General features: G+C 38.5%; 8 protein-coding genes across 12 annotated transcripts; 3 read left to right on the top strand and 5 right to left on the bottom strand.

Moving 5' to 3' along the window:
• Positions 1-22104: 22104 nt before the first annotated feature.
• On the bottom strand, positions 22105-30975 carry LOC110701716 (probable 2-oxoglutarate-dependent dioxygenase At3g50210). Of its 3 annotated transcripts, none has more exons than XM_021879345.1 (12): positions 30824-30975; positions 30049-30164; positions 29381-29499; positions 29222-29285; positions 23868-23935; positions 23475-23533; positions 23193-23358; positions 23061-23080; positions 22937-22983; positions 22723-22813; positions 22552-22641; positions 22105-22463 (listed from the first exon to the last, which is right to left on the bottom strand). In XM_021879345.1, the coding sequence occupies exons 1-11, from the start codon at positions 30855-30857 to the stop codon at positions 22595-22597; spliced, it is 831 nt and encodes a 276-aa protein (XP_021735037.1). In that variant the 5' UTR covers positions 30858-30975; the 3' UTR covers positions 22105-22463; positions 22552-22594. The 3 variants fall into 3 exon arrangements, with proteins under 3 accessions (XP_021735037.1, XP_021735035.1, XP_021735036.1); XM_021879343.1 differs by having other exon boundaries at positions 22723-22803; XM_021879344.1 differs by having other exon boundaries at positions 22723-22803; positions 29381-29495.
• A 3614-nt stretch (positions 30976-34589) lies between these two features.
• On the top strand, positions 34590-40925 carry LOC110701715 (probable inactive receptor kinase At5g67200). Its single transcript, XM_021879342.1, has 2 exons — positions 34590-36254; positions 39848-40925. The coding sequence occupies exons 1-2, from the start codon at positions 34838-34840 to the stop codon at positions 40414-40416; spliced, it is 1986 nt and encodes a 661-aa protein (XP_021735034.1). The 5' UTR covers positions 34590-34837; the 3' UTR covers positions 40417-40925.
• A 3010-nt stretch (positions 40926-43935) lies between these two features.
• LOC110701714 (SUMO-conjugating enzyme SCE1-like) lies at positions 43936-47250 on the top strand. The gene is made up of 5 exons (XM_021879341.1): positions 43936-44112; positions 44237-44320; positions 46368-46520; positions 46612-46725; positions 46839-47250. The coding sequence occupies exons 1-5, from the start codon at positions 44044-44046 to the stop codon at positions 46899-46901; spliced, it is 483 nt and encodes a 160-aa protein (XP_021735033.1). The 5' UTR covers positions 43936-44043; the 3' UTR covers positions 46902-47250.
• A 1769-nt stretch (positions 47251-49019) lies between these two features.
• Positions 49020-51123, bottom strand: LOC110701713 (soyasapogenol B glucuronide galactosyltransferase-like). The gene has a single exon (XM_021879340.1). It carries the CDS (start codon positions 51007-51009, stop codon positions 49561-49563), a length of 1449 nt encoding a protein of 482 aa, XP_021735032.1. The 5' UTR covers positions 51010-51123; the 3' UTR covers positions 49020-49560.
• An 18980-nt stretch (positions 51124-70103) lies between these two features.
• On the bottom strand, positions 70104-71300 carry LOC110701703. The gene has a single exon (XM_021879329.1). It carries the CDS (start codon positions 71298-71300, stop codon positions 70104-70106), a length of 1197 nt encoding a protein of 398 aa, XP_021735021.1.
• Positions 71301-80032: 8732 nt separating this feature from the next.
• Positions 80033-84589, top strand: LOC110701712. 2 transcript variants are annotated; one of them, XM_021879339.1, is made up of 10 exons: positions 80033-80468; positions 80941-81003; positions 81727-81811; positions 81937-82008; positions 82295-82367; positions 82906-82957; positions 83082-83194; positions 83283-83352; positions 83883-83968; positions 84151-84589. In XM_021879339.1, the coding sequence occupies exons 1-10, from the start codon at positions 80118-80120 to the stop codon at positions 84191-84193; spliced, it is 1008 nt and encodes a 335-aa protein (XP_021735031.1). In that variant the 5' UTR covers positions 80033-80117; the 3' UTR covers positions 84194-84589. The 2 variants fall into 2 exon arrangements, with proteins under 2 accessions (XP_021735031.1, XP_021735030.1); XM_021879338.1 differs by having other exon boundaries at positions 82292-82367.
• Positions 84590-84779: 190 nt separating this feature from the next.
• On the bottom strand, positions 84780-86773 carry LOC110701711 (plant UBX domain-containing protein 2-like). Its single transcript, XM_021879337.1, is given in 2 exon segments — positions 84780-85245; positions 85247-86773. Coding segments are annotated over 2 exon segments (1494 nt in total). The 5' UTR covers positions 86456-86773; the 3' UTR covers positions 84780-84960.
• Positions 86774-87703: 930 nt separating this feature from the next.
• Positions 87704-141302, bottom strand: LOC110701710. 2 transcript variants are annotated; one of them, XM_021879336.1, is made up of 63 exons: positions 140643-141302; positions 139515-139596; positions 138727-138830; positions 135140-135235; positions 134950-134997; positions 133219-133269; positions 132627-132730; positions 132403-132520; positions 129826-129927; positions 129538-129738; positions 127758-127915; positions 127464-127622; positions 126783-126875; positions 126349-126700; positions 126016-126129; positions 124141-124236; positions 123900-123967; positions 120859-120979; positions 118522-118737; positions 118148-118375; positions 117931-118040; positions 117667-117763; positions 116381-116479; positions 116115-116255; positions 115475-115543; positions 114759-115190; positions 114321-114647; positions 113480-113611; positions 113231-113344; positions 112893-113077; positions 111180-111288; positions 110967-111110; positions 110140-110415; positions 109350-110024; positions 108490-108705; positions 107539-107642; positions 106013-106308; positions 105814-105898; positions 104472-105176; positions 104073-104391; positions 103810-103968; positions 103554-103717; positions 103206-103386; positions 102864-103136; positions 102544-102750; positions 101601-101655; positions 100559-100689; positions 99547-100488; positions 99365-99441; positions 98033-98429; positions 97827-97913; positions 97074-97229; positions 96791-96975; positions 95762-96301; positions 94957-95134; positions 94671-94813; positions 94461-94587; positions 92420-92641; positions 91552-91902; positions 90158-90316; positions 89741-90013; positions 88382-88664; positions 87704-88072 (listed from the first exon to the last, which is right to left on the bottom strand). In XM_021879336.1, the coding sequence occupies exons 1-62, from the start codon at positions 140655-140657 to the stop codon at positions 88512-88514; spliced, it is 12321 nt and encodes a 4106-aa protein (XP_021735028.1). In that variant the 5' UTR covers positions 140658-141302; the 3' UTR covers positions 87704-88072; positions 88382-88511. The 2 variants fall into 2 exon arrangements, with proteins under 2 accessions (XP_021735028.1, XP_021735027.1); XM_021879335.1 differs by having other exon boundaries at positions 89741-90016; positions 140643-141301.
• Between the last annotated feature and the right edge of the window lie 2877 nt (positions 141303-144179).

Here is a 144179-nt window from a genome sequence, read left to right as displayed (position 1 = left end):
TGAATTTGTGAATTGTGATTATGAGACGACTTGGAAAAGTTGCAATAACCCAAAGTCTCTGAAATGTTTGACAGTGCTCTTCGCTAGTTTGCTCACGCCTCCAGTGCTGGCTGTGCTACTGGCTGCTGCTCGCCTGCTCTGTCCTCTGTGCTCACCGCTCTTCGCTTCGTCGCTTCTTCAAAATTCTAATCTCCTATTCTCATTTTGCTAGTAAGTTGATTTCTAATTTTTAGTTTAAAATTCTAATCTTCAATTTAATTCAGTCTAATTAGTTATTTCTATTAAACTTTGGTTGATTTTGTTGTTGTTTGTTTGGTAAACTTTGAACCTTTTGTTAATGTTGTTGGGTTTTTGTCTTTTTGATGAAATTTGAACCTTTTTGATCATGTGATTATGTGAATTGTGGTCAGTGTTTATTTAGGGTGTTTATTAGCTTGTTAATTATTAGTTGAAGTTTTTTTTGGTGTCATTGATCTTCAATTGCAAGAACTTGAAAATCGATTTCCCGAAATAACTAAAGAACTACTTGTGTGTATGTCTTGTTTGAGTCCTGTGGATCGTTTTTCCTAAGTTTGATAAGGAAAAATTGATTAAGGTTGCAAAATTCTATCCTAATAAATTTCCAAGTTCAGAAATAGTCTTTGGTCATACACTTGAGAGTTACATTTTTTCTGTTAGAGGAGATGAAATGTTTTGGAATTTGAAGGGTCTTAGTGAACTTTCAATCAAATTGGTTGAAACGGGATTGTCTGAAACTCATGATAGGGTCTATTTACTTTTGAAGTTGGTGTTGTTTCTGGCATGAAGCAAGTGAAAGACAAACTACGAAATAGCATGGGAGATCAAATGTTGAATGATTGTTTAATTACTTATTTGGAGAATGATTTGTTTTTGAATGTTAGCATGGAAGATATCATAAATCGATATCAAAACATGAAAACTCGTCGAGAAATATTGTAATAAGTTTGCATTACTATTTAATTGTCTTTTGTAGTATTATATGAACATTTGGTTGTATTTTGTACTGTTTGAATATTTAGATGTATTTTTTAGTACTATTATTTGGTTGTTTGGTAAAAAAAATTTTTTACATATTTGATTATCGATTGTGACTCACCAGTCGGAAATTCCTGGGTCCGCCACTGAATATGGGGTGTGTTGCTATAAGTAAAATTCTATTGTCAATAAAAAGATAAAAAAAAATTTCAAAAGATGATAACATACCAATTATTCCTAATCTAGTATTGGCATAAATACAATCAATCAAGCATGTCAATTGGAAATATTATTGGAGAATTTAAAGATTAAATCTAAGCATTAATCATATCCGGGCTTTGCAAGATCCCGGATTATGAATTTACTCACACATAATAGCAAAACCAATAACAAGATTTAATAGAGAAAACATAATCAATCAGCAATAATAAATGAAAGAGAAGTGAGATAGATGAATACCAAAATTGCTTCAATTACAATAATAAAAGAACTCAAATCGTTGATGAATAATAATCAAAGCTAAGAGAGGAATTAAATTGCTTAAAGAAAGTAAAACTAGGGTTCTTAGAGAAAACTAATACTAGAGGATATAATAATGTGTCTTCTAATTGCGATTACAAAGGGTATTTATACCCCCAAAAAGATAAAATTACAAAATTAAGAATCGGGTTCCGCGAAACAGTGCCCAGTCCAACCGGGCAAGGGCTGCCCGATCAGGCGGCTGGAGCACGGCCCAATTCTTCTTCATTGTTCTTGTTTATTCCTCTGCCCGGTCCCTGATAACTTGCTATTTTATGCGGTTTTAGGGCGTATTTGAACCTAGTTTACCTGAACAAATTTGTGTTTTGGTTCACTTTTACCCTATTATTATGCAATTTTTGTGTATCCTATGCTTCACGGGTTGTTAGTGTTTTTGTTGAGATTTTAGGTCCAAAGACGACCAAATGAAGCCCATGGTTACCAAACCGAGGTTAGAAGCAAGGAAATGATGGAAAGAATCCAAGTACAAGAGCATCGTAGAAGAAAACACGAAGAAAAGGGCCCAGAAGACCCTGCACGGCCGTGCAAGATGTTGCACGTCCGTGCAGGAGTGCAGACCTGAACCCATCTTTCTGCCAAGGCCTGCACGGACGTGCCAAATATTGCACGTCCGTGCAGATGATGCAGCACGGACGTGCTTCCGTGATTATGAGGCAGCACGGACGTGCCAAATATTGCACGTCCGTGCAGATGATGCAGCACGGACGTGCCAAAGGTGCACGCCCGTGCTGCAGCAGGTCATCTTAAACTGAGTTTCTGCCTTGGTCTGCACGGACGTGCCAACTTCAGCACGTCCGTGCAGACCTACAGTTTACCCGTTTCTTGTTTTCTCCGTCCTCTTATTTTAGGGGGTAGTATAAATAGCCCCTTTGGACCATTTTAGAGGGGTTCCCAAATTTTTTCCAGATTTTCGTACTCCTCTTAGTTTGAAACACAAAAATCCTCAAATTAGCATAGATTTTAGTTCTTGTTTTGAAGGTTTTCAATCCAATCATTGTAGAAGACAAGTTCCACCATTGTTAGTCAATTATTGAAGTTTCTAGTAATTTTTCTTACTCTTTCTTTCTCTCTTCTATCTTTAATTCTTGCTTTTTATTAATTGTTTGGTTGTTCTTTGCATGTTTAATTGTTAGATTCTACTTAATTCTTAGTTTTAATTTGTTCATGAATTCCTTGAAATCTTTAATTGCTTTAACTTCCATGGATTGTGAGTAGTCTAATTTCTAGGGTTTGGGTGAACCCTCAATGTAATCACCAACACTTGTTGCATGTACTAATTTGTTAATTGTGGGGTGTTAATTAGTTGAGTTTAAGAGGTTTCATTGTTAATTCTTGTAATTGGCCATTGCTTGAATTATTTATCTAGCTTCCTCAACGAAGGATCGAGAGATGAACTTGAGGAAGCTCCCTTATGCTTGATTGACTTGATTTGCCATGAGAATAGGAACTTCTAGTCAAGGGAATTTGCATGTTATCGTGAGGATGTTTTAACACTTGTTTCTTGCCCATAATCACGAGAGTAGGTTATGGTTTTGATGTCAAGTAATCCCTCTAGCTTGAGAGAGTAGTTGGGTGCATTTGATAACTTCCCCTAATTTATCCCCTAAATCACCATTTCTATGCATGCTACTTGTGGTCCGTGATGAAGTTGAGTGGTGTAACCCATGCCCTAGGCCTTCTTAATATTGTTAATCACCTCTTAGAATTAGTTGATTTGAATTAGAATAGTGTGACGTAATACCAACTTAAAACCCCCGACTTAATCTAGCTTGTTTAAACAATAACATTTGGTGGTTGATTCAACGCCTCTCATGGGTTCGACCCTTTCTTGCCCTTGCTACTAGTTTAGTAGGATCGAGTTAGGTCTTATTTCTTGATAGGTTGACGACGTCCTATCAAGTTTTGGCGCCGTTGCCGGGGAGGCAAAGTCACATTGAATAAGTTATTGTTGAATGAGTCTAGATTTGTGTATATGTATATAATCTTCTTATTTTGTTTTTGTTTAAGCGTGTTTACTTTGTGATAGTCATTGCTAACGTTTTCCTTAGCTTTGTTTGACTGTGCATGACACGGAGGAGTAAGCAATCACCGCTTATCCCCGTAGATCCGGAGTTAAATAGAACTTTGAGGAACGTAAGAAGGCTCCTACAAGGCACGCCGGATTTTTCTCTAGCTTATACGGATTCCGAGTCGGAGGATAATCTTGACAACGAGCAAGAGATGGCCAACCCACCGCCTCCTCCACTTCTACAAGACTATGACCACCCCGATGCATTCCAACTTCGGAGTGGCATACTTCTTCCCACCACCAATGCAAACAACTATGAGTTCTCTCCTCAACTCATAAGGATGATCCAAAGTGAACAGTTCGGGGGGAGTGCAAATGAGTGCCCTCTAGCTCATTTAGACAACTTCCTTGAGTTGTGCACTACCATCAAGCAAAACAACCTCACGGAGGAATTCATTTGGATGCATATGTTTCGGTTCTCTCTTAGGGACAAGGCTAAGTGTTGGTTGAGGTCCGTGAAAGAAGGATCCTTAACAACATGGGAAGAGGTTACCAAAGCATTTCTTGGGAAGTTTTGTCCGCCCGAAAAGACCGCGGAATTGAGAAGGAAGATTACAAGCTTCACTCAAGAGGATGATGAAACCTTAGGTGAAGCATGGGAAAGATTCAAGGATCGAGGAAGTGTCCACACCATGGGTTGCCTTTATGGATGATTATTCAAAGCTTCTACGACGGTCTCACTCCTACCTCAAGGGCCAATCTTGACAACGGAGCCGATGGTAGTCTTAAAAAGCTACCGGTGGAAGAAGCCGAGAATATGATTGAAGAAGTTGCAAGGCATTACGCCTATAGATATGATAGAAGAGAAAGTCAACCGAAGAAGAAAGGTATCCATGAGTTGAGTGCAATAGATCTCATTGCCTCAAAGTTTGATATGCTAGCTCACAAGCTAGACCAACCAACCTCCTCAAGCGGTACCTCCTCTTCACAACCACAACCACAAGTCATGTCTTGTGAGACTTGTGGGGGTAATGATCACATGGCTTCATATTGCAATGCTACTAATGAGCAAGTTGCGGCCGTGAACCAAAGAAATGAGCAACCCTTCAATCAAGGTTGGAGGCAACAAAACCAAGGGTGGAGACAACCCAATCAAAACCAACAATCCAACTACAATAACCCTCCTCAAAACATCTACAACCAAAATCAACAAAATCACCAAGCCCCATACCGCCATCCAAACCAACAAAGACAGCAATTCAACCAACAACCTCCTCCACCCCAAAAGACTTCCCTTGAGGCCGCTCTTGAGTTTTTCATAAATCAACAAGGGAAGAGCAATGCAGAAATGAGCTCCAACATCTAACAACTTCAAGCGCACAACAAAATAATTGAGAATCAACTAGCTCAAATTGCACAACAAGTTGGGAGTTCTACCTCCAATGCTAGTGGTCAATTTCCAAGCTCAACGGTTGTGAACCCGAAGGAGCATGTGAAGGCTATCACATTGAGGTCCGGGAGAGGGTATGAAGGTCCGGTAATGAGTGAAGATGTGCCACAAAAGAGAGATGAGGGTGTGGAGGTGAGAAGTGAGAATGATGTTGAAAATGAGGTGGTAGAAGTTGAGAGAAAAGAAAAAGAAAAGAGTGTTGAGGGAGACACAAAGAAAGGAGAGGGAGTTGAAGTTGAAGTGGAGAAACCCCCAATGAGAGTCTACAAGCCACCTATTCCTTTCCCTCATAGGTTGGTAGAGAAAAAATTGAATGAGAAGTTTTCAAAGTTCCTTGAGGTCATGAGAGGGCTCCAAGTGAACATTCCCTTTCTTCATGCTATGTCACAAATGCCTACATATGCGAAATTTTTAAAAGATCTCTTGTCCAACAAAAGTAGGCTTGAAGAGAGTGCAACCATCTCCCTTCCAATGGAGGTGAACGCAATCATTCAAAACAAGCTTCCCCGAAAGCTTGGTGACCCGGGTAGCTATGCAATTCCGGTGAAGATTGGAGATATGGAAGCCATGGATGCTCTTTGTGATCTTGGGGCAAGTGTAAGCTTGATGCCCTTCTCAATTGCGAAAAATTTAAAATTTGGTGAGATGAAGCCAACAAGAATCTCAATACAATTAGCCGATCGTTCGGTTAGATTACCAATGGGAATACTTGAAGATGTACCAGTACAAGTGGGAAGAGTTTTTGTACCTTGTGACTTTGTGGTGATGGAAATGGAGGAGGACAACAAGGTTCCTCTCATTTTGGGAAGGCCGTTCTTGAACACGGCGGGAGTGGTAATTGATATGAAACAAGGCAAGCTAACATTGAATGTGGGAGATGAGAAAATTTCTTTCTCATTCTCGCAAGCCATGAGGAAGCCTATGTATGAGGATATCAATAGAATCGATACTCTTGACCGAGAAGTGGAGGAATTGAAGATGATGAACAATAGCAAAGATACTCTACAAGCGATCCTCACGGAAAGTTTGTACAATGATGATGATGAAGCTAAGGGGTACAAGTTGTTGCTAGACCAACCCCTACATGGCAAGGCAAGGGAGTTTGAAGCACTTAAGGTGGAGGTAAAAGAGGAGAGGTCTACGCCTCCTCCTAAGGTTGAACTTAAACCCCTTCCCCCTTCACTTAAATACGTTTTTCTTGATGATAATGAGACTTATCCCGTTATTGTCAATACCAACCTTGATGACACTTCCCTTGAGAAACTCCTAGTTGTGTTGAGGGAGTATAGGAGTGTCATTGGGTACGCCATTGACGACATTAAGGGGATAAGTCCCACGATATGCATGCACAAGATTTTGCTTGATAATGATCATGACTCCTCAATTGAGCACCAAAGAAGGCTCAACCCCAACATGAAAGAAGTTGTTAAAAAAGAGGTTTTGAAACTTCTTGAAGCGGGCATAATCTACCCTATCTCCGATAGCAAGTGGGTTAGCCCGGTTCAAGTTGTTCCAAAAAAAGGGGGCATGACCATTATCAAGAACGATAAGGGTGAGACCATTTCTACAAGGTCGGTCACCGGGTGGAGAATGTGCATAGACTATCGAAAATTGAACAAATCCACTCGGAAGGACCACTTCCCTCTCCCCTTTATCGATCAAATCTTGGAAAGGTTGGCATCACATAGTCACTATTGCTTCTTGGATGGGTATTCGGGATTCCTCCAAATCCCTATCCTACCCGAGGATCAAGAGAAGACTACATTCACATGCCCTTTTGGCACCTTTGCTTATCGAAGGATGCCATTTGGATTATGTAATGCACCTTCTACATTTCAAAGGTGTATGATGTCTATCTTTTCCGACATGCTTGAATCATCAATCGAGGTATTTATGGATGACTTTTCTGTTTGCGGTTCATCTTTTGACACTTGCCTAAGTAATTTGATTAAAGTGTTAAAAAGATGTCAAGAGGTGAACCTTGTGCTTAATTGGGAAAAATGTCATTTCATGGTTGAAGAGGGTATTGTGTTGGGACATGTTGTTTCTAGTAGGGGCATTGAGGTTGATCGTGCCAAAATTGAGGTTATTGAGCGCCTCCCTCCCCCCACTAATGTGAAGGGTATAAGGAGTTTTCTTGGACACGCGGGTTTTTACCGCCGGTTCATTAAAGATTTTTCCAAAATCGCTAAGCCGTTCACTCAATTGTTGGTAAAGGATGCCCCTTTTGTGTTTTCTAATGATTGTTTGCTAGCCTTTGATAGGTTGAAGGAAGCTTTGATCACGGCTCCCATCATTCAACCACCGAATTGGGAGCTCCCTTTTGAACTCATGTGTGATGCTTCGGACTATGCCGTTGGATCTGTGCTTGGGCAAAGGAAGGATAAAAAGCTCCATGCCATCTATTACACTAGCAAAACTCTTGATGAAGCACAAAGAAACTACACAAGGACTGAAAAAAAGCTCCTAGCCATCGTCCATGCTATCGAAAAGTTTAGGTCTTACTTGGTGGGCTCCAAAGTTATAGTCTTCACCGACCATGCGGCTTTGAAGTACTTGCTGTCCAAGAAGGACGCTAAACCAAGGTTGATTAGGTGGGTCTTGCTCTTACAAGACTACGATATAGAAATTCGGGACAAGAAGGGTGCCGAGAATGTAGTAGCCGATCATCTCTCACGGCTACCGATCGTAGAAGGTGAAATTGAAGCTTTGCCAATTGATGATTCATTCCCGGATGATCAATTATTCGCAATCATTCAAGCCCCGGCCCCATGGTTTGCGGATATTGCAAATTACTTGGCTTGCTCCATCCTTCCTCCCGACCTCACCTATCAACAAAAGCGGAAGTTCCTCCATGATGTCCGCCAATACTTTTGGGATGACCCCTTGCTCTTCAAACAAGGTGTTGATGGTCTTTTTAGAAGGTGTGTCCCCGACGATGAAATTCATGAAGTTATCACAATGTGTCACTCCTCACCTTGTGGAGGACATATGAGTGCTAACAAGACATTGGCGAGAATATTGCAATGCGGTTTCTATTGGCCCTCTATGTTCAAGGACGTATGGGGAGTTGTTAAAGCTTGTGACCGGTGTCAAAGGACCGGTAATTTGTCAAGAAAGAATGAAATGCCTTTGAATAACATTTTAGAGCTGGAAATTTTCGATGTGTGGGGAATAGATTTTATGGGACCTTTCCCATCCTCTTTTGGGAACAAATACATTTTGGTGGCCGTCGACTATGTATCAAAGTGGGTTGAAGCGGTTGCATCTCCTACAAATGATGCTAAGGTAGTGGTCAAGTTGTTCAAGAAAGTCATTTTCCCTAGGTTTGGTGTGCCACGTGCCGTAATAAGTGATGGAGGATCGCACTTTGCAAAGCGATCTTTCAAGGCTCTCCTTGAAAAATACGGAGTGAGGCACAAGGTGTCATTGGCTTACCACCCTCAAACAAGTGGTCAAGCTGAAATTTCAAATAGGGAGATTAAGTTGATACTAGAGAAGACGGTGAATAGGTCAAGGAAGGATTGGTCATCAAGGTTGGATGATGCTCTATGGGCCTACCGCACCGCCTTCAAGACTCCTATTGGAACCACCCCTTACAAGCTCGTTTATGGGAAATCATGCCATCTACCGGTGGAACTGGAACATCGTGCGCACTGGGCTATCAAAACCTTTAATTTTGATATCCAATCCGCCGGAGAAAAGAGGATGCTTGACCTCCATGCCTTGGAAGAGTTGAGGTTAGATGCATATGAGAGTGCAAAGATCTACAAGGAGAAGACCAAAGCATGGCACGACAAGCACATCAACAAGAGAGAGTTCAAGGAGGGTGACAAGGTCTTGCTATTTAACTCCCGGTTGAAGTTGTTTCCGGGAAAGCTAAAATCAAGATGGAGTGGCCCTTTCACCATTACAAAGGTATTCCCATATGGCGCCATTGAGATTTCCAACGACAAAGGTGAACCATTCAAAGTTAATGGCCAAAGGTTGAAAGCATACTTCGATGGTTTCGTGCAAGAAGAAACAAAGGTAGTTCATTTAGATGAATTTGATATCCCTCGTGATTGAAAACGTAATACGGTCAAGCTAGTGACAATAAAGAAGCGCTTCCGGGAGGCAACCCGAGTATTTTAGTAATTTTTCTTAAAAAAAAAAAAAAAAAAAAAAAAAAAAAAAAAAAAAAGGGGGAGAGTAAACGTGCCTGCCAATCAGCACGGACGTGCTGAAAATGGCACGTCCGTGTTTAGGAAGGCAGAAAGTTGAGAAGTATTCTGCCAAGTTAAGCACGTCCGTGCAAGATACATCACGTCCGTGCCAAAAGCAGCACGTCCGTGCCGATAATGGCACGTCCGTGCTTTTACAGGCAGAAAGTTAAGCACGTTCTGACTTGAGCTGCACGTCCGTGCCAATGCTGCACGTCCGTGCATACCAAGTATTTAAGGCCGAAACTGCTCGAAAAAAAAAAAAGAAAAAAAGCCACAATTTTTTTTGTTCTTCCTCTCAAACCCACGGTTCTCCTCCTTCTCTCTAACCCCTCTTACTCCTCCTCTCAACCCTCAAACACTCAAATTCTCACCCAAAATTCAACATTTCCCACCATAATCAACACTCCTTTACAACAAAAACGCAAAATACTACTCCTTTCTCCAATCTTCAACCCAAAAATCACCCATTAACCGAAACCCTAAGAAGAAAAAAATCAATTTGGGGGTTTTCTTTTGGATTGAAATTTTAACAATTGGTTGAAGGAAAAGGTTCAAGCAAGGGAAAGGAAGGCTAGGAAGGTTCATTTGCGGGTTTTACACCCACGTTAAGCTCGGTATAATCGTTCCTTCCACTTACTATTTCCATACTTGAAACTTGTTGTTTTGTGCTTATTTTTGCTTGCAATCTTGGTTGAATTGATAGTTGTTGAGTATTTGTGCTTTTATGTAAAGCATTATGGGTTTAATTGAATATTGTGAGGATTAATTGTTTAGGTTTTGTGAGTTTTTGTGATTGTGTGGATTATTCTTTGTGGTGTCCTTTGGTGTGGCTAAGTCTTGGGTTGTTGACCTTAAAATTACTTGGTGAATTGGTTTAGTGTCTTGATCTCTTTGTGTGGCGGGTTTAGTCATTCTAAATAAAACAAAATAAAAACAACCATGCCAAGAAGAAACCAATCCCGAAACACCTCTTCCCTTAGATTTAGGAACCCATCGCCTCCTCCTCCCGTTGATCCACCGCAAGTGGACACAATGGGAATAGTTTTCGCTGACCAGGCCTTTTCGGCCAATTTCCTTAAAATCAGTAGGAGGCGGGTCAAGCCCACCAAATTCTATGATAGTGAGGTGGCGGACGCCTTAGGGGTAGGAGCTGACATCACAATGTTATTCGAGGGAGCCGACCTAGGTTCTTGGCTAGAGTTACATGCCTTAACCTATAGGAGACTGACCCTAGAATTCCTCTCCTCCCTTTGTGTGCACCGTGACACCACAAGATCCCCCCGTTACATGACCTTCCAGCTCATGAATGCCCAACATAGAATGTCCGTAGCGAGAGTTAACCAAGCTTTCGGGTGGCCTGTTTCTGGAACTATGGGGCCTAAGGATAGGCAACCCCGTAACTATATGGCGGGTGAATTTTGGAGAAGAATCACAGGGCTGTTTGGGTATAACCCTAGAACTGATAAGGCCACAGCCATTATTCACCCTGCCTTTAGGATCGCCCAGCGTACCATAGCGAACACAGCTTTTGCTAGGGGAGACAGTTCAGGGGTCGTGTCTACTCGAGAGCTTTACTTTCTATGGCATCTGAGTGAGGGTAGTACGAGATTAAATGTGGGGTCTTGGTTTATGGACCACCTAGAAGATGTTGCCACAGGATCAGGAAACATCACCATAGGTGGTATGATTACTATAATTGCTGCTGCTCTTAACCTTGATTTTGCAGAAGAGCAGGTTGTTCCAGGTCCAACACAGTTGGATATGCAGTCGCTGAGAGCCATGAAATGGCTCACGGATGTAGAAGGGAACCACCCCTATTTGTGGTTGGTGAGTAGGCGCCCCTATGCCTACTTACCCGACCCCGAGGCCACCGTCATCTACAACCAGGCGAACTGGATCTTTGAGAGGGACTTCCCTTGGGCTCCCGGTCAAGAGGGAGAGGAACAAGGGCAAGAGCAGCAAGAGCAACAACAACAACATCAACAACAACAGCATCAACAACAACAACATCATCAACAACAACAATTTCAGCAACAACCAGAATTTCACCAGCAGTACGAGTTCCAACAAGGGTACCAAGAGGGGTACCAAGGTCAGGGCATGGGTGAAGGCAACCCATTCCTCACCTTCGAGCAGCAGATGGCTAATATGAATGCGAACTTCGCCTGCATGACTTCTGAGTTTGAGACCATGAGGAAGTCAAATGAAGACTTGAGGACTTCTTTCGACGGAATGAGGTCAAGCTTTGAGGGTCTTCGAACGGAATTGGGTGACTTCCGCAATGTATATCAGCATCTCTACCCCGGGGGTTCGAGCTCCCAAGGGGGCCCGAACCAATGAGTTAGTATCTCCTTCCCCTTCTCTTTGTGCTTATATTGTTTCAACATTGGGGACAATGTTTATGATAGCTTGGGGGGGAGTATTTTCTCATTTACCATTGGTTCATGCTGTGTTCTCGTACGTATATGTTGATTTGCATGCCCCTATTCCCATTTCCCTAACATCCAAACCCTTTGAATCCAAATTGCTTCCTTTGAAATCCAAATCCCTTACATTGTGAATACTTCTCCTATCCCTTATTTAGATGTATAGTTATTTTATGCCTAGTTTATCCTGGTTTCTAAAAAAAAAAGAAAAAAGAGAGAAAAAAAATGAAAAAAAAAATGATGAAAAAGTGGTGCCCAAGGATGAAACTCATATGACGATTCGTGTGTGATTTACTTGCTTCGCTTTTGAATGACAAGTTACTCTTAGAAAAGTGTATGCAAGGGTTGGAGTCATATAGGAGTTTATTAAACTTGATTGCCTTGGTTTGAACATGAAATGAAAGTCGATGAATGTTCATTTGCACATTAAGTTCATGAAATTGTCTAAGCACACTTGAAGTAGGTTATGTTTAGTTGATTTGCGGTCCCTTGTGCCCTTGGTGTGCCTTCCACTCTTCCCAAAATAAAGCTTTGCTTGAGATTTATTAGGTTTATGTTTATTAAATAAATTGGTAAAATAAACCACAATTTCTAAAAAAAAAAAAAAAAAAATGCCGCTCAACAGTCAAAAAAGGCGGAGCAAATAAATAAAGTCTCAAATTCAAGGGCTTTATCTTATGAAAAAAATTTTACATTTCCCTTTTGAGGTCAATTTGTGGATGCCTCCCACACCCTTTATCTTTAGTTTCCTCTTGTAAAAATCTCATAGTAGAGTGTAGTGGAGGGAGTTTGTTTGTGCATCTTGGGAGGTGGACTTGTATTTCACTATTTTATAACCGAAAATAAAAATGTGCTATGACTTAGGAATGAGCAAATGTGCTTTAATGAACTAGTAAAAAGCCTAAGGAAGTGTTCCATTGCAATCTTGTTCAGCATCCTTCTTGGTCTCTAACTCATGTGTACATTATTATGATGTTGATTTTTGAATGTTGTTCACTTGTCTTGCTTTTGAATCACATCCCGATGAGTTGACTTGGGCTATAAAAAAAAAAAAAAAAAAAATCGTGTGTTGTGTTTGTGGGAGTTGTGGGTGATTCTCTTTGGAAACCCTCACGAGAGATGGACTCGTCCTACTAGGCGACTTGTAGGTTTAAACGGCTTCTCACTTTTGCTAAAAGTGATCGTTCGGTTTATTGTGTATGCCTACCCTTTCTTGGTTTAACTTTTGCTTCAACCTTCTATAACAAGTTAGTTCCCTCTATTTGTTTTGTCATGACTAGTTTGCTCGAGGACGAGCAAAAGCTTAGCTTGGGGGGATTTGATAACTTGCTATTTTATGCGGTTTTAGGGCGTATTTGAACCTAGTTTACCTGAACAAATTTGTGTTTTGGTTCACTTTTACCCTATTATTATGCAATTTTTGTGTATCCTATGCTTCACGGGTTGTTAGTGTTTTTGTTGAGATTTTAGGTCCAAAGACGACCAAATGAAGCCCATGGTTACCAAACCGAGGTTAAAAGCAAGGAAATGATGGAAAGAATCCAAGTACAAGAGCATCGTAGAAGAAAACACGAAGAAAAGGGCCTAGAAGACCCTGCACGGCCGTGCAAGATGTTGCACGTCCGTGCAGGAGTGCAGACCTGAACCCATCTTTCTGCCAAGGCCTGCACGGACGTGCCAAATATTGCACGTCCGTGCAGATGATGCAGCACGGACGTGCTTCCGTGATTATGAGGCAGCACGGACGTGCCAAATATTGCACGTCCGTGCAGATGATGCAGCACGGACGTGCCAAAGGTGCACGCCCGTGCTGCAGCAGGTCGTCTTAAACTGAGTTTCTGCCTTGGTCTGCACGGACGTGCCAACTTCAGCACGTCCGTGCAGACCTACAGTTTACCCGTTTCTTGTTTTCTCCGTCCTCTTATTTTAGGGGGTAGTATAAATAGCCCCTTTGGACCATTTTAGAGGGGTTCCCAAATTTTTTCCAGATTTTCGTACTCCTCTTAGTTTGAAACACAAAAATCCTCAAATTAGCATAGATTTTAGTTCTTGTTTTGAAGGTTTTCAATCCAATCATTGTAGAAGACAAGTTCCACCATTGTTAGTCAATTATTGAAGTTTCTAGTAATTTTCTTACTCTTTCTTTCTCTCTTCTATCTTTAATTCTTGCTTTTTATTAATTGTTTGGTTGTTCTTTGCATGTTTAATTGTTAGATTCTACTTAATTCTTAGTTTTAATTTGTTCATGAATTCCTTGAAATCTTTAATTGCTTTAACTTCCATAGATTGTGAGTAGTCTAATTTCTAGGGTTTGGGTGAACCCTCAATGTAATCACCAACACTTGTTGCATGTACTAATTTGTTAATTGTGGGGTGTTAATTAGTTGAGTTTAAGAGGTTTCATTGTTAATTCTTGTAATTGGCCATTGCTTGAATTATTTATCTAGCTTCCTCAACGAAGGATCGAGAGATGAACTTGAGGAAGCTCCCTTATGCTTGATTGACTTGATTTGCCATGAGAATAGGAATTTCTAGTCAAGGGAATTTGCATGTTATCGTGAGGATGTTTTAACACTTGTTTCTTGCCCATAATCACGAGAGTAGGTTATGGTTTTGATGTCAAGTAATCCCTCTAGCTTGAGAGAGTAGTTGGGTGCATTTGATAACTTCCCCTAATTTATCCCCTAAATCACCATTTCTATGCATGCTACTTGTGGTCCGTGATGAAGTTGAGTGGTGTAACCCATGCCCTAGGCCTTCTTAATATTGTTAATCACCTCTTAGAATTAGTTGATTTGAATTAGAATAGTGTGACGTAATACCAACTTAAAACCCCCGACTTAATCTAGCTTGTTTAAACAATAACATTTGGTGGTTGATTCAACGCCTCTCATGGGTTCGACCCTTTCTTGCCCTTGCTACTAGTTTAGTAGGATCGAGTTAGGTCTTATTTCTTGATAGGTTGACGACGTCCTATCAGTCCCACCGGGCGAGTCACGCCCGATAGGGCACGCAAGGCGGCTTCATAACTGAGATGCTGACTTCTAGTTCTTCAGTTCCCGGTCTAACCGGGCAAGCCATGCCCAACCGGGCACGTAGGGGCTGCAGCATATACTCCGTATCTAGCTCATCCTTCTTTGCCCTGTCTGACCGGGCAAGCTATGGTCAACAGGGCATGGGGGAAATCTTCATTTCGCACACTAACCTCTTCTATAACTATCCAAAACACGTCCGATTCATCCACGAAACTCCGTATTCCTATGAAACTCACAAAAATAGATCGAACACACTAGAGAAGAGATTGTTAGCAAGAAATGGCTCCAAAGAGCCAAAACCATGCAAATATACATTGTAAAACCGGGATAAAACATGGTATAAAACTCATACATCAGCGCTAAACTATGCTGATGTTGTGCGCACACGCATTAGTCACTTAGTCTTAATAAAAACTAGACTTGTATCAAAAAAATGTGCCAAATTAAATAAGAGTCAATCCAAGTTTATCACTTTGATAAACATCTGACGTTTATAAGGGTTAAACTTGTAATTTCCTTTGTATAATAACACTACTACATTTAAGAGCTAATATAACGGCTTTTTCCGTTGTATTAGGTGTAAAAAACTGTTGTATTAGACCTAATACAACGACTAGCAACCGTCACATTTGCTGGGGTTGGATTAGGTCTAATACAACGGAAAAAGTGACCTAATACAACAGATTGAGCAATCCGTTGGATTAGGTTCCCTTTTTTTTGTTTTTGGGAATAATTGGACCTAATCCAACGGATTGCTCGCCCAATCCGTTGGATTAGGTCCTTTTTTATTATTTTTTTTTTCTTTTGATACCGTTGTATTAGACCCTTTTTTTCTTTTTTTTTTAAAAACCGTTGTATTACGTAATTTTTTTAATTTTGTTTTTTTGGAATATATAATTATATATTATACCTATATATTATATATAAGTAATTAGTTTAAATCTAAAAGGTATAATATATAATAAATATAAATTATATTAGTATATTTATAATTAAAAATAAACGAAGTGCCGATACTAACTAACAATAAATGAAATGAAAGTTCACTAATTAATTAACAATCGTTTGAAATAAAATTAGTACTTGCAATAGATACATAAAATCAACATTAGTCCGTACTTCATTCATCCCGGGGTAGCTCATCGTCATGAAGCACCTACATGTAAAAATAATAATAATAATAATATATTAGGACGAGTAATGTATATAAATCAACATTAGGGACAAGTAACAAATAATATAATGCATATAAGCCAAACAAAAGCTAAAACAAGTAATGCATAAGCCACAACACCAACAACGTAACAATAACAATAACAACACCAATTGGGGAAATTAAATAACGCACAACAACACGAACACACAACAACACACAACGCACAACAACACGAACACACAACAACACACAACACACAACAACACGACACAACACCACACAACACAGCACACAGCAGCAGCAGGCAGCAGTAGGCAGGCATAAATATTATGAAAGATGGGTTCCCTTGAGCGGCCCTGAAGATTTGCTAAAGAGGTTTATCAACCTGTTGTAGAATGGCCAATTAGCAATGCACTTTAAGCTTTGGTATCTCTCTCTTTCTCTCCAAAAAGCAATGCACTTCATAATACTTACAGTTCATATCAAGCATAAAAGTTACTCTTACTACTGGTACAACATAAGTTCAAACTAGACTGACTCTACTATTAAGTATAAAATTTTACATTAGCTAATCAATCATTATGAGAGAAACCTCAAGACAATTATCAATTACATTCCAAATTCTTGGCAAGTGTAAAGCACACACTACAACCAAGACAATGGCACCAGACCAAGCAACGCAATACTCCACAGTAGCAATGGATGTGAGTTATTTTGCCAATATTTAAGCATGTAAACACCCCCGAATCCCAACTAACCCTCTAACAGATCATCATACAACAACCAACAAGGAACAATCACAGAGAGCAAAATCCAGTATGATCCCGATTCCACCTCATCAACCTTTAATTTCACACACATAATCTTCAGATTTTCAGTAATGCAAAATTTACTCAAATTAGAATTTTTTAAACAGAAAACTCTTGAGCTTATATTGACTAGTTAGCCCTGAATTTCGGCCTTCAGCTAGTTCACCTAAATTGGACTTTTTCCGAACAAACTTGTCCAATAATTAACTTATTTACTCGTATATATCTTATCCGAACTTATCGGCCCTGAAATGAACTCTGTCCACTTATTTAAGCCTGAAACTCCATTACAATGTGAATAGAATATGGCCTTAACTTCCAATAAACACCAACACCACCACAATCGAAAAAATCCTGCCAATTTGAAACACCACAACAACTAGAATCCAACAACTCATAATTTCAAAAAACATAGTCAAGCCTAAATTCAGCAATTTCACCATCAATCCAAATTCTAACTAGTAGTATACATCTATATTACAGAAATTTCAAACATGAGGATTAATTATACACATAATTAACATACTAATTCAAGCTAAAATCACTAAAACTTCAGAGTTCAGCAAATCACTAGCAATCCAAAGATATATACTAACCTAACTTAACCTATATCACAAAAATTAAGAATTGCACAAATTCATACACAAATTAAAGCTAAAATCACAAAAACAAACATCATGAAAGACCAAAATTAAAGAAAAAGGAAGGGGGGGAAGTTTGAACTTACTGGTGGAAACGATCTTGCATTGAGAAGGAACAGAAATAGGAGGAGGAATTGAGAAATTGGAGAAGAGTAAAGCGAAGAAGCCGAAAGTATAGGAGAGAGAAATTATGCAGATGAGCATAAACCCTATCTTTCATAATATTTATGCTTTGAGAAAATAAAGTGAAAATTACATCAAGATCAACATGAAAATCAGACCAAATCAATCACACATTGAATTAAGCACACACCATGAATTAAACTTATGTAAACATAGAAACATGTTGAGGTTAGCTTAGTAGTTAGAATTCAATCTTCCTAAAAAAGTTCGTAGGATCAAATCCCGGAATTCTTAAAAGGCAGCCATCAAGATTTAAGCATATAGATTTTATACACTGCTCCTTAACCCAACTAATCTACAAAAATGATTATATTATGAACTCAGCGTATTCAAATCCACAGGAAAAAAAATAATAATAAATCTTCCTGACTAAACAAAGGGTTAAAAAAAAAAATCAACTGGTTTCTAATTTATCCCCTTGTTTGATGGTAAATATAGATCATGACCATTCTAAACTCGTAAGCAAATATTTACAAACCAAGTAACACAACAAATTTTTGATCCAGATAATACTACCACTATGGCCCACACGGTTTCCAAAATGTAGTCAACATATTTATGCAATCAACACAGTCTAGAAAACATATTTGCATCAACAGAGTAAACTCATACAAATTCAAACCTTTCACTTGCACATATACATAATTCCATAAATAAAAATTCCATAATATTACGGGTCTGGATAGCATAATTAAATCACCTGAGAAAATTTATACCTGAGTACTATTTTAAAATAAGAAAAATCAGTTGAAAGAAAGTTAGAAAACTTGAATGGAAAAGTGTCACATAAATTTTAGAAAGGGATAGAAGGGATGGAGAGTCTGATTACATAATTCCTGTGATCTGATTCACAGACAAGTGGGCCAGTATATGATATTCCGGCTGGGAAAAGGGATGGAAGAGTCTCTTTAGCTTCAGAGGTGCTACGAGACATCCCTGCACCCTCAATGAATGTTGACCAACTCACACAGAGCTTTTACAGAAATCTGACACAGGAAGAAATGGTCACCCTATCAGGTATCAACAGTGAGGGTGAATTTATCTTTAACTATGATTGGACTTTCACACAGAAATATGCCTGGCCTTCCACTTTCAGAATTTACCGAAAGTCAAAAAATAATGTACTATTCAGTTACGAGTCAGGACTTAGGAGTCCCAACACAAAGTAGTCAGTCAAATGATGTTTCCATCTAAAGGTCCTAATAAACAACTTTTAGTTTTCAAGCAGAACCAGCAATTAGATAACATTCTTATTAACTCTTCGATGTTAGCTATCCAGTAATAAACTAGCTAATAAAATCCAAATCCATTTTAGCTAGTCATGACAGGTTTTGAATAGCTATCAACAAACACAAAGGTCGAACTGGGTTTTCTAGGTTTAAAATTATCCAATTTATACCAAAGTTCATTTGCCTGAATAAGTCTTGAACAGTTGAGCTTGAACACTTGAACCTAAGTCCCTAATCTATTGAGGACCTTAATCTGACATCAAATTCATAAACCCACTCATCATATATACAAAGCCACCCAAGCTTTAAGCCACAAGCTCAAGTTGGTCACATAAATTTCACAATTGATTTCAGCATCAAGATACCAATTCAGCAATATAATTCATTTCCACCAGGTAAAAAAGAGAGACTTGACCTGCAGTCCTACATATATTGGTGGAAAGCAGCAGAACTGCAGTTTTAAGTATAGGACTAACAGAAAAATGCAGCCTAGCTTTCTGAGAGACTTCATCTCAAAGACTCCGTAATTCTCAGGACACTATAGAAAACTTCGATAATTCTCAGCATAATCAAGGAAATTGACACCTCAGAAACTTCATCTCAAAGACTCCATAATTCTCAGCATGAAAAAATTAGGTGCCAAAGGAGCAAGCTAAGTCAATCCTTGATTATTACATTCAACTAATTCTTCATAGCATGATTCTTCAGATTAATTAACACAGAAAAATTCAAAAACACTACAAAATTCTACAAAAAAAATCAACTAAAATTTCACAACAAAATGCAAAAATCAAACATTAAAGATGAAATTAAGAAAAAGAGGAGGAATTCGAGAAGAAAACCTAGAGAATTCAACGGTTGTGAAATGAAATTAAGCAGCGTCTTCTGTAAAAAAATATCGAACTGTATTGTTAGTTTGGTGGGTATTAAGAGAAGAAAGGAGAAGGTAATTGATGTCTTAATTTGGAGGCGATTTGGGACCCAACCCCAACATCAGCCTCCACACTGACCAACCCCACCCAACGCCTATGAACCCATCCATGTCAGCTCATGTGAGATTGTTTGTACTGTAATAGCATAACATTATATTATGGCAAAAATCCAAATTAAATAGCTTTCAATAAAAATACCACTATTGATGATTGATGAATTTCTCTAATAAACGCAACAATGAACAGAAATTAGTCCTTGCAATACATTGGTATGATCGTCAGAATTACAGCTTCATGAGAAGCAATCAACCAAACGATGATTACTACTCAGATAATAAGATCATCTATAGTAAAATCCGAAAGCGAAATAACAGAAACCAAGCTCAACTTTTGTACTGGTGTACTAACTTATTGTTCAATGCTTATTCTACAAAAGAAACCTACCATAACACTAACCAAAACCCAAGTTTATTCGCAGCACTAGCAAAAAAAACAACCAAATCCTCAGAGAAAGTTAAATTGTCATATGACAAACACATTAGCAATCACTGATTATTATAATCATCTTCCTCAATTCATCCAACTGCAAAAATTCAACTGTTAATACTACAAAACACTTAACCAATAACAACAGATTATACCATTAATAGTTGACTAATTGGCAACCAACTTCTCCTTCTCATCCCCATCATCCAAACCCGAACCCACGGCCGCGGGTGTCACACTCTGCGAGCCAGTCAACCGTGCCAACACAACAAAAGACATCCCACCAAGCACATTATTCAAACACCTCAGAACAACAACAGACGACTTAAAAACAACCGGCGACGTAGCCTTTGCCAACAAAAACTCAACCCCATTCAAAGTCTGATACCTCAAGTTGCTACTAATTAGTCAAATACCCAGATCATATTTCACGCTACTAATTAGTCAAAAACAGCAAATTTGATGAGAAAATCCACTTCAAAATTAAAAAACAATGCAAACCCAGATCATAATTTTTGACAAACGGAACAAAAATCAACAAAAAATAGATGAAAAAAAATTAAAGAGTAGAGTACCAACAATAAGAACAAGACGTTTAGCAGGAGAAGAAAAGCAGAACCAAAGATTCGAGCAGCTAACTTCAACAGGTAAGTCAAGTATTCCCAAATAAACCCCTAAAATAAATTAGGGTTCATAAATCGAAAAACCACCACAACAACCACCCTCAAGCAAGCAATCAGCCACATGCAACATTCAAACAAATCAACAAATCTAAATCGAGCAATCAGCCACATGCAAGGTTCAAACTAAAATTAAATACAAAACAAAATCAACAAATCCATAATTGGTAGACAAAAATTCAAGGTATACCTACCTTAGATAGAGATTCGAGCACAGCAGAACGAAACGGCGAGGGAGGAGAACGAAGCAACGGCGGCGAGGTAGGAGAACGAAGGAAGGAGAGGCGGCGAGGGAGGAAAACGAAGGAAGACTGAGAAGTTTGGGAAATGGGGTTTCAATTTAATTTTTGGCTCTAATATTTCAGCATTTCCCTTTTTTTTTTTTATTTTTTTTTTTTACTCATTCGTTGTATTAGGTCTTATTCTTTTTTCCCTTTTTTTTTGGGATGATCCGTTGGATTAGCTCCAACTGAAAAATAAAAAAAAAAAATTCGGGAACACTATCCGTTGTGTTAAAAGAATAATCCGTTGGATTAGCTCATCTAATACAACAGAATAGTATATCTTATACAACGGTTAGTATAAATCGTTGTATTAGCCTTGTTTTAGTGTAATACAACGGATTAGCCTAGTCTAATACAACGGTATGAAATTAGCCGTTTATTAGCTATTTTTGAACCGTTGCATTAGATAAAAAATGTAGTAGTGTGATGGATATTTTTGTAATTTGCGGCTGATGGTGTTAACTTCATCCTACTTCCTTCATCTTCCTCTTGCTTCCTTCATCTTCTGGCCCTTCATCCACAGACTATTGTCGTTTTCTTAATGTATTTCAACCGTCGATTTCCACTCACTTTCGTCCCCTTCTTCAACCTGCTTCAATGGAGACATTACCAATCAACCACCATTTTCGGCGACTTTGTCACCGAAATTAAACAAAAACCCAAATAATTAGAGGAATAATAAAGGGCATGGTTAACAACCCTAAATGGTAAGTCAGCTATCCCTCTTTCATTGTTTTATCCATTGAACTTGCTCATGAGCAGCTTCTAATTGCGAAGCTCCATTGAAGCTCCTTCTAAGCTTTATCTCTTCTTTTGGGCTCCATTGAAGCTTTTCTTCTCTTGCAAATTGAGCTCACGTGCGGCGTCAAGTTAGTCAAATAACATGGACTAATTGCCAATTGTACAAGAAGTACAAATAAATAATATTTAATTGTAAAAACACTAATATTCAAGCATTTTATTTACGTATATGCAAATATGCCATTTGATTAACAAGACAAGTTTATCAAGATGATAAAATAATTCATACCGGTACAAATCTTGTATGACAACAATTTGTGAAGAGAATCTTTCATCCAATTAGATCACTAGAACATAGTACATACAGTAGTACAATCATCCGGCCCAATAACATAAGATACTTGTAAATGAACATCAAGAACTTGGGCTATTTGTAGTACCACTTTTTGGTCATTTATTAAATGAGATGGCACAATTTGTTCTTTAGGTACAATATGGCCATAAAACTCTAATGTTTATATTGTACAATTTTTTTTAGTATCGAAAATTAGTTGTGACTTTACCCATTAAATGTTCCTCATAGACAGCTTGTCCAAGTTTTTTGATCCCCCGGTCTTCTGTACACAAATGTCCAAAGGCTCAATTGTTGCATCATAATTTGGCTGTGAACACGGGCATAACATCATATGTTCATTTAGTTTTCACAGAACAAGATAGAGAATAGTACAGGAGATGTAAAAAGAGTCTAACCTCATAGAAGTAGGCAACACAAACACGATATTTGGGAGACTTGTTAATGACCTGATGTAAAGTGGACTCGTACATTCCATTGGTAAGAATCTGCACAAGGCTACGCATTCAAATTTGATATAATAGATGTAAGATGCCATGACCACAAATAACAAAGAGAGGGCAGTATACCTTCAACATATCGCCAATGTTGCAAACAAATGTCCCAGAAATTGGAGGAGCCCAAATCCATTCTCCTGAATGATTCCGAACCTTCAACACACTTGAGGTGAATCCAGAATAAGTAACACACAAACAAGAGATTAAAATATGAGCTGGGAATTTAATTAAGAACTATGTTAAGTCTACAGGTTTGAAAGGCTGGTCTCTTATATACTAAATGTACCCGTAGTGCTGTTATGCTATCATCTTGATTGACGAGCGTCAGAAGACCTGCCGAAAGTCATATTGAGATCAATACCATCACATAAAAGCCACAAGTCTTTAATCTTTGTAAAGAATAAACTTACCATAATCTGTATGAGCTCCACTGAGGTTTTGTATAAAAATTGAACACAATAACAAAACAAAGACATTAAACAGCAAAGAATGAGAGGGGAAAAAAAAAAGAAGCAAGAATCCAAATTATCCTAATAGTTTACCATCCAATGTCATTTCCAAGTTCGCTATGCCCATTTTCCCTCGAGATCACAGGATAACCAATCAAACGCATGACCCAAAATGGATCGCCTGCTATACGCCCTTCTAACTCATTGACTGATCCACCTAAGGCTAGGGAAATACCTTGGATAATCTTCCTAGAAAGTTCTGTTGTTGTGCCAATAGAATGAAAAAAAAAACCTTGGTTATTAGATCGAATACAAGAAAATACACAGTTTTGGTCTAGAGAGGAGAAGTATGACTGTATGAGATAGAAAACATGCCTGTGCAAAGGTCAGTATAATGCTCCATCACTGCTTTAAAGTTCTGAGGCTTGGATGGCCTGCATTAAGGGGATCGGAGTAATCCATTGTCTTACAATACCTTGAGTAAGTGCACAAAGCTTAAAAGTTCAATATGAGCTGATGCGATATTTGTAATGGATCCTCAAGATTGTAAATGTATGACCTTAATGCACTACTCTGTACTAAAATACTCAAGTTACATGCACGTTCGGTCACTTCCACACAACACACAACCCGTTTGATTCCCAAATCAAAAGAAACATGGAGTGAACCAATGGTGTATAATGTCGAGATTAAACTTATATAAGTACTATCTATGCATTTGTCATAGAAAACAAATTTTAAATAAAAAACCATGGTGTTTGCACATACCATAAGTTTGGTCCTATCATTGGTTTCCCCATGTCTCCGTACATTCCGTGCTTCAATTCTCTGTATAACTAGAACAAAAAGAAAATTATGTTGAAGCAGCAAAACCTCCCATTAATTAAATAGCTATGATTCTCAAATTCAATGGTTTATCCACTAGGATTTTACAGAATACATATTCTGTTGGATAATATTCCTCCTTATTATTAGAATTTGCTAAAAATAAATAACGGAGAATTTAAAAGAAAGAAGAGAAAAAGAATGAGAGGAATAAAAGGAGAGAAAAATAAGGAGAGTAGTAGCAAAATAAGAAATAATCAATGGAAAATTATATAACGATAATTTACATCATTAGTTATTTAGATATAGGCTGATTATAAATATGTAATCAGATTATTTGTTAATTGAAATTTGAAATACAATTTGTATCACATTATTTTTGATAAATAGAAATACAATTTAAATTTGAGAGTATACCATCGAATATTAGTTTATAGTTTATAAACACTTTGTGAGTTAATCTATTATGTTATAGAGATATAATTGTTACCTATTTTGTTAATACACAAAGGGAAAGTAAATATTATTTCCGCTGCGGATTATTTGTGATCTTTTCCAACGATCTGGTATCAGAGCCGGTTACATATATACAGTTCTATAAAACAAAATGGAAGATTCGATGGTAAGTTTATCAGGAATGATTAAATTGACGTCATCCAACTATTCCATGTGGAAGTCTCGAATGGAGGATATCCTTTATTGCAAGGATTTGTATAAACCCATCGCGGAAGAAAATAAACCGAAAAGTAAAACCAAAGATGTATGAAAATTGGAGAATCGAAAGGCAGTCGAGCTGATACGACAACATATTGATCAAAGTACTTTTCAACATGTTACTAATGATACCAATGCCTACAAGCTTTGGAAAAAGCTTGAGTCAATGTATGAGAGGAAGACAGGTTTAAATAAAGCTACATTGGTAAGAAGGTTGGTTCGTCTTCTATACAAAGAAGGTGAAAATATGGCAGAACACATGAATTAATTTCAAGGTATTGTTAATCATCTAACAAATGTTAGCATGACAATTGAAGATGAAGTCCAAGCCTTATTACTCCTTAGCTCATTACCCGATAGCTGGGAAACTCTTATTATCTCGTTGAGCAATTCGGCTCCGAATGGTAAACTCACCCTTGACATGGTGAAAGATAGCTTGTTCAATGAAAAAGTTAGAAGGAAAGAATTTGCCTCCACAAATAATCAAACTGAAGCACACATTGTTGAAAGTTGAGGGAGATCGATGTTTAGAGGCTCCCAAAGTCAAGATAAATCGAAAGGCAGATCGAAATCTAAGAAGAGGTTCACTTGCTTTTATTGTCACAAGGCAGGACATAAGCAAAGTGAATGTCGAATATGGAAGAGGGACATGCGATCAAAGGATGACAAGAGTAGTGATAATGAAGACAAAAAAATGTCACGGCTACAGCAGTTGGTGACGAAGTTTATTTTGCAGGTGATGACTCATGTTATAACCTTACAAATAAAGATTGTAGCTGGGTGATTCATACAGGTGCTTCATATCATCTAACTGCAAACAAAGATTACTTCACATTGTACACTAGCGGCAATCTTGGCTTTGTAAGGATGGAAAATAATGGATCCTCCAAAATAATTGGTATTGGAGATGTTTGCTTGGAAACCAATGCAGGGTGTAAGCTAACTTTACATGATGTTAGACATGTTCCAGATATAAGGCTGAATTTGATCTCAGCTGGCAAATTGACGATGAAGGGTATGCGAATCACTTTTCTAATGGAAAGTGGAAGTTGTCGAGAGGCTCGATAATCATTGCTCATGGAAAGTAGCAACAAACCCTTTATGTCACAAATGGGAAGCTCAACACACAATTGAATGTAGCCGAAGAATGTTCTACCGAGTTATGGCATAAGCAGCTCGGGCATATGAGTGAGAAGGGATTGCAAATCCTCACTCGAAAGAAACTTCTTCCGTCGAAGGATGTTCATTTGAAATCTTGTGTTGATTGTTTAGCTGGAAAACAACACATAGTTTCATTTCGAAGAAATCCACCATCTAGAATACCACGTATTCTAGATTTGATTCACACAGATGTATGTTCTATGACAGAAAAATCTCTTGGTAGGGCATCTTATTTTGTCACAATTATTGATGACCATTCTAAGAAAGTATGGGTCTATCTTTTGAAAAGTAAAGACCAAGTCCTTAATGCATTCAAGGAGTTTCATGTAAAAGTAGAGAGAGAAATGAGCATGAAATTAAAATGTGTACGATCTGATAATGGTGGTGAGTATAGAGTTCCATTTGAAGAATACTGCAAGAAGTATGGGATAAAGCTTGAGAAAACTGTCCCAAAATGGCATTGCAGAAAGAATGAATCGTACGATCACTGAAAAAGTTCGTTCGATGTAATCTCACGCAAGGTTACCCAAATCATTTTGGGGGGAGGCAGTTAAAAATGCAGTTCATTTAATCAATCTTTCTCCTTTAGTTCCACTTGATGGTGAAGTTCCACAAATGATATGGTCAGGGAGAAAAGTAAATTATGAAAGTTTGAAGGTGTTTGGTTGTAGAGTCTTTGTTCATATCCCGAGGGATGAGAGATCAAAACTTGATAGCAAGACAAAACAATGTATTTTTCTTGGCTATCTGAAGATGAGTTTGATTATAGGTTATAGAGTCCTTCTGAAAGAAAGATTGTCAGAAATAGAGATGTCGTCTTCTTCGAAGATCAAACCATTAAAGACATACAAAAATTGGGAAAGTCTCCAACATCCCATGAAGAATTGCCTATAATTATGAATCCAGTTCCTTCCCCGAGTGTAGTTGATAATCACGGGGGAGATGTAAACCAAGAAGATCATCCTCACAGCATCGACGATGATGACGAGGATGATAATGAGAATGTGGAACAAATGACACAATAAGAAAGTCAACCGACATCACCATTAAAGTTAAGAAGGTCTAATAGAGATAGACGACTTCCAGCAAAATTTGCAAGTGGTGACTTTCAGTTGCTTACTGAAGGTGGAGAGCCAGAGTCTTATGAAGAGGCTCTAAGAGATGTTCACCAAAAAGAGTGGATTGAAGCCATGCAAGACGAGATAAAATCCTTGCATGAGAATCATACATTTGATTTGATACAGCTTCCAGAAGGTCGACGACCACTCAAGATTAAGTGGGTGTTCAGATTGAAGACTGGAGAAAATAATCCGCAACCAAGATACAAAGCAAGGCTGGTTGTGAAGGGGTTCAGTCAAAAGAAAGGTATTGACTTTAAAGAAATATTCTCATCGGTGGTGGAAATGTCGTCAATAAGAGTTGTACTCAGCATGACAGCATGCATGTATTTAGAAATTGAACAACTAGATATGAAAACAACTTTTCTACATGGTGACTTGGAAGAAGAAATATACATGGAACAACCTAAGGGATTTCAGGTTGAAGGAAAAGAGCACATGGTATGTCGTTTGAATAAGAGCTTGTATGGTTTAAAACAAGCTTCGCGTCAATGGTATCGAAAATTTGAATCCTTTATGAAGGATCATAAGTATCACAAGACGACATCAGATCATTGTGTGTTCATCAAAAGATTTGCAGAGGGAGATTTTATTATTTTACTCCTCTATGTTGATGATATGTTAATTATTGGCCGCGACACCACTAAAATCGCTAACTTGAAAAAGGCGATGAATAAGTTCTTTGCCAAGAAAGACTTAGGACCAGCAAAACAGATACTAGGCATAAAAATCTCATGTGACAGGAAAAATAAGAAGTTATGGCTGTCACAGGAAAGATATATTAAGAAGTTACTTGAGAGGTTTAACATGCGTAAGGCTAAACCAGTAAGTTCTCCACTTGCAAGTTATTTTAAGTTGAGTTCTCAACAATGTCCTACAAGTGAGAAAGAAAGAGAAGAGATGAATAAAGTTCCTTATTCGTCTGCAGTTGGTAGTTTGATGTATGCTATGGTCTGTACGAGACCAGACATTGCCTATTCGGTAGGCGGTGTTGTCAGTAGGTTCATCTCGAATCCAGGGAAAGAACACTGGAAAAATGTAAAATGGATTCTAAGGTATCTACGGGGAACATAAAAAATGTGCTTATGTTTTGGTCAAGGAGATCCTGTTTTAAAAGGTTACACAGATGTAGATATGGCAAATGATGTTGATTCGCGAAAGTGCATATCAGGCTATATGATGACTTTTGCAGGGGGAGCTATATCATGGCAGTCAAGGTTACAAAAATGTGTTACATTATCAACAGCGGAAGCTGAGTATATTGTTGTGACAGATGCTTGTAAAGAGCTATTATGGATGAAGAATTTCCTACAAGAGTTAGGGATTAAACAAGATAAGTATACACTTTACTATGATAGCCAAAGTGCTATTCATCTGGCGAAAAATCCTACCTTCCATACCCGTTCCAAACATATAGGTGTAAGGTATCATTGGATACGAGAAGTCTTTGAAGCCAAACTGTTGCATTTGGAAAAGATCCATACCGACCACAATGGTTCAAATATGATGACAAAAACATTGACCATGAAAAAGCTTGATGTTTGTCGAGATGAAGCAGGTTTATTAATAATCTCCTAATAAGTCGGAAGGGGGTGATTTGTTGGATAATATTCCTCCTTATTATTAGAATTTGCTAAAAATATATAAAGGAGAATTTACAAGAAAGAAGAGAAAAAGAATGAGAGGAATAAAAGGAGAGAAAAAGGAGAGTAGTAGAAAAATAAGAAATAAACAATGTTTGCATCATTAGTTATTTAGATATAGGCTGATTATAAATATGTAATCAGATTATTTGTTAATTGAAAATTGAGATAGAATTTGTATCACATTATTTTTGATAAATAGAAACACAATTTAAATGTGAGAGTATACCATCGAATATTAGTTCATAGTTTATAAACACTTTGTGAGTTAATCTATTATGTTATAGAGATATAATTGTTACCTATTTTGTTTATACACAAAGGCAAAGTAAATATTATTTCCGTTGCAAGATTATTTGTGATCTTTCCCAACATATTTTTCATAAATTTTTTATAGAATTAATATTAAATCATGGGACACTGGCCACACTGCCACAATCAAATGATCCATAAATTCGAAAACAACCAGTATGAAAAATGAATCCTCCGATAATCACAATATTCAAAAAGAATGAGCCCATTGAGATATAGGTGAAACAAAACAGATTATGTATAGCATATTCCAAGATCAAGTAAATAATATTGCCCGAATGCCGCTCCCCCAAAACAGGAAACACATCAATCAGGCACATCAACGAGGGATTATAGAGCACTGACTTACATCGATAGCTTCATGCACATCAGGCACACCCTTGGTTATATTGTCTCCAACTTCTTGATAGCCTCTGCATTTTAAGATTCAAAAGTAGTAAATCTGAGTGTAGCTCATCTAGTCATCTTCAAAGTTCAAAAGAATAAGTATATATAATAGGAAAATAACCTATATCCTGTTGCAGCAGATAACTTGATCTCGAGTTTTTCTTCAAGAGGAAGGTCAAAAAACTTACGGGTGACTTCTCTGACTTCCTTTAAAAAGGAGTCTGGGATGCCATGGCCTTTCTAATCAGCAAAAAAGAGAACCATTCAATACTATATTACAAGATTGTTTGTTGTAAAAACAAATTTCCTACTCCCAGTGATAAAATTTTACTAACATAGTGCTTATACAAAAAAATTGGTATTACAATTCCTAATTTTGGTGCATGTCATAAAAAGCCAGAAATTCATTTCAGCAAATACATGGAGTTTAGATGTAGTGCCTGTTGGAAATTTTTGATGAGGACAATACATAATTGTACTTTACATAGAGTTCAGTAGTTCACGCTATAATCATACGAAGTACATAATTGTTTCTTACACAAGGATCATTAGGTTCATGTTGAAAACTTTAGCTCATCTTATCTGCAATCACACAATACGACATAGTAATTACAGTTCCCTGGATATTATAAGGAATTAAGGAACATCCAAGTCTTTGCCTTGTAAAATCTACTCGAGGAGTATTTACGAAATTTGAATACCACAAAGAAAAAGCACACGAGGAGTATATACGAAATTTGAATACCACAAAGAAAAAGCACTCAAGGAGAATATACGAAATTTGAATACCACATAGAAAAAGCCAGCCTCTCTGCATGCTATATCGAGTTGTTTCACAACCTCACATACACCAGCATCCTTAGCCATGTTTGCATCATCAGATTTAGCAAGCAGAGGACTAACATCTGCAATGTGTCAAAGGCAAAAAAATCACTGAAATTCAAATTATGATGACACTTACACTTGGATATGATGATTTTTCTACCACTTTATTTTCATAGGCAACTAGCAGTCTAGCATAAAGATCATTTTGATGGGATTTCCTAGTTTGATCTAATTTCAATTCAAATTAATTGATTAAAGTTGTTTCTCCCTTGTAATATACCATCTCAATTACTCTGTGCATCCGTTCCACAAAGTTCTTATCGTCATCTTTTTCTTGATCACACAACTTTAACCATTAATATCTTTAATTGGAATTTATGTACATGTTGCATGATATTGTGTGCTTTACACCTTTACCTTAAACATACTTACATAGCAAATTTTTTCTTTTTCTATGTATGATTCGTGAACGATGAATTAAACTTTGTAAAACAGATGTACACCCAAAAGATGGACATGTGCACCACCATTGAAAATACAATATATAGCATCTCAATTAGTATGTGATTCATTTCATATTAATAAAATGGTTTCCTGTGTAAAATTTAAATCGACAATAATCCTTACAAAAATTTCATTCATATGACTGGAGTTACGATACACGAAGTAAATAAAAACCAAAAAAAAAAAAGGTAAATTAAGATAGAAAGCGATGAGAAAGATTGGTGAAGGAATATACCTATGACGGGAATTGATTTGAAGTCAGTTGCCATTGGATTATGCTTGAAACGTCTTTCCTCTATCTCCGCTGCTGAACGCTGGTTATGTTTGTAAACAAACAATTACTCAATATTATTTGCGAGGTAGCAAACATTGCACGTATCGACAGCACTCAGTTATTCTATCTACAATCGGATGTACACGTCATCGTCATTTTGCGGATAATTTAAGTTTTTTTTAGGTTTTTAATCAATATACTTATCTTTTTTCTCACTTAATCAATACCTCAGTCGTCTTTTAAATTCATCACTTTTCTTTATAATTATACTGCCTCGTTTCATATTATATTTAACAAAAAAAATATTTTGTATTTGTAAATGATATATAAAAGAGGTAGTAGTAAATTCTTTACTCCCTAGGAGTATTAGTAAAAAAAATAAAACTTAAAAGGACCTAATAATAATCCTCTCTTCATTTAACATTGTTATATGGATTTACTAGTATATTTATTGTAGCAACAAAAACTTGGGAAATGAGAGAGTTGATAGAAGGTAGGTTTTTTTTTTTTTTTTTTTTTTTTTTTTCTCCTCTCTCTTAATCACTAAGCGATGACAATTATTTTATGTTTGAAAGAAAAATTAAAATTGAAAGTAAACGAGAAGCACATCTTAACAGAAAGTAAGAGTATCAATGGAAAAGAAAAGGAGTAAATGTTACGAGTACTTTATTTTGGTGTGTGAGTGTATGGCAGTTTTTTCATTTTATTACGTTTGTAAAGTAAAAAAGACATAGACCCTCTTTGATAATTAGTTGTTAGCTGGTTGATATAGTTTATTGTATTAACTGATTTGACTAGCTGATTATATTAGATGATTTCACTAGCTGATTGTAAATAACTGATTGTGTAAAAATATTTGGTAAATAACTGTTTATTATTAGCTGTTTCAGTGTATTTAATACTAAAAAAAGCTAATTGTTCAATAAATTAATTTCAAAAATCTCTTATAAAGAGCTTTTTCTAAAAGAGATTTTTGATCCCAAAAAACTCTTTTAATAAACTATTTACCAAACACCAAAATTAGCTTTTTAAAATGGTCAAACCTCTAATAGTGTTCAATAAGGTAAAAGCTTTTTAAAAATCACTTTACCAAACAAGGCTATAGCTCACAATGATTCACTTTTATAGTGGATTAACAACTTAACACTTTTATGTCAAAAAACATAAAAAATACTAACAGTTGCAATGGAGCCAAAGAAATTATAAGGCAATGCTACTTTATTTCATGTCATTATATAGTGGAGCTGTGGAGGTGGTCTAACTGTTGGAACAAGTGTGTTTTGGTGTAAATTTTGTGGAAAACAAAAAGTCCCACATTGGTGGGAAATAGAAGTTTGTCCTCCCTTATATTGGAGAATGTGGAGTATTTGGGTGTGGCCCTTGGGCTACCCACATTTTGTGGAGAGGGAGGACTTACCTACCAAGCCCACTTATCACACACGCGCGCCGAACCGAGCCGGGCTGGGCTGGGTTGAACAAGGCTTAATTACGTAATTAGTGCCTTGATTTTTGCTAAACGGTTTTGACTGGTTATCTCTCTAACGTTTATTTCCAGATTAATTAAACTTTGGCCGTTTTACTAGCTGTTTTGACTGGGTAAATTAACGTTTTAATTGACCGTTTTTGGCGTTAATCACGCTGGTGTTGGAACGGTTTTTGCTACCGTTATACCATTGTTTTGCCTATAAAACATCATGTTATGTTCACTGTTTTTATATAACAAAAAATCACAGAATTTTTCTAATCCCTTTTTTCTCTTACAAAATATTCGAGCAGTGTTCTTTATATTTTTTGGTGGTTAGTTGTCCACTGGTTCTGTGCAAATCCACTGGTATTTTCCTTGCTTAGACAGACTGTTTTATCCTGGGGAACATCCGGTTGTTGTACGATCTGCTTGCACAAATTAAAGGGCAGTACCGTGAATGTTCTAAAGAGAGCGACATAGTCCGCGACTCAGTCTAATTTCCGGTCACTTTGTTCTGTTTTTATTGATTACAGCAGTTCGGTTTATAACACTAACTTTGAAAGATTAGAAGCTAGAAAATTAAGTAACTTTAGTCTACTTTGATTATCTTTGTAAACTTTGAACTAACTTGTAACTTTTGCTTTACATATTGCTCAAGTACTCATAAAAAGTGCACGGTTGAAAATAAATTGCACAAAGTCGAGGTTAAAAAAGGTGAGACTTGTGTCTCATTAGCTCATCATAAGGATACAGCTAGCCATATGATCACACGACGTGATTCCTTCTAGAGTGAGGAGCAATTTAAAGTAATACTCCGTACTAGCAAAATAGCAGACTCGAATGAGAAAGACGTGGAGTATGATCACATCATAGACATAAACACAAGCGAGTTGTGTATTACTCTCTCAGTTTTTTTTTATTGCATTATGAGCCTATATTTTGTGAGAACTTTTTGGATTAAATAATGCAAATAATAAGGGACGGAAGGAGTATTAACACACTAGTTTAATACTCCAAGGTCCCAAACACTACATAGTCCTTAGTGTTTGTTTGCACTTTAGCTTGAGTAGCGGTGGACTAATGCAGTGGTGGTGTGTTTTTTGGCCCAACATGACTCTACATTAAAGACTTTAATTAAAGTAACCAATTTCAAAATCAAATCAGCTTTGTGGTAGTATGGATTTCAAATGCGTAATCCTTGCAAAACAGTGCATGTTTGAAAAAGGCTAGTTTCTAGTTTAGTGTAGTGCAAGTGTTACCAAGCTCTACTGTTGTCATCCCCATGTGACCCCTCTTAACAATTTCAGTCCCTTCCAAAAACTGTTTTCCGCCAGCTGCTCTCCTCAATCGGCTCTTTCTGTTTCCAACCTACAAACTCTCACCTCCTCCCAAGAATCCCAACATTAACACTCCAATTTCTCCAACTCAAAAGTACTCGCTTCCCAATTTTTTGTTGGCAGTACTAGTAACTTGGACACTGTCTAGTCATCTACTCCGTGTAATTAGATTTATCTCAATGTATTTTCAAGATCTAATTTTTCATACTTTTACAAATTATTCTCCTACGGAGTAATATTAAAGACATTAATATAGAATAGTGTACATTAATTAATGTGTCAGTCAAACTATTGCAACTAATTTTAAAAGGAGTACGATATTTAAAAACTATTACTAAAATATTACTCTCTCCGTCTCATAATACTTGACGCAGTTTCCATTTTCGTCTATCCTGCAATACTTCGACACGTTACTAAATATGAAATGAGACTACTAATAAAAAAATATTTTCTCACATTTTCTCGCTCCTCACCTACCCCACTTCCACCCCACTTATTCTTTTCTTACAATATAAAAAAACAAAAAAAAAAAAATTTATATATTAAACAAATGTTTTAAATGGACCCACTTGCGATTTTCTTAAACTACGTGTTCACCTCAACGTCCCAAATATTATGGGACAGAGGGAGTACACGTTGATATCATGATTGACACATTTAGTTTCTTATGAAAATTTTTCTGGCTTAAATTATTTATAGCATTATTTTTTTCTCTTTAGTTCCAAAACTAATTTATACATACACATTTTTCAAACAAAGGATAATTACCATTTTTTTAATTTTACATAACAAAGTACTCCTTCCCAAGTTTGACTCATTAGAGGTTTATAAGTTAAATTTAAAAAACTTTGACCATAAACTATCACAAATCTATATGAAATAAAGTAATCATATGCAATTTTATATTATTTTTTCATATATAAAAATAAAAATATTTTTGTTTTAAAACACATCATAAAAAGTCAAATGAGACAAATAGATAAAAGAATAGAGGAAGTACCGATAACATTAATTTATGCATCAAACATGCACATTAGTATAGGACGAGAAATTCTTCTGAGTGAGTGAGTCCCTACACCCCACACTTCTCTGTAATCTGTACTATCATCTTCCCTTCCATGGCTTTATCATCTCAACATTCTGAACCTCATCTTTCTCTCTCCTAACCTTCCAATGCACTCTCTCACTCTCTTCCTTCTCCTCCTCCTTTCTCTCTCCTCCCAAACCACACCCCAACCACTCGCCCTCCCCCCAAACGACGCAGCCTCCCTCTTATCCTTCAAATCCAAAGCCGACCTCGACAACAAACTCCTCTTCACACTCCACGAACACTTCGATTACTGCCATTGGCAAGGCGTCAAATGCCAACAAGCTCGCGTCGTCCGCTTCTCCCTCCCTAACTACTCCCTCCGCGGCACTTTCCCTCGCAACACCCTCTCCTCCCTCGACCAACTCCGCGTCCTCGTCCTTCGCAACAACTCCCTCTTCGGCCCTCTCCCTTCCGACCTCCACTCTCTCTCCAACCTCCGCTCCCTCCTCCTCGACCACAACTCCTTCTCTTCTTCCCTCCCTCCCTCCCTCTTCTCTCTCTACAAACTCCGCGTTCTCGACCTCTCCTTCAACAACTTCTCCGGTTCTCTCTCTCCTCTCTTCCTCCTCCTCGACCGCCTCACTACTCTCAAGCTTCAGTTCAACTCCTTCAATGGCACTCTCCCGGAGTTCAACCAGTCCGCCTTGGTCTTCTTCAATGTCTCTGGTAATAACTTCTCCGGGAAGATTCCTGATACTTCTACTCTCTCGAATTTTTCTCCATCTTCGTTTTCGTTGAACCCTAATTTATGCGGCGATATTGTTAACAAACCCTGCGATTCTCGCTCTCCTTTCTTCGATTCTTCTTCTGCTATGAACCAACCTTCTTCGTCTCCTCCGAATTCGTCAACTGGTTCCGAATCACTCCTATCTCCTCCAGCAATGAAATCACTCCGGAAGAAAACAATCATGATTCTAGGGTTTTCATTAGGCGGTTTACTCTTATTCTCGTCATTGTTCTTCATGTTTTTAGCTGCGAAGAAGAAGACGACGATTGCGACGATTCCGAAAACAACCAAAGATTTCGCCGAGAATTCTTCTTCTTCCGGCGAAGTGATGACTGAACAATCGGAAGTAATTAGGGTTAGATTTGATTCACAAAGCAATGAATTAGAAGATGATAAATGTAAGAACGAAGAAGGAGGTTGTGGTGGTGGAGGGAGGAGAGAGAAGAGCGGGAACCTGGTGTTTTGCATAGGAGAAGCGCAACTGTACACCCTAGAACAGCTGATGAGAGGTTCGGCGGAGATGTTAGGAAGAGGAACAATGGGGACCACGTACAAAGCGAAGCTGGATAATCAGTTAATCGTGACCGTTAAAAGGCTTGATGCGATTAAAATGAGCGGTGTTGATGCTGAGATGTTTGAGAGGGTTATGGAAATTGTTGGAGGTATGCGTCACCCGAATTTAGTACCTGTTCGAGCTTATTTTCAAGCTAAGGAAGAAAGGTTGATTATCTATGATTATCAACCTAATGGCAGTGTCTTTAATCTTATTCATGGTATGATTTTCAACTTATTCTTTTTATTTTGTTGTTACGGAGTATTAATTAATTTATGCATTTGAATGATTTAATTAGGATGTTTGTCTGATTTGTTGTTATTGGAATCATAATTATTGTTGTTGCCACCATATACTTGTATATAGAATACAACTACTTTGTATTATTTTGTTTGTACGAGGGGTGTTGGACTCTCGTATCGGGTCGTTTATACATGTATAAAAAGATCAACGTGGTCTGAAGCTTAAAAACAAATATACGTTGTAATTTTAATGATTTTAATATATAAAGATGTGCATAATCTTGTCATAAGAAATAAATTAATACTCGTACTTTTGGTGTGGTCATGTGAGAGCTGTGACGAGTCTGACGATAAAGTTTGTTAGTTTTTCTTAAATTATTATACTCGTTGTATTTAATAATCTGTCATAAGCATACTACAAATTTAAAATTTTGTAAGGTAACACAGGTGATTGGGATGTCTCGTGACTTAGAAAGTTGAGAAAGTTAGATAGTGGGAGGTGGTATAATCGGAGAGGACTGACAACAGTTTTACTACTAGCGTTTTGATTAGAACTCGTAAATATCAATGCCTAGTGCCGATGATCGCGCTTCTCTTTTCTGACTTGTTTGTCAATTGGGTTCCTAAATTTTATTTTTATATACAAAGTATATTTTTATGTACACACTCCATATATCAATAAACAATAGTTTTGCATGGCTCAACTATTATGCTCCGTATATATACTCTCCTTCGAGTGAGTCCCCCTTATTATTTTAAAAAGTCCAGTATATTTACTCGAGTCATTATCATTAATCATTATGTAGTTAAATGGAGACAATGGGGTATGTCAAACATACTCTGTTCGTTAAGAGGAAGTCAGGCCCATTTGGATGACAATCAGTCTTGTTCGGACTGTCTTTTGTGCATTCAGGCAAAAGTTACCCTAGTGATTGTGTGATTGTGTTTGGACAATCAGTCTTATTTTAAAAAGTCCAGTATATTTACTCGAATCAATAACAATTATTGTGCTCATATGTGATTGTGTTTGGACTGTTACGCGTCACGCAAATTTAACAATGCAAATATGTGGTACAATTGCTACTTGAGTCAAATTTTATATTAACAGGTGGGCTGTTACCTGTTAAGCGTATTGCTGTAGGTAAAAGGTAGTAAGCTAACTGTAAAGGTTGCAGAACAAGTTTTGAGCAATTGATTTGGTAGCTACCTTATATCTTTCTGATTAGCTGAATAATGGAGATGTTCAATATGTGTGAGAATTGCGGGGGGAAAAGTTCATAATTGGTGGAAAATTGGCACTCATGCAAGGTCTTCTTTTTATCCCATAAGCTATGGTTTCTTAGTATAATGTCTAAAGCTGATTATATCTCAAGTGTAAAACTTTTGCTGTGGAAAGTTGCATTTATTAGCCAATATTCTAGACTGACCAAAGTTTGTTAGGTTTTTATCAGATATCTCTGATTATGTTAGAAGTGAGTACAGTTTCAGCAAAATCTTTGTCCAACATATAGAATTATAGACGTTTTTTCTGTCCAAATATTTTGCACTTATACTGATTTTTAAGGTTAAGTCATAAGTGAATCTTAGGCTTTAAGCTAGCTTTTTGTGGTGTTCTATCAACGACAACATGAGGTATTCTTAGCAAAAAGAGCATTAATGATTGATCTTATCAAGGAAGTCCATAAGCTATGATTACAGGCCACACAAAATGTGTGGTCCCTTCCCCTATTCTAATAAAATATTTAAGTTATTTTTGAAATAGGGTCTTACTCCAAAAAGTTAAATCATAATTGGGGTTAGTTAATTAATCTTTCTCCTTCCCCTTAGCTTGGTTATGCTTTTACATGAAACCAGTAATACATTGACATCTTGTCAATCTGCCATGCAGATGGTTTTTCCGTTGATCTTAGAATAGCTAGTTTTTCAGAGTGAAGCTGAAAATTTGATTAAGGAATATAACCCAAATGTGAGAAATTTCAATATGAAAATCATGTGTGAAAACAAAATAAGGGCGGGTTGGCTGTGCTATTGTGTTGTTTTGTTCCAAACAAACAATTTATTGCTAACAGCCAATTAAACATCAATGTAGCAACGAAAAAGTGTCAGTTGCATCACTGGATATTGGGTCCTATTTTAAGCTCTAGCTAGCAACATGTTAAGCAATGAGCTAGCAACATGTTAAGCAATGAAGGAAGTGAAAGACATTGATTAATGGAAAAAAAAGGACTGATAAGTTAGTATAAGGGGATAGAACTGAATGATTACTATCATGATTGAGATAAAACATCAAGCAATAGTGCTCATTGGTAGTTCTGCCCCTATAGATATACTATGTGGTCTATAATCTATATCAGTATATTACGATTGTAATGCCCGTTGGTATTACTGTCCCAGTAGATGCTAACACAGTTAAATAGTAATTGAAAGTTTAACAAAAAAATAATAATAAAAAAAAAGATAATAATTGCGTGGCGTAAAGCTGCTCATGCAGTATATTTTGGGACACAAATTCTAATAGAAATTGTTTATTTAACATACTTCAAGCACAACCAGATTTAAACAACAAGGCTAATGAACTATTGAACCTTCATGTTCGTGCATGCAATCAACTTATTGGATAGCGGCCTAGGAGTTCAGGTGCTTGCCTAATTTTCTTAGGTTATTTTCCGTGGAATAGGAACTTAGGAAGTGAAAGGGTAGACTGATTGTATTGCCTCCATTTCCGATAAAGATGACTATGCCATTATCAAAGCTGGTACATAAGTAGGATAAATAGCAAATGAAATCAGAAGGCTCTTTTATTTATTGAAGACTCAATTCATTGGCTTGATCAGAAGAAAGGTACTTAATGCAAATGATTAAATCGTTGACTCAATCCTAAGCGCATTACTGTAATCGACTTGAAGTCTATTTGGGGATCATCTGTTTTGCTCTTCTCCAGTTGTATGCTGATGTCACTTATGTTTCTGACCTTATTATAATTGTGGATTTGTATCTCTTGCTTCCTCTCTTAGCCATGAAGTGTTTCCAATGGGTTGCTCCTTGTGATCCCTTTGAAGTTTTTTTTTGGGGACCATCTCTTTTGCTCTTCTCCCCTTTTATTTTGATCCTCTATATTTTTGTGGCCTTGTAAAGCTTGCTGTGTGGTACTTTTGATTGGTGAAAGTATCTATAAAAAGGAAGGCACTATGCTGAATATTTTGTGACATTTTGTGAGATTTTGTTCTGCTGTTTTTATTAGGAAGCATGATAAAATTATTTTTGTGCATTTTGAAAAATGCAATTTAAGCATATGATGGCATTGATAAGATAAATAATGGATAGATCAATTTCCTTTACTGTTCTTATTTTTTCTCCTTTACTGAAGTTGTTTACTGCTCTTATTTTTTAATACTGGTATATCATTCTACTCTTGTGAAGTGTAGTGCTAGTAATAATGTTGCTGATAACTTGTGAAGTACATGCCTCACCCTCAACTGTGTTGGATTTTGCCTGATTTGGTTTTGATGAGACAGAAATCAGAACTTTCTGTTGGTCTATTTTGTTACTTATAGTTGCTGGAATTCTACAGGGTCAAGATCAACGCGAGCAAAACCTCTTCATTGGACATCTTGTTTGAAGATAGCTGAGGACGTAGCTCAAGGCCTTGCTTACATCCACCAAGCATCCAAGCTCATCCATGGCAATATCAAGGCCTCTAATGTCCTTCTAGGCACAGACTTCGAGGCCTGCCTGACAGATTACTGTCTTGCTTCACTATCAGCATCTTCTTCTGATGAAGATCCTGATTCTGCAAGATACAGGGGTCCTGAGGCCCGGAATTCAGCCAGGAAGGCAACTCCTAAGACAGACGTCTATGCTTTTGGTGTTCTTGTGCTTGAGCTTCTTTCAGGAAAACCCCCCTCTCACCATCCATATCTTGCACCCCATGATATGCTCGATTGGGTGAAGTCAATGAGGGGCGATGATGACTGCTTTTTAGACAACCACCTTGCAATGCTCGTTGAGGTGGCAAGTTTATGCAGTTTGACATCTCCGGAGCAAAGGCCCCCAATGTGGCAAGTGTTGAAGATGATACAGAAAATAAAGGCCAGTGTTGGCTCTGATGATACTGTTGATTCCACAACAGGATATTCATAGTGTTTTATACGAAGTAACCATATCTTTAGGCGAAGTTGGATGAGCTCGTGGGGCAAACTGCGGACTGATGAACTATAGATCTGAAGAAAGTCGAATTGCAGAAAAGCCTATAACTGAAGAGACTTTGACATCCAAGGGGGTATGTATTTTTTGCAACGACAACTCGATAAGGTCAGTAGTGGTTCAAATGTTGGAAAATATCAGACATTTTGATGAGAAAAGGATCGGTAATACCAGTACAGAAATGAAATGATAGGTTACACAGCCTTAATTGTCAAAAACATTAAACTCCCCCACCCACCCAAAAGAAAATGGAAGAAGTGTTGTTGAATAATTGAATGTATTAGCATCAAATTTTGATTTAGGTGTCAAATTTTGATTTAGGTGAGGCGTATTTAATGATTAGCTATTAATCTGTAAGATTGACTGATGAAAGCATCCTGTATCTGCATTTTTGTACTTCCCAGTCGGAATAACTGAATATGATATGATATTCAACACATTTGTCTATGAAACTTACATTTAAGTGGAGTTTAAATATAGTTCATGTTAAATTGTTACTTGTAGTGCTCATCTTTATTAACAATAACTTGTGGAACAAATTTAGTTAAGTCGATATTCTCAATACTTGTATCAAATGATGAGCGTCTAATATGATGGTTTGTCTAATGCTGATTTGAACCAGGATGGACCCTAATGAGAAGAGTCTGTCCGTCAATGTTGCATCTCCATTAAACTTTTAATTAATCAAAGGGTGTACGAGTACTTTTAAATTCCATCATGCTTTCATAATAGTCTCCAACCAAAACTAATCATAAAAATGAAAGGAGTTCAGTCAATCGAATATCATGGGCAAATTTTCAAAGCATGGAATATTTGATATTCGGTACTGAAAATTAGATAATACACTCGGGTGCACCATGCTCATAGTGCACCCGGGTAAACAAAAAAAGGCGGAAAGAACATATAGTGTTTGATAAAGAACATACCAATGTTTGACAAAGAACATACCTTTAATATGTTCTTTGAGTGTGATCAGTGTATTCTTTGAGTAAAATTATATGTTCTTTACATTATAACTTATGTTATTTAACATATGTTGATAAACATTTATGTTTTTTTGGGTTTAATAATACAAAGTATGTTCTTTGAATTTGGCGTGTATGTTCTTTAAGGTCGTAGTGATGCCCAAATTCTACTTTTATTATCATATGTCATATTTAAATTACTTTTATTATCGTATATTCTTTGAGTTTGATTAGTGTGTTATTTAGGTATTAACTATATGTACTTTACAATATAAATTATGTTCTTTTAACATATGGTATTTTGAAATTTGATATTGAAATCTTAAATTATTTTTAATTGAAAATAATATTAGAGTAAAAAAAACTAAATTATTATGGAAAGTTGAATTTTTTTTGGAGAGATAGAAAACTATTTTTTGGGGAAATGATATCTTTGGTAAGGATTTTTTAAGAGGTGATCAACATTGGCATGACTCGCATCCCGACCCGATCCGGCCCGAAATAGGGTGGGTTTGGGCAAACCTAAAAATGCATTTTTAGTTAAAACTCAAATCGGGTTAGAAAAAAGCCCGAAAACCCGCTACTTTTCTACGGGTTTGGGCACGATAAATTATGATATGGCCCGACCCTACTAGATTTTTTATCACCTCTAAATTTTTTCCGTTAATAATGTGTAATTTTTCAGAAAATTTAATTAAGTTTTAATCTCGTTCTTTTTATTATATCTTTATGTTCTTTGGTAATGTATGTTTTTGTCAAATACAAACATGTTCTTTATCAAGTACATGTATGTTCTTTATGAAACACAAGATGTTCTTTCCGCCTTTTTTTATTTATCCGGGTGTATGATGAGCACTGTACACCCGTGTGTATAAACCACGGATTATTCGGTACAAAGAATATTGTCATGGAGTAGTTTTGTCGAAAAAAAAAAAGGAATTTACTAATATAGTAAGAGGCATTGAGATAACAAGAACAAGTCCACTTGATCACGTGAAACAACCAAGTAGCGTAATTTCCACGCGAAAGAGCGTCCAAGTATACTGGTACCCGTCCAAAAAAAAAAAAAAAAAAAAAAAAAAAGTAAAAGTCTACAGCTACTATCCACTAAAAAAAATTAAAATAAAGTGGAATTTACTTAATTTATGGACCGACAGTTGACTTGAAGAACTCATACAGTAACTTCTGAAAAAAAGTACTCCATACAATTTTATTTAGGATTATTTATTATTATTATTATTATTAAAATTGGTACTCGTATTATTTTATCAGCGTGTATTTTGTATGGCTGGTCACACTGACCTCTAACTGAATAACCCTTAACAAAGTAACTTCGTATAGCCAGCCACATATTAAATTTACAGAGTATAATAAGTCCTCTACTCTTTATTCAATAACCAAATCAATTGGAAGTAGGCACTGTATTTTCTCATAGATGATTGATTGGATTGTACATGCACTCACTTATGGTTGTTTATAGGCATTATAGCCTTTGGAGAAAATGGATATGGTTTAGAAGGTGTAAGTATTCAATTATGATGTATACCATGATGAATGTTTTAATTGGTACTTTTTAACTAATAACTTTTCTCATACCCATTATGAAAAAAAATTATATGTATTTTTTCCGGTGTGAATGAGTTGCAAGTACATTACATTAGGGGGATGTATCATACCCTTATTCAATGCCGCTAAGTCAAGATTTTATAGGTAACATAAAATTAACCCCACACAAGTACACACAACCTATTCTATTAACCACATGGAGCTCCTTTCCTCCTTGTTACCGTAGAAAAAAACTTGTTACCAATTACTGTACATAATAGATTAGAATAATGTTCGATTGTTCATTTTACGAGTAGCAATTTATTACGATATGATAGTCCGTATTTTGTCACACCATATACTCTCTCTGTGCTCTGTCTCTTTATTTTTGCTCCAGTTGACTTTGCACGGCCTCCAAGACACGTGTTAAAACGTTTATATTTCCATTTTCATACACGTAAAAATTGTAAAAAGTTGATATTAATCTAAGTGACAATGAGACGAATCAAACAAGATCTCACATGACTATATTCCCTTTTAAAACGACGGAAATTTATGGTTAGATGGTGCAAAAAAATAGGAACAAAGAGAGTATCATAATGAAAAAATACAGAAATGACAACTCTCGCTCTAAAATCTAGTCACAAACAACTAATTTTATCTTTAAACTCTCCCCTAAGTCAAATTCAACAAAAATAGAAGATAATTTTATCAATTATTAATGATATAATTACACTCTAATTAAATAAAAATTACACTCCCTACCCTAGTTGATAAACCTCTTGGATTGTTCTCAAAAAAAAAAAAACCTCATGGATTCTTATTAACCTTTTTAAATTTCCCAAAAAAAAAAAAAAGATAATTTTTTTTAAAAAATGGTGAAAACAAATCTGGACCGTACAAAATGTAGAGGTTAGCTAATAAAATAGGGTCGACCTTCCAACTTCCAACAGAAGATTAAACAAAAAAAAAGGTCGTGAATTGTGCCTCCCTTTCTTTTTGCCTATTCTTGTTGTTGAGAGGAGAGAGAAAATCAAAATTAACAGTATTCACTATGTCTGGCGGCATTGCTCGTGGTCGTCTTGCTGAAGAACGAAAACAATGGCGGAAGAATCATCCCCATGTTTGTCCTCTTTCTATTTTCTTCCTTTTTGTTTTTTTTTTTTTTTTTTTTTTTTTTTTTTTTTAGGGTTGATTTTCGTTTTTTTATTTTCTGATGATGAATTATTTTTAATTTTTGTAATTAGGGTTTTGTGGCGAAGCCAGACACTCAACCAGATGGTTCGATGAATTTGTTGATTTGGCAATGCATCATTCCTGGAAAAGCTGGGGTAAAACCCCTTCGTCTTCCTGTTTTTATTTTTTTAATTTTTTTTTACTTTCTGATTTTAATTTATATATTTTTGTTAAAAATCAATTGAATTGATTCCTCAATTTGTATTTTGTTTCATACTTTGTGAAATTTGAGGAAGATTTTTATGGCATTTTTTGGGAATTTTTCGCTGTTTTATTTGGCAATTGATATTTACAGTAGCGTATCATAATTTGGGTTATAATTCATGATTTTAATATGTTGTATGTTAATTTTTTATTTAAGAAGTGAATTTGTGATGTTAATTGTGGAAAAGATGAGTTTGTTGAGTCTAATAGTTGGATGTTCACCCTATGAACCACACCCTTATCATCACTGGAGGTTTTTCAATAGGTTTGTTTGATTTTGGGTTTCATAGGATCACAGTATATGGGTGGTTACTGCCCAATTTTCCAAAATGTTTATCACCGCCGTTGTACAATTACCATGCCACTTCACTCAACCTTTCATCAATTCATTGTAAAGCTTGATGGCAGCTCTTTGAGTGGAGCTGGTGTGGAATTTCAGGTTGAAGGGAGACAAGTGGAAATGTATATTTAATGACCTGCAATGCCTTTGATGACTATATCCTGATCTAAATCCCAAATCATAGGATGTTGAGGAGGACAGTATAGGAAATTAGGGGTTGAAATCTTAAAGGACCGCTGATCTTAAAGGAGGAGATGGATACGGAAGATTTGAAATTAGAAGGTGATGACAGATTTGGTTTCCTACGTATGAGAAAACAAAGAGAGTGACAAAGTGGTTGGTTGAGTGGATGGTTGTTTTGGAGGGGAGAAAAATAGATGGAACAAAAAGTGATGGAGGAAAATGGACCTAAATAGATGATCTACCCTTGCAAACGATTTACGTCTGGTTGTTTCTGGCAAGTAATAAGCTTCATCTTTGTGCTTGCTTCTTCTGTATTAGATATCATTGCCTTAGAATACAACATCAATATTTGGATTTTCATAGGTGAATACATGAGGTGAATCCTGCAAGTAACAAGAGTGAGGCGGCATTGCAACATATAAAAGTGGAAAGTTCAACTAGAGCAATGTACTTTTTGTACGTATACACTCTCATCAGATATCTGTCAAACACACCGTTATGAAGGGATTTATTGGCTTGCATCACAAGTCATAGGAGCATAGTTCCTGAATATAAAATCTTTGAACTTCTTATCCCTTAACAGAACAAACATAGTGAGTTAGTGACACTGAAGGGCATATATCCTTGAATCGTTGTATTTCATTTCTTCGAGAGAATCCAACCCTGTCCCGCAAGTTAGTCCTTTAACCTTGCCGGAAAGTCATTGAACCCGTTTCTGAAGGGATATTAGATCTTGTAGACACCTGTGGATCATTAAAGCTGTCATCAACTAAGCTCTAGCTCCATTTTTACATATTCACTGTCCTAATGCTGTTGGAATATGTATAATTTTTTTGAAGGGTTTGCACCTGTTGATTTATTATTCACTGTCCTAATATTTAGGTTTGCACCCGTTGATTTAATATTCACCTGTCTTAAGAAGGGTTTGCACCTGTTGATTTAATATTTTTGAAGGATATTTGGTGTTTTACCATTCCTATGATTGATCTTTCCTATGTTGGAGGAATACCTTCCAGGAGGCGTTATGCATTCTTTCAATATTTTTGTGTTGTGTTTTAGAAAAATTATAACCTTAAATTGAGAATTATTCTCTTTCATCTTAAATTCTTCGTTAGCTTAAACGGTTTTTTTTTTATTTTTATTTTATTTATTTATTTATTTATTATTATTATTATTATTTTTTAATTTTTGTTACGGTCGTTTTTTCCTTTTCTATTCAGTCAGTCTTCAACGAAACCTTCTTCCTTGGCATGTGAGTTGTGGCTTTCCGACCACGTGTTTGCTGTTTGTGAACTTCTCATTGGTTATTTATGTGTGTATATGAAGATTGCTGTAGTTGGCTAGGTATAGTTGATAAAAATTGAGATACGCCATTCTTGTACTGCCTTTTCTTATCAGAGCTTCTATTATTACAGACTGATTGGGAGGGTGGCTATTATCCACTGACTATGTATTTTTCTGAAGAGTACCCCAGCAAACCACCTAAGTGCAAGTTTCCTCCTGGTTTCTTCCACCCTAATGTTTACCCATCTGGGACAGTTTGCCTATCGATTCTGAATGAAGATTGCGTGAGTATTGATATTCTTGATTCTTGTATAGCTGATTATTTGATCTCTATTAGTATTTCTGGTTTTAATGTCGCATTTTCTCTCATGCTAGGACTGGAGACCTGCAATTACAGTGAAGCAGATACTGGTTGGCATTCAAGACTTGTTGGACCAGCCTAATGCTGCAGATCCTGCACAGACTGAAGGTTATCACCTTTTCATCCAGGTGTGTATATTATCTACTTTGTGTGTCTTTAGACTTGAAAGATTAAATAGTTTTTGGATGAAGTCATCTGGTCTATATGAAAGCAAGTGAAAAAAGAGCTTATGTTACTGCAGGACACAGCAGAGTACAAAAGAAGGGTTCGCCAGCAGGCTAAACAGTACCCAGCTACCATTTGACAATGGACTTCATACTGGTAGAGGATAGTTGGTAGTCGTATCGTAACTCATAAGGAGTGGTAATTGCAATTCAAGAGCTGTCCTTTGTCTAAGCATTATGTATAAGTTATGACTTATGTTCATATGTAGTGATCCTGGTAGTCCTTATTTATGAACGTTGTTTGGAATATTTTGTTTCCTTTTGGTCAAACTCTAACACCTTTTACTATGGTGAATGCTGATGGTCTGTGTGGTTGCCGATTGGATTCGGGGATATCATGATATTTTGTGTTTAAATGTGATTAAACATGTTGGATCTGCCCTCAATTAAAAGTGAAAGATATTCACTCTCTATATTTTGCTGTTTCCACATATGAGCCTCATTTTGTTACTCTTGAATCATGTTTATCTTTACAGTTCAGTTCATCCTTTTAAGTGGATGTATGTATGGTGCTTTGGCCCATGAGCAGGAGTGCATCGATGAATGCAGCAGTGGTGCAAAACAGGAAGTATTTTCATACATGCAACTGATGCAAAGTGATGGTAGATTCTATGCTTGTATTGTTTGATTTACTTATCAAACACCCCTTCTGCCTCGCAATGCTCTCCGTTTTTCATTTTTCAATGCCTCCGTATACTATCTCTCTCTCTTAGTAGGGTTCCACCTTATAGAATCAATTATCTCTTCCCATTCTGTTTAATTTGTACATATAACTGGTTTAAAATTGTGGTAGTTTGAATTTAAAAAATTCAGTATTCGCATCCTGAAATTCCGAATTTGGCTTTATGCTTGTACTAGTTTTATAAAAATAAATGATGTGTAAAATTTTGTTAGATTAGGCTAAATGTGTTTTTTTCAATTTATCTTCTTTTCGCAATTGTTACTAGTGGAAAAAATAAAAATTTAATGGTTGTATCACACTTGTGTGTTGAAGATGTAATACTTCGTCTTAGAATATCTGACACAGTTAACAGGGTACACATGTCAACGCACTAATTTGACTTTATTTTTATATAATTAAATATTAATGAAAATTATTTTAAAAATTATATATAAACTTTATATTAATAACTATTTAACAACAAATTTTATGATAAAATATGTTTTTATTACTTCCTCTGTTCTTTTTTTACTTGATCTGTTTTTTTTTTTATTTTTTATATCACGCTTGTCAATGTAAAACTTTAACGATCAATAACTTTAATTCTCTATAGGTAAAAATTATAAAAGTTATATATTATGATAGTATTTATTGAGATGAATCTAAAAAGATTTTACATTAACATGTTTTTACTTACATATTATTCACAAAAGATAGTCAAATGAGGGGTGGTGAATAGTGTAAAAGTCAAAGTAGGTCAAGGAAAAAAGAACAGAAGAAGTATGTTAGACCACTCTCAATGGTGAGCAAAAAAAATGCCCACCCACTATCTCTCTACCCACTTTCTCTCTCAACAAATCTGTTTTGCCCATGGGCAAATTTTTTTCACAATTTCTCTCCCAATGGTGAGCAAAAAAAATGTTTGCTCACTACTCTCTCTCTCTTACTTTTTCAATACCCCACCATTACTTTCTCTCTCCTACACAACACTTCTTTATTTATTAATTTCATTTATATTTTAACAATATTACTCCAAATAAATAAAAACTAGTCTAAATTTGTGTAACTAATTATTTTTTTTATTTGTGTCGTTTTTATCGTTAAAATAAAGAATATGGAGGATTTATGGTATTTCTGAAATTATACCAAAATATACCAAAATGCATGTCTATTTATAGATAATTAAATTTTATGACTGTTGGTAATTTTAATTTTTTTTTTAATAAATATTTATTTCAGAATTTGCATTACAAAAGATATAACTATTGCAAATTGTGGGGCCCACCAGAGCACTATTCATCTTAAAAAATGCTCAAGTCTTGGGCATTTTCAAAAATGCTCATGAGCATTTTTTGGCTTTTTCTCATTTGCTCACCATTGTAATGCATGAGCAAATTTTATGCCTACCCCATGTCCACGAGCAAATTTTTAGCTTACCATTAGTAGTGCTCTTAGTAAAAAAATATGGTCAAAGCTAATACATAAATATTGAAAAAAGTCCAACGTTCTACATATTATGGGACGGAGGGAGTACAAACTTACAAAGAGAAGCTCTGTTGGAGTATTATTAAGAAGCAAAATTGTCGTAAATGACTTTGTACTTTGTATATGTTGTAGTCTCTTTTCGTTAAAAATTGTCTTATTTGATTTTTTATTTGTAAAAAAGTACTCTTTAATAGATAAGATTAGTTTTTTATTTTGTAAAGGATTCTGTTTTCGGGTCAAAGGATTCTGTTTTAGGGTCAAAGGATTCTGTTTTCACACGATCAAACCATTTCCTCCTCCCTCTAAGAATTTTATGATAGAGACATAATTAAGATACTTTAAGATAGAGACATGATAGAAGCTCACCTAAACCTTAACTTGGAGAAGCTAGGCAAAGCTAGGCTGAGCTTCATACAAAGATTAAGTTCTTACTTTTTCTACTAAAACTAGCAGTCTTCTACCTGTGGAATTTATAAAGATTACATAACCTGTCTTTTCATTTCACCAATCTCATATCACTAACCCCATTTGATTGATAAGCTCTCACGAACGACGGCGAAATGGGGGTGACGGAGGAAGTGCTTTGACAGCTATTACACTGCCTTAGAACGTCTCGTTTTCAACTCATCGAGGAAGGCCACTAAGTTAGCCTGAGATGAACCACCATTCTTGACAGCCCCGTTAGAAGTTTCGCTAAGCTTCTTTGCTCGTTGCCTCATCTCTGCTGCTCTCTCGCTATTGTCCATCACAGCTCGAACAGCCGTCTCCACTTTTGCTCTGCTTACAAGCTCCTTTCCAGTGTCTTCTAGATTGCACCACTGAGTCACCCCCACAGCAACACCAATCTTCAACACATCCACCACCAACCTCTCATTGTAGAACTGCTCCGCGAATTGCGGCCACGTTATGATTGGTACACCAGCAATAGTAACCCCTTCTAGTAAAGTGTTCCACCCACAATGTGTTACCATCCCCCCAATAGCTTGGTGTTTTAATATCAACCTTTGTGGGGCCCAACCTTGTATAATGAACCCCTTGTTACTTGCTTCCATTTTCTTCCTGAACTCATCAACTGACCATTGCTCATCTTCGTTACCCCCCTCTGTTTTCTCTGCTTTCTTTCGCTTAACAGCCCAAATGAAGTCATGGCCTGATGATTCGAGCCCAGCCGCGATTTCCTGAAGCTGATCATCAGGAAATAAGGTCAGGCTACCAAAACTGATATACAACACTGAGCTGGCTTTCTTCTGGTCTAGCCAATCTAGGCAAGTCTTCCAACAATCAAGCTCAGCCGAGGAAGCCTTGCCTTCTTCCTCCTTGTTGCAGAGGAAAAGCGGACCAATGTTCATTATCTTGATCCCAGTGAGGTTGTTGTAGCATTCTTCATACTCCTTTTCTGCTTCACCAAAGGTGTTAGCCAACACCCATGAGCTCTTAAGTCCGGCCTCTCGAACGACATCCATCAAGTAGGTAAATCTGTTTGGGATCCGTACCCATAAAGGGATCTGAGATTTCATCATCTCTATTTTGTGAGGCAGAGAAGGTAATGTTACAAAATCATCATCTTTTTCTACTTGTTCATGTGGAGCATTGAACTTAACACAGAGATCACAACATGAAGAGAAAATGCTGCTAGTCAACTGAAACACCCTTGGGACCCCGATTTCAGCAGCGAAATCCGAGGTCCAAGGGTGAAACATATCAGAAACAATGCAATCTACAGGCAGTATATCTCTGATCAAGTCTTCAGTTGCATTACAAAGCATATGAATGCCAGTGAATATTTTGCTTCTCATATCTTCAGAAGTGATCTTGCTAAAGTTTTCGATGCCGGGAGGGAGGCCGACTTCGGCTGCTGGAAAAGGAAGGGAATGGATTGTGAGAGGTGGGTTGTTGGGTGAGGTTTGGAAAAGAGGAGCATTAGCAGGGGTGGTGATAATGATGCATTCAACACCATGAGAAGCTAAAGTTTTGGCAAGGTCTGCCATAGGAAGTATATGCCCTGGTGTTGGGAATGGAAGGAAGATGATTTTCAACTCCATTTTTTCTGGTGAAGAAAGTAAACAACGAAATAAAATGACTAATGTTTCACAATATCAAGGTTTTTTGAATAATATTATGTTCTGTTTTGAGGAGGGTTTAAGGTTTGGTGTCTAGTAAAGTGTTACTCGTATATATAAAAAACTAGGCACCTGTTGTATTTACAGGAATAACTCCTAATCGGTATTCGGTAATATAATATGGAGTATTGTTTGCGTAGTATACTAGTATAGACGAACTTGCGCGAGGGAAACGAGTAGCAAGCTTGCAACATTTAGAGTTTTTGGTTATTTTAATACAACTTCTTTATAGTATTTTGGCGAATAACTAGGGTATATGTGTAATGAGGAGTTGAGGACCGCTATGTTGGGCGAATGGGCGCAATAAGAGTAAAAATAAAATAAAATTGGAGTGTATTGTATGTAGGAAGTATATAATACATCTATGCCGAGTAAAACAAAACAGAATTTTAAGCTATGTGAAAAATCCCTCACTAATCAGGTAGTCGGAATCATATACTTTGTCTCTTAACTATCAATTTATTTGGCTATGAACACACCTCTCACTGAACTAGTCAAAGTCATCATAAGTCTTTATTTGACCGACTAGTAGGAATGCATTCCTCGGTAATACGATATACTAGAGTATCAAGATATCAAGAAGATAAACTTGTAGGAGATATAAGATAGTATTTTGTTAGTTGTTAGCATAGATTATCCTTGCGGGTATAACATGTATATATATCTGTTTCGGGTGAAAACAATGGGACCTTGCCGAAGGTCCGCTGAAATGGAGAAGGCTGGATTCGGTCCGAGTTATGTTGGGCCGAAGGTTTCCTGCACAGTAAACACACGTAAACTAGCCTCGGGGGTGTTGCCGAGGAAGACCCCTCCGATGCTAAAGTCAGTACAATGTGTAAGAAGAGGACACTATGCAAGAGAGTTTGTTGCTTGAGGCTTTTATGGAATATATCAGAATATATGAATGAACATATGAATCTATCTCTCAATGAATAATAATCATCCATCAATATATCAATATTGATGGCTTTTATACCTCGTCATACATGGAGAGGTTGAGCCTTAGCCCAATTGGCTTGCTTTGTGGGCTGACCTTTGACTTTAGCACAATTGGAGAGTTGAACCTTGACCTTGGGCTTTTAATTGGATCATTTAGTGCTTAGGCCCAATTGGACTAAATTGGACCCAAACAACTTGCCCCCCAGACCCGATTTGGAAGGATGACGGGTCGGGTTTGATTTAATTCAGAAAAGGAGGGAAGTAAATGATTTAATTAATCCAAAAATTTGAATTTAAACCGTAATTAATGAGATAACAACGGTTAAGGCAGATGATTGTGGAAGTTGGACGGATAATGGGCAGTTTAATCACAAGATCATGTGTTTAACGGTTACTTAGTGGAGTATTTAAGAGAAATTAAAACGCAGACTCCTCGTATCCCATTCCTGGAGATATAAACAGAGGCGCGTCATCTCTCCTCACTTATTCACCAACACAAACCCAGAATTCTCGAGAGAGAAACCAAGAACCCGCATCAAAACTTCGCAAATTCCCCGAGCATTAAGCTTAGAAACTGAGACTTGCCACTACGAACTCGTAAATCGGCAACTTTTGCTTCAGATTAAGGTAAATTCCTTTGATTTCAGTTTATTTTTCTTCGAATTCGAACTCCTTCCCCTTTTCTTTCGACTTTTTTCTTCGAAATAATCAATGGCAAGACTAGTTAGAGGTAGAGCCCGTGCTCCAAGAAGAGCAAGGCCGATTCCCGATCCTAGGAACAGGATTGGGACCTAGAATGGACAAAGGCCAGAGTCTGACCCTGCTGAAGGGATTAGGGCGACTCCCCTTTCCTCGGCTCCTCCTCAGAGAACGGAGGAGCCGAGCGCTTCTGGACGGGATGATGAAGTTCCCGCTGTCCTTTGGGATATCCTCCCCGGGTTTTCAGAATGGGAGAATGCCGAAGTTGCTTCGGCCATGATAAAGAACCGCCCCTACCCATGGTGGGTGGAGAATGCCGATCAATATCGATTTGCCGAGCAAATTGAGTTGCATTACGGCATTTTTGAAGCTGATGGGTATTGGTGCCGAATGCCCTCGGCATCCGATAGAATCCATCGTCCACCCCTGGGGTATGTGGGGGTGTACACAAGACAGCTTCAGTACGGGCTGAGGTTCCCTTTGGACGTATTCGTTCGAGACTTGCTGATCCATTACAACATCTCTCTATGTCAGTTAACTCCCACCAGCATCCGAAGGGTGATGACATACTTATGGGTCTGCAAGTTCTTCAAGTATGTGCCGAACCTGCACTGCTTCAAAAAGCTCCATCGGCTAGTGCCAAATATTCAAAGTGGGCACGGAAGCCATGGTTCTGGGTGGTACCGGATTGAGTCCCGGCCCCAATACCTAACCATGTGGCCAAACGACTCTTCAGACAAGGACTGGAGAGGTCAATGGATTTGGGTTAGGGCACCCACAGATCCGGGCCACCCTTGCGTCTTCAGCGCTCCCCGGTACCTCGCTGAGCCTGATCCCGAAATGGGAAGTCTAGGTCCCCCCGCAGATAACGGGGCGGATCCGAACCTTGATCAGCAACATATCTTCGGCAAGCTGCCGAACCGGGGGGGCAGTGGCCGAATGCAGCATATCCCGGAGACTTGGCTCCCCGATACGCATTACGTTTTCCAAGAGAACATGCTAGCAGCTGTTGGCCTCAGCCGAAAGTTTAAGGATGGTAAGCTTCTTCGGCTGGGGCCGAGGCTTTTTAACTATCTCTTTTTCTTCTCTCGCTTCGCTTTTTTATGCTGTGCCAACCTATCTGAACTAACCTTTCCCCTTTCCTTTTTCAGAGCGGGACGAGACCAACGTTGGCATTAACTACGCTCGTCTTGGTGTCAACCGAGAACGAGTTGTAACTGAACGGGCCCCGTCTATCACTGAGCCGAGGCATAGGGAAGTTCATCTAGACTCTTCCCACTTCCAAATTGAGGTTGTTGCTCTGTATCAGAGGCAGAAGCCTTGGTGGAAGAAGAGAGACCCCTGGTTTCAGCTGCTGGACGAAGAAGCTGAAGCTGCCCGTACAGCCGAAGAGGTTGCACGGGTTCTCGAAGCTTGCGAAGGAGGAGAAGGGTCCTCCAGAGCTACTGAAGCAGAAGCTGCAGCTAGAGCAGCTGAAGAAGACGAGGCTTTGCTGAAGACCTCGGTGAGCTTTCAGACTTAACTTTGTCTTTCTTTTTTCTTTTCTTCTTTTTTTTTTTTTTTTTACTCACATTCTTCCTCCCCCCTGTCTGTTACAGTCTGAAGAGAGTAACAGACATAGAGAAGGGAAAGCTCTTGTTCGTCCCGAAGACCAAATACAAGGAGAGTCTTCAGACTCAGATATGGACGAGCAGCCCCTTCTGAAAAGGCGCCGAAGGATGGCCATCATCGGCCCTCATGACTTTCAGCGGAGGCCGATGACCATCGGCGTTGCAATAAGGGAACCCGAGGAAGGCAATGGATCGCCGAGGGTTCCCCGGCCACCACCCCAATCACCTCAAAAGACCCCTCCGCCACCTCCTGAGATGGAGGTGGATCAGAGAACTCCCGAATCTAAGGGAGCGGTCCAAGAAGAAATTAAGGAGAGTGCTGCTGAGCAGGAAAACAAGGATGCCGTGATGTCCAGTGCTGAGGGCTTCACGGCAGACATCGCAAGAGAGGTTGAGGCTTTCGTCCTCACCCCTGAAGAAGAGGAGGTCATAGTAATTGAATCCTCTGAGAAGGATGATGCTGAGCCATCCAAAGCTAATCAAGCTCCATCGTCATCCTTCCCTTCCTTCCAGACTCTGCAATCTGGAGAAATGGGTTTCTCGGCCCCCCGAATTCCAATCCCAGACCACATCTGGGACCTCATATGGGGTCAGAACCGAGAAGGAGCTGCAGCCTACTTCGGCGATTTTGCTGGCATGTCCGAAGTAGATAGGGCAAGGATCTGGTCGCTGAAGGCCACTGCTGGGATGGGCGAATCCAGCAGATCAGTTCCTAACCCAGCCAGGTCTAACCAACTGCTGATGATGCAGGTAATTTTCCTTGTCTTCATTTCCTCTGAAATTCAGCTCTATTTTTATTATTATAAATATATATATATATTTTTTTTTTTTATTTTTTTTTTTGTCTTCTTGTTTTCAGTTCGTGCACAATCAGAATCTCACTGTAGAGCTGATAGATACCCTACAAGATAGGGTAGACGCTGCTGTGCACGACAAGAAGGTAGCTGAAGAGGAATTAAAGCTTGCTAAGCTGAAGCAAGCAGCAGCTGAAGAGAAGCAGCAGAAGGGTGAGGAGTATGAGAAAAGAGCTGCTGAAGCCCTCAAAACCTTCTGTGACGCTATGGAGAAGGAAGTTTTTCCCCCACTGATGGAAGGGGAAAAATTCCTCCAGGAGCATATGGGAGTGGACGTCTCCAAATTCAAGGCTGCTATTGAGAGCCGTATTCAGGAAGGAGCTGCTGCACAAGCTGAAGTGCAGCAACGTCTAGAAGCTCTTGAAGCCAGCCGAATGGCTGCTGAAGAGCTGCTCCAGGCCAAAGATGTCCAACTCTCAGAGGCTGCTGCTGCTGCCGAAGCTCAGAGAGCTAAACTCCATGAGGCTGAGGATCAACTGATGACCAAAAAAGTTGAAGTGGCCCAAGCTCAGACAAAGGCTTCCCAAGTTCAGCAGGAGCTGAATGAGCTGAAAGGTTCCTCCTCCAAGCTCGCTGATGAGCTGAAGAAATCCAAGGAAGACTTGGAGGAGACCCAGAAGAAGCTGGCTGATGCTGAGGCTCTACTCAAAGTCCGTGTCTATACCCAAGAGGAATATGAGATGGGTTTCAGAAACGAGTTCAGAGTATGCCGAAGAGTCTGCCTTCATGCTGAACCGAAGCTGGACTGGTCTAAATGTGCTGAATGGGTCCAGAATCCCGAAGACCCTCATATGAAGTATGCAACTCCAGTAGAAGCTGAAATTCTTAAGGGTGAGGAAGCCGAAGAAGAAGCTGAGAGAATGGAGTTGGAGGCTGAACAGAGGGAAAGGGAGGCTCGGCAGAGTGCAAAGCCTGCTTCTTCTGCTGCTGGGGCTGAGGCCACCATGGGGCTCAACGCTGATCAGTCTGATCCTCAGGCTGAAGCATAGGAACTCGGGCAGTCGTCTTCAGAATCTTGCGGTTCATCATGTGCTTAACTTTAGACTTGCCGCTTTCTGAATTTTTTGCCTTGTTTTTTGCTTCAGCTTGCCTTGTCGTACAACAGTTTATTTTTTTTTGCTTATGTACGTATTTCGGCAGCTGCTATTTTCCGCTTGTGGGCGGCTGCCGATACAGTTTAATTGAAATTGTAGCTCAATTTCTGAGCATGAATTATTAATCTGATGCTCTTTTCTTCAGTTGCTTTGTTTTTGAATGCTTTACTGTTTCTGTTTCTTCAATTCTGCCGTACATACTTGCACTGAGAGTGCTTCTTGCCCCCCAGAAATTGAAGTATGACTTCAGCGGAATAAGCAATTTCTTCACTTCTTCAAAATGGGTATCCGAAACACAGGGCCAACTGAAGGCAATGCTTCTGGGATACAAGTCTTACTGAAGATTGACTTCATCTGAAAGTTGGATATCCGAAACACAGGGCCAACTGAAGGCAATGCTTTGGATATTAGCTTTCTGGGATACAAGGCTCAGTTAAGGCAATATCCCAGAATTGTCCATGGACTCATGTCTTTGGAGAACAAGTCTTACTGAAGTTTGACTTCAGCTGAAAGACCAGTGTTCTTTAAAAAGACGAGTTTTGTCAGCAATCTGAAACCCAGTTACCCGAAGGCGAAGGTTTCAGACGAGGCTGAATAAAAAACCCTTAAAGAGTAGATAGAACAAAGAAAATTTTGAAAGGATAAAAAGTTGTAAACATTTATATAAATGGCGGCTCCAAGGCCTTTCATTAGTTCAAAATGTACTTACAAAGATTGTTCTGCCCCGAAGGGTTCACACATGGTATTTTTTCAGTACATCAGCGTTCCAGTGATTTTTCAACTCAGTTCCATCCAACTGCCGAAGTCGGTATGTCCCTGGCTGAAGCTCATCATTAATTTCATAAGGTCCTTCCCATGCAGCTGAGAGTTTCCCATGGATTCGGCCTTTCTGAACTGCAGCAGCATTCCGAAGGACAAGGTCTCCAATTTTGAGAGGCCTTGCATGGACCCTTCGGTTATAAAATTTGCTGATTCTCTGCTTATAGGCGGCCATTCTATCTCGGGCTGAGTCTCTTACTTCGTCGAGGAAATTGAGAGATTCCCTCATCAGTCGCTCATTCTCAGCCGAGAAGTGGTGAACTCGAAGGCTCTCAGAGCCAATTTCCACTGGAAGGACGGCTTCGGCACCATACACCAGTTCAAAAGGTGAGCGGCCCGTTGCCTCTTTTTCAGTTGTCCGAAGGGACCAAAGGGTTCCAGGGAGCTCCTCTAGCCATTTGGACTTTTGATCTTCCACCCTCTTCTTGAGGGCATTTAAGATCTGTTTATTTGCAGCTTCGGCTTGTCCGTTACTTTGCGGGTGGCATACCGCTGAATATGCCAGTCTGATGCCGAACTGATCTGTATACCGCTTCAGCGGTAAGTTATCAAATTTCCTCCCATGATCGAAGACAAATACTCTCGGGATGCCAAAGCGAGTGATGATATTCTGCCAGATAAATTTTCTGACAGTTTGCTCTGTAATGTTCGAGGCTGCTTCGGCCTCGATCCATTTACTGAAGTAGTCGACACCAACTATCAGCCATTTTTTCTGGTACACAGCCTCTGGAAGTGGTCCCAGTATATCCAGTCCCCATTGGGCAAACGGGAGTGGATTAAGGATCGGCTGAAGATCCCTTGCTGGCTGATGGATAACTGGAGCGTATTTTTGACATTTTTCGCATTTCCGAACCAGCTCCTTAGCATCTGCGATCATGGTGGGCCAGTAATATCCAGCCCTCAATGCCTTGTGGGCTAAGGTTCTTCCCCCAATGTGGTTCCCACAGATGCCGAGGTGAATCTCCCGTAGGATATAATCTACATCTGCTGGTCCCACGCATTTCAGCAATGGGGCTGAGAAGGACTTTTTCAGAAGTTCCCCCCTGAAGACAATGAACCTAGAGCTGGTTCTCTTCATCTTGGAGGCCAAAGCTTTATCTTCAGGAGTTTCTCCCCGAAGCTTGAAAGCTAGGATGGGGTCCATCCAACTAGGCTCTGGGTCAGCGCAGCACACTTCAGGTGCTTCGTCGATACTTCTCTCTCGACGCACTTCTACATATACAGATCTGTTCAGCTCGGTAAAAGATGAACTAGCAAGTTTGGAGAGTGCATCGGCTTGAGTATTCTGACCCCTTGGGATCAGCTGAACCTCAAAAGTTTTCAGCTCTGCAATGACTGATTTGATCTTGGCAAGATAAGCTATCATGGAGGGCTCTTTGGCCTCGTAGCTGCCACTGATCTGATATGCAACTAGCTGAGAGTCTGTTTTTAAGCAGACATGATCGGCTTCCAAGGAGATGCACAATTTTAGGCCGGCGATTGCTGCCTCATACTCGGCTTCATTGTTCGAGGCCTTAAAAGAAAACTTTAGTGCATACTCAAAGGATTTGCCTTCGGGAGAAGTTATCACTACTCCTGCCCCCGAACCGTTTTCGGTGGAAGATCCATCCGTAAACACGGTCCAGACTTTCTTTTCACTGTCTAGCGCTTCTTGGTATGAGCATTCGGCCAAGAAATCCGCTAGAGCTTGAGCCTTAATGGCAGCCCTCGGACGGTAGCTGATGCTGAATTCGGTGAGCTCAAAAGCCCACTTGGCTAACCTTGCCGAGAACTTTTTCCAACGGCTGATCAGTTAAGACCACTATCTGATGGCAATCAAAATAGGGCCTCAGCTTCCGAGCAGCTACTACTACCGCGAAAGCAACTTTCTCGAGTAGAGGATAGCGAGTCTCGGCATCCGTCAGTGTATGACTGACGAAGTAGATCGGTTGCTGACTCTTACTCTCTTCCTTCAGCAATACTGCGCTGATGGTGGCTGGGCTAACGGCCACATATAGGTACAAAGTTTCTCCTTCAGCTGGGCTAGCCAGCGTTGGGAGTTGAGCCAGATGCTCCCGAAGCTGTTTAAAGGCGTCTTTTTGCTCTTCCACCCAAACGAACTCTTTTGTTTTCGGGAGTTTCAGGGCTTTGAAGAAAGGTAACCCCTTATCCGAAGCTCTGGAAATGAACCTCGAGAGGGCTGCCATTCTTCCGGTGAGCCGCTAAACATCCCGCTTCGTTTTCGGCTCAGGAAGGTCGAGCGCCGCTTTGACTTTAGAGGGATTGGCATCAATCCCCCTTTTGCTGACCATGAACCCAAGGAATTTCCCTGACTTCACGCCGAAGACACACTTCTTCGGATTCAGCTTCATTTGATGCTTTCTCAAGGTGGCGAAAGTTTCAGCCAGGTCCTTTACATGGTCCTCTAGTTTTTTGCTTTTGACGATCGAATCGTCAACATAGACTTCCATGTTTCGGCCCTTTTGATCGGCGAAAACTTGATCCACCAGCCTTTGATAGGTTGCCCCCGCATTTTTCAATCCGAAGGGCATCATTTTGTAATTGTACACCCCAGCGTTCGTGACGAATGCTGTCTTTGCTCGATCGTCGGGGTGCATAAAGATCTGATGATACCCCGAGAATGCGTCCATGAAACTAAGCAAGGCATGGCCACTTGTCGAATCGACTAGCTGATCGATCCTCGGCAAGGGATAGAAATCCTTTGGACAAGCCTTATTTAGGTCCGTGAAGTCAACGCACATCCTCCAGGTACCATTGGGCTTCTGAACCATCACCACATTTGCCAGCCATTCTGGATATTGGCAAGGTTCGATGAATCCTGCCTCCAATAATTTTTTGACCTCGGCTGCGATGTCTCGGTTCTTATTGGCGGAGTAATTCCGCTTCTTTTGCTTAACTGGTCGACACGTCGGGTCAACATTAAGCTTATGGGAGATGAGGTCTGAACTTATCCCGGGCATATCAGCTGCCGAGAAAGCAAACACATCTCTGTTGTCCCGAAGGAGCTGAATAAGTTCACAACGGGTGTTCGGATCAAGGTCCATCCCGATTGCTACACATTTCTCACCGTCTCCTTCGGCCAACTCAACTGTTTCAGTCTGTTGGTCCATGTCCATTGCCGATGGACTGGACTCTTCAGAATCTGGCCTGCTGCCAATGTCAGCAGGTGTCCCAGTCTTTTTGTTCTTCGGCTGGCTCTCTGAGTCTTGCGGCTCAGCTGAAGAGCTAGCCTTTTTCCTTTCGGGCCCTTTTTCTCTGGGCACAGATCCTTGGGCCGAAGCACTTAGGCCTTTTGGCTTTTTTGTGCTTGGCTCTCTTTCTTTTTCTTTCTCCTCCTCATCCTTGTCGTCATCTGGGCGACTACTGGATGGCTTGAGGTAGTTGCACCTTCGGGCGTCCTTTTGGTTGCCCTGTATCCTTTCGGGGAAGCCGGCGTCTGAGGCAGATCTTTCCTTCTTTGGGTCGATGGCCAAAGATTGCTCCGGGGCCTTTGACTTTCCCTTTGCCTTATGGCCTTGGCCTTCAGACAAGGGTATTTGTCTCTGTTTCCCTCCCCCGAATTGAGGTTGGGTTTTCGCTTTGTTCCATTCTTCGGCTCGGATGAACTTATCCGAAGCATTAAGAGCTTCCTCCAAGGTCTGCGGGGTATGCATGACCATGAAGTCTAGGAACTTTCCTGGCTGAAGGCCATTCTGCATTGCGAAAACGGCTAGCCCCTGGTCCAGCTGGGAGACGCTTGATGACTCGTTACTGAAACGGGTCAGGTAGTCTCGGAGGCTTTCGGTTTCCCCCTGTTGCAGACTCATGAGCTCTGCGGTAGTCTTATCTCGGCGGTTTGCCGTGGAAAACTTGCTCCTGAACTTGGAGGACAGATCATCCCACCCTGTTACGGAGCCTTGCCTTACTCCCTTGGAGATCCACGCTTGCGCGACCCCCTTGAGAGTGGTTGGGAAATATTTGCACCAAGTCGCCTCGGATCTGGGGCAAAGATGCATATGAGTCTCATACGAGGCCACGTGATCCTTCGGATCCGTGGTCCCGTCATATGTGATGTGCGACGGTATTTTAACCGTGGGTACGCGCTCTTCCAGTATCCATTGCTCGAATGGTGAACTGGCGGGTAGCATTACGGCCTTGCCCTTGTTCTTGGCCGAAGGGACCGCGCTCCGCCCTCTTAGAGAGGTAGGAGTGGTTTTCGTCCCTGGCTGGGAAGTCTGGGCCTCGGCTGCAGGGAACGAGAGGCGACTGCGCACGCTCGGTTCCTTGCCGCCGAGTCGGTCAAGGACGCTTCTGCGAACAGTCTCAGGTTCTCGGTGAGTAGATTCTGGCCGAGAAGCTGAGCTGCTTCTCTTATGCGCTTCTGGTCTTGAGGATGAGGATCCTTTTAAAAATTGAGGGTTCTTTTTCCTCTGTTTTTCATTTTTCCAGGAATCCTCCTCCCACTCTTCCAGTTCCCGGAAGGAAGGAAGCTTCCCACCATCATGGTCTAACTTCCTCCGCTGATGCCGGGTATGCGGAGGAGTTCGATCACGAGGTGGTGGCATATTTTGTGCCCTCATCGCCTCCATGAGTACTGCCAGCGCTCTTGCCACCTCTTCCGAGCTGGGCCCCGTCAAAGGGGTCCTCGGCCGAGTGTGGGAATGAGGGCGCGCAGCCGATGGTTGGCTTTGGGACACTGAATGTGTCCTATGATCGGACTCACCCCTGCTAGACCGAGAGTGACCTGGCCTATAATGAGAGTCATGAATTACGGGAGATAGGGAATCCTCCTTGTATGATCCTCCCCCGAGCCGGCACCCTTGGGAGAGTTCCAATCCGGCGAGGGTGGTGGTGTAGGGGTTTTAGGCTTTTCGCCCGCTCCTTGACGGAGGCTTTTGCTCTTGCGGTTCTTAGCCATTGCTGCTAAGATAATTGCAAGATGATCTTGGTTAGGAATTTGGCTTAAAGATTTTTGAAAGTCTTCCCCACAGACGGCGCCAAATTGTTTCGGGTGAAAACAATGGGACCTTGCCGAAGGTCCGCTGAAATGGAGAAGGCTGGATTCAGTCCGAGTTATGTTGGGCCGAAGGTTTCCTGCACAGTAAACACACGTAAACTAGCCTCGGGGGTGTTGCCGAGGAAGGCCCCTCCGATGCTAAAGTCAGTACAATGTGTAAGAAGAGGACACTATGCAAGAGAGTTTGTTGCTTGAGGCTTTTATGGAATATATCAGAATATATGAATGAACATATGAATCTATCTCTCAATGAATAATAATCATCCATCAATATATCAATATTGATGGCTTTTATACCTCATCATACATGGAGAGGTTGGGCCTTAGCCCAATTGGCTTGCTTTGTGGGCAAACCTTTGACTTTAGCACAATTGGAGAGTTGAACCTTGACCTTGGGCTTTTAATTGGATCATTTAGTGCTTAGGCCCAATTGGAATAAATTGGACCCAAACAATATCTTCTTGTACATGAAAGTTAAGGAATCAAGATAATCGTAAAGTATTCTTCCGCTGTGCATCTCTTAGCATGGTATCGGAGCGGTTTTTTTTTAATCAAAACAATCCACCATGACTAGCGGTATTCCATCATCTTCTCCATTGAAGATTAAACCAAACTCCCCGTTTTATTTAGGCCCGCAAGATAAACCCGGTGATTTCATCACCCCCGTTCGGCTTAAGCTAGACAACTTTGATTGTTGGGCTCACGCCATATTTGTGGCTCTTTCATCTCGCCGTAAATTCGACTTCCTTGATGGTTCCATTACTGACGTGGTCTCTCCCGCAACCAAAGACGATTGGGTAACTATACATTGTATGTTGGTTTTCTGGCTTATGAAGACAATTGATCCGGAGGTCAAATCCTTACTTTCAAACTATGATAACGCTAAGGAGGCTGTGGGATGATTTGAATGAAAGGTTTTGTGTTGTGAACGGTCTCCGAATTCAACAATTGAAAGCTGAAATCAATCGTTGTGAACAGACAAAAATGATTACAGTTGCGGTTTATTTCAATAAGCTGAAGGTTTTGTGGGATGACCTTGCTAAGTACGAGCCACTTATCAGTTGTACCTTTGGCCAGTGTACGTGTGGGGTTGGGAAATAGCACGAGCAGCGACGAGAGAATGATAGGCTCCAGTAATTCTTGTTGGGGCTGTGCTCAGACTATTTTTCATCTCTTCGCTTCAATATTCTATCTCAAGACCCACTGCCCTCTTTAAACCGAGCGTATCAATAAGTCTCGCAAGAGGAGCGTGTTCGTGGTATAGCTCGTGAAAAGGACGAAAAACAGGATAAATAGGATGTCGTAGGCTTCGCTGTACGTATGGAGTCTAAGTCGAGGCCACGGTTAAGTAAGGCAGAGAAGGCAGCGCTTGTGTGCTCCTATTGCAACAAAACAGGTCATGGTAACTCTTCCTGTTTTGATCTCCATGGTGTACTGGATTGGTTTGTGGAAAAGTATGAGGCGGACTCGAAACCGGATCAAAGTGGGAAGCCTACAAATACTGGAAAGGGGCGAGGTGCTGGGAAGGCTAACGCTACACCATCTCAACCAACATCGACTGCCGGAACGTTACCCCAGCAGTCTCCCGAGTTCACTTCCGAACAGTGGCAATCACTGGTTTTGGCCTTCGGTACTCCTCCTCCTTCCAATCAATTGAACGGTGAGTGGATCATTGACACAAGTTGCTCATATCATGTCACAGGGGATTTAGATTGTCTCTTCAATATTAAGGAGTCACCAAATTTTCTCGTTGGTCTCCCGGACGGGAAAACAGTACTTGCTGTGAAGGAGGGTGATGTACGCCTAACAGATAACATCCCTCTCAAAAACATTCTCTATGTTCCTAAACTAAATTCCAACTTAATTTCAGTTTCTCAAATGATTGATGATTTACGATGTTGTGTTATAACTAACTCTTCTACATGTGCTATACAGGACCTACAAACGAGGGAAGTGATTGGTACGGGTGATCGTCGGGATGGACTATATTTTTTGCATATGGATTCGACTGTGCAAGCGGTTTCGGTGGACGGTTCTTCTACTTTGGAGCTTTGGCATAATAGATTAGGCCATCCTTCCGAAAAAGTTGTAAAGTGGCTCCCTTTTCTTAGTAATAGCCCTGGATGCATTAGTAAAGATGGTGTGGTTTGTTTCCGTGCAAAGTGTTTCGGGGTTTTCTGGTGTCCCGCGGGAGAGTTACAACTTCGAGGCTGGAACCACGCGCCTGTACCTGCAAAATAACAGAAGCTCCTTGGGTAGGGAGCTCCGCCTCCAACGATCAAGTTAGAGAATGAAGGAGTTTAGGATGCGGATAGTAAATAGGCGCCGGATACTAGGACGGGTCTAGCAGTCGGTACCGAGTGGTGTGTGATTGTCTTGGGATTTGTGCAATCCGTGTGTTTCTTGTGAACAGTCTCTGTCATTAATGAGCAATGTCAGTATTTATAGCATTGGGAAGCGTGCTAGATTCTAGGGTTTTTGGCTAACCTTGGGACTGACTGGGCTTTCTTGGGATTTGGGCCCAAGTTGCCTTTTTTTTAGGCAAACCAGAATGGCCACATGGCGTGGCATGAGGGATCCATGGTGGACCAATCAGGGGTAGGCCACGTGGCATGCCCTGAGTCGCCCAAATGGAGGACACTTGTCAGAGCTTGACTATGCCACGTGGCGAGCTGTGATTGGGTGGGAAGATTCCCCTAATCATTTGCCCCTCACAGGTGGCACGTGACCTGGCACGTGTGACCTGTGAAAGGCGTCGCCCAGATGAGAGTCGACAGGTGTCGTCGGAGGGTTGACCGAGCATTTTACCGCTCTTTTTTGAATTTGAACACCCCATCCGTCCTTATCTTCCCCTATAAATAGGGCTGGTCAACAAGTCATTTGTTCACATTGCCTCAGAAAAGAGATCTCTCGGATCCCAGCTATATTTGCGCTTTTACGGAGCAGTCGTACCCCGCCGCTTGCTTTCTTTTCGGATGCCTACTTTCGGTCTACTTCAACTTTCAACTTTAGGTAAACATCCACTCTTTGAATCTTTTTCCTCTTTTATTTTACAAAGTATGGTGTCTCAAAGGCACTCGGCACGACCTAGGTTGTTGATTAGTCGGTCACCGGGGACGGCTGAATCTAGGACTAGGAGTGCCGACTCCACCTTTCTAGAACCACTCCTGTCCTTTGCACAGCGTCCGACTGTTTCCATGTCTGTGCAGGACACCATGGCAAGAGTCAAGAGAACCGCCCGAGTAACTAATTTAGACGGCTCTTATACACATTATGACGTTCCTGAACATAGATCTGGTACCCCAAGCACTCCTGGAGACCCTTATTTAAATGAGTCTGGGGAGTCGTCCTCTGAGGAAGAGGCGACTCCTGCTGTAAATAATTCTGTGGATTCGTCCTCTGAGGCAGAGGCGGCTCCTGCTGGACCTTCTGAGCCAAACGATTCGTCTGACTCTAGTGACGAGTCGGACACAAGTAATGAGAGCCGGAACTCTTTAGACTCTGAAGAGCTGTACTCTAGAATTCACACAGCTAGAGAGTCTTTGAGTGCGAAAATGGGGGAGGACTGGGCCGAGCCCATGGCTTCCTATCGAGACTTCTACGCCCCTTATTTCCATCATGTGCCTGAAGGGAGGCAGAAAGTTATGACGGAGAGATTTGGAGAGTTCATCTCCAAACATGTAATGGGGGACGACTACTCTGTGTCGGTCCCCGATAGATAGGATACTGTAGTTTGGCCGCCTAGTTCCAACTATGGGGACCAGTGCTTTGGTTGTTATGAGGCGGCTATTAAAGCCGGCCTTCGATTTCCTCTTCACCCGGCCGTCGAGGCCATTTTGGACGGGTACCAGATTGGGCTGTGGCAACTGGCCCCCAATTCTTGGTTTAACATACTCGGCTATGTAGCCAGGTGTAGGATGCATGGAGTAGACGCTAGTTTTGAGGCGTTTGCTCAAATGAACTATCTTAGTCGGACTCGAAAGGCAACGGGGTCCGGCTGGTATCAGCTGACATCCCATAGGGGATATGTAATGACACAGGGTAAGGAGAATAAGTGGAAGGACTGGCGGACTACCTTCTACATCATCACTTGCCCTGACAAGGCCAAAAATGCCAAGTACAACAGGTGGAATAGGGATCCACCCTTCTTAGCCGGCAAAGACCTGCCGCCTGTTCCTTCTAAGGCCAAGCGCAAACTTTTAGACGCCGGCTTGTTTAAGGTTGATATTCAGGCGGACCCTGAATCTGGGAAGAAGGTCTTTGTTCCCCAAAAATATGTTCCCAAATACAATTGGTTGTATGATGGGACGTACTTGGCCGCCTTTGGGCTTAGTACCGAAATGCCTGAAGGTAGCTGTCCGCCTGTTTTTCGTATTGACTTTGTCATTTGTTGATTTTTCTAAATCTTGATTTTTTTTTGATGCAGCTGAAGCAATGGATAAGGTTACTGCTTCAAAAGGGCGGCGACACAGTACCGCTCGCGGTTTTGGGCAAGCGCCCAACCGGGGAGTCGCCAGCCAATCAGTCGGCTGGGGTAAGACTTTTATGATTGAATCCAATCTCCTTGTCTTTTGTTTTTCAGTGAATCATTTTGACCGTCTGTGTTGTTTGTTTGTAGGACCCATCGACCCCTCAGCCGCCTCCTGACAAGGTCAGGAAGCAGTCGGCATGGGACACCAACACTCCTTCCCGCACCAGGAAACATGTGGCGGCCAAGCCTGGGTCGTTCCTTGCCGCCAACCTCCCCTTAGAGAAGAATAAGGAGAAGGCTAAGCTGCAACAGGAAAAGGACAGGCGGCATCAAGAGAGGAACAAGGAGAAGGCGTCTGACGGTAACTTTGTTTTCCTTACTTCTTTCAAAGCTTGTCCTCCTGGATCAGTCGTTAACTAATCATCCACCTTTTAACAGGTGGTCCTCCTGCTCGGCCAGATATTTCTACGATGGCCAAGAGCATGATGCAGGCCGTCTCTTCCCAAGACAAGGAGACGGTGAGGGGTTTTGGCACCCTCAATCTGGAGGGCATCCTCGCCCTGCTAGCCGAGGTATCCTCCAATTTTTTACAACTTCTTTTCCTTTGAAAGTCGACTGTTTTGCTAACCGACTGTATTTGTTTGTCTTTAATCAGTCAATGCTGCAAGTGCACGGTCTCTGTCGGCCCATCCAGAAAAAGAACAAAGAGGTAAAATTTGCCAAAGAGCACGCCGCCTCCACCGTGGACAAGGCCATGTTTTCTGTTTTTCAAAATGAAGTCTTGACGAATGACATATTACTTGCACAGGCGGCTGCGAATCAGCAAGTCAAGGACGACTTGGAGGCGGCCAAAGAAAAGATAAAGGAGCTCAAGCTCAAAGTCTCCGAGAACCAGGAGAAGGCTGACGCCCATGACGAGGCTGTAAAGGCGGCGGAGGATCTGAAAACCAGCAACGCCCGCCTGAAGCAGCGCCTGGCCAACCAAGAAAAGCAGCTGGCCCAAAAGTATAAGTCGAGGTTTGAAGAGGAGAAGGAAGCCCTGGTCGCTGACATGATGGAACACTGTAGTGCCATCATGAAAATGACCTGGGCCCACCTCTACCCAAACACCGACTACTCAACATGGGGGAGCTAGTTTGCCGCTTGTACTCGAGAGCATGACGAGGCGGTCATGGGAGGAGGCGACGACCAGGAGGAGTCCGAGTCTTCTTCTTCTTCTGAAGAGGAAGTGGTGGCTGCTGAGGCTGAAGGGGAATCTTCAAAAAAGGCGCCTGAACAGGAGCAGGAAACTGTTCAGAGCAGTCAAGTGTTCCCTCCCCGGCAAGAGAAGGCGGCTGCTGAAGGCGAGGTCCCTCCAACTGTTTAAGCTTTTATATCTTCAAACTTGATCCGGCCTGCGTGCCGTAACTTTTGTATCTTTACCCGGCCAGGGGGCCGGGGCTTATGAATATTTTTTGCCAGCTTGTCTGGCTTTAACTTAACTTTGCCAGCTTTGTCTGGCTTTAATTGATATGGCGACTATTAAGTCGTCCTTTGCTACATATGTTGTTGTCTATTTTTACTTTTGTTCTTTTTGCTAAAAAATTTGTCAAGTATGACGTGACTTGTTAGCCGCTTGTATGCCATATCCATGTTGAACTTCTTTAGCTAAACCGCTGAATCATGATGCCGACTGCCCTTGCCCCTGGACGACTGGTGTACTTTTTGAAAGAAGAGTAACTAGTCGGCCAAAGATAGTCGGATCCTAGTCTGAGCAAAATGGACTAAGTTAGTCGTAGTGGTTAGGCACCGACTGAAACAACCAACTTAAAATGCATTTTACGCCACATAGTTCTTAGAGAACCGTCGGTTAGCGCTGTGAGTCTGTTGTTGTATATTGCTTATTCCGAAATTGAATAGAGCATTTCTCTAAATGACTGGTAATGGTCACGGGTTACCAGGCGCCTTAGAAACCATTCGACACATGCCGAGAGGTTTCCTTAATTGATCAAGTATTGTTTAACTTAGTCTTAGTTCAAAAATTTCGGACTAAATATAAGAGAGCTACTATGAGTTAACCTAGGGGCTAATCAATCGCCGTCGCTACTGAGCTTGAGTAGTAAAGGTATCACTCGGCGGAGGCCGAATGATCCCCTTGATTCGTCAATTTTGGTTGACTTATTAACTCAAGAAATGCCCCCTGTATTTATCCCAAGTAATACAGGCGGCTATCCGACGCAGATGTCAACTGCTGACACTTTGCTGAGAAAGTGTTGAGTTATCTTTGTCTCAAAAAACGGGTACGTTGTCTAGGTGACAGCCGTATAGTGACCGTGTAATTAGTTTATAGAGCATTATTCCACCCAAATGGGAGCTTCTCTCTGCGACGAATCTCATCCAAATGGCATGTCATCGGATGCCTGCTATTTACTGGGACAGGTCGTATTAGTTTAGAAATTTAATGTAATCAAGCGGCTTGGTGCCGGGTTTGATAAAAGGAGGTAGTCGTATAATGGGAAAACAGGCGTACCTCTTTGTAGGTACGATTTGGAGGGTATTCGCCTGTCTTGGGACAGGCGGAATGCCGACTTAGCATAAATATAAGGAAAAAAGGCAGACATGGAAATTTCATTAATAACTTTAAACAATTACATCAAAAGTAATATTTTTTCAAATTATCTACATTCCAAGTCCTAGGCAGGGGTCGACCCTCTAGAGTTTCCACACGGTAGGTGCCGTCCCTGACTTCCTCATAGATTCGGTAGGGCCCTTCCCAGTTAGGAGTTAGTTTCCCTGATTTGTTGGCCCTGCCGACTAACTCCATCTTTCTTAGGACAAGGTCCCCCACTTTAAGTGGGCGCCTGTGTACTCTTCTGTTATAGACTCGAGTCATTCTCAGGCGGTATATTTCGTGGCGTAGGGTAGCATTGCCCCTACGTTCTGGGAGAGAATCCAATTCCAGTCGCATTGCTTCTCAATTGGCATCTTCATCATACAGCATAACTCGGAGAGTCGGCTCATAGTGCTCAATGGGTAGAACAGCTTCTGCCCCATATGTTAGGAGGAAAGGTGTTTCTCCAGTAGCTCCTTTTTCAGTCGTCCTTCTGGACCAGAGAATATGTGGTAGTTCGCCTGCCCATAGACCGCCTGCTTTTGCAATCTTCTTCTTTATACCGTCTTAGATGATTTTGTTGAATGCCTCAACCTGGCCGTTTGCTTGCGGTCGTCCGACTGATGCAAAGCAGCAAGCGATGCCTTGATCTCTCACCCAAGTTTTGAGAACATGCGTCTCAAACTGGGGACCATTGTAAAAAACCATGGACATAGGAACTCCAAAACGAGTGATCACATTTCTCCAAATGAAGGAGATTATATCCTTGGTCTTGATGCCTCTGACTGCCTCGGCCTCCACCCACTTAGTGAAGTAGTCGACTGCTACAAGGATATATCTCCTACCGCCTGATGCAGGCGTATAGGGTCCTAGAATGTCCATGCCCCACTTAGCAAATGAAATTGGGTTGTGGATAGCCGTTAGATCTGTAGCTAGACGATGAATTAACTTGCCAAACCTTGGCACTTGTCACACCTTTTAACCAGATCCATGGCGTCTGCCTCCAGAGTCGGCCAGAAGTACCCTTGCCGCCTCACTCTCTGAGCAAGCGAACTACCGCCTACATGAGAGGCGCAGTATCCGGAGTGTAGGTCTTCTAGGACCTCTCGTCCCTTTTCAGGGGTAACACATTTCAGAAAAGGTTGCAAACGACCTTTCTTAAAAAGCTCACCTTTGTGCATCTCAAAACTGGATGCCCGCTTCTTTACTAGGACCGCTTGATAGTGATCAGCCGGCAAAATGTCGTCTGTTAAGTAGGCTCGGACGACATCCATCCATGTTGAACTTCTATCAAGGATTGCAATGTTGTTTTCCTCAATACTCCGTTTTTCCAATACTTCCCAAAATACAGTTCTAGGGGTGTCGCATGAGGCCGAGGATGCCAGTTTGGACAAGGCGTCCGCCTGGTTATTCTCGGACCTTGGGACCTGAGTCAACTGGAAATCTTCAAGCGAGTTTGCCGCCTGTTTCACTGCCTCTAGGTACTTAACCATAGCCGAACGAGTCGCTTCATAATCCCCATTGTACTGGCTTACTATGAGTTGTGAATCTGAACAGACGGCTATCTTTTTTGCCCCGGCTGCTTTGCACATGCGAATACCAGCTAAAAGGGCTTCATACTCGGCTTCGTTGTTTGAAGCCTGAAACTTGAAGCGAAGCGCATATTCATACCTGTCGCCCTCTGGCGACTGACATACAATACCTGCCCCACAGCCATTCGCTGTGGAACTCCCATCCACATAGACTTTCCAGAGTTGATTAATTTCCTCACAATCTGGTGACCGGGTCATTTCAACTATAAAGTCAGCGAAGGCTTGCCCCTTCACAGCTTTTCTTGGCTCAAACGTGACCTCGAGGCTCTGGATCTCAATTGCCCACTTGATCATTCGTCCTGACGACTCCAGGGTCGTTAGGGGCCGTTTGATTGGCTGGTCCGTGTATATGACCACCGGGTGTGCCAGGAAATAAGGCTTCAATTTCTTTACTGCCATGTAGAGGGCGAGTCCAAATTTCTCCACCAGTGGGTATCTCAACTCTACTTTCTTCAAGACATGACTGATAAAGTAGACTGGGAGTTGGCAGCCGTCTCTTTCAGCTAAGAGGACGACACTTAAAGCATGATCTGATACTGCGAGATACATGTAAAGTACTTCTTTTGTCAAAGGGCTAACTAGCCTCGGCAGGGGGTGCAGGTGCTCTTTCAACTTCTGGAAGGCCGACTCAGCATCCGGCCCCCATTCAAACTTTGCTTTCTTTCTTATTGCCTGGAAAAAGTAGAGGCACTTGTCGCCTGCCCGACTGAGAAACCTTCCGAGAGCTGTGAGGCAGCCTGTTAGCCTTTGTACCTCTCGGACGGTACGAGGCGACTGCATGTCTATGACCGCCTGTACCTTGTCAGGATTTGCCTCTATTCCCCTTTGATTTATCAGAAATCCGAGAAACTTCCCAGACTCAACTCCAAAGACACACTTTTTTGGATTAAGCATGACTCAGTGCCGCCTGAGTGTGGCGAATGTTTCTCGGAGGTCGGCCAAATGGTCTGTTTGGAGTTTTGACTTTACAATCATATCATCAATGTACGCCTCCACATTTCTTCCAATTTGTTCAAAAAACACAGTGTTTATCATTCTTTGAAAGGTTGCCGGGCCGTTCTTCAGACCAAATGGCATGACCGTGTAACAATAGAGTCCCTGCTCTGTGACAAAGGCAGTTTTCTCTTGATCTTTTTTCCACAGAGGGATCTGGTGAAAACCTGAGTAGGCGTCCATAAAGCTCATCAAGGCATGGCAGGCTGTAGAGTCGACCAAGCTGTCGATCTTTGGCAAAGGATAGCTGTTTTTCGGACATGCCTTGTTCAAATCAGTGCAGTCCACACACATGCGCCAGGAACCATTCGGCTTTTTGACTAGCACAACATTTGCAACCCATTCTGGGTAAAAACATTGCCGAATGTATCCTGCATCAAGTAACTTCTTTACTTCGGCGGCGGCCGCCTGGTTTCTTTCTTCAACATGATGTCTTTTCTTCTGTCGTACCGGTTTCTTTTTTGGGTCAACAACTAGTTTGTGTACCGCCAGGTTTGGACTAATTCCTGGCATCTCATGTACCTCAAATGCAAAAATGTCCTGAAAATCTTTCAACAGTTGGAGAAGATCATCACCAAGTTCAGTCAGAGCAGTCGTCCCCACCTTAACAGTTCGGCAGGACGACTGTCATCTAGGGCTACATCCACGTGATCCCCAGCTGGCTGAGGGCGGAATTCATCCGGCCACTCCTCAGCCAATGATTGCTATTGTTTATGCTTTTTCATGACCTCCGTTTCGGAGGCTTTTCTCTTCCTGCTGCCTGCCTCTTGGGCAGGCGCTTCTTCTTTGGCTTGGCCAGAGGGGCCGTCTGAAGTTACCATTATTATGATGTCAGTGAGGTAACATTCTCTGGCCATTCTTTGGTCCCCCCTTATGGAACCGACTGTCTTGTCATCCTTCTCAAACTTGAGCAACATAAGGGATGGAATGATAACCACTTTAGAGTCATTAAGGGTAGGGCGTCCAAGGATCATGTTGTATGCAGTAAGCTCTTCCACAACCAAAAAACGAATGACCATGTGGTGGCCCTCGCCTTTCTCACCTAGACGGGCGGGTAAGTCAACCTGACCAATCGGATGGACGACTCCTCCTCCAAATCCTACTAAAGGATGGGAGACAGGTTGTATACTCTCGGGCCTGTACTTGAGCTTGGTTAAGCACTTATGACTGATTAGGTCCGACGAACTCCCTATGTCAATAAGTATTCTGCCAACTCTTTGATTGGCCACTTTACACTCGATGACAATGGGATTGTCATGTGGTCGTCGAACACCACCCGAGTCTTTCTCAGAAATGGTAACCTCAGAAAACGAGTTTCCAGAGGTCTCACCCTAATTAACAGAGTTAACATTCCTTTCTCTTTTTGCTGGACGGCTGACCAGTGGTGTCGGCCATCCAAACATCTTTCCTCTTCTTCTCTTCCTTGGGGGCCGCTTTCTGTGGACGACCCTCCTTTTTCTCGGACCTTTTCTGGTCCCCTTGCTTTCCCATGTGACAGAGGTCTACCGCATGTATGTAGGTCTCGGCCTCCATCATCGCTTCTTAGAGGGTAGCCACTCTCTTTCTGACTAAGTCGAATTTGAAGTTCAACCCGTCCTTCAATCCTTTGAAGAAATCAGTGTAGGCTACCTCATCTGGCAGGTTGGGTATCTGTATCCTCATCAGATTGAATCTTTTTATATAGGAGCGCAATCCCTCCTTTTCTCCCTGCTGGACGGCTCCCAGATCAAGAGTTGTCTTCCAGGCAGGTATGTTCATGGAAAAGTTGGAGGCAAACAAATAGGCCAATGTCCTGAAGTTGTTGACACAGTCGGCCGGCAGGTTGCCGAACCACTGTTGGGCAACTCCTTTTAGAGTGTCCGGGAAACATCTGCACCATGTGGCGTCGTCCAACCCTTGAAGGTACATTAGATTGGTGAATACCATCAGGTGATCCTCTGGGTTAGTGGTGCCATCATAGGCGCCTACTAACACATTTTTCACTTTAGCCGGCTGGACGGCTTGTAAAATTTTCTTGGAGAAGGCGGTTGGTTGTTCTCCGAGTTGAAGCAATCGTAATTGCCAGTCCAAAGGCTGGACATTCTTTGTTGTCTGACCTCCGAAAGGAGGAGGTCGTAAAAAGTAGTGAGCTTGTGGCACATATGGCGGCTGAGGGACATATGGTGCCAACTGTTGTTGATGAGAGCTGGAACCGGAGGGTGTGCTGCCCGCTCGAATCTTATATTTTGATTTTGAACACTTCAAGGAAGTATTTTGTACACTGTCAGGAAAATCAGAAGTGGAGACCGACTCAGACTGCTGTTGGCTCCTTTTCTGCTGAATCAGCAGCCAGGCGTCTGAGTAGGATTTCTTTGAGCCGTCTGGTTGAACCAGGCAGAGTGGTTTCCTTCCCGATGAGGCAGAGAAACGGTGCTTGGATAAATTGACTAGAGGTACCCGCCTCTCCTCTTGGCGAGGGTGGGGGGTTGCCTCACGGTCCTTCAATGACTTCTTCTTTCCTGAATAGGGAGACTTTTTGCTCGACTGCCCTTTTTGGGAGACAGCCGTCTTTTTGTTGATGAGATCTTGAATCTTACCCTTGAAACTTCTCATGATGGTCATGAGGTCATTCCTTGAGACAGGAGCAGTCCAGTCGACCGCTTGATGAGAGTCGGCCAAAGGTCCGACTGTTTGGCTTGGACCAGCCTGGTCTTGCCGTTCCTGTCTTTCACGAGGTGTAGTGCGTTGAGCCCTTAAGGACCCGTCTGGGGCCGTGTGAGTCTCAACTTCAGGCTCAGTGTCTTCATCAGAGGAGACATGAGGGTCGTCCTCTAGGCAGTCGCCCTCGGGACGCTTGTCACTATTAGTCGGTACAGATTGTGACACCATCTCAAAGGTACTCTCCCCACAGACGACGCCAAAATGTTCGGGGTTTTCTGGTGTCCCGCGGGAGAGTTACAACTTCGAGGCCGGAACCACGCGCCTGTACCTGCAAAATAACGGAGGCTCCTTGGGTAGGGAGCTTCGCCTCCAACGATCAAGTTAGTGAATGAAGGAGTTTAGGATGCGGATAGTAAATAGGCGCCGGATGCTAGGACGGGTCTAGCAGTCGGTACCGAGTGGTGTGTGATTGTCTTGGGATTTGTGCAATCCGTGTGTTTCTTGTGAACAGTCTCTCTCATTAATGAGCATTGAATGTCAGTATTTATAGCATTGGGAAGCGTGCCAGTTTCTAGGGTTTTTGGCTAATCCTGGGACTGACTGGGCTTTCTTGGGAATTGGGCCCAAGTTGGCTTTTGTTTAGGCAAATCAGAATGGCCACATGGCGTGGCATGAGGGGTCCATGGTGGACCAATCAGGGGTAGGCCACGTGGCATGCCCTGAGTCGCCCAAATGGAGGACACTTGTCAGAGCTTGACTATGCCACATGGCGAGCTGTGATTGGGTGGGAATATTCCCCTAATCACAAAGCAATCTAGGTGTAGTTTTCCTTTAAGTACTTATAAGACGACTCAAATTTTCGAGTTAGTCCATTATGATCTTTGGGGTCCTTATGACCGTGTTTCCTCTTGTGGTGTTAGATACTTTCTCATTATTGTAGACGATTTCTCACATGCAGTTTGGGTTTATTTGTTGATCGATAAAAAGGAGCTCTTTCGTATGTTTATGTCCTTTATTGCTATAATAGATCGTCAATTTGATCAAAAATTAAAAATTGTGCGTAGTGATCATGGTATAGAGTTTAATTGTCTAATAGATTATTTTGATGCAAATGGTATATTGTTTCAAAAGTCATGTGTTGGCACTCCTCAACAAAATGGGAGGGTAGAACGAAAACATAAGCATATACTTAATGTTTCTAGGGCTTTGAGATTTCAGGCCGGTTTACCCATTCAATTTTGGGGTGAATGTGCTTTAACCGCAGCTCATGTCATTAATAGAACACCGTCTAGCATTTTAAACAAATATACCTCGTATGAAATTTTGTTTCATTAACCACAATCGTTTGATGAATTACGTGTGTCTGGATGCTTGTGATTTGCCCATAATCAACGTGCAAAGGGGGATAAATTTGCTAGTCGATCTAGAAAGTGTAGCTTTGTTGGCTATTAATTCGGCTCAAAGGGGTGGCATCTCTATGATTTAGACTCCAAGAAATTTTTTATATCTCGTGATGTATGGTTCTTTGAGAATGTTTTCCCATACTTACAATCGGAGGTTACTGATTTTGTGCCTCAAAATGACCAATCTAATTTGGAACCGATTTCGGATTTTTGTGATTATGATGAGTACGAAGTCGAGCCAATGGAGGCTCCCAAAACCACGGTCTTACCTGCTAGGCAGCCTCCTCCATAGCCAGGTCGTGGTGTGGAGAAACACACTATAGGCAGCTTGCGGCCACTACTGCCACCCCTGGACAACAGTACATCCGGAACGTCTATCCCTCAACCGCAACAAGATGTAGTTGTATCTGTTGCGCCTGCCAGTGAACCAATACAAAAAGAACCTGCAAGCACCATTCACGACAGCTTGGGTCGTGGTCTTAGGGAGAAAATTCCCAACAGTAAGTATCGTGTTTTATTACTCGTACGGTCATCAAGCATAGTCCATCTCCCGATCCGCCTTCGCCCACACCTCCCTCAGGTACGCCTTATCCTATAGCACATTATGTTAGTTGTGACGAATTTTTTGCAAAACATCGTAATTTCATTGCAGCTTTTACAGCAGGGAAGGAACCTAGGTCCTTCAAAGAGGCAATTACAGACGCAGGTTGGTGTCAAGCTATGCAAGATGAAATACGTGCCCTTGAAAGTAATGGCACGTGGGTCATGGAGCGTCTCCCATCTGGTAAGAAAGCCTTAGGCAGCAAGTGAATTCACAAGATTAAACAGAAGTCCGACGGCAGTATTGAAAGGCTAAAGGCTTGTTTGGTAGTTTTTGGCAACCATCAGGTTGAGGGGATTGATTACGATGAAACATTTGCCCCGGTGGCAAAGATGGTTACAGTCCGGGCTCTCTTAGCCATAGCAGCTGCATAGAATTGGGAGATACATCAAATGGATGTACACAACGCATTTTTGCATGGTGACCTCGATGAAGAGGTTTATATGAAGCTTCCACCGGGATTTCACTCTGAATCTTCCAGTATGGTGTATCATTTAAAGAAATCTTTGTACGACAAGCTCCAAGATGTTGATTTGCGAAATTGGTAACTGCTTTAAAACGGTATGGTTTTATTCAATCATACTCAGATTATTCATTGTTTACATACACTAACGATACAATTCAGTTGAATATATTAGTGTATGTGGATGATTTAGTAATTTCGGGAAATAATTCTGAGTCTATAAAATAGTTTAAAGACTACCTACATTCTTGCTTTCATATGAAAGATCTTGGAGTTTTGAAGTACTTCCTAGGTATTGAGGTAGCCCATAGCTCAACAGGTTTATTCCTGTCCCAAAGAAAGTATGCGTTGGACATTGCGAATGATGTAGGTCTTCTTGGAAGCAAGCCCGTGTCATCTCCTATCGAGCAAAACCACCAGCTAGCTCAAGCTTCCGGACCTATTTTGGCTAATGTAGAATCCTACCGGCGGTTAGTAGGCCGTCTTATTTATTTGGCTGTCACTCGACCAGATTTGTCTTATGCAGTCCATATTTTATCTCAATTTATGCACGAGCCTCGGCAAGAGCATTGGGACGGAGCCATGCGAGTGGTTCGGTACTTAAAAGGTACTCCGGGTCAGGGTATATTACTTAGCTCAGATTGTGACTTATCTCTGAAAGGTTGGTGTGACTCAGATTGGGTAGCGTGCCCACTTACACGTCGTTCCCTCATTGGTTGGTTGGTATAATTGGGGCAATCCCCGATTTCCTGGAAGACTAAGAAACAACACACTGTGTCTACCTCGTTTGCCGAAGCCGAGTATCGGTCCATGGCAGCAATAACCTGTGAAATTAAGTGGTTAAAGGGTCTCCTATTAAGCTTAGGTGTACATCATTCTAAGGCAGTTCCTCTTTAGTGTGACAGTCAATCGGCATTACACATCGCTCAAAACCCGGTATTTCATGAACATACCAAGCACATTGAGGTCGATTGTCATTTCGTACGGGATGCAATTCGCGATGGGATAATTACTCCATCTTATGTTCCAACTACGGACCAGATCGCGGATATGTTTACTAAGGCATTGGGGAGGAAACAATTGGACTATCTCGTTCGCAAGTTGGGCGTTATTGATGTTCACGCTCCAACTTGAGGGGGGGTAATACGATATACTTGAGTATCAAGATATCAAGAAGATAAACTTGTAGGAGATATAAGATAGTATTTTGTTAGTTGTTAGCATATATTATCCTTGCGGGTATAACATGTATATATATCTTCTTGTACATGAAAGTTAAGGAATCAAGATAATCGTAAAGTATTCTTCCGCTGTGCATCTCTTAGCACTCAGCATTACTAGCGTATTCAAAAGTGGGTCTCGAAAATCTTTGAAATTGGTCTAAAGTCATGTATTATAAGTAGAGCTATTAAAAACTGACCTGATCCAATTTACTCGAATTAGATTATTAACCGATCTGTTTGAACCTGAAATAATGGTGACCCGAACCCGATGTGACCCGACCTAAAACCAACCCTAGACCCGAGTTAACTCGAGTATACGAAATCTGAACCCGAACATGAACCAACCTGGAGATGACCCGACCTGAATATAACCCGTAAATTATTGACCTGAACCGAACCTAACTCAAACCTGAGAATGACCCTAACTCATTTAACCCGTCAAAACCCGAATTAAACCAGACCTATTATTCACCCAACCAGAATGTAACCCGACCTGTTATTAACCCTACCTAAACCCGACCCAAACCCGATAAGATGTATAACCCGACGTAACCCGACTCAAGCATGATCTAAAGTTCAATTATAGGCTATAGTTCCTTAGCATATTGTCATATATATTGTTATATAGTCAAAGGAGATAATTAGCTAAAGTAGCCTATGATGATTGACGAAGGCATGTACATTGTTTATATGCGGTTATTCTCTTAATAATAAGCAAGGAAAATTTTCCCTCAATCCTTCATTAAGAACCAAATTATATTGGCATAACCGCATAAGCTTGTCTATTATCATTCAAAAATCAATTATAGCCATAGATGTAGTGTTTTTAGGTCTAATTCTAATAATAACTTAGAATATTATTTGCTCTCCCTTAATTTTCTTAACTAATTTGCTTAATTTTTTTCTAATCATTTTGACCTTGCTCGATTTGGAAGAGATACCCAAGAATCAGGATTAAATCATTTTTACTAGCTAAATAATACTCCCTCCGTCCCATAATACTTGGGACGTTGGGGTGGACACGTAGTTTAAGAAAACTACAAGTGGATCCATTTAAAACATTTGTTTATTATATAAAGGATTCTCTTTTGTATTTTTATATTGTAAGAAAACAAAAGTAGGGGAGGTAGAGTAGTGAGGTAAGAGAAAATGTAGTATTAAATTGAGTTTTGGAGATTGTGGTCCCAAAAAGAGTATAGGAAATTTTTTTATTTTTTATTATTGATCCCATTCCATATTTAGTAACGTGTCAAGTATTTTAGGACGCACGAAAATGGTAATTGTGTCAAGTGTTATGGGACGGAGGGAGTAATTAGAGCAAATAATAACTTAGATTAATTAATGCCTTCAAATTTATTGAAAATGTACCCAAACCCGATATGACCCGAATTGAAATCAATCCGACACCCAAATTAACCCAATATTTGAGACCCGAATATGACCCGACCTAATAATAACCCGCAAATTATTTACTTGAACTAAACCCGACTCGAACCCGAAAATGACCCTAACTCGTTTTAACCCGTTAAAACCCGAATTAAACCCGACCTATTCTCCACCAAACCTGAATGTAACCCGACCTATTTATATTTTACATTAATTTTTTTTTCCCCCTGAAACCCCTGATCGGAACCAGAATCCCTGAATTTCAAGGATCGGGACTGACTTGAATTTACAGGTCCAGTCCCAACAGGTCCGATCCTGGTCGGTTTTCAAGTCCGATCCTGTTTATGTACACCCCTAATGGGGATTAAATTTAATGGATAAAAGACATTTCTACCCTTAATGAAAGAGAAAGAAGAAGAGAGTGAAGAAAGAATAGCAATGGTAATTTTGTATTTTTATTAGTTATTTCAACCTAATCCTCAACCAATTCCCAAACAATAGAATACACTATTTTTATTTTTATCTTTATCTCATCTGCTAGTTTCACTTTCTTATCTCGCATGGTTCCCACACGAACCCCAAAGGCTTATTTGGTAGCCGAAATCATTAAATTAAAATCCTCTCTCCTCTTTCTCTCCCTCTTTCTCTCAATCTTCCATGGAAGAAATGTCATCATACTACTATACCCCACCACCTCCACACCCACACCCACCTCCACCACCACCTTCCGATATTCACTCCGCCCTCTTCAACACTCACTACCACCCTCCTCCTCCGTCGCAACATCTGCCGCCAACGGCGGCTCTACATCACTCTCACCACCTTCCTCCGCCTCCTTCTTCTTACTCCCACCATCCACAACCCCCACATTCTTCTCACGATGAAGTTCGCACTCTTTTTGTTGCCGGACTTCCCGAAGATGTCAAACCTCGCGAATTGTACAATCTCTTCCGCGATTTTCCTGGCTACTTGTCCTCCAATCTTCGTTCTCCTTCCAAGAGTTCTCAGGTTTTTTTAAGTTTTAAAATTTGCAATTCAATTTTTAGCTTGGCAGAAGCTGTAATTTTTTGGGGATGAATCAAATTTTGATGATTGGATTTTTTTTAGGGTTTTGATTAGTATTAGTATTGTGATTTGGGAGTGGAAGGAATTGGGGTAAAAAGGGATCACACAAATTGTTTGTCTTTCTAGATGATTATTGGGGAATTCATTAGCTGCGAATGGTAATCAATTTCAAGATTTTCAACAAAATTTTTAGCATTGATTTGTAAGTTCTTAAATTGGATAGTAATTTTATTGATTGATAACCTGAAAATCACTCATCATCCAAACTTGGGGCGGCTAGTGTTCTCGTGTATTCTTATAGTAATGCATCACAGACTCACAGTTCTATCTTCAATGAGAGTTGAGAATGTTAATATTGAATGAAACTTGACATTGGTTTAATAAGAGCTATGAACAATTTGTTTGTTGGTGGCAGCCATTCGCTTTCGTCGTGTTTGCGGATCAAAAGTCTGCAGTCACTGCAATGCATGAAATAAATGTAAGATTTTATTTATTTTTTACTTTTTGATATTAACATGGTGCATACAAGTATTTATTAAAGGTTCAAGTATTGTCAACATGGAGATGTTAATTGATTGTGACAGGTTCAAATTTTGACACGGATGGATGAGTGATTGATTTATCGATTATTGCAACTTTTGAAATTTAGGAACATAGAATACCTGTTTGATTGTTTAAACAATTTTCCTTGTCATATATTCTTTGTGAATTGAGCAAAAATTCTTTTTACCAACAAGATCGCTGGAGTTCAATGTTGTTACTTGAACTATGGCTTCACGGCCTGTTTAATACAAGTTCACAAGATGAGGTTATTAATAACTTAACACCAATGTAGATCTTTCAATTGGTCCAATGCTAGGTGTGGGTAGTTTGAGGTGGTGATTTCCAGATGGTAACTTTGTAAAGATCATACATTTAATTCATGCTTCTATCACTTCTTAATTGGTCAAAATTTGATTTTTTGAAAGTATATTTTGAGGCAATCTTTCAAGATCCCATTTGATTATTTTTCTTATATCTAAGTCACAAAAATACGGTAATAGAAGAGGGTGAATACTTTTAAAGTCCAAATGGTGCAAGTATTAAAAACAAGAGGAAGGAATGCTTTAGAATGGCTGTATGAATTACACTGTTAAGAAGCAATTGTTTAGTTGTATGAAGCACAATATTGAGTTCTCTTGTTTCTTATTGTTTGTGTTAGGGCATGGTCTTTGATCTAGAAAAAGGATCAACCTTATACATTGACCTTGCAAAATCTAATTCACGATCTAAGCGTCAAAGGACAGGTTTGTGGTGCTTATATCCCTCTTTTGATATTGTATAACCAACATTTGTCGTCAGACTTTTGGTGACGAATATCAACAAAACCCCTAATTTTTAATTAGCAAAACGTTAATTGCTTCGTGACCAGATGATGAAGGACCTGCTTCAGATAAGAAACATAAGGGATCTCCTGCTCTTTTAAGAGGCAGTTTTGAGTTGGGTAAGATAGTAATCTATTACATTTTGGTTTATTTTTTATTTTTTTTAATTCACTCTAATGTTACTTTTAATTAGTGGCTTCATCCCATAACATTGACCAGACTGCACTGTGACACATATGCTGAAAAGGAATTTAGAAACCTTGCAGAAGTTATCTACATAGTTTTTTGTATTTTGTTTCACAATTCTCATTTCTCTTTACACAGTGCTAGTTTGTCACATGAGAGCACGCTTGTCTTCAAACTCACTTCGCACATTTTTTTTTTTCCACGTTTGGGCACTAGCAGGTATTGGCAGCTTTCACATTCATGGGATGGGTAATTCTGCTTACAACACGATTGGTTATACATCTGCACAAAGGTCAATTGCACTACCGCACATCTTTATTACTTGGATCCCAAAATGCCTTTGGCCTTCTAAGCACATATGCATTGCTTGCCTTTATAATTTCTCTCTTTAAGTTTGGAGTAAATGGCTTGCTTAATTTTTGTTTTGTGTCCTAATCGAGCGAGTTGATCACGAGTTGAGGGTTGCTCGACTCGTGCTCGTTAATTTTCGAGTTGAGCCGAGTCAATCACGAGGTGCTCGTTTAAAGGTTTAGGTCTCTTGAATTTCAAATACTTGTTGATTATATTTTATTTAGTAAATTTTTGTTTTTAAAGATAGAAGAATAGAAAAATATTGAATTTCTTGTACACTTATCGAGTTTCGAGCTGATTCGAGCAAGCACGAGCAAACTCGAGTCGAGTTTTGACCGAGCGTTGACCGGGTCGAGTTCGAGCTGCTCGCGAGTTGCCCTGCTCAATTAGCACCCCTAAGAGTGACTTGATTTCTGTTTTGGGTCAACTTCTGATACATGTGGTGGTTGTCTGACCTATGTTTCCCTTCTGTCATTTAGTCGTAGGAGCCATAGTATCAGAGGCATCAGTGAAGCGAATGCTACCAAATCTGTAAGTCGTGCTTGGATGTTATACTTGCTGTTACGTCTTTCTTTCTCTATGTTGATTTGTTGCTGTTGCTGTTTTTTCCCTGATGCGCTGAAAGAGTTCTGAAATTGTTTTCTTTTTGTTACAGAGCCATAGTTCAGCTTCCCATATTCCGCAAGATAACCCACCATGTCCTACAATTTTTGTGGCTAATCTAGGTCCTGATTCTTCAGAACAAGAGCTTACTCAAGTTTTTTCAAGGTCTCACAGCCCTACTTCCTAGTTCTCTTTTCCCTTATGTTATTATTGTTGTTCTGGTTGTAAGTATGTGCTTGTTACTTTCTTACAGATGCCGTGGATTCTTAAAGCTGAAGATACAGGGCACATATGGGGCTCCTGTTGCATTTGTTGACTTCCAGGTCCTCTAGTTCTGTTGCCTGTTTACTCTGTACTGTGCCTCAATCTAGTGTTGGTTTTGATCGAGTGATGCCCAATTTGTTTAATTAATTAATTTGTAGTCAACTATTTAATAAATAGTATGCACCATGGGAGTCCTCTGCCATTTAATAGCTGATCTACAGTTTGTAGCTCAAGAGAATCCTTGAGTTGCTTGGCAAGGCTTCTAACTTGCTGCCTTAGCTTTAGGCCCTAGAAAATAGGGGTCTTGCTAAAGTCAAGTCTGCTTCTTCGTAGAGTGACTGGGTACTCCAGGTCTTGGCTAAAGGCTAATCATGAATTCGAGGTGCTACTGGGGGGCCTTAAATTTTGCTGTGTTTAGTAAGGCTGTAGAGGGTGTCATTTTGTCCGAAGCTTGCAGGCCTTTGGTGTCTTCTTATTTAGATCTAGAACTCTAGAAGTGCTTGCCCTTTTTTTTTTTTTTTTTTTTTTCAAAGTTTGTAAATAATTGTAAATTCCTATATTTACTGGGGCAAGTTCATTTATGGTGCAGGATACTGCCTGCTCAACTGAGGCTTTGAGTCAACTGCAAGGCACAGTCCTTATCTCGTCTTCATCTGGTGACGGCTTGCGTTTGGAGTATCCTTTTTGTTCCCATTTACGCTTCCTCTGTTCTCTTTTAATTGCAACCGGGAAAAGGGGGTGAGGGGCTTTTGAGGGGCGGGGGGTTATTTTAGGAGCTTGTATTATCAATTAAAAGGGTATGGACATTGTATATACATGGTTTCTTCCAGAGATTTGTTTTGCTTAACAAATTTCAGATACGCTAAATCAAGGATGGGGATGCGAAGAAAGCCCAAGTAGTTTGAAGTTGAATAAATCTCCTAGAGTGGAGATGTTAAAGGATTTGCTTGTACGATTTCACAGAGGTTTTTTCTAAGACAATTGTGCTATTAAAATTTTGGGTGTCCATCTGCATTTGCTGATTGTAGTTGGTGATCAATTAACTTCATTTGTAATTTTATTAAGAGGTGTTTTTAAAAAATCTTTGTTGGTGTATAACTTTTACGGAGTATTTAGCCTTTATTTAGTTAGTTTGGTTATTACTGTTTGCCATTTGGGTATAATAGATGGAATCAGAGTAAGAATGGATTGGAAGACTACCCCCTGTCAATCACACAAGCTATTACTCTAGGAAGCATAAGCATATATTCGAAGTTATTTCCAAGGGGAAGAAATTTCATGTTTTTTATTCCTACAGCAAGAATGTTCATACATGAGTTGATGAAATCACTTACAAACAGAGCACGTTAATTTCGCCAGTTATATACTATAAGAGACAAGCTTGTACGCTAACTCCTTGAGCTGACAACACAAAGCTCAATTCAAACTCATAAACTTCCTTGATTAGGTTACGCAATAAAACAATACAGTGAAAACAGATGAGAAGTTGAAAAATTCTGTGTACCAATATAAATTTCAAACTTATTTTTGTCTGTATGAAAATCTACAAGAATACAATCATAAAGGGATAAGCCAATCAGTTTAGTAACTCAAATCAATTTTACAGTTGTAAGAAACTATAAGTTAAAGATGGATAAAACAATCTTTAAGCATACAATCATAAGACATCAAGATGTGCTGCTGCTGCCAAGAGGTTCACTTATTTCAAGCAGTTCATTTGTAAGGCCAGTGAATACCATGGAATCAGTCTCAATTGGCTTGAATTTCACAAGAGCAGATGGAACTAAATCTTCTTGCTCGAGTGTCAATGCTCTCTCTCCCGGTGCAGGAAAACACGGGATCACTCGCCGTTTGAGTGGCACAGGATGTATCAGCTCAAATTCCAATCCCTGTTGCTTCAATGCCGAGCTGACAAACTCGTAGAGAACGCTAGTTGGCTCCTTAGGTGAAAAAAACACCTTGCAGAACTACTCCATCAGGAAATTGTACCCTGATGATGGTTCTTGTATACCTCTTCCGAGCAGCTTGAGCTTGCTTCTCCTTGAATGACTTGGGGATCAAAAGCTGAGAATCAGCCATTTTTTTCTTCCTCATTTCGGCTTCTCTCCTCACCTCTTCAGAGGACAGCTGATAGAATGAGTCCGGTAACACAATTCGCGCTGCAACACTCTCAGAGACAGAAAAGAAAACTTTAATTTCTCTATCAATGATCTTAGGCTCATTCTCTTTAACCTTCTTTTCCACTTCAACCTTCTCATCAACCTTTACTATAGGCGCAGACGACACACTTCCATCAGGTTTCGCCTGTTCCATTATGTTTACAGTCTCTTTAATCTTCAGAAGGCGGTCCTCGGAAGGAGTATCCATCACAGCCCACATTTCTCCACCCTCTTCTTTAAGTTCAAATCCAACTTCTTGTAGCAATTCAATTCCTCCTGTAACTTCACCAATAGCCTCCCTAATCTTCGGATTACCCATCCTAATCTTACGAAATTTGGGATTCTCTGGTTCCTTCACTATGTTCCTCAATAACCTCATTACAACATCAACCGAACTATCTGATGGATTTCCTGATAAATACACACCAACACAACCTCCCAATTTATTCGTGGAATCCGCCTTATTTTCATTACCATCCATTCCCACTGAATCAGAATCCAAATCCAAATCCAATTCAACACCATCACCATTCTTGCTAGTCTTAGCAACAATACACGATTCAATATGAATTGACACATCTTCTTCAGAAGTAAAACCAGAACCACAAATTGGGCATTCAAACACATTAAGTGAGTACCCATTTTTGTTTCTTTCACCACTTGTTATAAACGAGTCAAATGGATCAAACCCATCTTTAGAAGGGCGATCTTTTTTTGAATCTGGGTTCGAATTCGAACCATTTTGACCATCAATTGAGGTGGGTCTAGGATCAGAAACTGGCGAATTTTTCTGAGGTAAAGGTTTGGATTGAACAGATGATGGATTTTGATTGCTGTTTGGATTGACAGATTGTGAAGGGCGAGTGAGGTTAGGATTTTTGGGTCCAGAAGAAGAAGAACCCAGAACTCTGCCTTGGCCCTTGAATTTGCCAGAGGAAGAAGATGACATTTGAGTATTAACCTTTTTCATGAAACCCTTGAATTTGTCTTTCATGTCATCCATTTTTTTTTTTTTTTTTTGTTTCCTGCAGATCTGTGTGCAGATGACAAATGGGAAGAGAGAGAAAGTGGATGATGTTTGATGAAAATAAATAAATAAATTGGAATGAGCAAAAAAAAAATAAAACAAAAAAAATTAAAGACGCGTACTCCTGATGTTGTAATTGGGTGATTAACCTGATTTGGTATTTTCTCGCTCGTGCCCAGAAATTTCGATGCCTGGAAGGCAGGAATTAGACAACGAATTCGTTCGTTGACCCTGAAAATTCAAGCCTAATAGACCTTTAAATTTTATTTGGCCGAAGGCTCGTTAAATGTCAGTAAGGGAACAAAGGGCAACCCGACAATGGATCTAATATCTATATTTATATCTATATAATTGATGAATGATATTTTATAGTTTAAATTAATGAAATAAAAAATATTATCTTTTGATATTAATAATTTTATTTAATATATAACCAAGGAAAATTCACAATTTATTTTTAAAAAAAATATTAAATGGGATGCTAAATACAACGAATAAAATTACAAAATTTATCCCATAAATATCAAAAATACAAAAAATAAAAAATACAAACAAACGGCTTCCTCTAGTTTTTATTATAGTAGAACTTTTATCAAATAATCGATCTGTAAATGTAAGACATACTCATAATAAAGGACTTGTGGACATAGATTTTTATATTAATATGATTATCTGATTTGAGTGTTAGATGTGAACATGTGGTTACAAACATCATTATGAAAGCACCGAATAAATAATTTGATAAACAACGCTAATTAATTTTCTTATTTCACTACTTTTGCAAAAACCTAATTGCTACATTGTTAATCTAACTATTGAAATTTGGATATTGTATCGGTATCTAGTATCCAATATTGAATATCAAGAATAATATAATTTGTCATCTTTAGTGTTTTTAGTTAACAATATTTCCATAGGTATACATTTGGTATTATTTCCAATATACTTCCTCAATCCACTTTTACAAGCGATGTTTACAAGCTGTACTATTAATTTTCAAAAATTAAGTTTCTAAACTCCATAACTTGTAGGTTAAGGGCATTGATTTAATTTTCATTGAATCCCTTCACTTGGGGTGTTAATTGTTATGCTCTCCCTCGTTGGGAATAAATACGAGCTGTACAGATGAAACGAGAGTTCTTTCACAAGAGCTTAACTATCATGACAACTAGCTAAAAAGAAGGGTTTTCACAAAAAAAATCCTGTCTGAATGAACTCAGCAAATGAGAAAATTCGCGCTCAAGCTTGATCATAACAAAATTGACTTATTTTCAATTACTTCAAGTCAGGTATAAATGGGCTTAGCTCATTAAGCAAAAAAGCCAGTATGAATAATCACATTGACTGTTCAAGTGAATTTACATACATGGTTGTACAATGGATGTATAAAAGAAAAAAAAAAAAAAGGCTCTAGCTCAATATAACCTATAGCAGAAACATCTGCAGCAATTCATGTACACGTAATGAACTCCGCATAATTTTATGTACAAATGCCTTACTGTTTCAGGAAGGGGTCAATAAATCACCCTCCTGAGGAAGTCAGGAAGCTTAACCTCACATGAAGACTCTTCTGTAGCTGTATTTCCTCTATACCTGCGAAGAAGTGATGAAAATTTGGGTTAAAAACTTGACCAGAATATCTGGATATACAAGAGCTTTAGGGGTTAATAGCCTGTATAAGACGGTTTGGAAGAGATCAGGCTGAACAGAAAATAATATAAAAAATGCCCACGTCCAATTTCTAAGATGAATGATATCTACGCAAATTTGCCCAAAACAAACCATCCCAATTTATTCAGATCAATGAATAATCACAAAGATGAACTGGCTTTGTGAGCTCAAAACCTTGCAAACAGATGAGATCAACAAATTCATCAAACAGTATAAGATTTTTACCATTACCTTTTTGGATAGAAAGTGCATGTACAAAGCGTGCCAGAATTGGAGAACTCCAACATGATTTTACATACTGATGGTGTATGTTTGTGAGGCAGGATAAATCAAGCTCCATGACAGTTGGAATAACTTTGCTCTAGCCAGGGCTACTTCCAAATAATGACCTTGTAGGAACTGATGCTGGGAATTGTCCTGTTGACCACACACTAACCCCTTCCTTGGGCACTGAATCTCCATTTGCGTGATCAGCCTTTGGGGAATAAGGTCTTGTAACCTTTTTTAGGGGTCCCTGAATAACATTTGAAAATATATGAAACATTATTTAATATATGATTGCCACTCCAACAGTCTACAGCTGTTTAATGAGAGAACAAAAAAAGATAAAATAAAACCAAGTAACAAAACAGTGCATATGAAAATATTGTTAAGGGAAGCAGCAAGAAAGACGCCAAATAAAAAAGATAGCAGCATATAAAAGGGATGTCAACATATAGAAGGGAGTCTGTGTCCTGCACTTCTACACAAACCCAACTACCTTAAATAAAAGTACCAACTAATTATACCTTCTCTGGGGAGTTGCTACTAGCTACAGCAGAAGGGGAACACTTAAAACACTGAAGAGTTGAAGCAAAATGATTAAAAAGATTTTTCTTGCAACATCTCTAACACACGAAAAAATATTCCAGCAGATTCACATAATTGCCCATTTGGGCATTTTGGGGTATTCATATTTTAAGCTGCTGAAGATGCTACACACAGAAAGATAAATGGCTTTTCAGAGTTCAGAATATCAAATAAGAACTGATTCGAACCAATCTAATAATCATTGTCACAAATTATTTAGATTTTTTTGGGTATTTACTCTGTATATAAAAAAGCAAACAGTCCCTTATATCTGATCCCGAGGGGAACCTTACAATCTAAGGCAGGATCTTGATTATGAAATCTTTGCTTCCAAAAGTACCTCAACCCGTACAAGAAGCATTCAAATATTGCTAGAACAACAGTCCTTTTCACTCACAAATACCAGGGAATTTCACTCAGACAAGACAACAATCTGAGAAGCTTCATCTCTTCACATATACACATACACAAACCATTGTGGTTCACCACACAGAAAGAATTGGGCATTGATTTTCCTTTCCCATTATTCCAATACTATCTTGATTGCATCCAATGACACAAAATTTTCAACCCCCACCCCTAGATGGCCAAACCTAGATGTAATAACGCATTTGTTACAGTAAGCAATTAAAGAATCTATGACCTTCAATAATGAGGAGACCAGTGACCCAAAAAATAAAGACAAAGATAAAGCAGTAAAATTTGAAAATATTACTACTGATAGGCATAACTCATCCTCACCTTCGACTTATTAGGTCCATAGGTGTTCATTGCTTGCTCAATTGCAGCATAAACCTTAAAAGCTTGATTAGAATCACGGTTGCATCTGACTTTATGAAATTGATCCTTGGTCTCTATTGACTTGGTTTGAAGGTATAGGATGACACGTGAAGGTGGTGCATTGGGTTGGTCTTTCTTTCCATGAGTCAACTCCATAGTTACCAGGTCATCCCATATAACATCCCACAGTATTGAACAGGGATCTTTGGCTGCACTGAATTTAATGTTCAAGGGCTGCTGAAATTTTTAAAAAAATGCAGAATCAATAATTCAGAGTCTTGAACACTAACAAGATTAGTATTGAAAAGTAATACCTGCAGTAAAAGTATGCAAACAGGATAAACAAAAACTGTCCCATTTTGCATAATTCCCACTTACTTGCAGAAGTACAGCTCTACGATGGGTGACTATTAAGATTTTTCCTTTAGGAAGCATAAAATGGTCTTCATATGCATCTGATAAAGCAAATTTCCCACGCACTTTGAACAAATCAACCTGGCGAAGAAAAGAGCCTGATTCTGCCAGCTGTAGTATAACCTTCATAATGAAAACATAAAAAAGGGTGAATTCAATTGAGATTTACATGATTGCTGTAAAATAATTATATATGACACAAAATATAGATGTAATGCGAATTCAATCAGCCCTTGGTATCTATATTTAGGCTTACATACAAGATTATCATTATTTTTAGCAAATATCTTGCCAGGAAAACGACAATTATGATAAAAAATGTAAAGCTCTAACTGCTAACAATAAGCATTTAATATTGACAAAGTAGTATTTTAGGCATAATTAGGATCTTTTTCTCTAATTTTAGCGTTTCTAGCCTCAATATTTCTTATTTTCACTTTTCATGTAGTTAAATTTAGAATATTTAGTGGATTAACAAGTTTTCATCCTTTTTAATTTTTATTTTACTATTTTCACATCGTTTTTGAATCATTTTATTCACATTTCCTTTTATTTCATTCATATTTCATCTTGTAGACCTTGAATTTACCTAGGTTTTGTTTTCTTTTTACTGGTATGGTAACCCATCTAATTGGAAGGAAAGCCTAAGTAGGAGTGAAAACCACTTTAAATGAGAACATACGGAAGCCCATTATTGTAGTATGTAAGGTTAGTGTTAGAACCCTTTCCCAACCATCGTTCACTTTGGCCTTGTCATAGTTAATGATAATTGTTAGTTATTAGCTTATTTCATTTTTGTTTTAGTTGGTAATTGACAACTTTCAACCCTTGTTTTGGCCTAGCTTATTATAATTAACACTCGCTGGTAATTACTCTTATTCCTTATGGATAATAAGAGGCCAGTCCAGTAGCTTGAGCACAGGAATCACGTTAAACGACACTATTTTCCGTCATACTGTATTTTCCGAAAATGGCATTAATTTGAGTTTGAGACAAAATCATGAGTTAATTGGTGTTATTAATGCTTATACCTCCAATTTCTTTTGATGTACCCATATACAGTTGACTCTTTTTTTCTAGGAGAGTTGAGTAAGAAAAAGGTGGATAAAATAAGAGAGGGGGGGTCAAAAGGTGGGTAGGTGCAACCGTGTAAGAAAAAGGGGAATAAAATGAAATGGAAATGGGACATACCAAAAAAAAAATAAAAAAATAAAAAAAAATCAGTGGGTACAGCTATAGGAAACACAGAAAGTATATAGCCTCACATCATTTTCTTGAAAAAAAGGGAGCAATAAAGACTTTCCACTAGGATCCTCTTCTAATTCAATAATAAAATGCAAATCAGAACCACGAATTACCTGTCCTTGTGCTTTATACTCATCATAAGGTCGAAGGAGGTTATCACCACTAACTACACGTGGCAATCTCCTCCGTAAAAGTTGCACTTCAGAAGTTAAAGCAGCTTGTATTTTCATTCTCATCGCATTGGCACCCTCAGTAGTTTTTGCAATAAGATCCAGCACACCACTCACTGGTTGCGCAGCAACACCTATTATTCCTTTTCCAACACCTTGAACGAATCCCTCAACACCAGATGATTTTGCACCCTCAATAGGCTTTGTAAACATTCCCGTTACTCCTCTAAATACACTTTTTGCTAGTGCTCCACCTCCCTCTCGTACAACATCACCGAAGTCTCCCACTTTCTCCTGCAATAAACACATATTTTATTGAGGTTATTGCTTCTGGACATAACTTGACCATTCATTTTATTATTAAGACAACCTGCTACACATGAGCTCAAAGACGTCTTAGGGAAAACATAATTCTGTTTCTTTAGGGGCTGAATGTTAGGAAAAATACAATGTCAGCTTTGTAAAATCATAGAAGAAAATCAAATATACAGTAATTTCATCACATTTAAGCCATCAGTCGTAAACCTAATTATTATCAACTCTCTACCTAAGTTTCCACATGAAAGCTTGTCTTTGTTAGACCTGACTATTGGAAGTTAATTATTACTTCGAATTGTTCTAAATTGAAAATGATTAAGGGGTTTCATGGCTTCCACAAGATAAAAAAATCTAGATTCTTAGTTTATTTTTCAGCAACAATTTGTAACTAAGTCAATCCTACCCATGATTTTACAGCAGTGAATTACAAAACAGCAAAATACATCAACTGAATTGCCAGGAAAATAAAAAGGTTAAGATATAAGCAAAAAACCTTGTTTTGTCTGCTCTGGATAAATTTCTTATCCATTGATATTGCTGCAGCACCTTTACTCATATGTTCAAGTGCACTGCTTGCATTCCCAAGTATATCAACGCCAGAAAGCAGCTGAAGAGGTTGGCTAAGCAAATCCTTCTGAATATTTGAGGTAGCATTACTGATAATAGCACTTTGTCGCATAGAAACATTTTCCACAAACCTCTGGTGTATCCTCACCTAATTAATACAGGACAAAGACAATCAGGATCGCAATCTTAGTTTCAAATTTTTTATTGAGAAACAAACACCACCACAAACAGAAGCGACAATCTGAATGCTATTTTCCAGAAAGGGCATGCTTAATAAGTGGTGTGTTCATGGCTGCTGTAGGAACATCAATTGGTAGCGTCTGATAAGACCTGGGTTATACCCTATATATGATGTAGATTCAAACCCTACGCTGATCCATCGAGTCTAATAAAATAATATCATTACCCAGATGGCCAGATCCATAGGGATTATCATCCAAAATGGTTCTCAAACTTACTGACATTTCAATTTTTTAGTGGACCAATCTTCTGCACCTTAATTATATGTACTACCTCTGCTTCTAAAAGTTCTCAAAACTTTCCTTTTCGTCTTTTTCAGAAACTTCAAACACTTTCAATTTATTCTATATTTGTGAAACCATTAATACCACCTTACCCCTCTTACCCAACTATATTCACATTTTTCCACTCTCTCTTACTTTATCAACCTTTTTCAAGCACCCACCTACCTTTTTACACTCTTATTATAACCACTTTCATCTTAAACCCACCTACTCTTTTTACTCCCTCTTACTTTATCCAAGTTTTCATTACACCCACTAACCACATCAACATTCTCTTTCGATTTTCTAAGCAAAGCTATGTTATTCGGACTCGGGTACCCATGTCCGACACAGGTACGTGTCCAAGAGTCCGACTCGGTTTTTTGTGAAAAATTCTATGATTTTGACCTAAAATGAAATGTCCAAGTGTCATACCCATGTCCGAGTGTCGAGGGTCCAACACAGGTACTTGAGGTAAAATGAAAAGTCCGAGTAACATAGAAGCAAACAGTAGATGTTAAGATTCTTTTGGAAACGGATGCAGGAGCTAGTAATGAACAACAAAGCTAAACATAATAATGAAATGAAGGAAGAAGCATACATGAATTTTTATGGATATAAAAGGGCTAATGGTCACACAACATATCCTAGTCCCAAAGTTCCATAACTTCCATCACAATTCGAAGTCAAATTAGGGATAACCTATTTAGAAATTTTGATAAAAATAGATTTAGAGTATGTGGGTTGGAGCTGGATAAGGTATGGGTCTGAAAACATCGGACCCGAACAGAACATATCCAGATGATTAGATTCTGAAAAAACTAGATCCATACACTTTAAATAGAATAAAAATCTAAGTAGATTACAAGGTCCATTATCACTGGTCATGGACTCATGGATGTCCATCAAAACTTGAAAGCAAGTGATCAGAGCTGCGATTTTATGAATCTAATTGTACACAATACTCCATATTGAATATGAGGTGGCTTCATGTACTCCCTCCGGTTGCTTGAGCATGTACTTTTAGGAGAAATAAGGTGTAGGCCATCAAATGTGTTATTATGATGTAAATGCAAATGTAGTAGGGTAGTTCTATAATGTATAAGTTGATGAGTGGGGTGTTCTATAAGAGACGGAGATTTTATATTTAGTCATCATTACACACCTTCTCACACATTAGTGGGACATGCCAGGGGAGAACGAAACAAATAAATATTAATGAGACCTTGCTAATCAAAGAAGTGTTGCAGTTATTATGAAATGGCCAAATCTGGGAGATGTTGCGGTTACTCTAAGAAAAAAGGAGTAGCAATGGGTTCCAAAGACTAATACAGAAAAATATAACTATGATATGGATTTAGTCTGACAGGAATAAATTTCAACTTAAAACTAATAAACAATTAAACTAGACTACAGTGGAAAGAAACTCCAACTAAAGTCAATGATTAAGGAAACATTTCTTACTGGCATATTTTCCATATTCCCCAGTGCCGTCATCAAGGATGCCCAAAAACCAAGGACACCCTTTGGTCGTTGAGTTGGTGACATAATCATTGACACCTTCAATCGTACTTCCGAGATGTCAAGAACCCTATAAAAAAAATAATCAAGAAGTTAGTAGCCGCACACAGTCGAAACATGATCCAACAATACAGTTCAAATAATTTCTCATACCCAATTTGGATGATTGGATCAATGGAAACAGCATTTGTTTTTGCAGCATTTATCCTATTCAGGTTAATCAGTTGAATCATCTCATGAAGGCGCCATATGATTGGCTCGTGAACATTTATTAAAAATGTAGAGTTGTCACATCCCTGTTCCAAATCATAAGATGACAATCAATACTGAAAGATTGATCACAAGGGAAAAAAGAAACACCCCCCCCCCCCCACCACACCCATATAAATAGGGGAAAAAAGGAAATAGAAAAAAGAAAGAATATAGATTGAATAATTACATGGAATCCTATATAAGGATAGACACACAAATCTAGTGACCCATTTGATTGTGATGTCACAGAGAATTTTAAGATATAGTCGATCTCCTCTTTGACCTTCTGCGGTCTAAAAAGAACTGGCATGGGAGCCAATGGGAGCTGATTGTCCACTTGAAGTCCACGCATTTTCAATTTAAATCTGCAACGAAAAGACAATGCCCAAGTTCAATCAGTGGTCATCAATAATGCAACTATTATTGGTGCAAATTAAAAAGCAGTTTAGATCACAAAAACAACAATACATTGAACAATCACAAGAGCTAAGCTTAATCAAACTACAACATAACACAGTTCCAACATAGCATATTTCTAAGAAAATACTTATACAAGGGAGTGCAACTGCAAATATAATATGTACTTCATCCCATACAAATATTGCTAATGACCAAACACATGGATAAAGAAAGCCAGTAAATGATACTGTCCAAATTTACTTGATAAAAGAAACCATGTGTTAGTCCTCTACAACTTTTCACAAAGAAATCAAGGAAATTAGAAAAAAACTTTTAAGTGTGGTGAATTAATGCATTAAATATACAAAAACATAATATATATAACTATACAGTTGAAATAAACCAAAATGGAAAGGAGGACAACTACTTCAAGACAATCAATTAGAAATTTGATCCTATTCTGAAAAGCTTTCTTAATATCAAAACAATGGACTACTTAACCCGTCCTCTTGATAATAATCCCAGGAGAAAAATATAGGACACGGCTCAGTTAGAAATATTCTTATAAAGCAAGTCAGAGCACTATGACCTACCTACTAGTCCCAGAGCCTAAGCCAGTAGAATGTGACAGAAGAAGATTCTGAACTGACAAATAAAGAATCTCTTCTGGTGTATGGTCAATAACAGACAAACCAAGCTCCGAAAGCTCAACAACTACATGGAATTCGGCACTCGAGGTAGATGAAGGATACTCATTCTCAGGTTCAGCACTGGGAAGGGGTGATACAGATGACGGAATTCTTTTCTGCACACCTGGTGCAGGGTCATCTTGAGGCATCCAATCACTAAGTTTAACCACATTCATCTTCTCTTCTTTAACAATGGCCACACTTATAGCTCTAGTTGGTCCTTCTCCAACATTCATGGGCTGGTGATCAAATACCTCATCTATATTGTATTTCACTGCCCTCTGTGGATCAGATCCATCTACAAATAGCTCCAACAAACGCCGCCTTCCGACATCTTCCCATACATATGAAGCTGCTGCATTTGGAGGAAGGCACCTCCACGAATCACTAGTTCCATCAACTTGGCGGAAGTGAATGGGGAAAAACATAGAACGATTCTCAATCCTGGTAAGAGACAGCTATTAGTCACTTGAGCCCATAAATACCAGGAACAAAAATGATATACAAGCAAATAATAAAAAATGGAGAGCAATACACTGGCAAGGAAGGTCACAAGTTGCAATAGTTCAGTACCTTCACAGGTGAAATTCACAATACGATATGACTTCCGTCATTCAATTCAAAGTAAAACTCCTAATTCTTAAGTTTTTATAAATAACTTGAGATGGATTTAATTCAATTACAGAATAAGGATCAAATTGGAAATTCCCCAAATATCACAGTTATTCAGATTTTTAAACCAAGAATTGTGCATAGAAAGACCAAAAAATTATTGCAGCATCCCAAAATAGTACTTAATTTAATCTCAAGTTCTCAACAATAGCTGAAGCTCATAAGCCAAAATGGAACAGATGAAGACACTATTTGCATAATTGTAGTCATGATCCAGGATTCAGATATGATAATTAAACCTGAAACTGGAACAAAACATACCTGTATGGACTAGACAGAGAATTTGGACGGAAAATAACTTCATATCGCGAATTTCCAGTGCCACTTCTCACAGTTACCCTTAAAATCAACTCCTTGCTGCCTGAGTCACTTTCCAGAACAATGGACATCATTCCTTCAGACCCAACACTAAATGGTCTGCTCCACTTATAACCATCCACCCGCAGCTGAAGCAAACAGTGAATTTCAATAACCTTAGGGCAAAGACAAATAATGATATTTAGAAGTCATCTTCACATAGTGAAGATAAATCTACTTTCTATACCTTTAACATTTCAACTTTAGAAGATGAGTGCCATCTGATGGCTTTTGGAGGATCTGTGGGGCGAATGTGGTCCATAAATGGAGCATGACACTGCTGAATATACACACTAAAACCAACTCTATTTATATACAATGTGTGTGGCTGGAAACGAATAACCTGAAAGTTTCAAATTCACATATCATTAATTGCAACACAAAATTCTGAAGGACAATCAAATAGGCAAAGCCAATAACACCAAAAGAACTACAGAGAGATAATACACTTTGACAAAAAAAAATGTTGGGTCAACACAGAGCAAGAAAATAAGTGCAAGATATACAGATTAACAAAATAATTAATCATTCAACTTGAATAAGAAGTAGCATCTTATATCGATATCAACATTATTACAGCATTATACATTTGTTTACTACTCTCAAGAAACTATGAATTATGAAATGAAGTAGCAGATCAGTTGGTTGCTTTATTGTATTACACAAAGTTCAAAATGCCTCTAATCCATAAGACCAACCCAAACCCAAAAGTTCAGGATCAGGGCAAGCACTTTTCATCTCGTGACTCAATCCTACTTGACCTACAATAATCTGAACTCAAAGATGACCTATCCAAATGACCAAACCTGATTTAACAGGCCTAGGTACGGTTAATATGAATAACTTCCTAAAGAACACGTCAAAAAGAGCCCTTAATTTTCAACAGACGCTTCTTACTGGCTCAACACAAAAAGACCATCTTCAAACACAGAATTCTTACCTTTGTTCTATCTGAAGTCATGTTCAGCTGTGCTGAAAACTTATAGTAAGATCCCTCCGAGCAAAAGGCTGTAACATCAACCCGCCCCTGATAATAGTTCACAATATTACATCATTAGTGCGGCTTCATGTGATGCCTTTCACAGCAACGGGGAAAATAAAAAACAACTTCCATTAAAAGAGCACAAAGGATTCTAAATCCACTACCTTTTTCTCAAGCTCAACAAGTGAAATACCAGGACTGTAGTTCTCAGAGTCAAAAATAGCTAGAGCAATCCCGACTTTAGGTGACAAATATGTATTATTACGAGATGTGAAGAGATGAACATTTCCACGTCCAACATAATCTTGGGGGGAGAGCATGCTGGGTACTGAGCTAGTATCCCCAATCACATCCAAGACCTGAACATTCTTCCTGGGGGCTGAATATTTTGCAGATTTAAAAATGCTACTGTCTCCATTATCAAGAGGCTCAATCTCCACTATCCGATAAGCCAGAGGCAGAGAGGAATCATTAACAATCCAATAAGGGACAAACAATCTGATGGTTTTGGGAGCAGCACTGGTGCCTCCCAAGTCACGCTCAATGCTTACTCGCAGCCTCCTGTAGATCCATAAGAATACACAAAATGATAAGATTCAGAGTAACAGCAAGTGGAGTAAACAAGGACCTTACATGTAATTATTTTTCTTCATAGATATAGAGGGAGATTATTTAAGATAGGAGAATGTAATTAAACGTGGAAATTCAGCTAGGATGTCCGGGCCCAGGTGTGGGAATCAGATATGGATCATAATCAGGAAATTCATTTACAATTCAAAATATTGAAAAAGGTAAAAACATTTACTGTTCAAAATCTTGATAAAGGTAAAAACGAAAGAAGATAAAAAAGAGATAGAGAGAAGTAAATAGACAATCACGTGAATTTATCCCCACTGCACATTTAAAACATAAAAAAGGGGAAAAAGTAGATATGCAGATCTGAGTCGGGAAATTGTCAAAGGTGGACCAGCTTTCCCATCACCGGAGAAGAATACCGGCAGGGTTAGTGGGACCAGTCTGCTCATCTCTCCCTTCCGCACAAAAGCCACAAAGTCTTGGCTCTTATTTTAGAGGATCCAAACTTCTATTTTAGATGTATGGTTTCTGAGTGCTGATTCCACTCTTTCTCCCAAGAGTCCAACACGGATCCCATATCCGCACCCAGGTCACATAGTGTCAGCACTGGTATGTGGGGTTGTGAGCCGAGTCCGAGTATCACAGAAATTCAGAACAGATATTTCCATACGAGGCTGAAGTTTGGTAGCAAGAGAAACATATCCAACATAGTCTACTGCCCCTCTTTATTCCTAATCAATTTAGACTAGAGTAGAGATGAGCTAATCAACAACATACTAACATTTTAGCATTTCAGTGAACAGGGAAAATCCTGCTCCAGAACTAAAACAGTTTCCAGACACAGCTCCAAACTTTCCACCCCCCCCCCCCTCTATGAGAGTTTTGATTAATTTATTACAGAAAAAAAAAAGATAAAACACCTTTTAGTGTGCTGCTGAACCATCCAGAATGAGGAAACAATATCATCAGATGAGAGATCCAAGATGACAACAGATTCCTGATAAAGAAATAGTAGCTTGTCATGAAAAAAAAGAGGGGTAGAAGAACCTGCTGATATCTACTGACAGTATTTATAAAATACCACAACTAGTGAACTATATACCTTTTCCATAGTCCAACCACCCTGAACAAACAGGGAAAGATATACGGGTTTCCTGAGATCTGCAGCATGTATATGTGCACTTTTTCTGGAATAAATTTTACCCTGCTGTAGCTCAATACCTTTTCCATCTTTCTTCCTCTGCCAAATTGAGAATTCAGCCGGACAAGGAAGTCGATTCTCCAACTTTAGTGGGGAATTTATGGAAATCTTCCAATCATAAACAGGTGCATTCAACTCTGTATGATGAACTGATGCATCTATACCAACACTAAGCCAAAACTGTTGATTTTGGGTGCTGGGTATGCAACATAATAAGACATCCTTTTTCTCAAGTTCATTCAGCTTCATTGTACTCTGCCTAGAGAGCAGACCCTGTTCTGTAGGGTGTTGCTCTTTTCCACCGGTATAGGGGAAGCCTAGACTAGCTGTAAGACCCCAAGAGTAAGATGAGCCAGACAAATCAACATAAGGACGAACACGGAGACAATCTTCAGAATCCTTAGATATGCATCTCCAAGGTAGAATATAGTTTGATCCAGGATCTAATGTTACAATATTCTCCATTCCTAGACGAGTATCTCTTGTCCTTGAATCAATCATAGATAAAGGGCACAGAGACAAGTCTAACTTAACATTGGTCTCATTGACAACAGTTGCAAGACCTCTAAAAATGGCATGTTTCTTCCCATTTCTTGTGATGACTTCCATAGCAAGAAGATTGCCATCCAAACTTTTTGGAAAAACTGATAGTGGAAGAACAGACCGAGAGTTCTCCCAAGGGCCATCAGGGCGAAGTGCAATCCAGAAACCCACATCAGAGTCAACTTCATTATTGTTGGTCGTATCCTTCTGTAAATCTACAACTAATTTTCGCTCAAAATAAGATGTAGAAACCAGCAGAGAGCCAATATTCATCACGCCTCCCTCATTTTCTTCCTGATCCTGATAAAGAAATAAGATATTATGATATATAATAATAAGCATGTACAAAATCAAAGTAGGTTGTACTGACCCTTCTCCTCAGTGGATGTGACACAATATTTTTAAAAGCATTTTGCTGATGCAACATCCTTGATGATGCTATCTTAGTAAGAGTACTTGAGCCATGTCCAGCAGGAAAGGATGATGCTCCAACAACTTCGCCTGTGTTAAATAATTAAACCAGGGAATTGACTTTTAAAACATTTTCCACAAAAGAAAGCTAGATCTAACTAAACATAAATTTCTCAATTATATATAATCCAAAAAAGCCTATAGCAGTCCAGATTCACACAAGTCTGATGAGTCAACAGAACCTACACTTAATGTCAAGTTTGTTGATCTGTCATGATTCATGAACAGCAATGAAACACGAGGTCGTGTCACAGGTTATCTTCTCTTAGACCAAGTGGTGTGCATGGATACTAATTTAGTTCAAATATAAGGTAAATCACCTCCACTAAGACCACTAGGCTGTATTTTAATTTTTATGATACATGTGAAACCAAGCAACTATGTTTTAAAAAAGATAATAAAATTCATAGAACCATAAATTCTTTATTCCAGCAAGTACACTTTTTTCATTGAGTCAAGGGGGTGCCTCCCATTCATAGTCAATTATCATTATATGGTTAATACTATATAGTAGCTAAACATCTTAATTACAAAGCATATTTAAACCGTTGCAATCAGTCTTCATCTTCAACTATGCAGCTAAACACTTGGAGAGAAAAGTGAGCATGAAATCTAAAAAAACCCTATGCAAATGGATTCCTACTAGCCCAAAGGATGAACACACACAAGATACCTACTCCATAGAGGACTCCAAGCCTATGCAAAAGATCGATTCATCTCCCCTCTTTCCGCCTCCCCCCTCCCTCCCCCCCTCTTCCCCAAGACACACACACACACACACAAATAATAATAATTTATCAACTATCACCATCTCAACTTCCACCTGGCACTGAACAAACTAAAGCAATTGGTAACAGCTTGAGCAAATATACAATCCTGATATCACAACCGACAAACTTCTACAGATGAATGAAAACAGCTACAATAGATGTAATGCATACCTTTTCCAGCTTTAGCAGCAAGGTTAGTGACTTCTGCTTCCAGTTTAGCAGTACCCTGTCAAAATTGCATGATAAATTAAAAAAAAGGTGTAGTTGAATTTGCATCTCTTAAAAGCAAGGGAAGCATGTCAAATAAAGTAAAGATCTTTTATGAGCATTGTAATTTATTTGATGATAGATCAAACAGTTTAATTCATTGTGTGTGTGTGACGAGTCAAGTTGTAATTTATTTGATGATAGAACAAACAGTTTAATTCATTGTGTGTGTGTGTGTGTGCGTGTGCGTGTGTGTGTGTGTGTGTGAGAGAGAGAGAGAGAGAGAGAGAAGGGGGGGGGGGGTTTCTCTCTCACATTAAATCATCCCTCCTGTCTATTTTGATTCAACATCCTTTGGTATTCTCTCTTGGTCACAATATACTTAACGACCTTCAGAGCCAAAATTTCCATGCCAGTTGAGAAAAGCGCTCAGCATTTAGTTCACATTTTCTTTCAATTAATACTTCAATAAATAGATCAAGATTTAATGGGACCCTAGATCTGAAAGTTTGCATTATCGCTTGGGTGTTTGTGGATGATAAGGAATGGTTTGAATTTCAGAAGCAGAAAATCAAGTAGTGAGGTTAATTAGGATAGAGGGGTATTTCATCTTAAACTGTGGAAAATGGGACTATGCTTAAGTGATATTCGGCATAATTGACACACAACTTTTGCGAATGTTGGTATGAATTTCTGGATGTTTTAAAATTTGAGAAGCATCCAGTATGATTTTGTCTGTCAAAAAATTTTTGTTGTCGTGATTGCTGTTTCAAATTTGTTTCATAGATATTTTTTGTGATCATATGCAAAATGTTCCTGATGAGTACTTACCCCTCAGCATTTCAAAGTTTCATAGAGAATTTAACACCATCCCTAACATGAGCAATGAGAAGATGCATAGAGATACCTTTTGAGGAACTTCAAATATGAAAAGCTCATCCCACTTGGCAGTGCCCAGATCAGAATCTAGAGCTTTTGTTATGAACGGTCTTACACATTTAGTCCGCGCACTCTGAGGGAAGAACTTCTGTTGATCAGTTGGTGGGTTGTCCACCACAAGACGCAGAGCACAGAAAAAGTTATGGCTGTTGCCATCATCAACAATGGGTATATGCTGCATTATTTCAGAAAGAAGTCAGGTCTTTCCTTCAGAGGTTGGGCAACCACAAAGGCAGTTATTAACTTATTATAGTATCTCAGATTAAATTTTTTATAAGACTATCACACCTTTGCTTCTAATACTCTGACAGCAATGTAATAGCGTGATTCCCCATTTTTGTCAGTGACATTTAATCTATCAGAAAGCCGAGGAGGTGGAAGCCAGACTGCAGTGGATCTATTATCATGTAAAACTTCAACTGTATTGGAGTTCTGCTCAAGCTTCTTGATATAAATATCACACCCAAGCTTATTTTCCACAACTATAGTCTTAAGATCATCTTCATCTAATGCAGAAAGAGATAAACCATCTTCACCTCTCTGATGAAGAAGAACAGATTCCTGCAAGTTGCTAAGCATAAGACATCTACTAATAGCCATAATACACATAATTTCCAGCTATTATATTACCTCATTCAACTTCGCTGCTCTAAGCTCGAGTTCTCTCTGCCTTTTCCAAGAAACAACGGCCTCTGCAAAAGAATCAAGGTTGGCAGCACTGATATTTAGATTTAAGATAGTGGTTGCAGCGATGCGCAGTGTCTTCCCAAGTCCCGGAGTTTGATGAGTACTGGTATCATAAGTGTCGAACCTCCAAGGAATAGAAAAATAATATATCAGCTTCAAATTTGGGTTTAGATAGAACAAGGGATCAGAAGCATCAAGGGAAAAAACGAATAATGGATTTCAATTGACCACAAAAATTCAAATATTATGTCCACATGAGTCGAACAAAGTATTTAAGCCACATTGTATTACTTGAAAATTCCATCAAATGGCTCCACAAATGGTTCCCAGGCCTCCAACTGTGTATTAAAAGTTGATGCAGCCATTGAACAGATAAGAACTGAACTCATAACTTCAAATCGGCCATGGGCTACAAGCTTAATATTGTTGAAGGTCACATCAAAAAAAGGTGTCATCTGAAAGGAATTTATCAAAGAATATCAGAATGCATAAACATGAAAAAGCACAAATGATAAAATAGTGCTTCTGAGCATTTGTGTCAACTTACCATTCCGCCCAGGCTATCAAGAATAGTAACGGATAAACACCCTAGCTTCATCTCAGATGTCACATTTTCTCGTACCTTTGGCTTCACAGAATCTCCAATTGAGAGTGCCAAGCGACTTGATGGCTTTTTCAAATCAGAACGTGCCAAGAATGTCGAAGCCTAACCATTTAAAAGGGATAAAATTCAATCTAAAGTGATTCAGCACCATATGCAAATTCACACATCAACACAGATCTTCAAGTTTAAAAACAATATAATCAAACCTGATTATCAACTTTCCATATACTCCAGCACTGAGATGCTTTTAAACTTGAAGATCTAGCAACAGGCACCTCAATAATACTGGCGGGGCCAACAAGATCAATTCTAGGACAGCAAAATGATTCAACTCTTGGTGGCTCATCTGTTCTAGTGACAATGCACCCCATTGCAGCATAACCTGGGGGAGCAACTGGATACCAGAAGAAAGCTTCATCCACACCTTTCCCAAAAATCTGAGCAACTTTTGTGAATTTCACAGGCTTTGCGGAGATTTCTGGATTATCAGCCAAGAAAATAATGCCAAGTGTAGGTGGCTCTAACCTGAAAAGATAAGTATTTGATTAATTTAACATCTATGCTATGATTGACAAAACTAGCAAATGGAGATAAGAGAACCAGACCCATCTGTTATACAATCACCCAAAATAGCATAACCAGGCCGAGGTATAGGCCTCCATATTGAAACCGTCCGTCTAAATTCTCCACCTTTGTCCCACCAGATCCTTTCAAAATTTGGGACAGACATGAAACATTTGTGTGAAACTCGAGATCTAAGGATGTCCCATCCACTGGAACTTGAATTTTGCTTGCTTCCCTGAGAAACTGCTGGTTCATCTTCATGGCAGAGCTTTGATGCAGGCTTTGAATAAGAAGAATGATGCCGGTAAGCCCTCCATTTAAGACAAGGGATCAGGTCATAGCAGAATTCTTTGGAAGCACAGCCAGCAGAAGGATGGGAGTAAAAGGAGCCAAGAATATTATCTAGACGCCAAATGCTAAAATCTGATGGGAAACAGGAATTGGATGGCAGGTTTAACAAACATTCTGAATATGAAGTTGATGTTACAAGATCAGCTCGTATGCAGTGAACAACGTGATTTGGTGGGGGTTGATCTCCAACATTAACTGCACAACCTAAGGCTGTGTATCCTGGTGGGGCAATTGGAAACCACAGAGAACACTCACTTTTTGCACCTACACTGTGTTCAGTTTTATCGATTTCTAAAATTTCAGAAAGCAATCCAATCAATTTGAAACCCAATGGTTTCCTTACACGTCCATAAGTATTACAAACTGCCATCATTGCCTGTGAAGGAGGAATAGACCTGAAAAGGCACAAACAGCTTACAATCATTAGGGATGCACAGCATTAAAAAATAAACAGTTTAACATTGCAACTGCTTTCAGTCCCTCCACACCCATCTGGTGAGGAGTAAAGAAGCCTCATGGCATGTTAATCGTATACAACAACAAAGCCTTAGTCCCATATTGTTAATCATATACAGTTAAAGTGAAAAAAAAGCATCAATTGTAGAAAGCTTCACAGAAATTTTATGAGTGTACACATAATAGCAGTCAAAGATAAAAAAAAAGTCAAAAGGTTTAAAAGAATAGGACACAATATTCAAAAGGTCAGGCGAACGGAACCAGAGAATTAGATCATGATGCTGCTTTACCTGTTTAAGGAAACAACTGTTACAAATACAGTAGAATGTGTCATAAGAATTATAACACAAAGCAAGAGAAAATAAAAAAAGATTTATAGGGATCACATAACTCTTTCACAAGGAAAGTTAGGTAGGCATCAACAAGAATTAACGAAGACTTAACTACACTTAGAAGTCACCAGACACAAATACATAACGGACACTTCTGATTGTGCTATAAAGATAAAATCAAAGGTGCAAACTGGAGAACGAATCATGTGCAATGCCTCAAACACAGATCAATTCTTGTTATTACCTTGATGTGACACAGTCTCCTAGAATTACATAATTTGAAGGAGCACGAGGCCTCCAAAATGTGAGGTTGCACTGAGGTCCATTTTCTGTAAATACAAGCAACAACCTCAGGTAAAGAATAAATGTGACCCCCTAACTAGCTAAAATTTTGACATAGAACATTATTTGAAAGTGAGGATTTAAATCCTGGGGTTAGTTACCTTTGGGTGACACCCATATACGTTCAAAGTTAGTGCAGGATGCCAGAGGATTAGCATCTCCAAACTGCAGTGCACCAGACACCTGATTTTGGAGGTTAAGTAAGAGTGATATGATACTGAGAGAAAGATGTAGGTGCAAATCTGTGGAGGAGAGAGATATATTGGTTTTTTCTTTCACAGAGGTGTAACCTCCTAAAACATCCACAGGACTAAGAACAACAAGTCCTGATCCAGCCTCAATGGTTAAGTCCTTCAGAAGTGCACGGATCCATGTACCATCCTCCTGTGACGCATACCTGAGCAAATCGATATCTAAATGATTAGAATAATTTATCCATGAAAAAATGTCAAAGAGAGATCCTGAAGGCACCAATTAAATTATTACATGAGAGCTGAAAGATGAAAACAAAGTTAATGATTAATTCTTAAAAATAGGCCAAAGGAAAAAAAGAAATGAAAGGATGATGATATATGTTATTTCTATTTGATACAAACATATTTGCAAAACATGGTTCATGATAATGACCCGCAAAAGATGAGGAAATACAAGTCTTGAAAATGGAGAGCACCACCAGCTGATAATGAAGCCTGAAAACACTTCCATGAAACATTTGTTACCTAATGACCAAAGAGGAGGCTGTTCTGGCAAACTTATGGAGATCCAAAGGCAAAGCTATTGTTCTCTCCTAGACTCTTTAAGAGCAAGGTATTAAGGTTTGATATAACATATAGCTGTATTAGGTCAATACCTATACCTATTCTAGGGCAGATCCACTAGTAGGTCCCTTCAGTATCCCATTGACTTATTCAGTAAAGTCACCCACAAATAGAGCAGGGAAAAAAAGATACCAGGACCAAATATTGTTTAATGATATGGTAGTGGTTCACAATCGGGTGTTAGCTCATAATATTACCCACGTGCATATAATCTGCCACGACCATTGACCCTCATAGAAGTCATTGTCAAAGAAGCTGAAACTTAATGTTATTCATGTCCAGCAAGCTACTACTCACTCTTTATTAATTTTTTTTTTTGAGCGACACGTCTTTACCTTTTTGCATAATTTCAATGCACAAATTTTGAAATACTACCTCTGTTTCATATTATGTGCAACATTTACTAAAACGGATGCTACACATTATGTGCAACAAATGCTACACATTACATTGACTTCAGTGCGCTTTCATCCAGTTCAATCAAGGGTTCTTTGATCTATTATTTCTTGCTGCTATATTTGAGCTCAAATGTTTGGTGAGGCCTTTGATCCTAATATGAGCAGGAAAATGGAGAAATGAAAGATGGGGAAAGCAGATGACAAAAATCAGGGAAAAATTTGCACTCAAAAATAGGTGATATAACCCAAAAAATCATAACAGATAATGCTTCAGGGTATGCGAAAATACATTCATGCAACGTATAAAACATGAAAAGCATAGTAAAACACGCTTGTTGACAATTCAAACAATGCATCTTTATGATAAAGTAAGAAAGCATAACAACAATTTTATAAATAAAAGGCACTCACATAAAGCTTAGATCAAACTTTGCTCGAACTAGCTTCTCGCTATATGGGGAATCATCTAGAGATGACTTAGTTCCATCATAGAAAGTCAGTTCTGGAGAGACAACCTACACATAAAACAACAATAATTTCAAATTAATACCAGCAACATTATAATGGCTGTCCATATAACAACATAATGCAACCCATGAAATGCATGTGTCATGATGAAATGATTGGACAACTGGATGAAAATAAGCTCCATGCAGTTCATTTAATTGGCCCTTTTTCAGACGGCTCTTTATGACGATTCATGTTAGCCGACCCCAAATCATTTTGGGACCAAGGCTTTGTTCTGGCTACACTTCCATTTTCATTTCTTCCATTAAGTTGGTTGATTTTCGTCTCTCTTCCATTTTAGGTAATAAATTTTAACAGCTTACCCTTACCTACCCAACACAAAGTACCCACATGCATATAAATGGATCTAAGATATGAGTACTCTATATCCAACTTGCACCAGCATGCAGCCAAATTTATACCCTCTCCTCCTTACTATATGTGCAAGAAAAGACTGAAACTAACTAAAAGGACTGTAGGGAGTATTAAAAATGTAAAGTACAGCCTAACAGAAATTTAAAAACAATGCTTATGAGTGAAGACGATCCGGTTAACCACATAGAAACACAAGTCATTAGCCATTGATATGAAGAGAAACTTTAATATATACATCAGCCCACATCAGAATATCAACGCTCTTGTATCAACAGATAAATCTAAATGCCAAGTAAAATCATCAAAGCTCACTTTGTAAGCTTCAGACATCAGAGCATAACAAAAGCAGAGAAATCATGAAAGTCCCATATAGTAAAACTGAGGCTACTAGGCTAGATATGGACTGTCCAAGCAAAACAGAACAGAAAGAAGCAAGAAGCAGCATGCATACACAAGCATCAGAAAGCAGATACATCTTACCTGAGCCTCAAAGGTAAAGCTTTGAATAGACTTAGATCCGTCATCTCGTCCGCTCGAAGAGTATGATATGTAAGATAATCCACTATCATTTTGTAGATCATTACTCTCATCAGATATATTACTTTCAAGAAACTTAAAATCAACACCATCCTCTGGAGATGCTGAATAGCTGCTGTCATTGCTCAAATACGTATAATTCCTCAAGAGTGACCCATTCTGATAATTCAAAATTTTTATGAAGCAGTTAGCTTTCTCTCACAATAAGACGATGAAACGTTCAGTCACTCTCTCAAAACTGCTATCCATGAAACTTCGATGTAAATAGATCAATTTTTACTTCCACAAAAAATGATATTTCCCAAAAAAAAAAAAAAAAAAAGAACATTATCCAACAAACAAATTTAACATGCAACGCTAATTCAGGGAAAAAAAAATATTGCATGAAACAAAACATTCAGCTTAAAAATAAACAACCCTACAACTCATATAAAAGTGACCTAGATTTAAAATAATGAACCTGAATATTGACCTAGAGTTGTAATAATGAACCTATTATTAGAAAAGATAAATAGAATGGTTTAGCAATATGAGTCTTGACTACAAGAAATGAGCAAGCAAATAAATGCACCTTCAGTTCAAAAAGATGAACCTGAAAAATATGAATTGACTTCTTTCAGTTAAAAAAAAAAAAATGAACAAAGGGCATTAAGGAGGTGTCATCCAAATACAAAAGGGTAAGCTAGTCACAGATTCGGGTAGCTACAACACACAAAAGAACAAGCTATCACTTACTAAATATTTCATAGCACACAGCCTGTCTTCGCATAAACTAAATAAACAAAATACAGATCTTACAGTACCTCGATTTTCACATTCACAAACCGCAATCGCTTTCCACAACCAATAACAATTATAGGTTGAAATCTTGGAAACTGACTTTCCTTCATATCAGTGTCCTCCTTCAAACATATCGTCCTCCCACAACCATCATAGACATAGTCCTCAATCCCTGGAGCATCTGCAATTAATTGTCGACTTGAAGACAGTTGAATAACCTCTTCTTGCTGCTTGTAGACAGCAGATTGAAGTACAATGCTGTGGCTTTTGCGGATGGGATCGTTATTTGGATCCATCGATTCCTCCCTTCCAGTTATACTTCCTACAGATGGAACAAAAAATTCTGCAACAGCAATAAGGAAATCCGGTACAACCAAAATTCTTGGTTGTTGTACCCGCACCACTGAAGATTGGGATGATGCTCTCCATCGATAGTCCAACAAAAACATTGTTGACGTTGGCATTTCAGGGGCAGAAGAATCTCTAGACTGAGTTCTCAAATAGTTGATATCAATCATAGATGAAGCACTTCCTGAAGCAGAAACCTGTTTGCCGATATCTGATGACGATCCAAGCATCAGTCGCATTTCAGGCTTTGCATCAGGACGAACATCCACGATAGAGAATTTGGGGATAGTGACATAGAGGTCCGCTTCAGACAAGGAAGTCATTCTGTAAGACATCCAAAGACCTTCAAACTGCAAACAGATACAGGAAGGAGAAGGAATCAAAAAAAGAAAGCATGTTCAATGTAGTTAGGATATTAAGAAGGGAGCATAATCCTCTAAAAATTCATGTAAATTCAATACTGACGCTGATATGAGCTAATGTTGATTCTTCATGGATCCCAGTGCACAGTTCTAGTAAAGCAAATTTAATTTCAACAGCCACAATGGATACTGTACGGGATAGAAAATTTTGACTGTTCGCATTGACCCTATCAACCAGCAGTTTCATTGTATCCTGTGGATCAGATTTGCTTGCACGAAAGCTTGGAGGAAGTCTTGGTTCCTCATTCATATTAGTGTAAGCACAATTCAATATGACATTATACTCTTTGTCTGACATGACACCATGCAATGAATCAACCTGTTGTCAAAAAATTGGAGTCAGAAAGAGAGAGGACAAAACATAAGGTTAACTATTTATAAAAATAAGCAAAGATTGTCTGCAATCATAGCACTTCTGTTTTACTTCTCTTTCTTTTCTACCACATTAACATATGCACACAGCACTAGCCGATGCAACAACCACCAGCTCTTTCAACCCTACCCCTGCTTTTTACATTTCCACCTCAATATTTCTTGCCAATCCCCACTGCCACCAATCCTTCCCTTCACTGACATCAACACTACCATGAGAGCAGGTAATTAGTAGGAGAATCATCATACAAGAACATAGTGATATTTTTGAGTGGTGAGACACGTGGCATAAGGAGATTCAAGTCATTTAATAGACTTTCCAGAAATATTTAGGAGCACAATGGCCAAACCTACTAACAGGTCATATATCAAAAACCAAAAACACAGTAAGGTTTCACCACTGGAAGCCTAACCCCTACACAGTCAACCATTCAGAAATATCATACTATCAGCTAGATAGATAGGAAAGAGAACAGGAAAGAAAATTGTAAATATTACCTGAACTTCTATAGAGTGTGTGGGAACCTTACGGAAAACATCCCTTAGACTGCGACGGACACAGATAACAAGTCCACGACCTTCACGCATCATTGGTCTTCCAAGGCAACCATCAATTCCCACAGAAAGGTTGATTCCTAGGACCTGCAGGTCAAATTGAAGTCAATAAAGTAAAAGATGGTGATCCTTGGAATAGGCGGACAGAAGGCTCACCTCAGCACGAAGAACATCAAGGTGGACAGCAGAAGGATCCCTGCCAGGACATCCATGCCAGCTAAATTCATTTCTAATTTTTAGCTGACCCAAGTCAAGCTGCATAAAACTGCAGAAGTAAAAGATATTAAGTACACATAAGAACACTGCCATAAGTTTTGCAAACAAATCTCTATGTGTGCATTAAGTACACAAAAGGACACTGCCATAAGTTCTGCAAACAAATTTCACTGTGTGCAACCATTTGGAATCTGACACTACTTAATTTGATGGGACATAATACAAAAGTTCAGAAAGATCACAGTAAAAGAAAAGCTATTTATGTAGTATAAGTTAGCAAAAGCACACAGGACAATCTTTTTAAGCACACATCTTAACGAATTACCTATAAATTCAATTTATAAATTACAACACGAAGTGCGCAATAAGATCAGTAAAGAACATCAATTTATTAATGGTTTACTATACGTTGCCTTAAAGACCAAGTAGAGGCATTCAATACAATTCCTAATGTATTAATTAGGAATACATGATAAAATCACGAGGCAATCAGTTTAATAATAATATATAATCCTTAATGCATCTAGTTTTAGCTTCTTATACTGGCCATTAGGGCTACATGCTTCCACATATCATTTTCAATTCATTAACGGCTCAGTTGTTTATAAAGCAGATCAGGACCTAGCTAAGGATATAGCTTTTTTATTAACTGATCACCTTATGCATAATGAACTTTGACTGTAATGCTAACGGACATAAAGAAATGGCAAGAGACTAAACCACTTAAACATAAACCTCCCATCAAGATAAACAAAAGTAAATTAAACCAGGCAGCAGAACAGCATCCGAGGATGTAGATGACAGTTGCCTAACCCCTAAGAGCTAATCATAATATAACAGCCAAAAAGCTCGAAGCACCGAGATCCAAGGAGCGCCCCCCCCCCCCCCCCCAACCAAAACACCTGAATTTTGGCTTGCAACAATAAACTATGTAAAAGAGAGAGACCTGATGCTCAAAAGCAAGCAAATGCAAAAGCAGGAGCTCATCAGTGTCCAAGCCATCTGCCAATTTTATCTAAAGAATGCCGAGAATTAATTGAAAATTTGTTGTTTGCTCTAAAAGACTTGGTTGGAAGGAGTTAGGAAGGATATGAAGTATATGGATTTGCATGAGGATGAGGCATTTGATCGTAAGGGACGGAGGAGGAAGATCTTTGTCAATAACTACACGGAATAATCACTTTTGGTTCATGTAGCCGACCCCACTTATGGATTAAGGCTTTGATTGATGGATTGCTCTACTAAATTAACTCTGTCAATGTGGAAAAGGATCAGCAAATCCCCCTAGTGCAATGTAGTTTTGCACTTTTTGAAGAACAAAAGGATGAATCTTTTCTTCGTATACAAAGTGTGGCAGGATTAGTTGAGGAATAGTGTAAATAATTCTTTAAGAAAATAGCCTAGCGATTCCAAAATTCAAAACATTCTTTAAAATAGCCATACCAAATAATTCCCTAATAATATTTGTTCCTATATTTTAACCATCAAATTGCTTCTCAGAAAAACCTACAAGTATAGATTAGTGTGTAAAAAAGTTCTACACCAAACCCATTCCAGAGACTTAGTGATTGAACCCTAACCTTCGCAAATGGATAAAAAGCATAAGTTATACATACACAACTTCCAAAAAAGACTCAGATGATAGGTACTAACTCTTTGCTCATAGAATGCTTTGGGATAATTATAATAGGAGTGTCCAACGACAGATCCAGCTTCACAGCTGTGGCTCCATCAATCTCATGTTTTTGAATCATCCACTCAAAACCACCAACTTTATCAGCCAACTTAATGACTTCCTCTTTATGGGGGGTCGCAAGTTCCATGAAGTACACTGTTATCTGCAGTTGTTTGACAAGTTTAAAGCATAACCTTTGACATGAGAATGATGATAATTCACTATACATAGATACATTAAAAGAGGGTGTCAGTACAGCCAGGCAATTCTGACCCCAAAATAGCCAGTAGGGATAGGTACCCAGAATCAGTCTCACCTCTCGGATAAACCTGTAGAGAAAAACTATGCGAACAGCAGACAGACGACCAGTAAGGCTATAATCATATCCTTCATAATCATCATCTTCAGCACTGTAAGATTTGAATGCAAACTGGAAAAATAGTACACGTAAGGCATAAGATGCAAGCTAAACACAAATTTAGAAAAACAAATAAAATATAAATAAAATTTGTTTTTGGGGCCTAACATATAGAAATTAGTAGAGTTAATTAAACAGTATATCTACCTTAATAAGTGATTCAGCACCTGGATTGCGAATGTCACAAAGCCAATTCCAACAGTGCTCAGCACCTAGAGACATATCACGCAGCCTCAAATTTCCCAGTGTGCCCTCAATGGATATAGAACATGGATGAACCTAGTAAAGTCTAGATGAGTCACATAGCTTACGAGAACAAAATTGCAGATTTAAATGAAATCATACATATAGTTTATCCAAGAACAGAATTACAAATATTCCCCATGAAATCAAGCATGTAATTTGTGAATAAATAAAACAATGTATCTTCAAAAGCCCAGGCAACAATGATGGTCCTGCATGATATGTAGCCCACTTCACTGGAAAGGAGATTTCAAAGGGCAGTTTGTGACAGATAATTCAAAACAATCCATGCACAAGTGTCGCATGTAATACAGTCATACAGCTACAGCAACACACACATGGAAGAGCCTCACTATCCATTCTATAAGCACTAAATAAATCAAAATGTAAATAAGTACAGACAAAAAGTGAGCTGCTAAGGCACCTCTGAGGATGATGGGATGAAATGAGTAATAAAAAGTCAAGCTACTCTACTTGAGACAGCACGAACCATAATGAATTAGGGAAAATTAGTTGTCTAGATTTAGTCTACGTAAATGAACCTGTCTGAAAGCATTCATTATATTTTAAGGTCTGATCACAACATAAGATTTCTGTAAAAATTAATTCGGTGAAAATTGTTAACTTTAAAGAATATGAAAGTACTAAATAAGCGCGATTTCTAATATAAAGAAAAGGTGAAGAAAACTATCATGCTAGAATATACAGAAAGGAATAGCATAAAAAGTAACAAAAGACAACATACCCTGAGATCCAAAATAAAACTTTCTTGAATGAACATAGCAAACTGAGAACCATCCTCCTGGTTCAGAAACACAGTAACGCTATCCACATCCATGCTCAGCTTAAACACAACTCGTCCTTTACCATATCCCAACAAACCCTTGACAAAATCATCACCATCATCATGCTTTTCCGGTTTATTAGTAGTTTTTATGTCCTCAGAAGCCATGGTTGCACCTTTACTACTTCCCTCAAAATTCGCAGAGCTCGTATCCAAACCAAATTGAATTAAAGCAACAATTGTGGGCCTGTTACAAAAGAATTCCAGCTTGGACATACATATGTTCATCTGAAAATATTGGATACAATAGGTTAGAAGACCCATAGCAGGAAAATCTAAAGAACATTGTTATTTTTTAGCTCCACCACAGGAATAAGGAAAAATAGCTTTGGCGAATACCTGTGTGTCAATGCCTTCATATTCTGGAGAGCTAGGATCCTTGGTCATAAATGCAACTGAGACAAAATCAGAGTTGTCACTTCCAAGAGCCTCGTAGAATATTTCTGATGAGGATCCTTTCCCTTTCCCCAAATCCTTTTTAGAAAGCAAAACCTCAGGATCAGCAACAAAACTTTCAAGGTTATGAGCAATATCTGGTGCAGGAGTGAACTCTGGTAAAGCATCTCTAAATATTTCTTCTTCTTCCGAAAAAGACTGATTTGCTTGAATATTGACTGAAGTAGGCGAGGGTAGTATTTGATCACTTGTCACAATTGAATAAGCAAGATACTGGGGATTTGTTGCCAAACGACTTCGCAACTCATCCTTAATTCTCAAAGAATGAAGCTTCATCTTGACTGTTAAGTTCCCTTCAGACTGGATAACATGCACCTGTAAAAGCAATAGTATTAAATTCAGATAACCAGCTCTATATAAAAAATTTATTAAAAAAAAAGGGAGAGAGAGAGAGAATAATCAAAAACTGCCTGCAGGCTGCAGCACACTCCTCTTGGGAAAAACTAAGTTGCCCCACCAATATTGAAGACCACTGCTTAAAAGTATACATGCTGAGTAATAATAAACATAATGCTGCAGTATACCTCTAAGCATGAGAGAAGGGCATCAAAGGAGAAGACAAATAAACTATTAATGGTAAGCTATAAAGCAGCACAAACCTTTCCTCCACCAGCAGTAAGCTCAACAATGAGGGTCTCATCATGGCTCTCTTGGCCCTCTTCTCCACACTGGAAATGCAGATCATAAAGATGAGTGTATCATTTACAAGACAAGAATGACGGTAAACATTGTAAGTTATGCAACTCATATTCACCATTTTAAAATTTAAAAAAAAAAAACATTGTAAGTTATGCAACTCATAAATTTCAAGGTGAAGGGAAATTCTAGGATGGAAGGGATAGCATTTCAGGGCAAAGTAAAAGACAAATCATGACAGCTGCATCTTGTTGAAGATTACTCATGTTAACTTTTTAACTCTCCATCCACCCTCGCCCCCACCACTTCTCTCTACTTTTCTTTCTCATCTTGCACAAAGGATCAACAAGCCCAACTATATTGAGAAATGAGCAGACAAGTAGTAATTGAAAAAGACATCAAGCTTCGACATCATCATAAGGGGGGAAAAATTAATATTTAATGGCACAATAATGGAGAAAAATTTGGTCATATATATGGCACAATATATATATATATATTTATTTATATATATATATATATAATTATGGCACAATAAGTAGTGGCTACAATATATTTAATGGCACAATTATGGAGAAATATTAAAAAGACAGGGATTGCAACCTGGCCATATATAAATAATTTGGTCTCCACCAAGGTTCCATTAATAACAAGATCAACAGCCTTAGAATTAGCAATCTGAGCATCAACCGTACCACCTACACTGTGACTGGTATCTCCAAGGAGACCATCTGATAATGGAGCCTGAATGAACCAACAATCATCAACATATAGGAAATGTACATAGACACAAAAGAATACTAATAAAATTATTAGTACCACTTAAGCAGGAAACAAATAATTTTATAAAGAAAGAAGTAACATCTTACAGATGCTTGATATGTAGCCTTTACAAGCCCTTTCAGCCATACATATTTTTCATCCTCATTCGGAAACTCTATAATCAATGTACCAGAGGATTCCAGAGCCTGCGGAATGATGTGTATGATAACAAGGCTAAGCAATAGTCCCTTCTTTATATTTTAAATTTAAATTTAAATTGCATAAACAGCAAAAACAATTTGCCAAAGAGATAACACACATGAGTACAGGACAATTTGGAACTTGTGCTCCTGGCCTACTTTCATACAAACTCCTTGGAGTTCGTATTAGCTCTTCTATATTTTCTTTAGGGTCAGTTAATAAGGAATTTCAGTACCAAAACACCAAGGAATCAACTCCATACAGAAATATGGCTAAGTACAAAGAAATCAATTTTTTCAACTTTTAATTTCAAAAACTTTTCAGGACTTTAGAAACTAATTTTTTTTGTTATTTACAGAAGAAAAAAATAAAAGAAACACACAAAATTAAGGAGAGAATATTGCTGGCCCTCTTCTCCAGGGAACCCCACCAATTTAGCCATTGACTCAAACACCCCCTTAATTTTTTGTCAACTCTTACTCATCCTACGGTAAAAGCAAAGCTATTAACTACAAACAAGAAAGCAAACGAAGAAGAATGAAAGTCACATACTCTCAAGTTCTTTGTCAACAGAGAGATTCAACTGAGTAAAGGTTTCATTACAAGTTAGCTAGTACGTACTCCAATGGAATATGACCAATAACCAAAAAGCATAATAGGTAACAACAAAGAGATCCAGTGCAGAGTTACCAGCGACATGTGGATCTTAAAATGAGTGTTTCTTGGGGACATTAATACTTCTAGGCTCTTCATAGGCCTGTGATCCCACTCAAATTAAAATGAAGAGTCAATCTTAAGGCCTTCAGAACATCTTTCTGTTACAAATGTTGATTTTGAGGGGAATGACAAGATATGCTGTAGCTCGATAAGAATGGCTCCTTTTAAAGTGCTTTTTTTATTTTTCTCAATGGATGTTTCTATGGTCTTCCTCGCTAATAACACTTATAAGACTAAATATCCTACTAAGCATATTTATTGCATGGGTAGTTTAAAGACTTGACATAAAGAATATCTCAACTCTGGATGTTCTCAAGAGATTGGCTAAATTTAATTAATAGGAGGAAGAATCCTTTTACTACCAGACTACTCTGGATCCCCCACCCCCCAATCCTACTTGGATTCTCTTTCCACAATTCTTCATCCAAAACAAACAAACAAATAAAACCATAAAACGAAAGAAAAGCTAACTTACTTTTTGGATATCCATGCCTCTAAAACAGACAGCAATAGAAAAGAGTGATCCGCCAACATTAGCTGGAGGAACCTCAAACACTTGCTTCCCAGCCATGCTACAAAATTAATAAATGACATAAGTATCACATATACATGGAAACCTTAACTAATAAGGACTTTATATCTGACGAAAATTATGCACAATAGCCAAAAAAAAAATGAAAAAATGAAAAAGCAAAGAAGTACTAAATAATGCAATGAATCAAGAACGCTAACAGCAGACCTAGTGCAGCGTTGGTAGAAGGGAGCCCTTTCAGACTCGAGGACATATAGATAAAACCCTGATAAAGCAACATAAGAAGGTTGCCATGCTGCAACAGAATTTCCGATTCCCTGCATTATACATGCAATAGCAATAAATTAAGTTTAGGCAAGTGGAAAACACAATTTGAGTTTCAAATTGCTAATACATGAACAGGCATAGAGTTCATTGATCATACCTTCCAAACCAGGATTCTCACTTCCGCTGCCATATCTGCTGCTTTCCAAGGAGCAAGTTCAGGTTGGAAGATCTCATCTACAGGCTGTCCACTGCTTTGTAACGTACTATAAAATATGTTTAACAATTTCATAAGTCTGGAGTACCTGGCTGGTGAGATGTGAATTCCCAAATTTGGGACTTGGACCGAAATGCGCGTAGATGGGAAATTTGGATGAGGTACCTTTATCTTAACAAGTGCATAATAGGGGAAATTAGCTAAGAAACTCAAAAGAAAAACATGGCGCAATCAAATGCTAACAATAGTGACAGTTCTTTCATGTTTCTAGAGCCCAGATATATAAATATATTAGGGAAAAAGATACAAAATTATACCTGGTCAACAATCACTGCCATCCCACATCTATCAAGCAAAGAAGAATTATTTTCCACATCTTCCACAGGAGTTCCAGAGGGATAATTATCCTTTGGGGGAGCAAACAATGAGCAATTATTGCTTTCAGATCCACATTCTGTAAAGAAAGCAGCAATATCTCTCCCTGAAATATAGAAGCGGGAGTATAATGACTGGTCTTCATCATGTTGACCTTCCTGTAGCAAATAATAGTCAGATTTTATTTCTTTCTTCTTTAATGAATCAGATAGCAGCCACAGGAGCACAAGATAGTATTTATACTTATTTGATACAATCGAAAAAAGAAAAAAATTCAAGGGCCATATAAGTACTTGCCAAAACTCCACCTCAACAGCTTTATTATAGACACCCTTCCAACTACTTAACAATAAAGAAACAGAAAATACAATAGAAACCCAGTTTAATTTTTCTTTTTGGAAGACAATCCATACAAATGCCGACTTTCTGTGGGAAAAAATAAATAAATAAATTCTGTAATTTTAGAGAAGAAAATATATATTAGAACAAGGATCTAAAAATCAAAACAAAAAATCAAGCTGTTTAAGATAATTTAAGAAAAGAAAACAATATAAATAGAAAAACAACCCAAGTCCTGTCAAAAAAATCCTTTCATCAGGCAATGGCTATCAAAATATTCTTCTTCATTTTCTAAAACCCCTATATTCCAGTTTTCTTTCCCAAAAAAGGTTTGCCCAACAGAACCTGGACGCAACATAGCTTACTCTCAAATTATCCACAAAAATCGGAACATGTTCATTGCCTCCAAACAAAAAGTTGACCTAGTCTGCAAGACTCGAGGAGGTTGTTTCATCTTATCCACCAGGGATCCCCAATAATCTGCTGAATAACTGAGCTAGGGAGTAAATCAACCCATGCAACTTCCCTTCAAGGTATTAAGTCGAACCTTAAACGCTGGAAGTCAGGACTCAAGAGATTAAGTTGCACTTGTGATTATACACACGAATCACCCTCTTTTAACCTTTGGGTGCATAAGAAAATAAGTACATGGTTATACATTAGGGGGAAGGGACCCTCTTGGTAATATAAATTAGTTTTTTACTTGTAGCTTAAAAAGGAAAGGTAAGCTATTTGGTAGAAGGAGAGAAAGGGAAAGGGCTATAAAGATAGGAGATCAGTCGCATATGAAATAGGCAGAAAAGGGTTGAAAATTTAATGTATTTTTATTAATACGTAGTTTGTAATTGGAAGTTTACAGCCACTAAAGAATGGGATTGGAAACCCTTATCTCCAACTTATAAATCCGAATGCTCAAACTTTTGTTCTATAAATAACTGCCAAAAATCCTAAACCAAAATGGATAAGGAGAGGATAATGTCCTTATATTTGTTAAGCCAACCCAGACCAAGATATTTTTGCACTTACAAAGTCTCATACACCACCTCAACCCCACTTGAGCTTGCTATGATCTCATTTAGTGCGCCTCTGCAGTGTATAAAAAAGGCGCGCCTAGGCAATTAAGGTAAAGCGCCTTTTTTGCTATAGGCGATGCGCACCTGAGGCGCACATAGACAAATTTCTTTAATTGTTTTATATTGTATGGCTCACTTCAAAGAGGCGCATCGAGCGCCACCAAGGTGCTCCTAGACCTTCATCGCCTCATTGCGACTTGAGCCTTTTTATACACTACGCCTCAGACGATCCACTCTCACCCACACTCTAGTCTTTAATATACAAGAGTGCCTTCTAAAAATTCCTTGTACTCACTACACATTTATAAGCCTAGTCCCACATAAGGTTTGCCAAAATGCAAGTGTCTCACACATTTAAGTATCCATTTCAAATAGTGGAAGGGGGGGGGGGAGTGGCTGCTTATATAGTAAAGCATGTATCCATGAATCTTGACATCACAAATGACGCAGGGGGGAAGCTTCCCCTTACGACAGTTGTAGTAGCATAACCATCAAATAACGGCAACAATAAAGCACATTACCAATCCATCCTAAGTCCAATCCAGTAAGTTCCAAAAAAAACATAACAATACCAAAACAAATATCAAAGTTATAGTCGACCCCCCACCCCCTCCCCTCCCCCCCCCCCCCGGTACATTATTCAAGTTAACATCTTCCATTTTGGGTTGTCTCACATTTAAGTTAAAAACTACTTTCAGCCATTTTTCTCCTTCTGGCCTTTTTCTCTACATTTTCACTATCCAAAACTATAAAATTAAAAAGATGGAGGGAATAAATACTTTATTCTCTTGTCCAGGGGTGTAAAGCAACAAAAGTAATAATAACGTTCATAAGCATGTCTTAACCATACAAATCAGATCCACTTACCTTGGTCCTTAGGGTGAAATGACCAAAATCAAGAAGAAAAAGACTGTCTATTTTGGATGAACCCTGCGTTCGGATGGGCACTCTAACTTTTGGAGCATCAAAATCAACATCAAGAGCAAACCTGACAAGAAGCACTGGTCAGAAACTCTTATCTTATTTTATTTTTTTATATACAAAACAATGAAGTAGACCAAAAGGATCATTTGGTACCAGATTGTTATACATTTTCTCTATCATAAATATACCATGCTATTCAGTTACTTATGGAGATTTAGTGTCAAAATTTTAAATGTCATTTACTACCTCCATTCTTGAAAATTCTTTACGCTTTCCGTTTTACTTAGCTCGTTCCAAAAAGTTCTTTACACTTTCACTTTATCCAGTTTTTCGCTGACACTATTCAACTCATTCTTGCATACATTTTCCAACATTTTAGAACTTTCGAGAACAAAGGCAGTATTTGCCTACATATATATTATTCTATGTTACTCCAACTCGGAATTAGGAGTCGTGTCCGACACTCTACTTCAAAAATATTCGCCGACACTTCGACATGGTGAAAAGCGTGTCTTGACCAATATCTTGGACACGGCTACCATATAAAGTGTCCAGAAATATTCTAAAGACACTTGTCTAAGGAATACTCCCTCTGGGTTTAAATAAATGAAACATTTTCCTTTTGCAACTGTGCTTAAATTAATGAAACGTTTCCTTTTTTAAGTAACTTCTCTCTATTTTTTTAATAATATTCTCTCCACTTTTTAATAATATTCTACTATTTAATGGTCCCCACAAAACCCCCTACTTCCTTCTGATCCAAGATCAAGAAGCCCACTTAGAAACTCCGTGGATCAAGAACCAATTGCCCTTATCTTGGAATCACTTTGGTTTTATCTGTTTCCAAAGAGGGCCGAAATTCTATGTTGCATATCATTGGTGGATTGAAGATTGGAAGCAATTTGGCATACATCACACTTTGGCCCATTTCACTACTATTTTTGGGCGTGTGTTGCTTGGTCCATTTACTTAGTATTATTTAGCTTAAGTATGTTTTTTTATTTTCTGAAAAAATAATGCCAAGAGTTGCTCTTTGGCTGGTTGTAATAGGAAGGGTTTAACTCTTCATCTTTAGGCTTAATTAGTGCATTTAAGCTAGCTTGTATTAAAGGAAAACCATGGCTTTTGGCTCTCCATATTTTGGAAGGTTTTCCTTGCCTTTTAGTGTGCTTATTTGCTGCTCATTTCCTCTATAAAAAGGAGAGCAAAGCAGAAATAAAATCAGAGTTTTGAGTTATACATAAAACCGTGAGGTTGCTTAGCATTCTTCTTTGTGTTTGTCCAAAGTTGAGTGTTGTTCCTTGTTGCTTTGAGTTAGTTCTTGAGTGACAAGATTAGGGGGAGATTGAGTGTGTCTTGTCTCTAGCCTAAGAACCCAGAACTTTGAGTGTGTTCTTGAGTTTTGGTTAGTTTTCACCATTGTAAGTTGTTCCAAAGTGAGTAGCCATTCATTCAAGTCAAAATACAATAACAACTTGTTGGAGGGGTGTTTTCGACTTACATCACCTTCTCTCTCCTCAAACTTATACCCCACTACCTATTATTTTAATACATTAACTAACCTTCCTAAAACTCCGTAAAAGTCCAAACATTTCATTTATTTAAACACGGAGGGAGTACAAGTATTATTTTTGTTAAATAAAGCTAATGGGCACATATTGACAGGTTTCAAAATTCAAACTAAGTATTATAAAAATAAAATAATACGTTAAAAAAAGGAAATTTTTTACATTTTCACATATTACTAAGAGTAAAGAGGGGACCATGCTCCTAAACAAAATTTGATAGAAAGCCATACGTTTTTCCTACCTTCTCTTTATTACTTTCTTAAATTTGTTGCGCGTGTGCGTGTGTCTCTCTCTCTCACTCTCATTTTTTTCTCTTTTTTGATTTTAATTCCTTGTTCACTCATCTCTATTCTCCATTTCTCCACCCTGGCAACACTCTTCTCTTCAACCAACCCATGCCGAAAACTCCACCGGTGGAATCGCACCTCTCAGCTAAAAGCCCTATTGTCTGCACTTCGTACATTTCAAATCTAGGAGATTTGGTATGAAATTACAAAGAGGATTAACAAATCGGCGGTAAACTTGGACGTCGTTACTTGTCATCTGACACTTTTCCGACATTCGAGTCCACTATGTGCCAAATTATTTTCAATTGTTTGCATTGCCTGATAGCATATATATAGATTCCATTTCGGAGTTGGAATAGATTACATGTCGCGTTCCGTGTCATGTCGTGCATTGTGTCGTGTCGCACGTAGTGTCGTGTCGAACGCGACACCCATGGTAATCAAAAGTGTCGGGGTGACATAACATGATTTTTGCCCCTAATTATGTTTATTGTTTAGAAAGTCAAAAATCTATAACTCGACAACCAAGTTTGTCATCACCGTCGTCATTCTGGCGTCATCATGAATTTCGGAAGCACCGATCAAATTATTCACTCTATACCAATGATTCACTCGTCACAAACACTACCTATGCAACCCAAAAACCACCACCCAATGTTTTCATACCCCTTGGCCTTTCCGAAAACAACATAATGTAAATAAATAAACATAGATGCCACCACTAAATTGCCTCACAAGATGTAAATTGTGCTACCCTTCTTTTCCACATTAGAATATCAGAAACCAAGTTTTCCCTTCTTTTTATAAAAATACTATTATCCTCGTAGAATTGCTATTATTTAATTGGCTTAAACGGATGGGTGATAATCCACAGTTGTTAAAAAAAGTTGCCGATTCGAAATAATGGTTACCAATACAAGATTTGCTCTTTAAAGAGCTGATCCCATCAACAGAAGACAAAATAGACATTGCTTGATCAAATAAGATCAGGGTGTGCTTCAGAGAACATTTGGCTTGCTTCTATGCACCCAAGTTCAAAGTCAGATATCATAACATTCACAGCTGTGAAAAAGATGCCTCTAAAGCCAAAGTAAATTTCCAAATTATAACAAATAATACAAATGGATACCTGCTCTGTTCCTCCAAAACCAATTGAAATTGCTCCTGAGCTTTACGTGTAACCTTTTCAAACTTCATCTGTCCATATATAAATATAACAGAAATATTATTCAATGAGTAATACAGACTAATAATAAATTTGAACAGGACAGTATAAGAATAACTAATTAAAGTAGTTGTACATCTACAACAGACGAATATTAAGAAATTATTGATTACTAACAGATATCACATAAGCTTTCCTATATTACCTGTAATGCTGTGGCAGTCTCTATAGCGACAGTAGGACTAACTGCGTTACTCCTCTTCAGAAACTCCATCACGCGTTCATAACTTTCCATTAAAATCTTTGTCAAAAAAATTTAACAAGAAAATTTTCAGTAAGGGATCAGACACATCAGAAAAGATAGAAAGCAGTGAAAAAGTAGCATCATCTAAGGTTAAAGATGGAAGCGGGAATCACACAGCCTTGTTAATTTTACAACTAAAGGAGTTACACATAATAACTAGATCCAAAGAAAAATCATATCAGGTAGCAATGCAGCATCAGACACCTCAATGTACTTTGTTTACTGAGTAGCAACTTTTGGGACCTAAAATGCTGAAAATGACCGCTTCATAACCTAATAATGTCACACTTACAGAATTCAACTTTTCAAATGCAAGAGTCCACAGCATTAAGTGGTTTGCAAAATCATGGTAATATTGTATGGAGTATGGACCAGTAACTTAATATGGTGACCCCTGGCTATTATACTTTGTTTTCAAAGTAACTAAATCTTGAATATCACATGACCAGAGAGCTCTTGCTTGCCGGTCATCAAAAAAGCCTTTCTGGGAAGGAGTCGAGGGGAAGTTTTTTGGGACTATATATACACGCCAAACCAAAGGCCAGAATAGGATAAGTAGGGTGGTACCTCAAGTTATAAGATAAGCCTATTTCACACGTAACTTCTAGTTTTGCCTCAAAAAAATACTTACACCTTCTCTCTCTATTAAATTCAGACAACAGCATAAAATTCCCTTTCCAGGCTATTCAAGAATCAAGAGTCAAGGCTTCTAAAACTGTTATTTGCTCAAGTAATGGCTAAACCCAAGATTACTCTGTAGAACATGCTTTAACAAGGCATAGGACCTAATCAACAGTAGCTTACAGGTAGCTCTTATTGGTTTGAACACTTCATAGAAAACATAAACGTTTGGCAATGGAGTGGTTTTGTAGTGGCTAGTTCTGCAAGTAGTGTTTGCCAAAAGTTACAAGTCCTAAATCTTGAGCTAGGAAAAGAGTAATTATCATAAAGATTTTTAGCGGGGGCTTCTTCCCTATCTCGCAATACACAGAGCATCACACTCACAGAAAGCATATCAGCCAGTCTTTTAACATCTCATCTTCAACTCACAACCCTCACATAAAAACAACACTCATTAAAAAACCAAAAAACCATAAATCATATAAATCATCATCATTCCACTTTGACCAACTAGACTGACCTCACCATATACTTATCATATTAACCCACACATAAGCATCAGACCCATGATTTATATCTTGTTTAACCATTAGAGTGATGACCAATTCGGGAATTATATGACAGACAAGGCAAAGGCCGTAGTAGTGGTGTGGCTGGATGATGGTAATTGATAAGATGAAATGATCATTTGGGGAGTTGAGTTCTAGGGGAGAATGACAGGTGTACCAAACACCTGTAAAGGATTGTAAAAACCTTTCTGGAAACTCATACATGAGAGAGAGAAAGTGAGGTTACATAAATTATTAACAATTCTTCATTCTAGTTATTTATTCCACAACAGAAATGCTGCCAAACAAAAAGCCTCATTCTTCAGGTTTTCACTAGAACAAAAAGATATGTTGTCAACAAGCCACAAAACAACATGAGCCACCCCTTTCACAGATCTAACTTGGTAAGTCGAAGCATTCTGCATTTTACATTAAATAGAGGTAATCTAAACAACCCCATAAGTACAAATCTGAAGGAAACCCATTACCCCATACACAAATTTGACTAGAAGTACAGATCATAAGTATTATTAGTTCCTCTCCAGTAAAAATACCCACAACAACAAGCAAATACTCCTGCACATAGCGTTGGATTTTGCAGAATTACCGTGACATGGCAAGGACACATGATGGCCGAAAGCCTCCAGTCTACATTTTCCCCCACTGGTGACCGCACAAAACTGGCAACCAATGCATTCTCCTTTTGCTCACTACAAACACTCTGTCAAAAAACAGCAGAACAAGGAAACTATACTAAGCAAAAGAGCAAAATCAAGATCCATATCATCATTGGTTTAGCTAATCAAACTTCAAGTTTAAACACAAAATATGCAAAAAACAATGCTTCTATAACAAGTATAGTAATATATTAAAAACAAGAAAGGAACATGTTGCTAAAATGTAAAAACAGATGAGCAAAATAACAAAACTAAACAACAACCTGCGCAAGGGAGCCTTCTGGAGCATACAAACCATAGAATCTCAATGATAAATCACAACAAGTGCTCCTATGTTTGAGTTTGGTTGACACTTTAAGTAGCTCAAATCTACCACAAAGAACTTCTGTGCCATGTATATCAATGATTTTTGCAGCAGCCTGACCAATAGATACATCAACAAGAAACTGTACCATATTCTGTCCATCCTTCCCCAAATACAAAGCAAGTTCTCCATCAGGCTGATAACTTAAAAGATTATTAATTGCCTGCCACTCTTCTTTTGTCAACTTTTCCTGTGTCAACTCAGACACATCTGAACCATCTGAAACAGCATCATCTTCAGGTGAAGACCGCCTGAAATAGCACATGTAGCAAATATTACAACACTTCAAAAACAAATCAATAGGGTACATGATCAGCAAAAGCCTATACGCACCAGTTGAGAGAAAACCAGCTTCTCTTTCCAAGCTTCTTTTGCACAGCTGCTTCTTTCGACTTTGCAGATTCAACCTTGGCATGAGCAAGTAACCTGAAAAGAACAATACACTATAATGCTGAAAGCAGCAATAGAAGAAATATTTTGTAATAATGTCCCCATGGCCGCATGGGGCCTCATTAAGTTTCAGAAGAAGTAAGAGATTTGCTTCTTTGCTGTCATAATTAATAATCAGCTTCAAAAGTAAAAGAAAATAAATAAATCTCTAACAACCCTCCTCCCAAGTAAATAAATAGCTAATTTTCCACTCTCTAAAGGTAAATTGTCCAAACCAGCATCAAGCCACAACACATTCTCCTTCAACCTTCCAAGCCCTACACAATACCTTTGTGGCAACTCAAAAACAGTCAAAGGGAAATTAACAACACACAAAGAAAGTGAAAAGACAAACACAGAACTCTCCAATTACATAAATATGTTACTTAACATAAACAGTGCAACCATAAAATGGCGAAAAATTAACAAGCATAAGTGAAAAACAATAAGAACAACCCCTAACCCAATGCCTCCACCACAGACATCCAGATCCCTTCCAGCACCATATCAAGGAAGCCCCAACACACTCTGTTTAAGACTTCTTCTAATATATCAAGTAAAGGTGAAGCGTTGAGTAACACACACCTCCACAGGAGGATCACTTTTGAGTCAAGATCCCTTTCAATCTGTCGCAGCTCTTCATTATCAACATCAGGCAGTTGTTGCAAAAAATTAGCATATACATGAATATAACGTCGGCGCAGCTGGCAAAGATGCTGAATACGTTCCCACGAAAAGGAATAGCTGAAAATAGAAACAATGAGTTGATTTAGGTCTACTGATACAAAGTGAAGATGATACCTACCATCACAATGCCTAACCTCCAAACTGACATGACGCACTTACACAAACAAAACAATTAGAAAAGAAAATCCTTACCACACTCTTCTCTGCTGCAAAGTTGCTTGCACGGCATAATGCCACCACAAACGAGGTCCATCTGAAACTGGAACACCAGGCCTCAAATGTAAAACTTCAACATGTATCCTGTACCTTGAAATGACCTCCAAGAGTTTTAACCAATCATAATATTGAGCCTGTCACAATGAAAAAAAAAATGAATACATAGACATCAGCTTGTATACGAAAACGTCTTAAATAAAAATCTTATAAAAGCAATCAAGAACATACTCCCTCCATTTTATATTTGGTCTACTCACTTTCCATTTTAGTTTAGTATGTCTTACTCTAATAACTTTGCTTTATTCTATTTAAGGCTTACCCCCTTTACCATTTTACCCTTTTTCCCCACCTTAATTACACCTTTCCACACCCTCTCTCTTACTTTATTTACCTTTTTACATCAGCTTGTATACGAAAAATGAATACATAGACATCAGCTTGTATACGAAAACGTCTTAAATAAAAATCTTATAAAAGCAATCAAGAACATACTCCCTCCATTTTATATTTGGTCTACTCACTTTCCATTTTAGTTCAGTATGTCTTACTCTAATAACTTTGCTTTATTCTATTTAAGGCTTACCCCCTTTACCATTTTACCCTTTTTCCCCACCTTAATGACACCTTTCCACACCCTCACTCTTACTTTATTTACCTTTTTACATCCACTCTCTTACTTTATCCTACTTTTATCTAACACTCACTTTTCAATATTTTCTTAAAATGCGTATCTATAATAACTGAGTACACCATCCGTCCCTCATTTACATGCCTGATTTCCATTTTGGGTGTCCCAAAATGTTGTGTCTGTTTCTAAAAATATCACATAATTCTATCATAATCCATACAACTTTTTACCTTTTCCATATAAAATACACATACCCAACATATCATTACTTACTTTTAATCTTTCTCATACAATATTCTCTACTTTTTATCTTTCCCATATAATATTCCTCACTCCCTTCATTCTCCTTAAATCCCGTGAAAAATGAGAAACGGACATGTAAATAAGGGATGGAGGGAGTAGAACATAAAGAACAGAGGAATTAAGTTCTCCATCAAAGTTTCTCTCTCTTTAATATAAAGATTCAAAATGAGACTAACAAGACGGTACAAAGGGATAATAAAAAAGAGATTAAAAAAAAATGAGACCAACAAAAAGGAACAAGAGAACAACTTCAATGTTAGTGGATGATGGATCCGTTGACGATTGGAAGGCGCACTTGGCAACCAACAGATATTTGAGGATATAAAGGTATAGCTTCACTATTTTTGAATTTCATATAGCTAAAGTCAAGTATTAGATTCTGAGAATCTGAGCAATATTCTTGAAATCATATATGGATGACACATTGGCACCCCCTCAGCCCCTAGGTGTCTATTTAATGTAACTGTTACAATTTACTTACATATACAGCTAAAATGCTTAAATAATGCTATATTATTTTATTCAGTTGTATACGTTTTGACAGTAGAGAATTATTTCAAAACTGGATAAAAAATAAAATTCTTTGTTACCAATTATAACTCTTTAAAACATAGGAGGTATTTTATCTTTCTGCAAACCCTAAGAGACAAAGAAGACAAGGGAGGGTGATGGGGAAACAATTAAAAACTACGCCAATAGTACAATTCTTGTCTTATCAGAATAACATCCGCCTTCTACTAAATTTTTTCAGACTAAAAGAAATTCTTCCTTTTTTAATTTATAGAAAGTCGAGGTGCGTGTGAAAGCATAAGCATTATCAATTACCTCTGTGACTGTCAAGGAAACATCATTCAAGAAAAGTGAAGCTTTCTCAAACGGAATCTCTGGATTGTTTCTTTCTTGGCTTCCAAGCCGGTGATATCTAAGCACTCCATTGATAGGCGCAACTAAATACGTGCGGTTTAAAGCCCATGATGCGCCAAAATCAGGTTGAGATGCAGGTTCGTTAATACCCTCTTCAAAAATCTGGGAAAAACGTATATCAGAGGTAGCAAAATAAAGCAAGCAATGCTACAGACTTTACTCGTATTTAATTCATAGATGACCACAAACCTCAATCCACTTGCTTGGACTAAGATTTTGCCAATTTTCATCAATTTGCCAAGGAGGTTTGTCAGAATCATGATAAATAGCAAGCCTTTCAAGCTGCAAGGACTGTGACCAAAAATTGACATTGTGAGGCAGAAAGACAACAATTTTAGCAAACAGTTAAAACCACCAAGTAGCAAGCATGTCCAACGACTAACAAATAAAAAGGTGGGGTGCACTTACCTGTAGAAATTTCAAAAAGACCACAGCAAACGGAACATAGGCTATTGTCACTAAACACACAAAGAGGAGGCATTGAATAGACAGGGGAGGGGTGACAACTTAAAAATTGAAACTGAATAAAACAACAACAACAAAGCCTTAGTCCCAAAATGATTTTGGGTAGGCTAACATGAATCATCATAAGGAACCATCCGATACAGGGGGGAAAAAAAATTTGAAACTGAATGGCCTAAAAAAAAAGGATACCCTGCTTGGATATAGTATATGAATTCTATAAATAGCTTAAAATAGTAAAATATAATATTCAAAAGTTCAATGGAAGACTTTCCAACCTAGAACATACAAGATAAGAATGCGAAGCAGATCAGTCGCAACACTGATCAACTCAGCCATATGGTTGTTTTGGGATGAAACCTTCTTTTAGTCTTGTGAAGTGCACTCTCTCTCTTGGTTGCGGGCTTAGACCCAAAGAGCACAATATCTACTAGCGGGCTCATGTTGACCTGGGGTGTTACACCCAGTGATACACATAGATAAATGAAGGTAGAACAACTAACTAATCCTCAAAGTGAAACTTTATACTTTCATCAATTGAAACAACAAGCTCATGAAGGATTTATTCAAAGTTGAATAGTCACAATGAACTTTTTCCCTTTTTGTCAACTATTGTATTAGGTGTTAACTGGTGGAATTTATTGTATTAGTTGGTTTTACAAGTTGAGCGCGTAAAAGTGTTTGGTAGATAAGTGTTAAGTTAAGCTTCTTTATTGTGTAAAATGACTGCTTAGGATATTGGAATAATTTGATATAGGAATATTTAAGTATCCTTGGTAATGGTAGTAAAATGACCAAATTCAGAATAAAAAATTTCACAGCTAGATTTACAAACCTCTATTCCAAAACGATCCTACAACTTTCAAAAAATCTCTTTCTGAACTAAAACTTAATCATCTCTCCTCCAAACACTCACATTAGAGGTTTGGACTAGAAATGCATCTCTTTATTACTCAAACTTTTCAAAACTATCTTAACCAAGCAGCCCTTTTACTTAAGTTATCAGAAAAGTGCAACCATTTGACTAATGTAGTTCCGGTTTCTCATTACCAACCCCAAACCAACATAGTCCTTTCCAGATTACATGATATCTATCAAACGAAATTGTCAAGATCCTCATTATATAGCATAAATGCTGTAACACTCTTGAGTCAGCTAATTGTGTCTATAAGAGGTCATGTCAACTAATTTCAAACATCAGCATCAAATCCCACCCTCAAATCAACTTAGGCCTGCTTAGTGCGACAAAATATCAGTAAGACCACTCTCAATGGTGAGCAAAAAAAAGCCCACCCACTATCTCTTTACCCACTTTCTCTCTCAACAAATCTGTTTTGCCTATGGGCAAATTTTTTTCACAATTTCTCTCCCAATGGTGAGCAAAAAAAATGCTTGCCCACTACTCTCTCTCTCTTACTTTTTCAATACCCCACCATTACTTTCTCTCTCCTACACAACACTTCTTTATTTATTAATTTCATTTATATTTTAACAATATTACTCCAAATAAATAAAAACTAGTCTAAATTTGTGTAACTTTTTTTTTTTATTTGTGTCGTTTTTATCGTTAAAATAAAGAATATGGAGGATTTATGGTTTTTTAGAAATTATACCAAAATATACCAAAATGCATGTTTATTTATAGAGAATTAAGTTTTATGACCGTTGGTAATTATAATTTTATTTTTTAATAAATATTTATTTCAGAATTTGCATTACAAAAAATATAACAATTGCAAATTGTGGGGCCCACCAGAGCACTATTCATCTTCAAAAATGCTCAAGTCTTGGGCATTTTTAGAAATGCTCATGAGCATTTTTTGGATTTTTCTCATTTGCTCACCATTGTAATGCATGAGCAAATTTTATGCCCACCCAAAATGCCCATGAGCAAATTTTTAGCTCACCATTGGTAGTGCTCTAATATACACATTAAGTAGCTTAACTCCTTCTAAATCACCAATCGCCCCCTCCCCACACCAAAAAGAGAGACCATAACATCTTTACACCATGAAATAAAACCTGGAAATTGTTATAAAAAATAAGTTTCCGATAGTTATGATGATAGCATACAGTGCAAAACTCTTTCAGTTAGTAACACCTACAAATATTTATTAGCACGCATGCAAGTAACACATCAAAAGAGACAAGGCAACAAGGTCTTCTGGTCCTTTACTAATGCCATGTTTGTGATATTGACATAGAGTATGAAAGCACAGGAATATAATATAAATGAAAGTATATAAATTTAAACCCAATAAACTATAACTACACCAAAATTTATGAAGATAAATGAAGTCTCACCTTGCGCAATTTATCAAGAGCACCACTTGTATCAAAGGTCTCATTTCCTTGCTCATCCATTGTAACAGCAGCAAGTTTTGCCAAGGTAACACCGCAAGCAAAAGGATGTCCATAATTACTGCCAACAGAAAGAAATACAGAGATAACAATTAAAAATAACTTGTTTCAGAACCAAAAGAAAGTCTAAGCCTTTTCATGGGATAACTTGATAGTTGTTAATGCACCTTATAGTATCCTCATATCTGATATGAACATTGCTAATTGTAATTTTAAGATTTCCGATGATGGTGGCTATAAGAGAGCCAAGCCAAGAGTTTCCTGAGGCATTCTAGAAACACAAATTGTCAACCAAATGAACAAAGGTCAGGGATCTTCAGATCTAAATGAAAGCTACGAGATGATAAAAAAAACATGAAGCGCTCAAAATATCAATAGACAAATTGCAAGCTACAGCCAGGACACATTAAAAATAACAAGAAAGAAAAGAAGTGGATAAAAAGCTATGCCTTAAATATGATTTATTGGCACCAACAAAGAATAGATGATACCAAGTACAATGTATTCTAACAATTCCATAAGAAGAGATTCTTTCAGCTTGAGCATTAGAAGGAGCAAGGAAGCCACCATTACAACCTTGTGCCTTATACAGTCATACAACTAAAATGTCAAAAAGGTGATGCATATGCACAAAGAGTCTTCACAGAGAAAATTGTAATAAGCACACCATAAAATTCTTAGCATGGTTGATTAAATAAAGCAAGTAGAAAAAAAATCATCAAACACATAATGTTCAAAATATAAGGTTTGGGAGCATACACTTCCAAGCTTTGATCTAGACATTGCTTCAAGTGTTGCTGCTTCAGTTTCCTGCACAAGACAGTAAAAAGACAAAAAAAAAACAAATTTTTTTAAAAAAAATAAATAATTAATTAAAAATAAAAAATCCATGCAGATGTTACATAATCCCTGGTCAGATATGCTATTTAGGGATGTCCAGGTAAGTTTAGTAGCTTTCCTAGCGTAGTAATCATTTGGGTAAATAGATTTCCAAATAACTCCTTTACATAAATTGGATGATGGACAGAGGTCCAATTGTTACAATTTACAAGGGCCCTGTACTAAAATCTTTCAGATCCTTAAAATGAGAGTCAGTGTCACAGCTGCTTCCAGACGTAGGAAATAATTGAAGAGTTATCCCCTTCTCTTCACCGCCACCCTAAGGAGATAACAATAGTAACCACAGTGGACACAATGGTCCCCACCAGCGTAACAGTGTTAATACAAAGGGCGAATGTTCCTAAACATTGTACTCGGTCTGATGGCACTATAGACATACACATTGCCTATATGCACAGAGGAACAAAGTGAAAAGAACAGCAGTCAATTATACTTTGGTGATCTAATGATGGAAGCTTAATTTGCTTTAGACTTTAACGAGAAAGACACAGAGTGAGATTGGAATACAAAAGGCCATTACACAAACTTCACAAACAATTTTGGGGCATCTCCAAAGAAATGGACATATACTAACTATGAGAATCTTACATATACAGAACAATGTACTCCCTCCGTCCCATAATTTCATGCCTATTTCTCAAAAAACACGGTAATTAAGGAAAATGGTCGAATTAGGGGAATATTCTATTGGAAAGATAAAAAGTAGAAAATATTGTATGAGAATAATAAAAAGTAGAGAATATTATATGAAAAGATAAAAGTAATGATTTTTTGGGTATATGTGTATTTTGTATGGAAAAGATAACAACTAAGTAATAATTATGTGCTATTTTTAGAAGCAAGCACAACATTTTGGGACACCCAAAAAGGAATACAGGCACTAAATTATGGGACAGAGGGAGTATATGCTATGAAAAGTGTGAAAAAATCTAATAGATTGATATAAAAGATCAATTTTCAAGATATGGCATTAGCGTGAAGACAAAATAGAAGACAAAGAGCCAATGCAGGAGTTAATATAGGAAAAATGCATGTAGAATATATAAAGCACAAATTATGCATAAAGTATTTCAAGCATGGATCATGAGTGATAAGATGTAGGATACTGTCAAGTTGCAAACTCAATTCCTTTTATTGGCAGCTAGTGGGGGCTAAATAGAGTTTAAATCAGCTAAATGCAGCACAGCCACCCTATATTCAGGCACCACAGGCCCCATTCTAACTAATTTCCAAAGAAGGCAACTAGAAAAACTTAGTACCACAATACAATTTTAGATGGAAACAAATATACATTGAAAGAGAAAACCTTTGAAGGAAAGAGAGAAACAACAATATAGTGGGATGAAGTTCCCTTAAGACTTGAATCCATGGACAGAAACCAGGTCTACATACATAGAAGCTCAATCTCCATGAATTAAGCACACAGAAGAAATATATGTTACCCTACAAAGAGGGTCAATGCAATCATGAAGTTTTAAAATAAATAAATAAATAAATAAATAAATAAAATAAATAAAACAATTTCAGAAGACTGGATTTCATATCAAATAAACAATGACACCTAATGATAATGAGCCCATGGATACACACCTCAATCTGATGAAGTTTATCTTGAAAGAGTCTCTCTCTATCCTCTTCCTGAATGTAAAACCATTCAAAGTGAATTCACAATTATTGAAAAAAAAGGAGCAAAAAATACTAAAACTAAGAATGGGACTCCCCATGTAAGTCAATTACGCGCAGAGAGCAGCCTTTCTATTTAAATAGGCAAAAATCCTACCTTGAGTGTTCTTCCATCAGGTGCAGGATCAGCAAGAACAAAAACACGATCTATGAGAACGATCACAGGTTCTTTGCCAAGACTTTTCCAAGGTACCTATAAGGTTCATAAAGAAGTTAGCAAGTTTCCAAAGAACAAGCCTAGAGGTACTTTAAATGCCAATCAATCCGAATATGCCAGAACATGAAGAAGCAATCCAGCCTTTTTTAGGAAGTTCCGTTGATATATTAGAAAAAACATAGTAATGTGGGATCTTGTTAGATTCGTTAGAGCATATAACTTCAAAATATCAACTTTTTAGAGTTTCTACCAATACAAAGTTAAAGATATTAATGGTCAAACATGTTATTTGAAGACCACGAAAAAGTAAATGGTGTAAACAATAAGTGACGGAGGGAGTTATGAATTATTAGTTTGTAACAAAAGGAATAGAATTCACAACTCATAACACCAATTGTTGTAAAGTTCTTTTCCTAAATAAAGGGTTGTGCAAGAAAAAACGTTACTTTTCTAAGGCTAACTTACCAAACCATCAAAGAAAGACACTCTGGTATACTGTAATTAAGAAAAGAATGGATAACATTTACAATCAGTAAGTTAATTTATAATCTTCGAAAACCAGATAGTTTGACAAGAAAAGAGTTGTACTGAACTTTACTTGATTTTGAATAAAATATGAGGCACATTCTATAGCTTGCTTCTTTTCTTGGAAGGCTGCAGAAGATCCCAATTGAAATGAGGATTCAAGAGAAGAAACTATACATGCCAGTGTAGTTTGACTCAAGGAGGAAGAGCTTGTACTTAGGTTCAGTCCCATCGGCAATAACCATTAGAATTGTTTGGGATAAGTTTCAGCTTTGTTCTGCAAAAAATTCTCTTGTAGCTAGAAAAAGCAAGATGAAGAAAGGTTGACCTGCTGAATTGGGAAAGATGGTCCCATACTCCTGTTGCCAATTTGGTGGTGCACTTGCAAAAGAAGGATTCCTACGGATTCTCATCAATTTAAAGTTCCTTTTTTAGGCTTAGAGCCTCAACTCATCAAGGTATTACTTGTCAAAGAAAAAAGTACCCTGAAAAGGTTTTCCACGTTGGTATAACAAATATGCACAGCACTTTGGTGGATAAAGAGAATGACTAATGAAACTGATGTTGGCTGAATTTGTGTAATATGGAAGCAAAGTAGGTGGTCCAAAATTGATTATTTACTAAATCGAATATAAAGATACTTATTTACTTATAATTATGATTCCTTGGGCTTCCAAAGTTGATTTTGTTAATCAGTGGGCTATCTTGATTCATTAATTAAATCAATAGGATTTTTAAATTAAGTTGCTTGGAGACAAGTTAGACTTCATTTCCCTACTTCCTCCGTTTCTTTTTAGATGAAAAACTTGATTTTGGCACACAGATTATGGACAGGTAAGACAGAATGACAAAAGTCATAAATGCCCCTACCTACTAACCCACCCAACTATTTGGCAATACCCCTTTCTTTGGCAGTACCTAGTTAACCACCCCTTCCCTCTGCTTTCTTTGGTAGTGCCAGTTAACCTCCACTCTTCTTTCTTTGGCAATACCATCAACCATGGCAACCAACACCCCCACTTCCTTTGACTCCTGACACTCCTCCATCTTCAAATTTTTCATGACTACCAAACACCATAAGGTAGTTCTTCCGATTCTCCTTGAAATTTCTTTCTCCTTTAAATCCTTTGAATTTTTCTCTCGTTTAAATCTCTGATTCCCAAGATTTTAATAGTGGTGGTAATGGAAGATGGTGGTGGTGGTGGTGGTAGTGGTGGAAGACATTTTTAATGAAAGAGACGAAGTTATTAACGAGCTTTGTAAGTGAAAGACAAGCTCCATGGTGACGTCCTTTATGAGGTCACTTACTATGTGTCCGACGTTTTTAAGGGAATGGCGTTTCATCAGGTGAAACAGCCGCCATTTTACCAACTGTTTTGTGCCAAAATTTTACCGGCGGTGGCATTGACGGTGACTTTGGTGGTAGTGGCAATAATGGAAGATGGATGGTGGTCTTTGTCTTTAAATTAGGGAAGATGATGATAGAGGGCATGAGGAGGTGTGAAATCTGTTATGATGAAGGGAGGAGAGAAAAGAGAGGAATGACAAGAGCCCTTAAAATATTTAACATATAAAAATTGACAATTTAACATCCTAATATTACCCAAAATAGAAAGTGTCAACTAAAAAGAAATCACCCAAAAAGGAATACGTGTCAACTTTTAAAAACCAAGGAAGTATAAAGCAACTCACATGCCAACAATTACAAGTTAACTTTTAAGAAATAAACTCTTATGCTTTGCTTGATGAGAACTTTTGATGAAGATCGAACTAGTTGTTAAGTATCAGGGTCATTGCTCCTAATATCAAACTTAGAAAGTCATAGCCTTCTAAGCCTATCCTTCGATTTCCCACAATTAGAGGTTCTTCCGCATCAATAACATAAAGCATGTATTGTACCAATATTCCCCTAGTCATATTTCTTCTATAATTCAATAATATAAAGTCTTCGAAATTACACAATTAACTATCATGAGAGTTAAATATCTTTAGCTAAATTAGGATAGTGTAGTCCACACAATAGCTTTGGACAGCATTTACATATATTTGGGGCAATCACTTTTCTTACGAAACAAATATGGAAAAAAAACTATATCTATGAGACAATAACGGTATAACACCCCAAGTCCCCAACCCCCTTTTATATGCCTAAATAGAAATTCAACCCCCTTATAGCTTTTTATAAGTTTCTCCAATACTTATCTCAAAAGAAAAATCAACAAAAATCCAGAAACTCTGGCATTTCACTAGCTCAGCTTCTCTCCTTGTGTCACGGCCCGCAATTGCCTTCTACTGGACGTCTGGATCTCGAGCACTCTAATCTTTTCACAACGGAGTTTGGGTGATCGAGGTTTGTGACAGCCGAGAGGCAAACAAAAGTTTCTAAGTTTCTTATAGCATTAAAGGGTTTGGGTTGCTAAAATGCATGTGACGACATAATACCTATAAAGCATAACAACATGCAAGCATAAACCAAAGCAACACCTTGGTAGGAAGCTTTTGGATTATCATCAATCACTTGCTCCCTAAAAACTTCTGCTTGGATTTACAATGCTTCCCTGGTAACCATTTAATTGACAAAAACATAATAATAGAATCTAAATCCTAAAAAATTTAAGTAAAATTCTAGGAAATGTCTAAAACATGGAAAGGAGACCCTACCTATCTTCCAATATAATTTCCACCAAGACAATAATACTTCCATCTTTTTACCCATATAAAAATCAGAAACCATACCGTGTATAAATTACCAATCTTATGACCCTACTAACTAAAACATTTTTTTTTTTACAATAAAAAGAAGATCAGTAATTATATAAGCAATACAAAAGATAAAAACAAATAGTTCTAGAAGTATATACAAAAGAAAACTTATAATTCTATAAAGAAAAGAATAAGATGGTACCAATATCAAGAGTAAACATATAGTACAGGTTGAAAGAAATAAGAATACAGAAAGAAAAACATAGTAATAACTGATCCCAGAGGATTTGATTTGGTACCTTTAGTGTTATAGTACCGATAAAACCAGCTTTTACTGTAACAGGAAGCTTAAGCGAGTTCAATGCTTCTGCCTTTAACTTTAAATCTTTAAGAACAACATCACCTGAAATCACAGAATTATTTTTGCTGTACAAATCAATTTTTATATCAAAACCGGGACAAAAATCGAGCACAACAGATTAGATGTGAATATAGGATAGCCCATAAACTGTTGACCATATTTGTCAAACAATTGAATAACTTTACACCAAGCAAAAGACTCTTTTTTTTTTTTGTTTTTTTTTTTTTTTTTTTTTTTTTGAAGGAACACCAAGCAAAAGACTTAAATCTTGCATAAGAAATGCTACTTGAAGTAAGGATTTCTACCAATCAGGCTCACAAATTAAATCTGAATTGAGAACATAAACATGGAAAATTAAAAAGAAATAATTATCGAACAAGTGCAAAATCTCCCTATAATTAAGTGGAACCGCAAAAGATTGAGACGCCCTTTAACAGAGGATATATAATTGGCATGTTAAAAAAAAAAAAAAAAAGAAAAGAAAAGAAAAAAGTGGATCTCGTAATGCATGGGACATCTATAAGAAACTTTGGCTGCAGAAATCAAGGAGCAAATAAATAAACTAACATATGAAATTTACAGCAGAAAACAACAAGAAGATCAAATTACAATTGAGCAATAAAACCTTTTTTTAATTGTCAACACAACTTACCCATCTTGCAATCACAATGAGTAAAAGGAAAAGATGAGTAGACAAAAAAATAATAATAATAATAAATTACAAACCTTTCCATACACTAACTCTTAAAGCGTCCAAGGAAAGTCCGTGAACATATTCACCTAAATATCTTCTAAGCAACTGCAGGACCTGCAAGTAAAATATGCCAATCATGTCGCTAGTGTATATATACATAATTAAAATCAGATATCTAATAACAAAGGTGAAGGCATAGAAGAGGGCAAAGAGTTCAGTAAAAGAAATCACAAAATGCAAATCCATAATACAGCATGACTGATGAAAGACCCTGTATAGCTCCTAATTCAAGAGATCAAAAAGCTGTCAAAAAGAACCACCCAGTCCCAACAAAGCTATAACACTAAGACACCGGCAAATCCTTGGGTCCATAATCTCTTTGAGCACCAAGAAATCATTAAAGGGACCATCTTTCCATCTCAAACAGACCATTTATCTTCTGTACTCATTTGAAAGCTACTAGCTACCAACACATTTTTCACATTGATTGGAGTATTGAACCTTACAAATCCCAGACAATGCTAAACCTAGTGTCACGAATTGATAACTCGAGATATAGTGACAAAACACTTGGAAGCACTAACAAAGAGATTCTCCAATCAAAGTCCTATTATGCTCCCTACTTTGTTAGAAAGACCCTCCTACACTCTGCTCGGCAGTAAGTTAACTTTTGCATTCCAATTAGAAAAAATAAAAAATTAACTCTTACTTTGGCACATTACTGATGATAAGAAAAAAATATTTAGACACGCCTTTAAACAAACTCTGTCATCATGCATCTCATTCTTCTTCTAAAGCATCTACAAGCCGTATTCGCCTAATCAGCCTAAACACATTCAATTTCCTCAGTTACAGCATATGATCGGAGCTTGAAAACGAAACGAATCCAATAGCAATGTACGAAAAAACACGAAAATGATGCTAAAATGAACACATATCTTCGTCCAAATAATGAGGCAATCTACTTTAATCAGGCAAAAACTCAAACATGTCGCATTAATCTTATTCTTCATCCAAATAATCCACAATCTAATTTCGCCTAAAATTAGCAACTAAACACATTTGAAATTCACTAACTCACAGCCAATGATCGTTATTCGAGAATCAAATTATATCAAATCATGAAACAAAAACGCAAAATGAAGCATTAAATTACTTACATGCGCTTCAAACATGGTGACTCCTGATTAATCGCTCAAATCCTTGGATGGTGCAATCAACGAACAACGATAAACAAGTTCATAATCTGATCAAATTTCAGCCGCGAAATTGAATGTTCTGGAAACGCTGATTGAGATTTCTACACAGAAAAGAGAAGAATTTACAGGAAAACCCTAAGAAATTGCATTAGCAGATGAATAAAAATAGCAAGGTTAGTGAGAAATGAAGAGAGGGAAAAGAGAAATATAGACAGAATAAGAAACCGTCTTAATTTTGTTTTGGTGATATTTCTATTTTTTCCTATTTTTGCTTTTTGTTCTCTTGTTCCTTATATTTCTGGTAAATTGGTATCGTGCGCTCCTTCGATCTCTAATTCACTTTCTCTTTTCTCCTACAGTTGCGGTGAATCGGTATTGGAGCTCACTCCAACTTCCTAGGTTCTAACAGCTGGTGTCAATTTCAGGTGTGTCGCCGTGTGGCTTTGTGGGGTACACCAATCCTATATTCACTTGATTTTCAATCGTAACATTACTTGTTTGGTTTTTTTTAATTGCAACACTATAACTATAATCGAACATTTTATTTTTAATTGCAACACTTCTTTAAATGAAAATACTTTACACTATTCCATATTTTATTATATCTCTCTCTTCACATGGTCTCTACTCCTATGTCACTCACACTTTTTTAATACTTTGTATTTTTCTCCTCTTCATTTCTTACTTTTATATACTTCATAAACTATTCACCACTACCACTTTTTTGCTCCACAACAAACTCATTTATACAATATTTTAACAAATTCAACTCAACTGCATGAAATTTCATGCCGGTCAAACTGATGCAATTAAAAAACAGAGGGAGTGTGAATTTACACTTTGTTTGGTTTGACATGACATATTTTCAATGAAAATTTATGTTTCATTCATGAAAAAACACATTTTTATGGACAGGAAAAATACAATTGTAAATTAGTCTCCTTTGTTTGCTTTCTTATGATAGAAGTTTATAGAATATAGAAACAAGAGTAAAATGGTGAGGAGGAGAATAAGGGGAGAAGGGGCGAAAGGAAGAGGGATGAAAATATCACTTCCCTTGTTTTGTAAATAAAATGTGTAAATTGATTATCATTGAAAGATACATTTCATCAAAATCTTTAGGTATGACATGTTTTAATAGATGGAATTATTACTCTTCTTGTATGAAAATGGGTTTTAATAAGCTATGTCATGAATGAAATCCTCTATTCATGCAATATTGTAGGAATTTTAACGTGTAAAATGCACAAATTGTTTTTGGCTCAATTATAATGTTTTAACAAAACATGCACATCCACTTAGAAAACCTTGTACATCTACCCTTTCACTTAGGGGGTGTTTGGCAATTGATTTTTTGCCAAACTTTTGGCTTTTGGATTTTTAGTTTGGTTAAACAACAAAAAAGTATGTTTAGTAGTTGGCTTTTAAACTGGCTTTTCCGCCAAAAACTAATAGGAGTAGTTTTTTCTATTGCCTTTTGGCTTGTTGGCCCACTTTATCATTGATAAACAGCTAACAACCATTAATAATTTTACCAACCACTTTTGTAAACAATCGATTTAAACAATTAACTTAAAAAGTCAATCCATACAGCTAATACTTCCAGTTAGAAAAACAAGCCACCGGCCAACCGTCGATTGTCAAACAACCCTTACATCTCAGTATCTCACATACAAATCAAACACTTTATTTTACATGTGGATACTAATCACTGGACATCTACTCCATATAATTTTGTTATATAATTAATAAAAAAAAATCCATAAAAATACACAATTATTGTAATTTAGCTAATTTTCATTCATAAATATTAGTAGTGTTGCATTATTTTTATAATAAAATTTAATCACATAGCGGCGTTGTACTTGAGTTTGGACTCTTCAAAATAAGGAAGAATAGCAAGGAAGGGGAGTAAATTATTGTTTTAAGAGGAATCAATCCTCTGACCCGTTTGCTGGTTTAAGAGGAATCGATCTCCTCTGACCCTTTTGCTGGACACGCATGTCCCAAACATTGATTCTATGCAAGACTTTTAAATCGTAACATACTTTTGGATGGGCCTTAAAAAATCTCTGTCTTAGCCCAAAGATTGATTTACACGGCAACTTAGTTTGAAACCTTGTTAGCAGTATTTGTTTCGGGGTTATTTGATGTGTCCTGCGGGAGAGTTACAATTCCAAGAATGCCCTTCGACGCCTGTGCCTGCAAAATCACGAAGACTCCTGGGGGTAGGAGCTCCGCCTCCGACGATCAAGTTAGTAAAGATACGGGAGGTAGAATGCACGTAATGTAGAAGTTACTTCTCGCGTAATGGGAGAATTCTGCAATTAATATTGCTCGGGGTAAGTGTTTTTCTTTTTGAGGAGTATTCAATGTGAACAACAAATGTTCCAGCCCCCATTAATGAGGGTCCTTCCACTATTTATAGTGGGGAAGGGATGGTTTCCCTTTTAGGGTTTAGTGGTCACGTGTCAGCAGAGGATTGGAGCCCTGCTGACCAACGGCTGGATGCCACGTGTCACTAGGCCATTGGGCCACGTGTTTAGGGTATTTTTACCCCAAACATTTGCCCCTCACTGGTGCTGACGTGGCAGGGTGCCACGTGGCGCCGGTGAAAGGTTTTTTTTTTTTTTTTTTTTTTACAACTCTTCAGATTCTTTTTGAAGGATGGAAAAGCAGAAGGCGAAGAGTCACGACTTTTCACCTTCTGGGACAAATTCTATAAATAGGAGAAGATGTCCCCGAGCTCTCATTTACAAACTGCCAAATTTCTGAAAATTTGAGAGCAGCCGGCAATTTGTGAGTTGAGAGCATTCGGAGTTGAGATTCGTTGAGAGCAACCGGTCTACAGACCGTCTGGGTCGTTGCAAGCTAGCCAAAGGTTTTCGAGAGGGTAATCAGAGAAACCCAGCCGGATTTTGAACCGCCTGCGTCTTCGCAAGCATCCCAGAGAATTTCCAGATTTTCTTCTAGGTACCGTCTCTATTCTTTCTAGCTTTTTCATGTATTTCCGTTTGAGTCTTTTACTCGCATTTTTGTTCATTGGTCCCATAAGTAGATGGACCCCTTATACCCATACCCGGAACCTAGCTGTGAACTCAGCCGGTTTATTAGTACGGCTGAGTCTAGAACTGGGTCTGCCGCCTCTGTTCTTTGGGACAACCCTTTTTCAACACCCATATCGACCGACTCTGTCTCTGTGCAGGACACAATGGCCAGAATCCGGTCTACTGCCAGAGATCCCAACTACAGAAGTGGGAGCTCAGATGAGCAGCCGCCTGAGGTCCCAGCTTCAGGCGGTGAAGTAGAGCATGGAGAGGTAGAGCAGAGAGGCTCACCCGGGGGCGCTCCTAGCACCCCGGGTGATAGCATTTTAAACGAAGAGAGTGCTCCCCTCCAGGAGACCAGAGAGCAGGTAGGCTCTGATAAGGAGGTCTCCAACTCCCCAGCCGGCTCTGATGCCGGTCACGTTCAAAGTAGCAGTAGCAGCTACTTAAC

Source organism: Chenopodium quinoa, unplaced genomic scaffold (assembly GCF_001683475.1).
Source record: "Chenopodium quinoa cultivar QQ74 unplaced genomic scaffold, ASM168347v1, whole genome shotgun sequence".
In the NCBI taxonomy this organism is placed as follows: domain Eukaryota; kingdom Viridiplantae; phylum Streptophyta; class Magnoliopsida; order Caryophyllales; family Amaranthaceae; genus Chenopodium; species Chenopodium quinoa.
Note: the sequence above shows the minus strand (reverse complement) of the source record. Positions and strands in the feature narration are given on the sequence as shown.

Bases quoted from the DNA above. Each gene is read 5' to 3' on its own strand.
- LOC110701703 (XM_021879329.1), bottom strand. From the start codon at position 71,300: ATGTATCTCGCAGTATCAGATCATGCTTTAAGTGTCGTCCTCTTAGCT.
- LOC110701714 (XM_021879341.1), top strand. From the start codon at position 44,044: ATGTCTGGCGGCATTGCTCGTGGTCGTCTTGCTGAAGAACGAAAACAA. The intron at 44,113-44,236 runs GTTTGTCCTCTT...TTTTGTAATTAG, and splicing joins GGCGGAAGAATCATCCCCAT to GGTTTTGTGGCGAAGCCAGA. The intron at 46,521-46,611 runs GTGAGTATTGAT...CTCTCATGCTAG, and splicing joins CGATTCTGAATGAAGATTGC to GACTGGAGACCTGCAATTAC.
- LOC110701715 (XM_021879342.1), top strand. From the start codon at position 34,838: ATGCACTCTCTCACTCTCTTCCTTCTCCTCCTCCTTTCTCTCTCCTCC. The intron at 36,255-39,847 runs GTATGATTTTCA...GGAATTCTACAG, and splicing joins TGTCTTTAATCTTATTCATG to GGTCAAGATCAACGCGAGCA.
- LOC110701712 (XM_021879338.1), top strand. From the start codon at position 80,118: ATGGAAGAAATGTCATCATACTACTATACCCCACCACCTCCACACCCA. The intron at 80,469-80,940 runs GTTTTTTTAAGT...TGTTGGTGGCAG, and splicing joins CTCCTTCCAAGAGTTCTCAG to CCATTCGCTTTCGTCGTGTT. The intron at 82,958-83,081 runs GTAAGTCGTGCT...TTTTTGTTACAG, and splicing joins AAGCGAATGCTACCAAATCT to AGCCATAGTTCAGCTTCCCA.
- LOC110701710 (XM_021879335.1), bottom strand. The intron at 111,111-111,179 runs GTGAGCCTTCTG...TTTGACCTGCAG, and splicing joins TTGATGTTCTTCGTGCTGAG to GTCCTAGGAATCAACCTTTC. The intron at 105,177-105,813 runs GTAATAACAAGA...GTGCCTTTTCAG, and splicing joins GGAGACTGTGTCACATCAAG to GTCTATTCCTCCTTCACAGG.
- LOC110701716 (XM_021879343.1), bottom strand. From the start codon at position 30,857: ATGGCAACTGACTTCAAATCAATTCCCGTCATAG. The intron at 23,534-23,867 runs GTATGTGCAAAC...CCCTTAATGCAG, and splicing joins ATGATAGGACCAAACTTATG to GCCATCCAAGCCTCAGAACT. The intron at 22,642-22,722 runs GTATACTGCCCT...AGCCTTGTGCAG, and splicing joins ACATTGGCGATATGTTGAAG to ATTCTTACCAATGGAATGTA.
- LOC110701713 (XM_021879340.1), bottom strand. From the start codon at position 51,009: ATGGAGTTGAAAATCATCTTCCTTCCATTCCCAACACCAGGGCATATA.